Source organism: Erpetoichthys calabaricus, chromosome 1 (genome assembly GCF_900747795.2).
Source record: "Erpetoichthys calabaricus chromosome 1, fErpCal1.3, whole genome shotgun sequence".
In the NCBI taxonomy this organism is placed as follows: domain Eukaryota; kingdom Metazoa; phylum Chordata; class Cladistia; order Polypteriformes; family Polypteridae; genus Erpetoichthys; species Erpetoichthys calabaricus.
Genome location: NC_041394.2, coordinates 342,590,525 through 342,734,703, shown reverse-complemented (window position 1 = coordinate 342,734,703; position 144,179 = coordinate 342,590,525). Strand labels below are relative to the sequence as shown.

Genomic DNA, 144,179 nt, shown 5'->3' with positions numbered 1-144,179 from the left:
ATATACAAGTTTCTTTAGACCATAATTTGGCTGATATTATATCATTACTGATGCTGGTAGTCTAACATTGTCAAATGCAGTGTCTTTCCTTCAGTCCCTCAGGCAAGATTTACTGGAGGTTGTCTCCTTCCTTGGCGGTTGCTCAGGTCTTCCACTGCTTCCTTCCATGCAGCTCCAAAGACCTTTTCTCGTCTTTATCCTTTGCTTGTATATTCACACTGCCAGCTCCACCTCACCCCACTCATTTGTGTGTCACACCTTTTGCATTTACTTTCAAGAACTCTGAAGATCCAATCCAGGATCCATCTTCCTTTTGACAGTTTCTCTCTTTTTCTCTCTCAGGTTCCTCCCCCTTATAAAAGTCTTTCCGAGTTCCACAAGCTCCCATGCATCAGAATTTTTCTGCCAAAAGCACCACTTCTTAAGAGGAATATCAATGTAATGAGCTGTGAAAAACAATTAAATGAATAAACTATAATTCATTTGTTTTTTGGTTGGATTTTTCAATTCTAGTCTTCTTTGTATAGAGATAAAAAGGAAGCCACTGTTTCACATTGTCCAATATGGAGAAGGCATTTCAGGTTGTCCAGGGACCTCAACTTGTGAGATACAAATGTGAAGAGGGCATCTCAGAAGAAGTATGGAATGTAAAGGAGGAGACAGATCCCACACTGCACTGGGGCCTCCTCTTGATGCATGGTATAGAAGTTGATGAAGAGCACTGTAAATGGAGGTCTGGACATCTTGAACAGGAAAGTGTCTGCATGAACAAGGAGGAGAAGGAAGACAACGACTGCTATAGTGGACCTCTAGACTTTACAGTAGACTCTGAACTCACGTCTGACATACAGAAAAACAAAATTGTCAGTGTTATAAAGGAAGAGGACCTTGAGCATGAGTCTGAGTGGCAGAGCTTTAATCCAGAAGAAGAGGCTCCTGCCTCCATACAGCATCAGTCTGTCCATGTGAAGCAGGAATATGACATGAAATGGACTGCCAAAGCATCGGGTTCAAGTCCTTTCCAAGAAGGTAGGTGCTCAGATATAAGAAATAGCCCGAGGCTGTGGGCTGACGGGATTGAGCTGACATGCATGGCCTTTCTTTTCTCACTGAACTCAGAATTGTAGTCTTGTTTTGGATTGTGTGATGTGGTGATAAGTTAAACTGTTCATTTGTGTGCTGAGCAAATCATGTATGGCAGCAGAATGCATCACATTTACTCTGTTCAAACACCAGAATGGCTGAAATTGATCAGCATTAAACACTGTAAAAATGTCCGCATGAGTGGGGTCAGGTGGGCAGCACGCAGGTGTTGATAGGCCAAGACAGCAATCAAAGCGGTGGGGTAAGGAGTTAACGTCACCTAATGATTTCTGCCACCTAATGTGCCACCATTTAAATGAGGGGTCATCAAAAAGGTTTGACCAGGGGCAAAATTGTCATAGAGCAAATATTCTTTTAATTGGACCACACCATAGCAAACAAAACATAGACATTTCCCTACACATATAGGTATGAGAAACTGACGCTAAAATTTGTTTGACAGCCAATTTGCAGAGCACAATACTCAAAATTATTATTTTTTTTTAAATATTATTTTAATTAAGTTTTTCAGGGTGGAATATGAGGACTATTGCTACCTGTATTATCGTAGTATTTCCCTCTACTTACCCTTTACGTGTTTTCTCAAGGGTAAATGTTCTCGTCAAGTTCGTTATCGGGTTGGTCTACTGTTGCACTTTAAAATGAATACACACACACATAGATAAACAAGGTACACACAGACCCTAACCACAACAGTACCCCATGAATGACACACACTTGCTGATTAACCCTTAGCACTTTAAACCACACGTCAGCCTGTCACTCAGCACTTCAAGAGACTTACTTATTATCGGCACGAACAACATACAATGTTTTAGTGATATCTCAGACCTAAGTATTACTTTTGGTCTACAAGAATACATTTAAACATACAAAGACTCAGCACTCTTGACTATAGGCCATTTATCAGCCAAGAATACCTTCTTTTTATCATACTGTCCCTTCTATTGAGTTGAGCCCTCACTCTCAGCCTTATAAACCTCGCAGCACAGAAATAATGGCAAAAAATCTGGCTGTCACCAGGTGCTCAAAGAAATCTAACTTATTAATTCAATCACTCTAGACATTAAGACAAAGCATAGAAAGTTAAAAGCAGCATGGTATTTATTAGAAGAATAATAATAATACCACTGGAACAAAGAATAATAGAAAATAGGTATTGATAGGAAAGTCTGAATATATATAGTCTTTAGGAAAAGCTTACGAAAAAGTTACAGATGACAAGGATGAATGTCCCAGGGAGGCGTTTGATTTAGCAATCGAAGTTCATGATGCCTTTCTGACGACCAATGGCGTCTTCGTCTGTTCCTCTTCTTCTCCTTCTTCTCTTTGCTTCTTCTCCTCCTTCTGCTCCTCTTCCAGACCAAGGCATATTTATTATGAAATGTCATGCCTTGGTTTCACAACACATGCACCTGATTGGCTGGCTGTCAATGTGATTGATGAATTTTGCTCAAGCTCTTTCCCAGATAATAAAGTTCTTTAATATTGCCTCAGTCTCCCTTTCCCAGGCCATAAACCCAATTGTTGTCCCAGATGTCCATCCATAAAGTAATCAATAGCCTGAGGTATCAGTTCAGGCTTCCTTTCCCAGGTTATAAAGTAATTGAGCCACCAGAAATGTCTTCCTTTCAATGTTGGAAACAGCTGTTTTAAAAGTGAGGTGTAAGAAAACCTGCTTTGATTTGTCTTTAATTTAGTTCATCAGTTGTTTTATCTTGACCAAAATATAATGGAATATTAAACCAAAATGTACAGATTTTATACACCATAACACTATCTAAAGTCTCTTTCACACTTTCTTGTTCACTTTGGTTGTTTTCCACAGTTGTGTTGCAGGTAATCGTCACCGAAACAGCCAAGTCACTTCTCTTTATGGTTTTCATTCACCTCATCACAGAGGAGTGCAGTGCTTTTTTATTTTTAAATGTAACATGCTGAATTTTCTCTACACTCAGATACACCAAAACATCTCATTGTGCATCTGTCTGTGTTTTTACCCAAACGAAACCTCACCTGGCAGTTGTTTTGCTCTTTGGAGTGTCCATCTTCTCCACATCTTTAGGACTGGGATCACAAACATTGTCATTATAACAGGTGACTTTGGCATTGCACTACCAGCACAATCATAACACAAGTCAGACGGCTCACCAAAAACAACTGCACATGACAAGAATTGAGTCCCGTGATTAAAGCTTTCTACTTTAATAAATTATTAAATGATGCCCACAGAATCATTGCAGGAAAACCCATCCTGCAAGAAATTAATCAGCTTTCTCCATTTGGTGTCTTTGTTGTTTTTTTTTTTGGAATTCTAAGTACTGTAACGACCCAAAGTGTGTGAAAGGTGGAGGCATGGATTCAGGCACCTTATGCCATACCGCTGGTGTGGTCCTGAAAATGATCTTTGATTTCTTCAGCTATTCCTCCACCATGCCATCAGGTCTTCTGTGGCACAATGTGATCTGAGGTGCTTTGTCTCCTTGGTCCGCACACACCTCTTACTCAGAGTTAGAGGCATCCTAACATCTACACAATCCCCTAGTTTGGTGAGATGAGTCCATGTTCACAAGCCAATAGGCCTCAATAGCAGGGAGATACCTCAAAAAGTGCTACTCACAGCTCTGGATCTGACACCTCTGCCTACTCACACAGGAGCCACTTTTATAGCAGGCTTCCCTGAGCATCCCCTCTCCTTCTAAATATCTGCGCCTACTTGGGTCAAGATGCAGGGGTGCTATAAAACTTTTATTGGAAATAGTTCTTCCACATGGCATTGTACCCAGCTCTAGGTTCACTGATATGTTTGTTTGAATTTGATGGGATGTAATTAAGTCACAGGCGGCACGGTGGTGCAGTGGTAGCATTGCTGCCTCAAAGTGAGGAGGCTTGGGTTCACTTTCCAGGTCCTCCCTGCGTGGAGTTTGCATGTTCTCCCCGTGTCTGTGTGGGTTTCCTCCCACAGTCCAAAGACATGCAGGTTAGGTGCATTTGCGATCCTAAATTGTCCCTAATGTGTGTGCTTGGTGTGTGTGTGTGTGCGCGTATCCTGAGTTGGGCTGGCGCCCTGCCCGGGGATTTGTTCCTGCCTTGCACCCTGTGTTGGCTGGATTGGCTCCAGCAGACCCCCGTGACCTTGTAGGTAGGGTATAGCGGGTTGGGTAATGGATGGATGGATGTAATTAAGTCACAACAGTGTTTTTCTGTTTACTGACTTCCCTTAAGAGTTCCTAGCCCACCTACCACAGATAAAACCATCTCTGGAGTGTCTGCATTGGTGAAGCTCTCTTGGATCTCATGTACACAATCATATCTATGCATTCCTGGTGACGTTTGTGTTTGCATACACCCTACAGGAATGAGGATAGATGAACAGTGGACAAGAGCCCATTCATTGTGATAGATAGTCTCTAACTTATGAAGTTTGTCTATTCATGATAGCTAGCACTTTATTTGTTCCCAAGAAGAAATAAAGACTTTACAGAAGCTGGAGAAATAAAGAAAAACATAACTAACAGCAAATCCCCTACAACACACACAAGAAATACTGGCATGAGAGCTGTGGCCGTCTGATAACAGGCTTATAGGTGATCGTAAGATTGTGCTCAGATCTGCCCAGTGGTGCCACGGGTTTACATTTAAAGACATCTTTAACATTCAAATACATTTCATGTATTTACTTATCAGACATTTTTATCTGAAGCTACATACAAAGGAAGTCAACATAATCAAGTAACATCACTCTGGGGACTGTTTGAGAACAAATGTGACAGGACACAACAGATTACCAACAAGTGAAGAAGTGAGCTTTAATTCCCAGATTTACAAAACAGTAACAGCTAAGATCAGTTAAAAACATCAGGGGCCTCATGTATAAACAGTGCGTACGCACAAAAATGTGACGTACGAACGTTTCCACTCTCAAATCACGGTGTATAAAACCTAAACTTGGCATAAAGCCACACACATTTCCACGGTACCTCATACTCTGGCGTACACAAGTTCTCCGCTCGGTTTTGCAGACTGGCAGCACCCAGCGTCATGTGCCATGTCTGTGGAGTGGCCTTTCTGGAATCGCAACTGATTAGGATCAAGCAGGCAGTTCTGTAGAAGAAAGAAAGAGGCTAAGTTAGAGATGGTACATTCCACTGTTTCGGATTAGAAAGGAGAGAAGAGCGACACGGGTCTGTAATTACTTATTTGAGATGGGTCAAGTGTGGGCTTCTCAAGGTGAGGAGTTCTAGGACCTGTTCTGAGTGAGGTGTTGATGACATGTGTAATTGCAGAAATTGACCCTGTCACTAACACTCTAAAGAGGAACCAATCTAACCTTGCAGTGGTGACTTCAGATATGTAATGGGTCCAGGAAGTTTTGTTTCCTAGTAGATTGGTGAATCATCATCAGAGACGATGTAGGTCTTCTGTCACCAAGTATCACATTCACAGTAGGTCCTTCGCAGACCACTGACAAGAAATTCTGACCTTTCTGAATTAAAGTTAGATAGATAGATAGATAGATAGATAGATAGATCTTTATTGTCATTGTCACTTTTACAAAGGAACAACGAAATTGAAGGTGCAATCGACTCAGTGTGAGGAATAAGAGTTAAAAAGACAAAAAGACAAGAAGAGAGAAAATAATAACAAACCGAATAGTAATAAATATACAAATTGCACTTGTTGACTTAAGGTCTATATTGCACATTGGTAGAATAATATGTAGCAGTTTTATTTTGAGTTCAGGGCCATGATTGCTTTCGGATAAAAGCTGTTTTTAAGGCGGCTTGTCCTAGTTTTCATAGCTCTGTATTTCTTGCCTGATGGCAAAAGCTGGAAGAGGCAATGACCGGGATGTGACGAGTCCTGTGAAATGTCTATTGCTTTTTTGCAGCATCGGGACGTGTAGATTTGTTCCAGAGTGGGGAGGGTACAACCAATTGTTCTCTCCGCTGTCCTGACGACCCTGTGGAGCGCTTTCCTTTCTGAGGAAGTGCAGCTGCCGTACCACACACACAGTCCATACGTGAGCACACTCTCGATGGAACAATGATAAAAAGCAAGGAGCAGATTTTTTGGGAGGTGGCTATTTCTGAGAATTCTCAGAAAATACAGTCTTTGCTGCTCCTTCTTTAGCAGCTCCTTGGTGTTGGCACTCCAGGTCAGGTCATCCTCCAGCTCCATACCCAGAAACCTGAACACCGGGACCCTCTCCACACAGGCCCCGCCAATGATGAGTGGCTGGATGTCAGTTTTGTTTTTCCTAAAGTCAATAACAAGCTCCTTTGTTTTTTTTGTTGTTGAGGAGCAGGTTATTGACTGTGCACCACTCTGACAGTCGCTCCACCTCGTCCCTGTATGCTAGCTCACCCTCCTTGCCTGAGATGAGTCCGACCACCGTCGTGTCATCCGCAAACTTTATAATCTTGTTGCTATGGTGAGTGGGGGACACAGTCATATGTGTAGAGGGTGTAGAGGAGCGGGCTGAGCACACATCCCTGCGGCGTCCCTTTTTGCAGCACTAACTGCAACTAAACGTTTCTGGTAGGTCTTGATCAGTCCTGCTAATTGGCTTGGAGGGAATTTTAGCCCATTCCTCTGTGACAGGTGTCTGGTCACACTTACAGGTAATCTAACTTAGTCAGATATTTTAATGGTGTCTATGCCACCCAGTTTTATTAAGAGACTAGGAACTCTTGAAATTTACTGATAATAGCACACAGGTTTCTTTAAATTGGGCGGTGAGTAAACACACAATGAAAGACACAACAGTAATTTCAGAAAAAAGCAACAGTAAGTTTGATTACACAAGACATTATGAAGTACATTAAAAAGATAAATGAACATAACAAAACCTAAACATATCAGGAATGAATTTCCTTTATTTAAATGGAAAACACACAGTCCACACTCTAAAAGTCCTTTAAAAACAAGAATTGGAGGATACAACCTTTAGTGGTGCAGAGTCCAGTTGGTGCACTGTGTTACTCCAACACTTAATTGTTCAACTGTCCACAGATGCACTCTGTTCACCAGACACTCGTTTCCCAACAGAAGTTTTGCCTCTCAGCATCTCTTTGTCGTTCCTTTTTTTCCACTCTGGGCTCCTTGTGTTGCAGTGACCTCGGCACGCCTCATTTCTCATCCGCCAGCTTTGTTCGGTCATTTCATGCGGCTTCCCTCACTTGCTGGACCCACAACTGGCGTCTCCTGGTGGAGTTGTCTCTTCCTCCCTGGAAGTAAGTGTTGCTGTCCTTGTGCCTCATGTCATGCTAGCCAGGTACCCTCGTCTGCCTACGAGCTACTGTGCTCTGTCCGAGTGTCTTGGCAGCGTTCTCAGTGGACCGTACCTCCCTGCCTTCTCATGCCCTGAAGTTTAAATCTCCTTCAGTCCCTGCCGTTGTTAGTCCTGGACAATCAGTTTAATCAATGGCACATCTACATTTCCTGGGTTTAACAATTCATGAAAACACAAGTTAACAAAATGTATTGTTACCAACCATTAATGAGTACAGATCTGCTGATTAGAAACCAATATTGTCAAACATGTTAATTTCAGGTAAATACAGACATCCTCCAAGGAAGGAGCAGTTCTGTTATCACAACTTGGTATTGTTTGTAATCTCAACCAACCAAAGTGACTCCATTGCAATACGGCAAATACCTACATCCTGCAGACAGCCTTTTAACTTCTCACCCCCAGTCCCAACAACGGGTGCCTAATGGAACCACCCAGTGCACAAAAAAATGTCCCCCTCTGACACCTCCATACAGCAGTGTTTCTCAACATTTTTCCACATGTGCCCCATTTTTTTCATATTAGCTTTTGTGGTATCCCTAAAGTTTTTATGCACATTTTCAGATTTTTGATTCTATTGAGATCCACCCAATAACACTAAATTTTAATTTGGGAATGGACCATTGGTAGAAATGCTCAAGTCTGGATCAGACTTGGGCATTGCTAATATTTTTTTATCATCAAAATATACAGTCACACATGCAACACATTTAAAATTAAAACCCATGTGATAAAATTCAAACATTTCTTTGGTTTTCATTAAATTTCATGAAATTTTTTAGTAATTTTAAAAATTCCACATTTTAAATTATTCCATTCTATAATAATAAAAAATAAATTATAAATAGTCCTATCACTTCTTATTTCTAAAAACAATAACTGACATATTAGCGATTACAGAAATTATGTATAACAGTAAGAGAGAGGGATGAGTTGTAAGTTGATTTTTTATGTTTGCTTACAGGTGGACTGGCCTATCTATCCACCTGTATAGATGAGTCTTGAAATGACAAGTTGTATCCAGCAGGGGGCGCTAACTCCCTTGTTGGAATGAGTTCATTTGTAATTGCAGCATGTTACATAACCTGAAACTATATAGATATAATATAAAAAGGCGATACCCCCCCCCCCCCCCCCCCCCCCCCCCCGATACAGCGGTATGAAATCACATAGGTGAAATAACTTAGCTGTGTTATAATGTCAGCTTACGCTGCATAACAGACGAAGGAAGCCAATGGCAAAACCCAGTCTGGAAGTGGGGGCCCAATGTGTAGAGCCTGCCATTTTTTGCCACTTCAAAGGATTTTCAGGATCTTATGACATTATATCCAATCCGTCCGTCGGCTTCAAATGTACTTAGCCGCTTTCCAAGGCTTTATACTCTTTCTTCACGTGCAGGCTCCCATTTAGGTGAATCATACCAATCCAAACAAGGAAATAGAGGATACAATTTCATGTGGACTTTGACACACAGAAATAGTATACAACAGTCCTCAGTCTGGCTGCCCGTTGTCTCTAACTTGTCTTGTCTTAAAGTGCTTGCCTAGAAGTTCTATATGGTGAACCCCTGTGCTAAATATGGCTCTGTGTCAACTGTGCATGTGAGTAGAAAGAGACAGATTTAGAAGATCTATGTGCACAGAGTACAGTGACATATTAAACTTGTACTCTTATTACACAAGTGACGCCACTAATTGTAGCAGCCCTTGATTTAATTGAATCGACACGCAGAGAGTCGCTGACTGGTGCCTTTATCTTTATCCATCCATTTTCCAACCCGCTGAATCCGAACACAGGGTCACGGGGGTCTGCTGGAGCCAATCCCAGCCAACACAGGGCACAAGGCAGGAACCAATCCCGGGCAGGGTGCCAACCCACCGCAGCTTTATCTTTATTAATTGCTCAAACTTTACATTCTTTATTAACATTGCTATACCGTGAAAACTATAAACAAAAAAATATAAAAGAAACAGAATAAATGAATACACGAAATAACATCTATTCAATTTGCGTACCTTGCTCCATTTACCAAGGGTGCAACAATTTTAAAGATTACCATTTTAGAGATCAGCGTTTGCCTTCTGTCATTCCCTCACAGTTTCTCCACACTTCCGGTATTCTGCGTCATTACATCCCATACGTGCGGAATGATTTTGTGGTCATTTACACTAATACAACAGAGCCGATAGTTGACATACTCTGTGTGATTTTTCTACCATAAACAGTTGTAATAAACGAGTTTGTTTCAATAAATAGCTTCTACTTTGATTTCCATTTTTTTCGTGCCCCCCCTTGTAGATATCTCATGCCCTCAAGTTGAGAAACCATGCCATACAGAATGGCCTCACCTAAAGGATGTTGCTGGGTTTTCTCAGATGAACGGCACACTTCACGGCCTTCCACATTATTTCTATTGGGCGAAGGTCAGGACTTTTGACTTGGCCATTTCAAAACCTTTATTTTATTCTTCAACTACTCTTTGGTAGAACGACTTGTGTGCTTGGGGTCGTTGTCTTGCTACGTGACCCAATTTCTCTTGAGATGTAGTCCACAGACAGATATCTTGATATTTTTCTTTAGAATTTGCTGGTTTAATTCAGAATTCATTTTCCTATCCACAATGACAAACTGTCCTGGCCCAGATGCAACAAAACAGGCCCAAAGCCTGATGCTACCACCACCATGTGTCACAGATGGAATGGAATGCAGTGTTGTTCTTTCTCCAAACACAACGCTTCTCATTTGAACCAAAAAGTTCTATTTTGGTCTCCTCTATCAATAAAACATCACTCCACATGCTCTTCAGCAAACTGTCGATGGGAAGCAATGTTGGTTTTTTTTTGGAAAGCAGTGCATTTCCTTGCCATGCACACCACTGTTGTTGAGTTTTCTTGTGATGGTGGACTCATGAACATTACACTGCTGCTGTACAGAAGTGTTTGAAGATGAAGCCCTTGATAGAACCCTGTTCTTTTACCAGGGGTGCCCCTTCCCACATTGATTGACAACACCGACTCTAATCTCCGCTTCAAATTACCTGCTACGTTCAAATACTGTTGCCACTTACAGAGATGAAATACTGGGTGATTTTCCTCAATAAATAAATGATCAAGCATGATATTTTTGTCTTATTTGTTTAGCTGGGTTCTCTATATCTACTTTTAGGACTTGTGTGAAAATGTGATGATGTTTTAAAGTTATATTTATGCAGGAATAGGGACGATTCTGAAGGGCTCACTAACTTTCAAACACCACTGTAGATTGTTCTGATTCTCTAAAGTCTTCAGAGGACAGTGCAGCTTTTATTAAAGTGTATACATAACCCCCCTCTGCTCCATGATTTGTGATTTAAAATTACAAATCAAACAATTCAGACATCGTGATTAAAGTGCACATTACAAACCTTTCATTTCAGAGAATTTGCATGCATTTTGGTCACACAACACATTTTTTACATGGTCGCTCATTTCAGGGTACCATAACGTTTGGCACACAGCAATGGCAGGTCTATTAAAGCCGATGTCATATTTAGGATTTTGTCGCGTATCCCTAGCATGCAATGACTGCTTGAAGTCTGAGATTCATAAACATCACCAGTCACTGAGAATCATCTCTGGTGATGCTCTGTCAAGTCTCTAATGCAGCCATCTTCAGCTCTTAGGGGTGTAGGGGGCTTGTCCCCTTAAGTTTTCTTCAGCATACAAAAGGCCTGCTCTATTGGATTAAAATCGGGTGACTGACTTCGCCATTCAAGAATTTTCCATTTTTTAGCTTTGATAAACTCTTTTGTTGCCTCAGCAGTGTGTTTGGCTCATTATCTTGTTGTAGGATGAACTGCCATCCAATGAGTTTGGAGATATTTACTGCACCTTGAGCAGGTCAGATGTTTCTACACACCTCAGAATTCATTTTGCCACTGCCCTCAGCAGTTACATCATCCATGAAGAGAAGTGTGCCAGGACCTGTGGTAGCCATACATGCCCTAGCCATAACACCCCACCGCCATGTTTAACAGATGAGGTGGTCTGCTTTGATCTTGGGCAGTTCCTTTTCCTCATCACACTTTGCTCTTGCCATCACTCTGATCAGGTTCATCTTTGTCTCGTCTGTCCACAAAACCTTTTCCCAGAATCCTGCAGGCTCTTTTAAGTCCTTTTTCACAAACTGTAATCAGGCCATCCTGTTTTTGTGGCTAACTAGTGGTTTGGCCTCTGTGTTTCTGTTCATGAAGTCTTCTGCTGATAGTCGTCTCTGACACGTCCATATCTGCCTCCTGGGGACTGTTTCTGATGTGTCAGACAAGTGTTTTGGGCTTTATCTTGACCATAGTGAGGATTCTTCTTTCATCAGCAGTGGAGGTCTTCCTTGGCCTACCAGTCCCTTTGTGATTACTGAGCTCACCAGTGCATTCTTTCTCCTTAATGATTCTCCAGACAGTTGATTTCGGTCATCCTAAAGTTTTATCAATGTCTCAAATAGTTTATTTTTGTTTTGTGGTCTCATAATGACTTTCATTGGCACAGCTCTTTTCCTCATGTTAAACAACAACAACAGATTCCAAAGAGTAGAAGGAAGCTGAGGTATATTATTAAGCCATGAAACCCACCTGAGGATTCACAAATACCTGTGACACCAATTATCCCAAATATTATGGAGTCATGAAATGGGGGTACATGTAGAAAAAGTGTTGTGTGACCGAAATGTCTGCAAATCCCCTTAAATAAAAGGGGTTTTGTGTGTGGTACTTGTCTGTGCATTTTTTTGCATATTATCAAGTATAAGCCATGTAATTCAAGGAAAATTGAAACTCAGAATAATGTTTCCAAATAAAAAAAAATGAATAATGTAGATTTTTGACAAATGACAACTTGTGGCTTTGTTTTTTTTTTAACCACTGGGGGAACCCAGGATTAAATCGGTTTATGATGCGCTGTATGCATGAGACAGTTTCAACTCACCTGTAGTCTTACGGCAATATTGATGCAAGGACTACAATTCCCATCAGGCAGCAGCGGTTAAAATATTTTCCGAAATGGCGTCTCATCTTGGACCACAGCTGCTGTGTTTTCTGTTCGTCTAATTTGGATTAAAATTTAGCTCGATTGAAGCTTTTGTTTGAGTTGGTCTTTTGTGTGTCATGGTTGGTTGTGTTCATGTTGATTTTCCAGAAGATGCACTTCCCCTTTAGCTTACATTTGATCCATTTTCTGAGGAATGTATGGAACCAAAAAGAGTAAACGGTGTTGCAAAACCCTGAATGTTTCTTTTCCTCGCTTCACAGATCTTTAAAACTTCCAAAAAAAGTCCTTGAGTTAGAAAAAATTGCACATGAATGTAATCATCGATTTTGTGAAACTGTATGGGAAAAAGAAACTCCTCTACTTTGCTCATTGTTGCCTGTTCTGTTTTGTGCCATTATATTTTACCTAAGTTATAGAGTAAGAAATTGGCCACTGGACTAGGACAGTAGCAGCCATGTTGGTCACATGTGAACATACAGATTAGGGGACGCTGGCGCACGCATGCTGTTGCCTCTCCTCCCTGTTAACACTTTTCACAAAACTCGCCTTAATTCTACACTTTCTTATGTTGTCTGCTAGGCTTTTTCTCTGAATTTACTGTCTTAATCTTCTTTATTTATTTATCTGGTTTGTACAGTGCTATATAGTGTATACCCTGCTGTTCTATCTTAACTCTTTTAGGGCGGATGTCGACTTTTGTCGACAGGAGGGGTTGAAGGCGAATGTCGACAAAAGTCGACATCCAGGGATAGGGGGCGACAATCAGCTGTTAATGGCGACAAATCTCACTGTCACGTCACAGGCATTCCCTCTGTGCTTGGAGGAATGCTAGACTCGTTGACTCGGCAAATAAACCTTGCGTGTGCGTGAGTTGCGAAATGTAAACAAAGGCAAGATGGCACCGACATGTGAAAAGGCAGCGAAGCAAGTGCAGAAAAGAAAACACTCGGCAGACGATGTTTTGCGCATTATCGCGGAGTCGGACTCTTGATTTTTCAGAATCGGATTTTATTGGCAGTGATCAGGAGATCGAGCAAGAGAGTTAGAAGCAGGCATCAGCTGATCAGACACCAGCCGATGCCGCGCCAGCAGATCTGCTGCCAGTTGAGTGCCTTCGCGCAGCCGATGCATCTACGGCAAGGTTCGCATGGGATAAATACACAGACATTGATCCGTTGAGAGCCGATCTGGCTACCGGAGTTTACAAGACGGCATGGCTTGCTGTTGGACATGACAGATCACCAGCTGCTGTACTTCAGGCTGCTCTCTCCTGATGCTGCTTTTCAGCTACTGTCAGACGAGACAAACAAGTAGGCAGAGAGTTTTTTTGAATCGCGGGCTGCGTTTGCATCGCATTCTCGTTTTTCAAAGTGGAAACCCACAACGAAAGACGAGATGAAGCGCGCTGTGGCATTACAAATAGAGATGGGACAGAACTGGTGATATAACTTCAGGGAGCATTGGTCCAAACGTGTTTTGTCCCCTGGTGGCTTAGGTACGTGCTGCTGCAAAGTTTTATTCACTTCTGTAATAAACAGAAGCAAATCCCATGGGGTGAGCCAGGCTATAATGCCATACATAAAGTTCATAAAGTTTCAGAAGATGAAAGAGGTGACAATATGGTTTTCATGCAGGCAGAAAACTTGGTGGCAGTGGCACGGCACGATGGCAAATGGGTGACTTGTCTCTCTACAGTACACACTAACAATATATGTGAGAAAATGCAGCAACAGACAATTGAAAAGTAGGCACCAAAGCAACACATATTGTAAGGAGTGCAATGTGGCAATGACTGAAATTGGCTGCTTTGAGCGAGATCAGGCTTTGCTGTGTAAAATGTATGTGATATGTATGTGAAATCATAGAGTATGCAGGCTCATACAACATGCAAGACAGTAACATTTGTCAAAAGTAAATATTTTTTGTTGATTTGATATGTTAAACAATTGCTTTGTGTTCTTTTTTAAAAAATGTTAGTTTTTGGAAAAATATTCAGCCCTGGGAGAAAAGAAACAAAAAAAAAAATTAGCCCTAAAAGAGTTAAACTCTGTGAAGTGCCTTGAGCATGGGAAAGGTGCTATATAAATAAAATGTATTATAACATGCAGATTACACTGCACTGGGTGGGTGTGCCTGTATCACTGAAATGAACTGATGGCACAAAATTGTTATCAAAGCAAAGCCGTACATTTGTGAAAAAGCCAATGGTGTTGAACCCCTGACTGCCGTTATAAAGATAAGCAATAATGAAAACAAATTAAGCACAATTTTTCAGCATACACTGAGTCACTCTTTAGAATATGGAAGAAAATGAGCAGCTGTGGATGGTGCTTACTAGTAGACATTTATTTTTTATGATGACACAGTTCTAGTTTTCGGCTATGGTAAACAGCATTGTGATTTGTAGCAAGTTAAATTATCTTTAAGTCATCTTTAAATAATTTTTTGAATACTTCTGTTAACAGGGAGACAACCCAGCCATCCCTACTACAGAAGCTTTAAACCATCCATAATAAAAAAACAAATATGTTATAACATTTCCAAAATAAATCACGCTAAGTATCCGAATAGCTGTAAGCATTCCACATTAGGTGGTCTTCAACCTGCACAGTAAAATGCTGGAGTGTTTTGGGCCTCTGAATTAGGGTGAAGCATTTTTCCTCCATGTCCCCAGTTCTATCATTTACATGAACTCACCTAATTTTTCATGTCTGTCCCTTTATTGCTAATAGCTAGTGAGACATGTATGTTCTCACATAATTTATGTCCCAAAACATCATTAGAACATTGAACAATCTAGACGAGGACAGGTAATTCAGACCAACAAAGATCACCAGTCCTATCCATTTAATATCCAGTCACACACTGGGATGCTGGTGCCTGATCTGTCTCATCAGGTCATCATGATATCCTCACCACTGCCAGGATTGTCTTTTGGCAAGAAACTTCCTAAATTGAAAGAGCAACAGCTCAAGCTTAGAAATGAGTTTAATTAAGTTGAAAAAGGAACAAGCAGGAAGAACACAGAAAGAACATGCAGACTGCATACCCCTCAAAACTTGAAGATAAATCTCTGGGGCTGTCCAGTAGCAGTACTGACCACCGTATGGCCAGGGCTTTGCTAGACATTGTGAGGACAGCAAACTCTGTTGAGTTGAGATTTGTTCAAGAGATTTTAATAATCACCTTCACATGACTAGGAAACCCTTCACATAGAATTTTGTTTGTCTGGCTGCTCATGAATTTCAGAGACCATTAATGTAATTTGGTAAAATGACATTTGATATGTTTTACTTAAATATAACAAAGGCAGTTAACAACTAAAAACGTTTGTTTCCCTTATCTTTATTACTTATGCATTAATGTTTCCAATGCTGCTGCTGCTTCTTCTTTTTCGTTTTCTTCTTCTTCTTCTTCTTCTTCTTCTTCTTCTTCTTCTTCCTTTTTACCTAGGATTACAATCAAATCAGGGTGAAAAACATGAAGCTCTGTGAATTTTGACACAAAAGAACTTTCTCTTTCATTACTTTTTGAACACTCACCTTTGTTTTCATGTGTTTTTTTCTGCAGCTTTACCAGACCATGACAGCTTCAATTTTTCCTCATTAGCTCAGAATTCTCTTCATTGCAGAGCTCAACAGACTTCAGATGATGAAAACATCAAACAAATGACATCTGGCTCAAAAAGTGCAACGCCTGCCTCTGTGCAGGATGATTCTGTGTTGGTGATGAAGCGAACACCTGTAGGTGCACTCAACAGTCAACTTCAGAAGCACAATTCAGATTCAGTCACAGTGCACCAAGAGCAGAGCAAAAAAATTCAAAGGAAATGTAAATCTAGAGATGGTAACCTGAGACAAACACAACAGAAGTTGTATCAGTGTTCTGAATGTGGCAAACAATTTACACAAATCTCCAATCTCCAGAGCCATACAAGAATTCACACAGGAGAGAAGCCATATTGCTGTTCTGAATGTGGCAAACAGTTTTCACGAAAAAACATGCTTGAGATCCACAATAGAATTCACACTGGAGAGAGGCCATATTGTTGTTCCGAATGTGGCAAAAGCTTTCCTCGAAAGAATGATCTTCAGAAGCACACTAGAACTCATACTGGAGAGAAGCCATACTATTGTTCTGATTGTGGCAAACGATTTACACAAATCAGCTATCTCCACATCCATGCAAGAATTCACACAGGAGAGAAGCCATATCACTGTTCTGAATGTGGCAAACAGTTTTCACGAGCAGATGTACTTGAGAGCCACAAAAGAATTCACACTGGAAAGAAGCCATATCGCTGTTCAGAATGTGGCAAAGAATTTACCACCAGTCATTATTTTCAAATACACAAAAGAATTCACACAGGAGAGAAGCCATATCATTGTTCTGCATGTGGCAAACAATTCAGACAAAAGAAAGGTCTCCAGCTCCATACAAGAATTCATACTGGAGAGAAGCCATATTGTTGTTCTGAATGTGGCAAACAGTATACCACAAATAGCTCTCTTCAAACACATTTGAGAATTCATACTGGAGAGAAGCCATACTATTGTTCTGATTGTGGCAAACAATTCACACAAATGAGCAATCTCCAAATCCATGCAAGAATTCACACAGGAGAGAAGCCGTATCGCTGTTCTGAATGTGGCAAAGAATTTACCACCAATAACTATCTTCAAATACACAAACGAATTCACACTGGAGAGAAGCCATATGGTTGTTCTGAATGTGGCAAACAATTTTCACAAAAGAGTGCTCTTCAAACCCACAAAAGAGTTCACACTGACAGAAGCTCAGAAACTGAAATGTTGCCAACAAAAATGAAGATGTAAAGCAGATCATTTAGGGACAATCCAAAAATGTTTTATAGAATGTTAGGCAGGGGCACGGTGAAAGTAACTACTGTACATCACCAGAGAAAAAAGAAATGGAAACATTATGGAGTAACATACATGCATATCTCCAAGAGCACAGTCAAGAAGCAGACTGGTTAGGGCAAATCCAGAAAGACACTGAAAACAAGTAAATGAAGGGAATGGAATGGCCTGAGGTAAATCCAAGGAGATTAAAAGCACCCTTAAATCTGCTGCCAACTGGAAGATGACAACAGGCTCTGATGCCATAACAAACTTCAGGTTCAAACATCTGACTACACTGCACCAGGCTACGGCCAAATGTAAAAACATGTTAATGCAGCACCCGCAGGTGACACCACAGTGCCTCACTACTGGAACAACACTCGTAAGTCCAAAATCAGACAAAACTAGCAAGCCCAATAAATTACTGCTCCATGACCAGCTTCTCCACAGTGTTTCAACTTTTCACAGCAATCAAGTCACCATGAAGAAAACAACATAATGGCAACAGAACAAAAAGGAAACAAAAGATCGTCATCTACAACAAAAAAAAAATGTAGCTATTGTTGAACAAGGTGTTAATGGAGTGCTACACAAAAGGCTAAAACCTGAGTGTGGTGATGTGGACAACAGGAAAGCCTTTGACAGTGTGGCGCAGTCATGGATACTCAAATGTCTGGAAATGTATAAAATCCACCCTGCTGTCTCACATTTCATATCCGCCACCTCGCTCCATTGGCAGAAAACCTGCAGCTACACCACAACGAAGCACAAATCGCAATCCCGGATAAACAAATCAAAGGAGGAATATTCCAGGGATACTCACTTTCACCACTCCAGTTCTGCTTATTATTAAATCCACTAAGCACCCCCCTCAATAACCTCGGTGACAGATTTAATAATGGCACCCGGAATGAGACAAATCCTCAGATTGTCACATAACTTCTGTTTATTAATGATTTGAAGTTTTTCGGCCATGACAAAAGGCAAGTCGAGGAACAGCTTCACCGGGTAAAGAAATTCTCAGAAGACATCCGAGACTGGTTAAGTAAACACCGAGGCAACTTTCATCGATGGAAAAATCGGACATAGCAAAAACATCACACAGCATGAGACGTGTGTCATTACTGATGTGAACCCAGAAGAAGCCTATAAATATTTATAATAATAATAATTCATTACATTTACAGTATATATTGAATTTATATATCTTCTGGGTTCACATCAGTAATGACACACGTCTCATGCTGTGTGATGTTTTTGCTATGTCCGATTTTTCCATCGATGAAAGTTGCCTCAGGTAAATGAAGCTGTACAAATTAACCAGAAGGAGTTATGGCAGAAAATCAAATTCTTCTCATAAATGTCCGATTCCATGCCATTTCATCCTAATCACATTTCTCTAAAATTCATCAGATCTGTGTCAGAAATGATTGAGAAGATGGGAATTAAGTTGCAGCAAATGTAGCCTTTATTTCATTTTATTTTAGTCAAAGATCAAACAAAATGTTGTACAAGCCATGCTGCAATTGGGGTTTAGGTTCCAGCGCAGTTGCTGTCAATACCAAAATGGCCCGTCACTGAGCAACAAAGAGGACCATAAGAATGGCACGAATCAAACTGAACAAAGCAGGAGATGTTTGTAAGTAGTCATCATTAACAAAAGTGCAATGAAACTAGAAAACTAAACCCAGCAAACCTGGACCAGTACCAGGGGCATCCTGACAAATCAGAGAGAACATCCTTCATTTCATGAACCTCCTGCGTGTTAAACACTTTTCCCAAACCTTCATCAGCCCCTAAAAATAGAAAAATTGCTCTAAATGTGGGTCCTACTGTATTTCCAACTGTCTGCCACTCTATTGAAGTAAGAAACTATTTAAATAAATGTTTATTTAGCAACCAAATTAAATTAAACCTGTGCAGCACGTGGCCAAGTTGTTGCATTTTAAGCGGAACCTGCTGTGTCCTTACCATGAAAATAAATGAAACATTTTGAGAACCCTGTGTTTTTATGGACTTATTTCTGTTTGGATACTGCATATCAGCGGAGGATGCCATCATCTATATCCTACACCGATCCCTCTCCCACTTGGACAGAGGCAGTGGTGCTGTAAGAATTATGTTTCTGGACTTCTCTAGCGCCTTCAACACAATCAAACCTCTGTCTTTAGGGACAAGCTGGCAGAGATGAGAGTAGATTCATACCTGATGGCATGGATCGTGGACTATCTTACAGACAGACTTCAGTATGTGCATCTCAGGAACTGCAGGTCTGACATTGTGGTCAGCAACACAGGAGCGCCGCAGGGGACTGTACTTTCTCTGGTCCTGTTCAGCCTATATACATCGGACTTCCTATACAACTCGGAGTCCTGCCACGTGCAAAAGTTCGCTGATGACACTGCTATCGTGGGCTGCATCAGGAATGGGCTGGAGGAGGAGTATAGGGACCTAATCAATGACTTTGTTAAATGGTGCGACTCAAACCACCTACACCTGAACACCAGCAAAACCAAGGAGCTGGTGGTGGATTTTAGGAGGACCAGGCCCCTCATGGACCCAGTGATCATCAGAGGTGACTGTGTGCAGAGGGTGCAGACCTATAAATACCTGGGAGTGCAGCTGGACGATAAATTAGACTGGACTGCCAATACTGATGGTCTGTGTAAGAAAGGACAGTGCTGACTATACTTCCTTAGAAGACTGGTGTCCTTCAACATCTGTAATAAGATGCTGCAGATGTTCTATCAGACGGTGGTGGCGAGTGCCCTCTTCTATGCAGTGGTGTGCTGGGGAGGCAGCATTAAGAGGAAAGACGCCTCACTCCTGGACAAACTGGTGAGGAAGGCAGGCTCTATTCTATCTATCTATCTATCTATCTATCTATCTATCTATCTATCTATCTATCTATCTATCTATCTATCTATCTATCTATCTATCTATCTATCTATCTATCTATCTATCTATCGTTCTGGTACAGGAGCTGGTAGATCACACAGCACAGAGGTGCTTATTAAAAGGCTCGTGGTCAGTGTGTAATGTGAGGAGGTGAACAGGGAGGACAAGGAGAAGAAGCCTCTACTGTTGATGCTGCCTTCACCTGAAGTGCTCCACACTGTCGATGACGCTGGTCACATCTCGTCAGCTCTCTCTTCTCCTGATCACATATGCAGTGACCAAGACAGACAGGCAAGGTAAACATTTAAGCCGTTTGTGTTTTTCTAAACAGATTTTATGGCCTTAGTTTTATATTGTATTAGTGGAGGAGTCTGGCCGATTAGGATTAAAGCTGGTACCATGATCCTTCTGGCAAACATCAGAGTGGTAAATCTTAGCCCTGCTTGATATTTCACCTACAAAATGTTTATCAAGACAGTGACAGGTTTGCTTTTTATTCTGAGCAGTGGCTGTTGCCAGCCATGGTTTCCTTATGTTTTTAAACATTGATTGGTTTTTAAACTAGAGTGGCATTTGGAGTTTTGTTTCAATCTGCACCACTTTTCGTTTTTACATTTGTTCTATGAGCTTTGGTTTGGGGTGGAGGTCTGCGGGGTTTTTTTACCCGTAGGGTTTTTAATTTGTAATTCACAACCTATTTTCATATTTTTCTTTGAGTGTGTATATTGAGTTATCTTGATTAATCATGTGTAGTTTTGACACTAAGATTGATTCATCTTCTACTTTGTTTAACTTGTAAACCCATACATAGCAACGCTGATCAGATGGTGGCTTGGGATTCATTACTGAAATTTTAAATCAATTCTAAGCAAAAGAAAAAGCCAGTGTTGAGAGTCACTGTTTTGATTTGGTCACCTCCCCTGGCCCTCAGCTAAGTTGACAAGGCGTAGAACAATCTTCATAAAATAATAGATAGATAAAAGGCACTATATCAGATCCAGTTATCAGGTATCACTTGGAGCCATGGCCCACCTGCCAAGTTGTTTTGCCTGCCTAAGGAAAAGTCATCTCTGATGGAGGATCGCAGGAATCTTGGGAAAGAGGGGTCCTTTCATCAGATTGGCTGGCCCAGCACTGTTTCAGCTGTGGAATGGCCAAATGGGGGAGGCAGCTTGAAGGATGAGGTCTCCAGGACTCTACACAAATCCAAATCTTATTATGGGATATATCATCTACTGTTAAATTCTGCTCTGTACTTCTAAAATTTATATTTTTTATTTCTTACTATATTGAGAAATTGTTCTGTTCTGTGTATTGTATTGACCCCCTTCTTTTGACACCCACTGCACGCCCAACCTACCTGGAAAGGGGTCTCTCTTTGAACTGCCTTTCCCAAGGTTTCTTCCATTTTTTCCCTACTAGGTTTTTTTTGGGAGTTTTTTCTTGTCTTCTTAGAGAGTCAAGGCTGGGGGGCTGTCAAGAGGCAGGGCCTGTTAAAGCCCATTGCGGCACTTCCTGTGTGATTTTGGGCTATACAAAAATAAACTGTATTGTATTGTATATCAGATAGATAGATAGATAGATAAAAGGCACTATATCAGATAGATAGATAGATAGATAGATAGATAGATAGATAGATAGATAGATAGATAGATAGATAGATAGATAGATAGATAGATAGATAGATAGATAGATAGATAGATAAAAGGCACTATATCAGATAGATAGATAGATAGATAGATAGATAGATAGATAGATAGATAGATAGATAAAAGGCACTATATCAGATAGATAGATAGATAGATAGATAAAAGGCACTATATCAGATAGATAGATAGATAGATAGATAAAAGGCACTATATCAGATAGATAGATAGATAGATAGATAGATAGATAGATAGATAGATAGATAGATAGATAGATAGATAGATAGATAGATAGATAAAAGGCACTATATCAGATAGATAGATAGATAGATAGATAGATAGATAGATAGATAGATAGATAGATAGATAGATAGATAGATAGATAGATAGATAGATAAAAGGCACTATATCAGATAGATAGATAGATAGATAGATAGATAGATAGATAGATAGATAGATAGATAGATAGATAGATAGATAGATAGATAGATACTTTATTAATCCCAAATTCACTTATGTAGTGTGGGGACTCCACAACTAATACAGGGACAGAGAAAAGGCAAACACAATCCCACCACATTTAAACATGTCATGAGATGAGCAGCTGAGCTCCAGCTGTGGTGTGCTTCATGGGCAGGCATTTTGGCAGGTTATCAGCTGTAAATATAGAAGAGGGGGTTCTCAGTTTGGATAATGAATTCTGGCTACCATTTGTCAAGAGTTACATAAACATTTAGAAACAGAGAGATAAACGCTGAGTAGTGTGGGATAGCACTAGTATGGCACCTATCTTGCCAGCTAGAAAGTCTCAGTTTCCATGGCTGGACCCTCACCAGAACAAAGCCATTGTGCCTTATCGGATAAGACAATTGATCTTAGACCATGTAATATCCAGAGATGTCTCTTGGATGCACAAGCTGGACACTCAAGTTCAGACAAAGGACCATAAATCAATGCACAGAACTTTACACCAATGGTCAGTAATGGGAATGGGCTTATGTGCACCCATGAAACTAAAGGTGAGACTCCCTCCATTAAAAACCCTTGAAAGACCCCAGATTGTCTCTTCTAATCCATCTTACAACTCTCAACCTGGCTGTAATGTTGGCCGTCCATAGCCCTAACCCATAACTTATAGGGTGTGACCGTAACAGAGGTTGGAGCATTCCCCAGACCACTTTCATACTTTTGGGTCTATACATCCAGTTATATCACAACAATGTCTGAAACCAAGTTGAAGAGTTTCCATAGTGTTCCTTTTTTGTTCTGCTTTGAAACAAAAACAACCAAATCTGACTTTTCACGTCTTCCCAGTTGATAAAGACGAAAAGAAGAAATGGACTAAAGCAAGAAGATGGGAAGAATGTTCATTGTTTTGCATTAAGTGAGGTAGCTCCTTGTATGCAGTCTGCATTTCTACCTTCTGTCTGTACATAGTAAGTGTCTTAAATTTGGTGCTGTCCCATCTCACTTTAAGTGGAACAGCCGTGGAGATAGGAAACAAGGACAGCTTTATGTGAATGGCCAAGCAGACAGCAATCTGGGAGATGATTTTCGACCTGTCGTTTCTGACATGCCTTTGAAGCATTTGACACTCACCTCTCTAGTGACATCTCCTGGCCATTTGCATTAACGTTATGAATTTCAATGTGACTTTGTATAAGTCAGTCAGTCATTGTCCAACCCGCTATATCCTAACACAGGGTCACGGGAGTCTGCTGGAGTCAATCCCAGCCAGCACAGGGCACAAGGCAGTGTGCCAGCCCACCACAGGGCACACACACACACCAAGCACACACTAGGGACAATGTAGGATCGCCAATGCACCTAACCAGCATGTCTTTGGACTGTGGGAGGAAACCAGAGCACCCAGAGGAAACCCACGCAGACACGGGAAGAACATGCAAACTCCACACAGGGAGGACCTAGGAAGCGAACCCAGGTCTCCTAACTGTGAGGCAGCAGTGCTACCCACTGCGCCACCGTGCTGCCCACTGTATGATAAACAAGAGTTTAAATAAAACAAAATAACCCACCTCACTCATGGAGCCCCGGCCCTTTTACACTGTATCATTATTATTGCTCCTGTTATTAGTATTATTATTAGCCCTCATCTTTTCTTGAGATCAAATTAAATCAACTGTCGTTTGGGCTTCCACACCCCCAATGTTGCAGGTTTGAGAAAATAAATAAATAAAAACATACATTGAAAACGAGCCTTGTCATTTGTCCTCCAGTGTTTTCATTGTCCTGACTTATTTAAAAATAAAGCTTCAATGCCCTACCTTGCCGTAATACAGGGGAGTACATTTGAGAAAGAAGATGAAATCCTGAAATTAACAGATGTTATAATGCCATCAAGTAATGATATTGCAATTATTAATCTATATATATATATATAAAATCCCTATGTGTGTCCTGGTGTCCGTGTCCATGCGCGGGGGACGGTGCGATGCGCGATATTACTGTCAGAGAAAGTTAGAGGCGTTTTACGGAAATACAAACCAGTATTACTGCGAGAGGAAATTAAAGGTACACAATACAGTGACGTATATTACAGCCACATACAAGCCAGTATTACTGTCAGAGGAGGTTAAAGGCATATTACGGACGTACAAGCCAGCGGATGTACTAGACGGTATCCTTCAATAAGGGCGCGCACAAAAAGGCGAGCCTCAAAAGGGCGACCTCAATTGGGCACAGCGAATAAAGTCGCGCGTAAATAAAGATCTGCACCTTTGTTGCTCTTCACATATTCCAAAGCCATTTGAACTAAATTATCTACGAACGCCTTTATTTGCCGCGCTCAATTGTGATCGCCCTTTGGAAGCTCGCCTTTTTGTGCGCACCCTTATTGAATAGAGCCATACAAGACAGTATTACTGTCACAGAAAATTAAAGACACACAATACACAGCGGCAGCCTACGAAGAACGGTCAACTCAGCAAGTAAACTTCAACAAAAGAAAGGCTGAAAGAAAGAAAAATATGACCAACAAAAAGAATGAGGTCAAAGTCCTTTTCCATTTAATATAGACTGTTCCTACTAATGTTTATGCACTACTGTTCTAGCGCCCGTTATTGTAACGGGCTAAATGACTAGTATTTTATAATTTTGTGGAATTGAAAATTAACAAATTCATTACAAATAACACCATCACAGTCAAATTTGTCACAAGTGCTGATCATTCCATCCTTTGGCTCAACTGACTAAGGCAGTTGCTTTTCATATTCGTATTTTGTATTTGTATTTGCGTAGTGCAAACCTGGGTTCAAGTCAGATTTGCCTAAAAAAATGATCAGGAGTGATATACTGTATTTATAACCTAAATTAACAAATAATTTTGAGAAACATTGTGGAATGACATCAAAAATGTGATGACTAATTTGCAGAAGGCAGCTCACATATTTACAATAATCCATCTTCTACCCATTGTCACTTGACGTCCATGAATCCCGCCATTGAAAAGGATGATACCAGGCCCACTTTGGCAGATCAGGTCGAATTTGCTCTGCTGAAAAGACACATGGCATAGATCAGTCACCGGCACAGTGTCTCTGTCTCTCTGTCACTGTCACACACACACACACACACACACACACAGAGGACAATCCAAGGTAAACACTGATAGTATTCAATGATCCTCACTCTGTAGTTGATATCTACTGCATATGTAAGGTGTAATGTGAATAAAAGTATGTGCTGCAGAACTAATTACAATTGTCATTCAAACAGAAACAGCTGCCACTGTAGACGCATTTGTGGTGAAGAGAGAACCCAGCGATTTTTATGGAGGTCGGCCTTAAAGATCCACTTGAGTGCTGCGACAACAAAGAGCAGCAGGATAAACACATCTGGACCTGCTGTCGAGAAAAGCATCTGACTTTACCAGCAGCACACCTCCCTCATGAACACATCCTCAAGGTCCAGACAGGCGATCAGTATAAAGTCTTAGTCACAGCACAGTATAATAATAAAACATTTCCTTAAATGACAGTTCTCCTGTCTGTACCATTCCTAACCAATCTTCCAGTTACAGAAGCACACAATGCCATACACTAACACATTTACTGTGTACCCGGTCCCTTAAAAATCAAAGTAAGAACAAATTTCACCCCATTAATTTATATTTAAAAATGAACAACCCCCTAAACCTGTTATCATTAACCATAACAACAAACAAATTGTCACTCAAATATTTAGTTTTGTTATGCACATGAAACAAGACTACATCTATCTATCTATCTATCTATCTATCATCTATCTATCTATCTATCTATCTATCTATCTATCTATCTATCTATCTATCTATCTATCTATCTATCTATCTATCTATTTACTTTTTATATATCTTTATTAATTATAATAACAAATGTGATAATGATAAGAGGCAAAGAGGGGATACCTCGTATTTATAAGAAGAGAGTATTATGATGAGAGAGGTGTCCCAACCTGTATTACTAAAGCTCTGCTTTGCAGCATTGTGCATTCTACAAGTCGGCATTTGTAACTTGTGTAATTTATAGTTTTGTTATAGTTTTGGAAACAAACTTTTAAAATGTATTGATGATGCACAATCATTCATCTCCCCTTGACAATTCTGTTGAGCTTTTGAAATTTGGTGATACCATTTGTAGCTCAAACAAAGCTCAATGAATAAGGATTCGAAATGCCGAGTAGACATGCGCAGTGATCAGACATGGAGGCTGTTTGGTGTGGCAAAAATCAATAAGCAGTTCCTTGGTTTTGCTGATGTTAAGTTGCAGACAATTCTCAAAGTTCTTCACCTGTCTCCCCTCCTCTGTGTCAATACACCCCATAAGTGCAGACTCATCTGAGAATTTTTGCAAGTGACATGGCCTGCTGTTATATTTATAAATGGAGTTGTACAGAGTGAAGAGAAATGGAGACAGGCCTGTTCAATGTGGTGTTCCAGTGTTGGTAACACAGTCCTTGAGTCTTATAAACTGTGGTCTGCCTGACAGATAGCTCATCATCTAGAGGCTAGTCCATGGACATTTCAGTTTTAATAACTGTCCGGTCAATGGCATCTGTCATATCTGGAAACCTACAAAGCTCATAAAAACTTTCTCTGACTATCAACGTGCCATGTCATGACTGCCCACATTGGTAACTGAATAAGTGCGTCACTCAGGATATTCTGAAAGGACCTGCTAGCATGGCATCTTAACATTTTTTAGTTACGTGTTGTCATGCACGTTCACATGGGAGGCAGCGCAAGGGCGCTAGTGAAGTAACTACCCACTGAGCTAGGGGTTGGCACCTTTTTCTGATCCTTTCTCTTTTTCTCCCTCTGCAGAGCAGTTGATTGACGTCTCTTCCATCACTGACATCATCTCTGGTGTTCCTTCCCTTCATGCCATCTTCCTTCATAATCTGGAAAACCAGCTACCTACTTACATTTACTTCTTCTTCTTCTTTCGGCTGCTCCCATTAGGGGTTGCCACAGCACATCATCTTCTTCCATATCTTTGTTTTCTTCATCTTGTTCTGTCACACTCATCATCTGCATGTCCTCTCTCACCACATCCATAAACCTTCTCTTAGGCCTTCCTCTTTTTCGCTTGGTAGATGCTTTAATCCAAAGTAACTTGGAAAGGAGGTAATCAAAACATAATACCATCAAGTAACTTTACACCTGGGCCGGTTTGTTTGCCAACTGTAGTAGGACGGGTAACAAAAGTTCATTTTTACAAATGAAAAAATGTAATAACTAATAATTTTACAATCATAGATTACAATTCATAATGTAATTAAACTTAATTTAATGACTTCAGTTCAGTTCTGTCTCGACTTTTGTTTGTAAAGACATCTCCACAACTAATTGTGTGTTTATTTCCACAAACCCTGTCAAATTCTACAGGGTTACCAAGGTGGTACCTTAAGTCTCTCTCTGTGTTCTTTGTGTCATTTTACAGTGGTATAGTCACACAGATTTTGCTCAGAAATGACAGAAGTAGCAAGACCTCAACACCATCATCATTACCATGGCAACCGAGCTCCAGTCCCTAAGGGTCCAGATAGGGAACAATAATTCATTCATTAATAATAATAATAATTCATTACATTTATATAGCGCTTTTCTCAGTACCCCCACAATCTTCCACAGTCTCCTTACTGCAAAGCAGCAGCACTACCACTGCGCCAACTGTGAGGACAATGGACTCAACTTGCCGAGATGAAGGTGCAGAACCAAGCTCATATGGCTCTCCACCAAGACCAGCTGCGAGCTCCATTCCAGGTGTTGTTACCACTTCATATAAAAACCTACTGTATTTCCTTGAATTTGTGCGTATAGCCACACAACAGCACAGGGACTAGGGAGTGAGTGGGCAAACAAATTGGCGCCATTCTTGAAGACCCTGCTACAACCTTGATGATCAAGCTGCTTCTGATAACAATCACCTTCAAACCAAGGTATTGAAGAGATACCAGCAGGCGAGGGTATGTAGGGAGTGGAAATTCGAACCTGATCGGCCATCATGCTCCCAGGCCTTCAATCTTTAGGGAAAGGTTGGATGTTAGCTGTAACTGGACATCGAAGATACCAAACAGGTCATCGAGCAGTTCCCCTGTGACATCTTCATCAACACCTGGCCGGTGCGGTGGCAAGTGTTTACGAACATGGATGCCCTCATTGAGACTCTAGAGTGACACAGGGTGGCCTTGCAATGTAAATTTGCATAACAGTCCACTCACCAAACTTCCCAGATGGGCGGTGTCACCAACCCAGAGCCCACCTACCGTGACACAGAGACACAAAGAACAAGCACACGCTTCCCCTCTGCTGTTTGGAGTGTGAGGAGGCTGGGCACACCAACCTCAACTGCCTTCACCTTCGCTGAGCCAAAAGATTGAAGCTGGGTGTGAGAGAGGAAGGTATTGTTCGGTTGCTAACCTCCTTACTCATCGATTCCGGCAGCAACATTTCTGTTGTTGCTAACTATTATATTTTTCTGAGACAGTGGAATGCCAGCAAGGAACTTCTGGTTCTGCCTCACTTGTCATCACCTTTGAAGGTACCACAGGCACAATACAGGTGGCAGTCCTGCGTAATCCACCTTGCCGGGTAATACTGGGGCGAAACTGGTCAAAAACCAAAAGCAGAATAGCACAACCAACTCTTGGGGATTCTCCAGGCTTGTTATGGACAGGGGGCGCCCATCCCAAGCTGCGTCCATTCCGTGCTCACCTAGCCATCCAGTGCCTCACCCCCTGAGGTTGCCATAGGTTCTCTAATAACTCTAATTTAAATTTTTCAAACTCTGCCTTCTTTTAAAAGAGAGCAGTGGAACTACAATTGCCTTAAATGTGCCAAAGTGGACAATGTACCGAACAGCCTATGTCACCGGGGCCACATTTTGTTAGTAACAATTATTTGATATATTGTAGTGGAACATGAGGGTGAGATTAGGTCATTGCTGCTAGTTTCCTATACATCCACCTGGGTCCTGAGAAAATGCGTGAGCATATCAAGCTCAGATTTTAGGGTCAGGGATCAATGAGGAGGTTCAACACTTTTGTGCTTCATGTGCAGTCCATGTTTCACCATGTAAATGTTTTCCTTGTTTGTCGCTGAATCACAGTGTCTCAATGCCGTACAAGCCAAGCTGAACTTGTGAATATATCCATGCTAAATGGCAGCACGGTGGCGCAATAAGGAGACCTGGGTTCGCTTCCTGGGTAACTCCCAGCGTTGAGTTTGCATGTTCTCCCTGTGTTTGCGTGGGTTTCCTCCCGGTGCTCCATGCTAAATTGTTTTAATTGCCACAGCCCTCTTTCTAGAAGTTTAGGATTTCAAGGGTGGTGACTTATCTGCGTGGCCTCTTTGATGTGGATTTATCCTTGTTGACACTGATTTGGAACTGACCACCAACATACTTGTGGAACGCAGAGGTCAATGCTGTATTGGGTCAAGCTGAAGAATATATAAGGAAGGAAATACTCATATGTAAAGGAAAAAGTGCCTGTATTTTAAAATGTTGTGGTGTGAAATTTTGTGTATAAGTTAATACATATTTTGTATGTCTTTATTTGTAAGTTAGACAAAGCAAATGTAATATTAGTGTTATATCATTGAAAACAACAGGAATGGTTTGATGCCCCCCTGTGATAAGCCAAGTCCAGAGGCCGTAAATAATGCAAATAAAGAGGCAGCCGATCGGCTTATCATGGACATTTGGAAAAAAAATGTGAAAGAAATAAAATTTTCATTTACCTGTTTTAGAGCCCCTGCACAGATTAACACAGCAACGGTACAAGTTTTAGCGGCAGATTGAGTGTTTTGAAGGGCTGCCTGGAGGCCTACAAGCCGTGGGGCTCCAACTCGCCAACGCCGAGGCACGCGATTGAGGTCGTTTTTTTTCGAGCACGCTCACGGTTTCTGACGGCCAATTGCGGAGGCGCACTTCCGTAACCGCTGGAGGAGAAAGGGCGAAAGTGAACAGGTCTGAGGGACAGAAAGCTCAGTTTTAAGGTAGCTGGCAAAAAGGGAATTGACGCATGGCAAAATATAGAAGTGAAAGAGGGAGAAAGTAAAATAGTACTTACTTAACAGAGGCTGAATGTGGAGCCCGCAAGTTGCCAAGACAGATGGGTACGAGCGAGAGAGAGAGAGAGGAGATTTCAATAGGCTGGACTGTACCTGAGCAGGTGCTGTTGAATGGTGCACATCCCGACATGTCTGAGTATTGGAAGTCTGCAGGAAACTTAAAGATGGATTGGGTGGTCAAAAGGGCTCGCAATATAAAACTGAGGTCCAAACGCCTGAGGTCATCTTTTGACCAGGTCTTCAGGCTTTAATGCAGATCTGTGCGACTTATTTCACAGTAGTGGATATATGTATTGCTCTGTGTGTATAGATTAGGTGCTTAGTTTATTCCTTTTGTTTTGATTATTTTTTAGCCTTGTCCTTCGTGATCAGTTTTTTAACTGGACAAAGGAGGTGGTTTTCTTCACTTTTGATTTGGAAACCACTGTAAATATTTGTTGTGATGTGAGATTTTGCATATAACTTGATAAATATTTTGTATGTCTTTATTTGTAATTTAGGCAAAACAATGTAATTTAGTGAGAAGCATTCATGTTTACAACCCAAGGAATGGATCTCTTTGAATTTTACTATAGGATTGGGGGGGGGGTGCTTTAAAGCAGTTTGGCGAGTGTTTCTCTGCTAAAGTCTTTCAACCCCCGCAAGGAAGCCAAATTACTTTAACATATGGTCTTGGTTGGGGATTTTAGGTTTTAAGATGTTGCATTCCCCCATTGGTCTGAAGTATGGCTGTTTGGAATTGGATGGGATCAGAAGCTTTTAAGTATCATGACGTCCTATTGGCTGTAGGGGTTGGACAGACAATCTATAGATCTGCTTGCTCAACCACATTCTCTCTCTCTTACTAACATCTGAAAGAAGCATCTCTTACTAACCTCTGATGATGAAGACAACACAATGAAGAGCACAGCTTGGCAGCCATATTTGAACAGGCTTGTGGCCTGTTCTGAAGAAAGCTGAGCACCAATGATGCCTTAACTAGAGACATTTTAAGTAACTAACAAGTCTGTGTGCCGCCTGAAATTACACATCACCATTTAATCAGGTTGTATGGTTGCCAGTATTTAAATGTACTTTGCATATTGTTATTTATGAATATTACCAATAATACATTGCTTTATGTGTAACTTAATTCCTGCTTGTCTTTTTACTACACCTAATTACTTATACTGTAGATATAGAAGGGAAGGTGGGGATAAGTTATATACTATAATACCTTATAAACAGTGGTAAGTCTGTGAGATTAGGCATTTTGACAAAGGCTACTTATTAATAATACAATAGGGGAGAGTACAGCAACATATTACTCTACCAAGACAAAACAATATTATAACACCTGCACTGAGTTTTCTTTTTGGAAGTGTCTTTGCATTGGATTTTGTAAATATTCTTTTTTGCAAGACATTTCTTTTTAAGAGAGTATGGACACTGCTGAAATAAAACAAATTCCTGATTTTGAATAGTCTTTTTTGTTGGTCTGAGTCTCTCTTGCTCCATCCCTTGGTTACTTGGTCTTGTCTACTGACACCCCAAGTCGAGAGTTGTGCAACTGGGTTTTGTACCCAGGGTGTCACACCCCCCTTTAGGACCGAATCTTTGTAATTTTATGACAGGGTTGGTGGAAGTGCCTCAAACCAGTTTGACCAGTGATTCTGTGCAGGACTGTCACAATCAACCCTCGGCATGGAGGCCAACTACCTAGCTGGCAACCTTCACCTTAACAAATGGTATTGGGGAGCAGGTGTGAAACCCATTGTGTCACACCACAATTCTATTGGTCTAAAGTTGCCTGTCTGGTTTTAAATCGCAAGCCATTAATTGGCTGTAGGGTTTGGACAGAGTCTATAGATTTGCTTGCTTTACCCCTCCCTCTTTCTCTTTTAGACCATCCCCATGAAGAAGCATCTCTCTGTCACACCATTGCCACGAGAAGCAAAACTCGACAGCCATATTGAGACAGGCATGCGGCCTGTTCTGAAGAAAGCTGACCACAAATGAGGCCTTAACTAGAGACATTTTAAGTAACAAACAAGTCTGTGTGCTGCCTGAAACACAACACTGGTTGCCAATATTCACTTGTACTTTGTTTGTTATTATTTATGAATATTATCAATAATACATTATTTTAATACATTATTTAAAGTGTAACTTAACTCCTACTTGTCTTTTACTACACCTAATTGCCTGAGGTTATAAATGTAGAAGGGAAAGTGGGGAGAAGTTATATACTACCTTATGAATAGTGATATGTCTGTTAGATTGGAGGCATTCTGACAAAGGCTACATATTAATAATACAAAAGGGGAAAGTAGAGTAATAGAGGACTTTACCAAGACAAAAAAAAAGAAAATAGTAAGACCAAAAATAATGGAATAGGACTATAAAAAAGGTCACAAAAGCTGTCAGGAGATAAATAGCGCATAGCTATGGTTTGGAAGGTAGACTACTGCTCCATAGGAGACTGGGCCTACTTTCTTTGAGGCAGTTACAAAAATTGGTTTTATTTTGCTTTTTCATTTTCTGAATTGCAGGAGACATGGTTGTGTTTTCTGGGGTTTGACTTGTACCTGTTGAAGTGCTCGCCTGGACTGCCATTGTAATGGTTTCATAAAGTATCTGGACTCACCGATTGCTGCACAGTTTTCAAAGTAACTAAAAAAGCAACCTAATAATTTACAGGGATAGGAAAGTAGGGCTGTCTGCCAAATTAAAACCTAAGGTATCAGCAAAACAAGCATTTAAAGAAAAGGAGGTTCTGCTCAAGCTTTATAACACACGGGTGAGGCCTCATCTGGAGTACTGGGTGCAGTTTGGGTCAACATAAAGGACATAGCAGCACTAGAAAAGGTCCAAAGAAGAGCGACTTGGCTGATTCCAGGGCTACAGGGGATGAATTATGAGTAAAGATTAAAAGAGCTGAGCTGTTACAGTTTAAGCAAAAGAAGATTAAGAGGTGACATGATTGAAGTGTTTAAAATTATGAAGTGAATTAGTACAGTGGATCGAGACTTTTATTTTAAAATGAATTCATCAAGAACATGGGCACACAGTTGGAAACTTGTTAAGGGTAAATTTCACACAAACATTAGGAAGTTTTTCTTTACACAAAGAACAATAGACACTTGGAATAAGCAACCAAGTAGTGTGGTATACAGTAAGACGTTAGGGACTTTCAAAACTCGACTTCATGTGAATAGGACTGGCGAGCTTTGTTGGGCTGAATGGCCTGTTCTTGTCTAGAGTGTTCTAATGTTCTAAAAAACAGTCAGCAGCTAGTGCATATGTCGTCTTTTCAAGAGAAGTCAAGAGCAGAATTCAACTGAAGTGGGATGCGTTTCAACATGGAGCATTCACTTAACCTAAAGAGCTACAGGAGGTGGTGAACTATGAAATCAAGCTTCAGTGTTAGGACAAGACAGAAAACGAACTGTGGACTGACTACATGGGTCATTGTGGAATGGCATGAAGATGATACAGGGTGACACCAAAGGGCAAAATGCAAAAACACATACACAGTGCCAAATCAGCATTAACAAGTGACAGCGAGCAATTAAACGTTCAAAAAGGAGAATTTGAAATTAATATCAAAAATCCAGAGCATAACATTATGTGACAGTGTAAAATTAACAATGAAAAGTGAGATCATAAAATCCACCAAAACTGATCATGGACATGAACTTTACAATGGAAATGGCATTTTGGAAATGGAAATGACACGCACCCTTGGGCTGTATGGGAGTGCCTTCTCCCAAAGCAAGCTGTCTCCAGAATTTACCCATGGAGTGCCTTGTTGAAGATGTGTGAACAAAGACACAGTCACATCAAATCATTAACGTGTTAAAGTTACTCATATAATGGATCATCCATTTAACAGCTGCGATTTGCCTCCACGTGATTCAGCAAACATGTCCACCTGGGTTAGGACTGTCCACCTAGGTGGGCCCTCTCCACAATGTACATACTGTCACACATGTGCGATTAGGAAGCAGCCATCAAATCCAAAGGTGACTGGTACTTCACGATGTAGAGGGTATGTTATGTACACAGATATGTCTTTATCTTTGCCAACAGAAATAAAGAAGAAAAATAAGAACTTTCTTACCTTACTTCTGGGACTACAAAATGGCTTAAACAACAACACACACAACTTCTGTGATGTCATTTTTGGCCATCCCAGATGACATCACTTCCGGTGCGGCCATTATGACACCACTTCCGGCCACTACAGATGACGTCATTTCCTGGCGTCCATTTTCTATATAAACGCATTGAACCAAACAGTCCTTGTCTTGCATAATCTATTTTGATTCATTTTGACCTTTTTTTTTTCCATCTTTGTCCGTAGGACATTATATGGGCTCATTCCCCAAACTAAACTAAACTAACACAACCTTTCTCTTATTTTACTGGGTTTAATAACTACAATATATATATATATATATTTAGTAGTATGAATTAAATTGATTTACATTAAAAATACCTTACAGCATTTTGTCTTTACTTAGCTGTAGATAGCAGTACTAATGAGTTATATCTAATGAGTTATATCTCATGTAATAAATATTCTAACTATGTCAACACAGCTCAACTTATTAAGTGTGTAGCCATTCAGCTATTACCACATAAGGTAATCAAGTTATATTTTGGTTGATTGAATTTTTTCATGCAATTCTAACATTAATTAAATTGCTGTTTTGGAAACAAAGAAAAAATGCTTTTCTGATGTAGGGTGGGCGACATGTCTCTAAAAAAAGTCTCATAAATCAGCTTCCACAACCCAACAAAACCCACAGTATTTGGGAAAAAAAATCAGTTTACTAAGTCTTAGCTTTCTTTCCAAGTATACAAAGGGGTGAGGATCCCTCGGAATGTGTTATCAACAAAAGGGGTGGTGCTTTATGCAAATGATCACACTTTATGCAAACATGGGATAGTCATGAACATAAAACTTCACTATTTTAAATTAAATCAACTTAATATTTGACTGTATATAGGGAAAGTAGGAAGAACAAGTTTTGAGGATTAGAAAAGTTTTAATTCTGAGCAAGTTTAACATAAAATTAGTGAGTAATGACAATAGTCCCTTACACAGGATATGCTTCTGTTGAAAGAAGATAATCTGATTCTGTTGTTTCAACATAAATTAATTGTGTTAGTCTGACAGCAAACAGATCTAAGTCAATGTAACTAGAAAAGGGAACGTAATACCAGAAAATATCATTAAACCCTAACCCTAACCCTAATTTAAGTTAAAGTAGTTTAAATCAGCTACATGAAGTGAACATCCCAAATAGCTAATTTTATTTTTGATTTTTATTTTCATTACTAGTGGGCTTCACCCCCTGCTCGCTTCCCTCACTAACCCCCCCAGCCTGCGCTACACACCAGCCACTTTGCGTCTCTGCCGCTCGCGTATGTGGATTTCACTTTCACCAAGCAACAAATCTTTTAATTCTCACGGATACGCCTCTTCATTGGGAAGAAACACTACTTTTCTCTGATGGCAACATGAATTAGATAATGTACAAGTCTCTGACTTAAACTTTTAAAGCCAAACAATATCTACATACTTCTGTCATATCACCTATGTCCATATACTTGATCTCTTTTCGCTGTTCCGCTATTTCACCGAGTAATAATTTCCATTTGTTAGCGCTAATGCGATCTTTACTATCAGTTTTTTGAGACTTTCGAATTTTCATTATCTCTAACCTGCTGTGCATGTGTATCACGCCAATGTTTTTGAATTCTTCAAGACGTTCTATTTTGTCATCTACTCTTTGTCTTTTATTTCCAGCCCCAGGCGTGATTAAATCTCTTGGCACAAAGTCTCTTCTCGCGGAACTTGAAATTATCTCTCTGAAAAAGTCACATCTCATCCCAGGCTAAAAATGTCTTGTCATGTCCCAGGATTTCTTTATACAATAGAGAGATACATAATGAAATCCTAAAATCCTAAGAGAAGCTGATTAATAGACAACTACGAAACAAAACCCAGGCCTATCTGAACACACATCTATGTATGTGCATACAGAGCAAAGACGGAGGTAGAGGACGCCATAGCTATGCTTCTGAATTTAATTAATGAACTTTTGGATGGACAAAACACACACACAATTTAATTCCATTCAATTCATTGCAATTTTATTGTGCCAAGAGGGAAATCTGGTTTGTCAGCAGGTTTTACAGAGAGACCATGGCATAACATTTAACCAGTTAGGACAGTGCTAGCACGGCATAACATTCAGGTATGTTCTCCAACAAACTTGACTGATATGAAAGTTGGAGCATTTCACATTTTTTTATTTACTTCCTCCAAGTGTCAGTTATTACATTTTTGATAATTGAATATTTTTGCAACAATGAGTCATATTCAAAAATAATAGCAATAGCATAATAATAATACTGTAATAATTATGCACTTTACAATGGAGATAAAAGCGGAGTACAAAGAGGCTTGTGGTGGCTCAATGGCTTCCATGCACAGCAGATTGCAATTCAAGTGAGGTGACCCAGAGCGGCGTTTGGGGGTGGCAAGTGGGGCGACCGCCCCAGGCCCCACACCTAAGGGGTCCCTATTTTTGAGGTCCACGTATCCCGTTTGAAATCCAGTTATATTTTGATAAAGTCCACATGTTATCTTGCAAAAATTTAGCTGAATACCGTAATGAGAAAATCTGGTGTATGTTAATATTATTTTTATTAAATTTGTGAGCAAGTTAATACAGTCCACACATACCGGTAACAATGTTTGGCGTAACCAGCCCTGTGTGGGGTTGGTCAGCACTAGGCCCCGCACACCCCTAAGGTGACCTCTGGAGGTGACAGCGACATCGACTGAAATGTGTTAATGGTGGAGGTTCTATGACGAATTGGTGTTCACTTTTCTTAAACATAACATTTTTATTAAACATTTTGATAAGTAGTATCTAATAATTAGCTAATGAGAAATAATTAATAATACAAAATGGCCAATGCAAACATTAAATCAGTATCAATATTGCCCTGTGAAAGAAGAAACAAGTTCTCCATGTAGCTATGAATATTAGTTAGAACACAGCAATTCATTAAAATTATATAAATAAGTAAGAACTTGGAAAAGAACTGATTTATTGTATGTCAGAAACATGAAAGGTGATAGTAATCTTAACAAGGCTGAAGAACAAGCTGTGAATAAGTAGCCAAATTCATCCTTATGTAATCTTATAGACTTGAATTCCCATCCGAAGTTACTCATAAGTAAATGCGGCTTTTCAGGTCTGGATAAACCAGACAGTGGGCTCATTATACCACTAAGTAATCAGCACCAAACAAACGGTAATCCTACTTCTTCCTCGCGATTAGTGGCCAGCGTGGCCCGATCTTCTGCCCATAGTTCAACTGCAGTTCCATTTCTGGGGTTGTCTGCAGGATTTGCAGAGATCAGGGTCTTCCCCACCTCTGTGCTTGTTGTGTGGTATTGCATACATGGATAAAATCTGAAGAGTGTGTTTTCACGCAACAAATATGTATAATCTGTCCCCCGTGGACTTTTATGCAAGCCATACATGCATCTTAAATGTAACGTTTACCATTGATGAGGGGCTGTTTTGCATATGATGGGCAAGAAGATCTGGGGTACCAGATGCCACTGCCATTTTTAAACTCACCCTATATTTATATCAGTTAGAGCAGCTGTGCCTCTATAATGATATTAATTAGTTCTAACCAGAGCCGGCCCTAGACAATTTCGGGCCCGAAGCAAACTGATACCGAGCGGGGCCCGACCCCTGCAGCTAGGGGGTCCGGGGCAGAGCTCCGGCCGCCAAGAGATTTCCTGCATTCTGAGCTGCAGAAATGCGTTTTCCCGGCATCTACAACCATCACTTTTTGACGATTTCTATTTGACACTGACAACCGTAACCGTAACACACTGACAGGAGCCAAATTTGCAGGCTGTCAGCACAGACTGTCGTACAAGGCCCTGAGTGAAGGGTATGAGTGATGGAGGTCGGAGCGGGCCCACGTAAATGTCTTTAGTGACGATACATTAACAGATAAAGCTACATTTTAGCCAGCATTTGCTGTTTCCACCAGGCAGCACATGGAGTTAAATAGCTAGGCCAAGCACTTTTTTTTTTTGCTTTTTATATTTTTTATATATTTTTTTTATTTTATGAAGATGAGATCCACATTATTTTGTTTTTACATTTTTATTCGGTTTTAAAGCTTGTTATCATACTTTCGAGATATTCAGATTTCCGTATAAAATAACTTACCAGCAGATATTGAAATCTATTTCACACAAAAGACACTTTTCGAACCCTGGCACTGGCAAACTCATGAATAAGTTCAGAATAATCAAGAGTTTCGACTGTCTCTTGCTCAATTGAAATCAATGCCAGACTATTCAGACATTCGTGAGCACCTCATTTATATTTCTTTGGCGGTGGAACTGAAGACATTTGAAATACAATAATTTCAAACTGTGGAAATTCGGCAAGGCTTAACTACTATCTACAAGACGTTCTTTCTAATAAAATGGAAATATATTGATATGAAGGAAAGTGATGGCTTTACAAAGAGAAGGGCCCCTTTTATGCTCTGTCGAGAATGCAGTGCGGCGGAGCGGCCCTGACTGAAGCGTAAGTGGCCGCCTACTGAGGACAGAGGCACAGATGAGCTGTGGAGGCGGCAACAGGTGCGCGGGCCTGAGTGAAGTGTAATGAAGATTGGAGTGCCAAGTGGAGATGTCCACGTGGAGTAATTAGGTGATGGAATATGTTGCCCGTGAATTATATATATAAAAAAATTAGTAATAGAGGTTGGAGTGAAGGAGTTTGTTGCTCCATTGGGCCCTCCGTAGCAGCGTCTCATCACAGGAAAAAAAAAAAAAACCTTAGGCGCAGTGGGCCCCCTCCAGCTGTGGGCCCGAAGCGGTCACTACGTTCGCTTTGCCCTAAGGCTGGCTCTGTTCTAACATGCTTTTGCTGCAAGATGATAATATTGGTTGATTACAAGAATAATTTTCAGGTAATGTTGTTCAATCAAGGCAGTCTTATTTATGCCTACATCATTGCTTTCCCTTTCCATTTATTTCCAGAGAACCTCCTTTTTTTTGTCCTCCATTAATTAATTTACTTAAAAGGAGAGGGCGCTGCAGTTTGAGCTGTCTGTGCATGGTGCAAAAGTAATGCCCTTCTCCATTGTTTTGTCGTTTCCGATACTTCATCTGTCCTTTGCCATATGTGAACAACTCAAACTCTGCAGTCTTGTCCAGTATGGTCCCAGCGTGGTGAATTTTGCTACAGATGTTTCCATCTCGAACAATAATTCAACTCACTTTTCAGTGCGAAACACAATCCTCATCATCAATGTTCAGTCCTTCGTCTTGCCCCAGCTTAAGAATGTTGACTTGAGATCAATAGACAGGACACCAGATCATACTTGAATGCAATGCTTCTTTTATAATAAGGTGTTAATAACTTAAACCTTAAAGGTTTAAGAAATCCTGTTGTAAACCCCCCCCCCCCCCAAACAATTTCTTGCAACCCCCCAAGGGGTCGCGACCCACACTTTGGGAACCACTGCTCTAGGGTTTCTCTGACCAACGTTCCCTGGCTCCCTCCTGCCCTGGTTAGCAACCAGGCTTTTCAACTATATCTTAAATATAAACGTGTACGCGTGGAAGTGTGTGTGTCTGTCTGTACGAGGCTACAGCATGAAGCTGAAAAAAATTGACTCACCAAAGTGAAAGCGGTGAGAAAAGAGAGAAAATCACTTAGCTGCTAATACACAAGCGAGGCGAGCACATTGGCAAAAAGAAACCTCCGAAGAGAGAGAAACTCGCTTAGCCACAGGCCGGAGGGGAGTATGTTGGCAAAACAAAACCTCAGAGGGGAGAGAAACTCGCTTAGTCGCTAATAGACAATGGAGTCGACCACATGCGCAAAACAATACCTCAGAGGATAGAGAAACTCGCTTAGCCACTGGCGGAGGTGTACACGTCGGCAAAATTAAACTGCCGACGAAAGCAAACCTCACTTAGTCGTTAATATACAACTGATGTGATGGACTGATTAAAGTGCCAGAATCCATGGTTTCTAGGAGCCCAAGCATTTTACAGCACGGGCTTACACAGCTAGTATTTTACATTTACCAAATGTGGCAGTGAAGTGAAAATGAAAAACATGAAAAAGAAAACTTGAGCCCTGTGCATGTCAAAAACATGGCAAACGTACAAATTAGCATGTGACAGCATTTGTCTAGTCACACACAGCAGATAACATGAACCGTGCTCAAATGGAAACAATGGACACAAGTTCAAAAGACATCAAATGATACCAAAGAGCAGAAGCTTTTACACAGTTTCTGCTCAGATGACCATCAGGTTGTCCCATGATGGACTGGCACCCCATGAATTATTTGTCCTCAATTCCTGGATAGGCCTCACCTTCCTTACCCAACAAATGAACTGTCTACCCACCTTTGCTCCTGCTGCTACTGTCAGTGGGTACTGTGACCCGCAGGTTGGGTTTTGGAGGACAATCCCTACAGATCTCCTCTGTTTTGTCACCAGTTCAGGGTCTAAAACACAAGTGAGTTTACAGAAACACATAGGCTGAGAAGAAGACATATTATTATTGTAGCTTATTATAGGTAGAGAACAGCTGAAAAGATTATAAGTAATAAGATGCAATTAATAAAATGAGTAAGATTGTATAATAAAACGAAGAGTACAGTGAGAGTGGATGGGGTGTTGTCAGTCAGGTTCATTACATTTTTATAACCACCTGCCGCCCAGACCGCTGCAGCTCCACACATAGTGATGTCAGGTTCTCCTTCTCACTCTCACTGATCTGATTACCAAACAGCCTGTGAAGAGACACAAGTGGACGTTACAAACACAGCTATCTCACAACTTAGAATCTCTCGGTGACATGCCAACAAAGGGCACCTTTGAAGAATTCCTCTCTGTCTCCGGTCAATCATGTCAAATGACGCCTGAATCAGCTTGAAAACACTAAGCCCACCGAATGAATCGGTCAACATCCTCTGAAGGCCTGTTAATTACAGTTTCTCTCATTTTACGTTCCATTTCAGGAAGAAGGTAGGCCGGCCTGTCCAGTTGACAAGCTGTTGACTCCTCTGTCTACCTGTGGTCACTATCAATGTCTTGCTTTGTTAACTAATGCTCAGCTTCTCTAACATTTTCTTTGCCACACCTCCTTAGTCTCATATCTTCTTTGATTTTATCTCCTGTCTATCTTTTGATCATCCGTCTTGTTTCTTCTTCTTGTGGTCCCCTCAACCCTCTGTCCACTGACATTGGCTCTTATGTTTCTTGTTTGTTCTAAATGACCCTAAACCCTCATCATCTCATCCATCCTCTCTTATTGCCCACACTGCCCTTCATCGTGATCCTATTACCTCTGCTCAATGTGCCCTTCTACCTTAGTATATGATTGGTCAGTCATTTCTACAGCTGCTGTCCACCTTTTATCCTGTTCGTTTTGTCACTCCATCTCATACTTTCCCTTTTATCTCTTCTTCTTGTTGGTCTTCATCTGTCATCTCATTTTCTTTGTTGTCTTTCCTGTCCAGCTCCACTTGACCACTACTGCTTGTCCTTTTCCCCTCACTGACTGTCCTTGTCCTTCCTTTAGTCAGGCCACATAGTGTACTGTGATCAGGTAGCGTTTGCAAGCTGTCGGATGTAAATTCATAACCCCCCCCCCCCCCCCACCTCACCCTGTTTACTCACCAAAGTGACTTTACTTTACAATGTTCACTCCTCAGCTCCTCACACATCAGACAAGCTCCTGAACAATCCAGCTTGTTGGAGCTCAAGCTCAGTTGAGTCAGCTGTGAGTGTGGAGAAGAAAGGATTGAAGAAAGAGCTGAGCAACATGAGGAGGTGAGATCACATGAGCACAGGCTGTGGAGAAGAAGACAGAGAAGTGAGGGGGCATGAGGAGTGGACAGATGAAAGTCATACAGCTGAGTGGATAACCTTGAGTGGCTCTGAGATTAGGGATCTGCACTGGCAATTGGAAGGTTGCCTGTTCGAATCCCGTAAATGCCAATAGGTTCTCTGCTCTGTTGGGCCCTTGAGCAAGGCCCTTAACCTGCAATTGCTGAGTGCTTTGAGTAGTGAGAAAAGTGCTATATAAATATAAAGAATTATTCTGTGGAATGTCATCTGCTAAAGGACACCTGCCTTGAAGACAAGACCTGATGTCATCTCCTGCCCCAATATAATTCAAAGATCTTTTAGTTTTTATTTAAAGGCATCAATTTGTTTAGCCAGTTTTCTTATTTTGACAACCCTGTGTGTGGACGTTCTGTGATGATCTACACTTTACTTGTGCTGTTGTCCTACTTTGCCCCAAACCCTAACCAGGTGGGAACAAAGTAGAAGGACATTACTGGGCATGTGGACTATATGGAATTGGCAGTTGTGTTGGCAGCACATACTGGAAGAAAATAGTAGAAGAGAAAGGTGATGGAAGACTAAAAATAGAAAGAAAAAATACAAATGAACATCACATTATCTGCACAAATGCAACCAAAGGTTCAAGTGTGTGTGTGTGTGTGTGTGCGTGTGCATGTGTGTGTGTGTGTGCGCGTGTGTGTGTCTTTGTGTGTCTGTCTGTCTGTCTGTTCACCCTGTAATGTACTGGCGCCCGGTCCAGGGGTTGTTCCTGCCTTCACCCTCTGCTTGCTGTGATAGGTTCTGGATGTCCCGCGACACTGCTTAGGATAAAAACATTTTCGAAAATGGTCAGATGAAGTTTTGATATGTTTGATATGTTTGTTCCCCACTTTTCTCTTTTAGTAATATTATTTCATGTGAGAAAAAAGCTGAAAGGAAGCTAAACTGTATTATTATTGTCCATTGTTATTTGTCTCTTTATGACTCCACTGTCATTATGATATTAATCCTCTTCTTGGGTCCCAGTATGGTACTAATTTTCTGACTGGGTCATCAAATTAAAAATTTTAAGAACCCCCCCCCCCCACATTAGAGAATTCAAAGGGGACCGACTGCTTGTAACTAAGCATGGAGGTGTGCTATAGACTCAGCGGGGGACAATCCTCCTAAATTTGACGCACTGTAAACTCCTCGATAGACAAACTGCTCCTGATAACTCCAAAGCTGCTTGACTCTCCGCAGAGTGTGTCCAATTTCAGAAAAGTGGAGAATTCAAAATGGAACTGTAGCTTGTAACAAAGCAGGGGGGTACAAAGTTTGCTAGATTGAAAGCTGGCATGTGTGTTTCTGTGGGGCACCGGACAAGCATCTGATTGAGTGATTGGGGGATGCAGGGAGGGAGCTGTGGGTTTATTATGCATTATTTGCTTTGATACCACTTCAATACCAGTACTGAGGTCCAAAAGCTGGTATCGGTAACAAAGCCAATTTTAATACCAATCTGACACCCACATACACACACGTAGAGTGATTTAAGAGACTCAGAACATCTTGATATATACAGTGCATCCGGAAAGTATTCACAGCGCATCACCTTTTCCACATTTTGTTATGTTACAGCCTTATTCCAAAATGGATTAAATTCATTTTTTTCCTCAGAATTCTGCACACAACACCCCATAATGACAACGTGAAAAAAGTTTACTTGAGGTTTTTGCAAATTTATTATAAATAAAAAAACTGAGAAATCCCATGCACATAAGTATTCACAGCCTTTGCTCAATACTTTGTCGATGCACCTTTGGCAGCAATTACAGCCTCAAGTCTTTTTGAATATGATGCCACAAGCTTGGCACACCTATCCTTGGCCAGTTTCGCCCATTCCTCTTTGCAGCACCTCTCAAGCTCCATCAGGTTGGATGGGAAGCGTCGGTGCACAGCCATTTTAAGATCTCTCCAGAGATGTTCAATCGGATGCAAGTCTGTGCTCTGGCTGGGCCATTCAAGGACATTCACAGAGTGAATGACGCCTGGCATTCACACCAAAGAGTTCAATCTTTGTCTCATCAGACCAGAGAATTTTCTTTCTCATGGTCTGAGAGTCCTTCAGGTGCCTTTTGGCAAACTCCAGGCGGGCTGCCATGTGCCTTTTACTAAGGAGTGGCTTCCGTCTGGCCACTCTACCATATAGGCCTGATTGGTGGATTGCTGCAGAAATGGTTGTCCTTCTGGAAGGTTCTCCTCTCTCCACAGGGGACCTCTGTAGCTCTGACAGAGTGACCATCGGGTTCTTGGTCACCTCCCTGACTAAGCCCTTCTCCCCCGATCGCTCAGTTTAGATGGCCAGCCAGCTCTAGGAAGAGTCCTGCTGGTTTCGAACTTCTTCCACTTACTGATGATGGAGGCTACTGTGCTCATTGTGACCTTCAAAGCAGCAGAAATGTTTCTGTAACCTTCTCCAGATTTGCGCCTCGAGACAATCCTGTCTCGGAGGTCTACAGACAATTCCTTTGACTTCATGCTTGGTTTGTGCTCTGACATGAACTGTCAACTGTGGGACCTTATATAGACAGGTGTGTGCCTTTTCAAATCATGTCCAGTCAACTGAATTTACCACAGGTGGACTCCAATTAAGCTGCAGAAACATCTCAAGGATGATCAGGGGAAACAGGATGCACCTGAGCTCAATTTTGAGCTTCACGGCAAAGGCTGTGAATACTTATGCACATGTGATTTCTCAGTTTTTTTATTTTTAATAAATTTGCAAAAACCTCAAGTAAACTTTTTTCACGTTGTCATTATGGGGTGTTGTGTGTAGAATTCTGAGGAAAAAAATGAATTTAATCCATTTTGGAATAAGGCTGTAACATAACAAAATGTGGGAAAAGTGATGAGCTGTGAATACTTTCCGGATGCACTGTAGTTAACAATACTAAAAAGATACTGAAAGAAGGTAAGAAAAACTTGTTTAATTTTGAAAAAGATCAAACAAATAGTTTGACCTATCAAGGGCCATTAAAATATTGTTATAACATAACTGGTTACACAGCACAAGCCAAACAGCTCAAAATAAGACACGCAGTGCCAGTCAAGATAAAGACCTCGGCTCACGGCACTTCATGTGCAAGCCGTGGACCAGCTTGGCTAACAAAATGACCAAAAGGTGGCGCTCAAGATGCATGTTTGTGATATTTGCTTAATTAATTCTTGGACTTTATGCGTTTAAATGCATTAATAGGAATTTTAGAGCTGCTACTTTAGGTCGCTTGCTGTTTTAGAAAATCTTTCGAAGTGTGGTGTTCTGACTATAATAATTTACACTGTAAAACTTTACACGTTCTCTGAACATTTTGTGTTTGTTATCTCGGTGGAATCTCGCAGTTAGCAGACCCGGGTTCGCTTCCCGGGTCCTCCTTGCATGGAGTTTGTATGTTCTCCCCGTGTCTGCTTGGGTTTCCTCCGGGTACTCCGGTTTCCTTCAACAGTTCAAAGACATGCAGGTTAGGTGGATTGGCGATCCTAAATTGTCCCTAGTGTGTGCTTCGTGTGTGTGAGCGCTGCTATGCGGATGACACTCAACTCATTCTCTCCTTTCCACCAGATGACCACCAGGTCTCAACCCGCATCTCAAACTGCTTTGCTGATATCTCCTCTTGGATGACTTCCCACCACCTCAAGTTGAATCCCAGCAAGACTGAACTCTTGTACATCAAAGGCAACTCATCTCCGAATCTTGACCTTGCAATCTCTTTTGACAACTCGGTTATCGTCCCCTCAAAAACGGCAAGAAGTCTTGGTGTCACTCTAGATGAAGACTTGTCTTTTTCTCCACACATCAGCAACCTCTCCAGGTCCTGCAGATATCTTCTTTACAACATCAGGAGAATCCGCCCCTTTCTCACTACAGAGGCTACTCAGCTTCTCGTCCAGACCTTGGTCAACTCTAAGCTGGACTACTGCAACTCTCTGATGTCTGGACTTTCACTAAAGGCAACATGACCACTTCAATTGATCCAGAATGCAGCTGCAAGACTCATTTTTAATATTCCCAAATTCTCACACACTACACCTCTGCTGCGGAACCTGCACTGGCTCCCTGTGGCTGCCTGCATCAGGTTCAAAACCCTAACACTTGCCTTTAAAGCCAAAACTGGAACTGCACCACCTTGCATATCAGCACTGGTTAAGCAGCGTGTCACTTCTCGCTCTCTCAGAACATCAAGCACTGCTCGTCTCGAACCACCCTTACTTAAAAGAAGAGGACGACATGCATCAAGACTCTTTGCAGCGTTGGCTCCTCACTGGTGGAACGAACTTCCTCTTGCTGTACGAACAGCGGAGACCCTCACTGTCTTCAAACGTCGTCTGAAGACACACTTCTTTAAACAGCACTTGGAGGACTAAAGTCCCCATACTTTTTTTTCTACCCTTTTCTCAAAAAAAAAAAAAAAAATTTGTACTAACAACTTACTATTTTCTTCTAGCATGGTTTTGTGTACAACTTGGTCAGCGGTAACTTGTTTAATGACAGTAGATTTAATCCTAGCCTTAAAGACTGAAGAACAGTCGTAGACTACTAAGCACTGTTGTAAGTCGCTCTGGATAAGAGCGTCTGCTAAATGTTGTAAATGTAAATGTAAATGTGCGCGCCCTGCAGTGGGTTGGCGCCCTGCCCGGGGTTTGTTTCCTGCCTTGCGCCCTGTGTTGGCTGGGATTGGCTCCAGCAGACCCCCGTGACCCTGTAGTTAGGATATAGCAAGTTGGATAATGGATGGATATCTCAGTGGAGAAAATGCTTACTTTTTCAGAAACTTCTCAATAGTAAGTATAATATGGAACTGGCAATCTAAAGAATTATTGATAATGATTTAATTATTTTATTATCTCAACAGATCAGAACCATTCGGATTTTTGGTCAAACTACGTGATTAGCAAACGAACTTACTACCCATCAATCGCTAGACGGTTTTATGACTTGTGGGGGAAAAAAAATGTAAGACGCTTGCAACATCAGTTCACCTCTTAGTCCGCGCATAAGTAGCCGCCAGCTGAATACGGAGCGGTCATCTTCTGCCTCGTGCTTCCGTTTGCTTCTGCATGAACTGACGCAGATCGTTTTTGTTACTCTGCGCATCATTTGCCTGTGTTAGACATTGGTTGCTCCTACTTTTCTGCTTTAAGCGCCTCGAGCTCTTCTAGCCGTTGGAGAATTCCACTAAGTTCTGACAGTTTATGTGTAACTGACGGTGAAGGTGCTGATGCCGCAGCAGTTGGCTCTGATGGCAAGCAGCGTTGTTTATTTTCAAGAATGCGCTTTAATTGTGAAGCTAGTGAGACACAGGCTTCTGTACGATCGGGAAATGGAAAAAGTTGTTTCCGAAAAGGTAAAAAATAATGTGTGTGTTGAACTTGTGTTGGGTTTTGGCAGCAGGAGCGCCCTCTGCAGGCCACAGGGTAGCAAACAGAAATCAAACAGTTTCTAAGGGCATGGAAAAAGTTGGCAACTGTCGCTGAAGGGCACTTCCAGATCTTCTGAGCCCTAATCCTGCTCTTTAGTCATCTTTGTTCTCTTATAAAAGTGACGTTGATGAGTTCAGGAGATCCGGACAAGCCGTCAATTTTAACGCACAACTATAAGTAATACAGGTGTTCACATTTTTATTTAACCTGTCCCCCCATAAAGTTCACCTCAAACACGCAGTCTTTTTAACTTTTTAAAAGGTTTGCAACTTCACGACTTCTTAAATGCTTTTGCTGTTATGCATTCAGTGCCTCCAACTTTATTCTTATTTTGTGACATTTGCACATTTTGAATATTAAAAAAAAGAGTTTCAATCATTTATTGAATAGGTTATTGATAGGAATAATTACAGTCACACTTGAGCCAAAATCCTGTCACTTCTGGGATCAGATCGAGACGTGTCAGGGAAATTTCTGTCTTAAATAGTCAAGATTACCATTATCAATGGCTCCAAGAGGACATGCTTTTTCACAGTACAACAAGCTTGAGGGAGCCATGCCGTGTTAACAGCTCAATTTATCACACCAAGACTGGAGAGTATGGTAATGCAACAGTCTTTAAGCTAAACTCATTTGCAGTTTACACCAATCAGCAGACAGATAAATGGCACAATCTGTAACATACCTGTATCTTTGTATATCTATCCATTCATTTTCTGCCACTTCTCCAGGTCCGGATCATAGGAATAGAAGCCTGAGCAAAGATGCTCAGACATCACTTTTCTGTGCCACATCCACCAGTTCCCCTGGGGTAATAATCTCACTAGCGTGTCCTGTATCTGCCCCAAAATTTGCTTCCAGCTGGACATGCCTGAAACATCACCCCAAGAAGACATCCAAGAGGCATCATAATCAGATCCCCGAACCACTTAAAATGGCTATTTATGATGTGGAGGAGCAGCAGCTATATTTTGAGCTCCTCCTGAATGTCTGTGCTCCTCACCCAATCTCTAAGGCTGAGTCCAGACACCCTGTGAAGGAAACTCATTTCTGCCTCTTGTATCTGCCATCTAGTTGTTTTAGTCACTACACAAAGCTTGTGACCACAGGCAAGGACAGGGAAGTAGATCGGCCAATAAATGGAGAGCTTTGCCTTTCATTTCAGCTCTTTCTTCACCACAAATTACTGGTAACAACATCCATAAAACTGCAGACACTGCTCCGATCTGCCTGTTGATCTCACTGGAATATGAAAGGGCAACCCTGGCATAGTTCCATACTCAGCAGGTATGAGTCTTAATTTCTGCCAGTAATGTGAACCAAGTTCTACCTCCACTCGTACAAGGAATGAATAGTCTGCAACAGTATGACTGTTACCCCATACTGTTGAAGCACCACCCACAGGACACCATAAAGTCATGGTAGTATGCATTTTCCAATCCCACAAAACACATGTTGAGCATACTCTAATGAACCCTCCAGAATCCTTTAGGGGGTAAAGTGTTGGTCCACCTTTTCATAACAGGGATAAAATCTGATTTGTTTCTTGTGGATCCAATGTTCAATCAACAGACAGACTCTCTTTTCTAGAATCCTGTCACAGAACTAAACTGGGAGGCTGAGGAGTGTGATCCCCTAAAGTTGGAACACACCATCCCCTTTCTTAAAGATGGAAACCACTGTTTCCAACTGCCATGCATTGCCAACCAAGACAACCTATCAACATCCACAGCCTTTAGGAACTCTGGGCAAATACCATCTGCCACCATTGTCCCGCCATCAAGGAGTTTGTTAACTACCTCAGCAACCTTAGTTCCAGTGGTGGATGAGTCCTCCTCCAAGTCCACAAACTCTGCTTCCTCACGAAGATAAGTGAGTAGGATTTAAAAGGTCCTCGAAGTGTTTCTTCCACCACCTGACTATACCTCCAGGAGAGGTCAGCAACACTCCATCTAATCCTGAATCTCTTGATAGTTTTCAACAATTTACTCAAGGTCAGCTGAAAATGATTACCCAAGTCCTCACCAAACTCCCCCCACACCTGGGTTTTTGCCTATGCAACTGCCATCACCACACTGTGTTTCACCTGTCAGCCACCTCTGAAGTTCCACAAGCTACCTAAACTCAGAAAGCCTGGCATTCACCATTATGTTCGGGAACCGCCGCTGTGATTGGCTCCACCAATACCATGGCTGCACTTCAGTGGAACCAGCTCATCAATGAAGGCAAGGAGCATAGCCTACACAAGGTGAATATCCCCAGACTCTCTGTATCAAACATTCCCAGCACACCCTCACAATATTTTTGGGCTTGCCAGGTCCCTCCGTCATTTTATCTTGCCATTTGATCCAACTCACAACCAGGTAGTGATGAGTTCTTCACCCAGGTTTTCAAGAAATACAGTTGTTGATCTGATGGGGCAGCTAACAGTCATAGACCACTGGCCTTGGGCATTCTGGTGCCAAGTGCACTTATGAACATCATTATAAGTGACTATATTGTGACTAACACAAAAGTCCAAAGGCAAAAGCACCCCTTGGGTTCAGAATGGGTAGGCTGTTCCTCCCAATCACACCCTTCCAGGTTCCACCATCATTACTCACGTGAACTTTGAAGTCTCGCAGTAGAATCCCCAGTGGGAGCACCTTCCAGCACTCCTCCCAATTCCTCTATGAAGTTCGAATACTCGGAGCCAATATTCAATGCATAAACATAGACAGGACTTACAGCCCCTGACTCAAAATTGTAGGAATGTGACCCTCTTGTCCACCTGGTAAAAATCCAAAGTGCAAGTCCCAAGCCAGGAACTGTAAACCCACACCTGCCCAATGCCTTCCACCCTTGGTAACTATAGAACGAAACATTGTCCAAAACCTTTTCCAGGAGTTTGGGTCCATAGCCCATCCTGTGTTTACTTCCTGCAGTAGTTTGGGTTCCTTCCCCACAAGACAGGTCACATTCCATGTTCCTATAGTCAGTTTCATTAGCTGGTTATCGGTCCACCAAGGCACCTGCCTTCAGCTACCACCCAAGCCTCAAAGCACCAGACAATTAGGACTCCTCCTGGTGGTGAATCCACTGGAGATGCTCTCATGTTGCTTCATCACACTGTGCTTGGCTGGGTCCCATAGGTAAAGGGTCAACCACCATGAGTTTGTATATGAGCTCACTCTCCAGGCCTGGCTTCAAATGTAACCTGCTGTGGCACAACAGGTCCAATCGGGTCCAGAAGGAGTCATAAGCCCCAAAAACTTATATTCTTCTATCCTACACCAAGATTTGAGCCACACATTAAGCCTTCTAACCCCCTCAACCTTTTCTGGACTTGTGGGTGGAAACAGGTAGAACTTCAGAGAAGACCACCTTGTCAGTTCTTCTCCTCAGCTTGGCACCTAACTCTCTAGGACTGCAGAACAGTTAAACTGCCCTTATTGTATGCTATTTGTGTCAACAAGGGCAATGACAACTGGATCCACCCCCACTCTGGGCAAGAATATATGGGGGTCTCAGGGAGCATTTGGAAAAATGAGGGAGATTTTCACAAACTCACAAAAATCCAAAGGAATTATTTATGAAAAAAAAAAAAAAAAACGAGCAACGCCAGTGGCCCTTTTAATAGCTCAGATAGATTTACTCTCTAGTAAAAGATGAAGATGAGAAAGTTATCAAAGCATTTCATGAAGACCTTGATTTCCATACAAAAGAATGAAACACCATCACAAATTCCCAATGATAATGAAGGATTTTAATGCAAAGGTCGTAAAACTTAGATAAGGAAAAGTAATAGGCCTATATGGACTTGGTGAGAGAAATCAAAATGGGGAAAGACTTGTAGAATTCTTAAGGAAACCTACTTTGACAGTCAAAAACACACCTGCAATATACACCTGAATGTCACCAGATGGCTAAACCTGAACTCTGAGAGACTCCATTGTAGTAGACAGTTGTTTTTGAAATAGTAAGGCAAGACCGGGAGATGAGTAGTAGTTGGTTCAGTTAGAAAAAAACTAAAGAAAATCAAGAAAAAGAAGACATTGAGACTGTAAAAGCCAATCTTAGAGCGTTTAATAGTTTACTTAATGTGAATTGAAAGTAAGGTTCTCACAGAAAAGAAGATAATGGAAAATTCTGTTTAACATCAAAAAAGCCACCTTGTAATGAGACTTCCTTATTGCTCATCTTTATCTGTACCATAACAGTTAGTAAATGACATCATCTCTTCTGCTCGATGCGAGGACTGTTTGATTTGACTTTCAAATAGAGTAATAGTGGCATAATGTGTTCTGATTATTTGACATATACAGTAAACACAATTGTATGTTATATAGAGAACTTACAAGAGAAACATTAAGAAACTAGCAAGATATGTAAGCCTTAAACAAAAAAACAAAATCTTATAAGGAACTTTATCAGTTTTTCTCTTTTTCTTCTGTTTTAACTGTTTTTATATTGAATTTTGCTAAAGCAAAGATACTTGGACTGTGGAATTATTTGAATATGTGTCACTCAGTCACACTTGTAAGCCCTGTTAGTTGTCTATTACTTTATGCATTTATTAATTATGCACTTATGCCTATTATTTTAATTATTGATTTGACCAGTTGTCACACCTCTTAACCAATGGACGAAATGGGTGCAGATCTCTCCCTCATATATATATATATATATACATATATATATATATATATATATATATATATACATATATATACACACATACACACACACAGTACCTCTATGGAAGAAGATGATCCGCTGTGGCAACCCCTAACAGGAGCAGCCAAAAGAAGAACATGAAGATACATACACAGTATCTCACAAAAGTTAGTACATCCCTCACATTTTTGTAAATATTTTATTATATCTTTTCATGGGACAACACTTTGATACAATGTAAAGTAGTCAGTGAACAGCTTGTATAACAGTGCAAATTTACTGTCCCCTCAAATAACTCAACACACAGCCATTCATTTCTAAACCGTTGGCAACAAAAGTGAGTACACCCCTGTGAAAAATGTCAAAATTGTGCCCAATTAGCCATTTTCCCTCCTTGGTGTCATGTGACTTGTCAATGTTACAAGGTCTCAGGTGTGAATGGGGAGCATGTGTGTTAAATTTGGTGTTATCGCTCTCACATACTGGTCACTGGAAGTTCAACATGGCACCTCATGGCAAAGAACGCTCTGAAGATCTGAAAAAAAGAATTGTTGCTCTACATAAAGATGGCCTCGGCTATAAGAAGATTGCCAACACCCTGAAACTGAGCTGCGGCACGGTGGCCAAGACCATACAGCGGTTTAACAGGACAGGTTCCACTCAGTGCAGGACTCGCCATGGTCGACCAAAGAAGTTGAGTGCACGTGTCATATCCAGAGGTTGTCTTTTGAAAATAGACATATGAGTACTGCCAGCATTGCTGCAGAGGTTGAAGGGGTGGGGAGTCAGCCCGTCAAATTGGTCTGCATGGCTATCGTCCCAGAAGGAAGCCTCTTCTAAAGATGATGCACAAGAAATCCCGCAAACAGTTTGCTGAAGACAAGCAGACTAAGGACATGGATTACTGGAAGAGACCAAGATAAACTTATTTGGTTCAGATGGTGTCAAGTGTGTGTGGTAGCAACCAGGTGAGGAGTACAAAGACAAGTGTGTCTTGCCTACAGTCAAGCATGGTGGTGGGAGTGTCATGGTTTGGAGCTGCATGAGTGCTGCCGGCACTGGGGAGCTACAGTTCATTGAGGGAACCATGAATGCCAACATGTACCGTGACATACTGAAGCAGAACATGATCCCCTCCCTTTGGAGACTGGGCCGTAGGGCAGTATACCAACATAATGACCCCAAACACACCTCCAAGATGACCACTGCCTTGCTAAAGAAACTGAGGGTAAAGGTGCTGAATTGGCCAAACATGGCTCCAGACCTAAACCCAAGTGAGCATCTGTGGGGCATCCTCAAACGGAAGGTGGAGGAGCGCAAGGTCACTAACATCCACCAGCTCCGTGATGTCGTCATGGAGTAGTGGAAGAGGATTCCAGTGGCAACCTGTGAAGCTCGTGTGAACTCCATGCCCAAGAGAGTTAAGGCAGTGCTGGAAAATAATGGTGGCCACACAAAATATTGACACTTTGGGCACAATTTGGACATTTTTCACTTAGGGGTGTACTCACTTTTGTTGCCAGTGGTTTAGACATTAATGGCTGTGTGTTGAGTTATTTTGAGGGGACAGCAAATTTACACTGTTGTAGTCAGGGTACAGCTTGTATTTTACATTATATCAAAGTGTCATCTTCCGTGTTGTCTCATGAAAACATATAATAAAATATTTACAAAAATGTGAGGTGTATACTCACTTCTGTGAAATACTGTAGCGCCCCCCACAATTATTGGCACCCCTGGTTAAGATGTGTTCTTAAGCTTCTAATAAATAATTTTTTTTCCCCAGAAAATATAGGCTCACAACACAAAAAAAAAAGAAAAATCCAACCTTTAATTGAAGAGCATTTATTCATTTAGGAACAAAATCCCACATTAAGAAATAAATGTTTTACGTGAAATCATGTGTGCCACAATTATTGGCACCCCTAACATTTCCTATAAAATAAATGTAATTGAAGCATTTTTGTAATTTCTAGTTTAGTTTTTAAAGTTGATCAGATTAAATTGGAACTTTTAATTAGTAATTAATGACTCCCTGTGTCCCTGGGGTATAAATATGACGTGACACTGAGTCCTTATTGCTCTTAGCCACTCTTCAACATGGGAAAGACAAGAGAACATGCCGTTCAAGTAAGGTGTGTGTCGACCTTCATAAGTCAGGTAATGGCTACAAGAAAATAGCTACTTGCCTAAACCTGCCTGTATCTACAGTCAGAGGAATAATAAAGAAGAGTAAAACAATGGGAACAGTGACAAACAAGGCTGGACGAGGACCCAAGCTTATCTTGCCACCACACACAGTGAGGAGGATGGTAAGAGAAGTAAAACACTCTCCAAAGCTCACTGTTAGAGAACTGTACCAAAGAGTGGTATCTTGGGGTCACAAAGTCTCCATGACAACCATAAGACGCTATCTCCATGCCAACAAGCTGTTTGGGAGACATGCAAGGAAAAATCCTTTTTTCACCTCCAATCACAAACGTAAACATCTGGAGTTTGCTAAGCAGTACTGGGGCTTCAACTGGGACCGTGTGCTTTGGTCAGATGAGACTAAAATTGAGCTTTTTGGCAACAAACATTCTAAGTGGGTCTGGTGTGAATCCAAGAATGAGTATGCGGAAAAGCACCTCATGCCCACTGTAAAGTATGGTGGAGGATCTATGATTTTGTGCGGCTGTTTCTCTTCCAAAGGACCTGGGAACCTTGTTAGGGTGCATGGCATCATGAACTCCTTGAAATACCAGGACATTTTAAACCAAAATCTGGTGGCCTCTGCCAGAAAGCTGAAGATGGGTTGTCATTGGGTCTTCCAGCAGGATAATGACCCTAAACATATGGCAAAATCTACACAAAAATGGCTCAGAAAACATAAAATCAAGCTCCTTCCATGGCCATCTCAGTTACCAAACATTAATGCCATTGAAAACCTGTGGGGTGAGCTGAAGAGGAGAGTGCATAAGAAAGGACCCAAGACTCTGGACGATCTAGAAAGATAAAGAGGAATGGTCAAAAATCCCTGTCTCTGTATACTCCAACCTTGTGAAATGTTATAGGAGAAGATTAAGTGCCATCTTGTTGGCAAAAGGGGGTTGTACAAAATATTAACAGCAAGTGTGCCAATAATTGTGGCACACATAATTTCATGTAAAAAATGTGTTTCTTAATGTGGATTTTTTTCCCCCCCCAATGAATGAACATACTTCAATTAAAGGTTGGATTTTTCTCTTTTTTGTGTTGTGAGCCTTTATTTTTTGGGGGAAAAAAAACAATTTATTAGAAGCCTAAGAACACATCTTAACCAGGGGTGCCAATAATTGTGGAGGGCGATTATATATATACATTTTTATAGTACATTATGAATTGATTATAAGTTACCGTAAAAGCTGAATTAGCACTGGCTTACCATCATTTGCAAAGCTTTAGATTATAAACCCTTAGAAAGTGTATCAGAGGCTAAGAGCACTTTAACTAGAGCATGGTTCATATTGAAACCCCAGAGGCCAAGTAGCTTTCTTAGCATGCGTTACATGAATATTTCACATGAAAACTAAAGAGGCTAAATGCCATTCCTTACCGTGTGCTTCAGAATAAAACTTCACGCAGCTTAATTTACTGTGTGTTACAATGCCTAAATATTAAAAGAATACTCACCAAATAAGAATATCCAGACTATAAACTGCAGGCATCTGCCCTCAGGGGGAAAAAGGGTTGTATCTTTTCAACATTAATACTCTTGCTAGCAGAGTCAATGATCAGACACAGTCTGCAAACTCAATTATGTATATAGGGACAGAAATAACTGAATTACAAATGTATGGTGGATAATGGCTAAGAACACAGATATGTACACTGGGAGACTTTCCTAGAATCTTCCAAGTTGTCTATTTGTTTCTGCCCCTTTATGTGTTGTTGCAAAGACTGAGGGCAATTTACTTGACCAATATGGACCACCAATTGTCAATTGCACTCTTGCAGATAAATAATTATCAGATGGAATGAGATGAGACTCCATGACTCCCAAGAATGTGAAGCCAATATAACAGACACTGTTTGTGTGCTGGCAAACAACAAAGCAAGTATGTCGTGTAGCCACAGTTCTTGCTTCTAAGAAAAGAAAAAAAAAAAAAATCAAACTTTGACTTGCTTTCCAGAAACAGAGTTGGCTTTCTTGAGTGTCTTTTCAGGGGATGATTATTTAATACTGTGGCAAATTGGGCTGAGAGTTGCATTGCGAAAGTCCTTTGAAAAACTCTTTATTGTGGAACTTGATGAAACAGTCTTGGTGCCTTTATTAAACAAAACAGCAAATGTAATCAGTGAAATTGAAAGAAGAGATGACGAGGTGGCAACAATTGTTATCTCATCACTCTTTGAAGTGTACACAAACAAGGTAACTGCTGATGCAATTCTTAGGAGAGGCATTTGCTGATGCAATTCTTAGGAGAGGCATCTGTACTCAGCTTATATGGTGGGTTGATTAATAAAATGTTTTTCAGTCAACACTCACTCCAATATTCTACACCCTCTTTGTGAAAAGTGTTTGCCATATTCATTGCAGCAATACGGCATCTCTCAGGGATTAATTTCTCCACAACGGTTTAGTTTGCTTACTTTTCTGGACAGGAGTGACCTTCGCTCATTACTTCTGAAATGTGCTTATTGATCTGGATCGATTTCTGCACTGCAGCTCTTGTTATGCTCTTAGGTTTGCTGCCAGGATTTGGCTCAGTACTTGCATTGTCCACATCTGTGATTCCTTCTGTCGTTCACATGGAATGATGGTGATTTGTAAGGCATCCAGATGGGCCTGGACATTATTTTTTTTCTGATAAGGCCTGTTTATTAAGCACCGACACAACCTCAAAGGTTTTACTCCACATCTGTCTCATCTCAGATTGCCTTTCTTCTCACCTGGGAAAATGTTTTTGTGGATCTTAAGACTACTCTTGTGATAGAATTGTTTCCCACATTCACAACAATATGACTTTTCTCTCAGCTTGATTTCTTCATTATTATTAAAAGCCTCACTCTTAAGTCATGGCATCCTCTATGTACTGTCACTTTTTATTCTTCCAGCTTCACTGCTAGGGCTCTGTTCCTAACATCACCTCCTTTTGGAGCTTTGATTTGCAAAATGTTCTTTTTAACAAGCCCTGCGGATCCAAATAACACTATGATCATTTCAGTTTTTTTTTTTTTCCCCCACATCTAGGTCCACATTTCTGATCGGATCTCCTGATATTTTGTTATCTTTTCTTTCTGTTTTTGAGGCACAGAACTATCACTTCGGACTGATACCTCAATGATTCAGGTATCGTCTGAGTGTTTTTCGTCGACTACAACATCAGGTTTTCTGGCTGTGAATTTTCTAAAAGTTAGCACTGGTATACTGTACTGTTTCCACTGGTTTGTTGCAAAACCTACATTGGTTGTTTATTTCATGTCTCTCAGAACATATTGCAAACAACCTTGTAATCCACAATCTAAAGTGGCCATTAGCAAACATTCATCGCTGCAGTCACCTCGCTCTGTGCAAACCTTCGAATTTATGGATTGCTTAACAAAGCTTTATGATGAAGGTTAATTTTTGGTTTCCAGATTGTAATATTTAAAATGTGGCAATCCCGCGAGCTGAGAAGGAATGCTGGCAGTCATATGATTGAAGATCTATATGTGTAATTTACTTCTACTTGAGGAATTCCACTTCTGCCATTGGAAAAGTAAAGCCTTGGTATTCTTAAGTTTTTATATATTAGTTGGTTGGCATGAAGCAACTTTGTTTTTAAATCAAGACTGATGAGGTCTTTATGTAGCCAGTCTATGATCTGAACACTGTAGGAGATGACATGTTTTACTAACTGATTATCTTCTAAATATCATTTTTACCCTTTTTGTGTATTCACTGCTGATCTTCAATCTCTGCTCTTTTCGGTTCATGAAAGCACTCTTCTCTCAAGTCTCCTCCTGGTCAAGTTCTCATATTGGATAATCTTCAGCAAGGTTGAGTTCAATTTTACAGTAATGAATGTTACTTTGGTGTATTTGTCTAATCCGAACACTTCTCTCTTATGTGAATTCTTTTGTGGCGCTCAAGATTGTCTCTACGTGGAAAGTTTTTGCCACATTGAGAACAGCAATATGGCTTCTCTCCTGTGTGAATTCTTTTGTGACGCTGAAGTTGGCCTCTCTGTGAAAACTTTCTGCCACATTCAGAACAGTAATATGGCTTCTCTCCTGAATGAGTTTTAATGTGTATCTGAAGAGTATTGTTGTCTGAGAATTGTTTGCCACATTCAGAACAGCAATATGGCTTGTCGCTTGTGTGGATTCTTTTGTGGCGTTGAAGATGGTATCTACGTGAAAACGTTTTGCCACATTCAGAACAGTAATATGGCTTCTCTCCCGAGTGAGTTTTAATGTGTATCAGAAGAGTATTATTGTGTGAGAATTGTTTACCACACTCAGAACAGCAATACGGTCTCTCTCCTGTATGAATTCTTTTGTGGCTCTGAAGTTTGCTTCTCTCCGAAAACTTCTTGCCACATTCAGAACAAGAATACGGCTTCTCTCCTGTGTGAATTCTTTTGTGGCTCTGAAGTTGGCTTCTCTGTGAAAACTTCTTGCCACATTCAGAACAGGAATATGGCTTCTCTCCTGTGTGAATTCTTTTGTGGCACTGAAGTTGGCTTCTCTGTGAAAACTTTTTGCCACATTCAGAACAGTAATATGGCTTATCGCCTGAATGAGTTTTAATATGCCTCAGAAGAGTATTACGGTAGAAGAACTGTTTACCACATTCATTACAGCAATATGGCTTCTCTCCTGTGTGAATTCTTCTGTGGCACTGAAGTTGGCTTCTTTCTGAAAACTGTTTACCACATTCAGAACAGTAATATGGCTTCACCCCTATGTGAATTCTTTGGTGGCTCAGAAGATGGGTTCTCTGTGAAAACTTTTTGCCACATTCAGAGCAGCAATACGGCTTCTCTCCTGAGTGCGTCTTAATGTGTGTCTGACGATTACTACTGGAAGAGAATTGTTTTCCACATTCAGGACAGCAATAAGGCTTTTCTCCTGTGTGAATTCTTTGGTGACTCTGAAGATTGCTTCGCCGTGAAAACTTTTTGCCACATTCAAAACAGCAATACGGCTTCTCTCCTGTGTGAGTTTTAATGTGTGTCTGAAGAGTACTACTATAAGAGAATTGTTTTCCACATTCAGGGCAGCAATACGGCTTCTCTCCTGTGTGAATTCTTTGGTGGCTCTGAAGTTTACTCAGGTCAGAAAACTGTTTGCCACATTCAGAACAGCAGTAAAATATGATACCTGTATAAAGTTTAAAAGACAAAAATAAAGATTTCATTTTTAATCCACTGCTTTAATACTGACAATTATCTTAAACTAAATAAAAGTTGGTTTAGTTTTTGAACAAACTTTGGTAGGCATAAACAATCATAAGACTTAAGTAGCACGTGGAAAGATTCTCAACTTATTTTTATCATCTGTATTACAACTGCTTACCACATGAGCACAATCAGTGGAACCAAGAAGTTAAATTAGTAAAAAAAAATAGATCCCATGTGATAGGCACAATAAACAAGATTACTTTTCACAAGTTTTAAATACATTACAGAACATCATTGTGTCATCATATTCTTAAAATATTTTTTAAAATTATAAATTGTTTCAATAAAGTGTCATAAAAAGTGATAATCTTCAGTTATAATTATATTGGAGAGGTTTGGGTTTAAAATAGAGTGCAATGCCAATCATATGAAATGCACTTTTATTAATCATAATGTGTTTTGAGATGTCTACATAATTAGTCTAAAGCCACTTGACTACATAATCTGGTTTTTTTTTATCTGAAAAAGGGGAAGAGGGTAACAAAGCAAAACATTTTTATATATAAATTTGACAAGCTGGAGCTATACAAAGAGTTTAACAAAGTAAAACTTGAATTAATAAAACATGCAGGTAACTGAAAAGAAACAAAAACCCCAGAGTCCCATATGTTACTTGACTGATCATTTGAAACAGCAAATTGGACACTTGTGGCCAAAATGCAAAATGTACTTCTGGATTTATACCACCTGGACCAGGGACTTTTTTTGGCAAATGGATTTAAAAATGGATAATTAGTTCATTCAGAAAAAGAAAAGATTCATATAATGTGCTATTATATGGAGGTGACACAGGCGAGTTTTCTTTAACCAATCTCTATCAACGCATAACAAAACCTGCCTTCCAAAACACCTCCAGAATCAAGAACCTTCAGACAAAGTGGACAATGGACTAAGAAAACTCCACATTTTTGACTAGCAGTACAAGAGGTTGCAGCCACACAGCAGTGTCTTGAGGCAGCTCGATGAATGTCTTTAATCAAAAGGAACGATTCTTGAAAACAGGCTATATTAAACTTGATGAAAGATAATAAATCAGCAACACTCAAATGCTTGCAAGTAGAAGAAGGCAACCACACAATCCAAGAAAAGACACGGAGGTCAGACACGAGAGAGCAAAACAAAGGACAGCAACAAAGGGGAACTGTAAATGAAATACATTACAAGGGGCCAAAATGAGTTTACCCTGTAGCCCAGCCAGCAATCGTGTATAATGTTGACAGTAACTCCTGTCACACATGTGTGCATGGGAGACGGTTTATAGGCTCAAATGGTGTTATTTTTCAGCCAGACCAGGGGTTTCCACTGCCTTTTAATACTCTCTTCTACTGTCCCTCTGCAGACCAACTGAAGACTGTAACTCCCAGTAGCAGCGCCTCTGCTCCTCCCTCTGATGATGTCATTTCTGGCACCATATAATGATGTCCTATATGGCCCACAACCCACCTCTACAAACATCACTTCCTTTTCCAGACTCCCGAAACTCCACTTCCTCCTGCTTGTGCAATATTATACTGTACATTGTCCCAGTTAAATGTATGTCCTGTTGATTCTGCATGTGTATAGATCTGTGATCGTGGGTCCTTCCTTCTAACGGCGTTGCGATGTTCCTGTATGCGAGTTGCAATTCTTTTTGATGTTTGTCCTATGTATACCGCTGGGCAAGAACTGCACGGAATGCTATAAACTGCGTTTCGTGTTTCTGCTGTCGATTTCTTGTTTTTAGCGTTGAAAAGAACGGTGCGCACATTGTTCGTAGGTTTGTGTGCAATTCTGATGCCTGATTTGGACAGGATGCGTGCTGCGCCATCAGACACACCGTGTTGATAAGGAAGTGAGTACCAAGTGGGATGGGGGAGTCTGGTTCGAGTCAGACTAAGAAAATAAAAAGTATTTCTTTTATTTTACACGTGCCTCCCGTGTCGGGTCAGGCGCTATATAGCGTCTTCTTACAATATATATAAAATCCTAAGCCTAAAAGTGCAACAATTTTGTGCGATGATTTTAGGTGACTGTTTATGTCACGCTTTAAATCGGCTTATTTTAAAACCTATATATATATATATATATATATATATGTTTGGTATCATTCTTTACAGCATTTATCGAACTTTAATATGTTGTTAGATTTTCAGATTCGTATTCCATTTAGTTTAAATTATAAATTAAAAAATATCAAGAACTCATGTCCCGTGAGATGAGAATTTGTGCCAAGAGATTTAGCCACGCCCGGGGCCGGAAATAAAAGACAAAGAGTAGATGACAAACACAGCTGCTGTACAGGCTTTTAAACATTCGAAGCACCATGCGAGATGCACGCGTCACGGCAGCAGCAGCAGCTATCCAGCAGCTGGTCAAACAAAGACGAGACAAAAAAAAAAACAACTGCATTTCTTTCTCATTGTGTCACCGTTTAAGAGGGGGTTTTGGAGGAGCGACTGCGTCTCCTTGGGGTGCGTTCAGCCACCCTCTTCATAACACAAGTAGCAGAGATGCGAAGTGACTGGCATGTAGCATAGAAAAAAGGGGGTTTGGCGAGCAAAGCGAGAAGGGGGTAACCCCCCTAGTCTAGGATATAATTATCCATTTTTTTTCCTTTTTTTGGTAATTGCATACAGTTTCCTTTTCTGTAATGGAGCACTTGAAAATAGTTCAATGGAACAGTCATACTTGAAATGCCAGTGCAGTTTTTGGGGTAAATCTTTACTAAACACTCTGTGATACTCATGACAATCAACAGATAAAGTAATATTTGAACACACCAAGACTTCTCAAAGGGGATATGCAGACAAGTCCTATGACAATCAAAAGTCCACTTTTTAATGTCTTTCTCTTTCCATCAGCTGAAATACAGAACTAGCTGAACAACCTCAACATTTACTATTAAAACGATACACAAGTCAAAGCTGGAGAAATCCAAACTTTAACAATACTAAAGCAAAGCACATGAGAAAGGGAGCTGAAACAAAAAAGCAAAGTCAAGAGCTGAGGTAGCAAAAAGTCTTTAATTTTTCCTCAGGAAACAGCAGCTCTATGAAAACATTAGAACAATGACAGAATTTACCCATAACCACTTTCAACTGTGTCCCCATGTTCTTGTACAAATTATAACACTTGTACATAAATATATGCCAGACTCAAGACTGTAAGCTCAAGATGCGCAGAAATGGACACTCAGTTGAATTAAGTAGCTCTGATGATGTGTTACTTAAAATCTTCAGTGCAAATTCCTCCTGAGAATGTGGTCTGATCTTCAACTACACTACAATAACAGACAAACACAATCAACCTGAACTCATAACATGCAAACAATTGGACTGTCAATGCTGAACACGTCGTTTAAACCTTTAGAGTCCAGACTAGTCAAGAGCTCAACCAATACGATGAGACTGGAGGTGTGGCTTGGAGGCACCCAGACAAGTAAATGGAAAGAAATGGGGGTGCTGGCAAAGTTGTCTCTTCTCGATAAAGATCTGCTCATGAACATATAGAATAAGAACATAGGAAATTTAACAAAAGGAGACAATTCATCATTCTTGTTGGTTTAGCTAACAGCTAAGCTCTCCCAGCATCACATCCAGGCTACTATTAAAGATTGTCAAGAGGAGATTATAAAAAAGGAAGAGGAGAATAAAGCTGGAAAAGGACATAAAAGCATTTTTAAAAACATCTTTGCTTATGTAATGCAAATGTTACTTGGCTTTTCATTTTAATTATGTAATTTCATGCCTTGTTTAGATTGAGGCGGGGCCACACTGATGTCACTCCTGAAGAACCACCCCCAGCCTTTATATTTGACACCAGGGAGGTGGTCCTTCAGTAGTTTATACACATTCAATAAGAGCTTTATAATAATTATCTAAACAACCCAATTTGGGCCTGCGTATGCCAAAGACTCCTGTTGAGATTTGAGTCAGGTTGCCTGGGGTGAGATCTATCTATAGGTAGGCTTGTGAAGGTCCTGAGGCCTCATTTATAAGGCGAAAATGTGTGTATGCAACTTCCCCTTCAAATGTTGAGATTTACAAAAGAAGTACATAATATTTCAGAGAAACTGAGAAATGACAACACCCTTAATCAAGCAGTAAAATGCAACCAAACCAGCTAAATGACAACTTGTAAGCATAATAATTAATTTCACCGAACCATTATTGTAAAGGTGCACGGATGTGAGAAACATTACACCTCAAAAATGATGACCATGGTGTACGGACTGTATTTTAGTTGACTTTAAGAGCGCCAATGATACATATTTGCATTGAACACAATTTTTTTTTTTTCATCAGTTTATGTCACTTTCAGGGAAATGGCCAACACCTCAACAGCATCTCAGCCAAGCTTCACTGCATTTTGCCTGCGGTGACGTAAGACATTAACTGAATGGTGATGCAATACATTTGATTTTCGTTTGGTGTGGGTGTACATAAAACATAACACGATGTAAGCATAAGTTTGATGTGTCACTGTGCTCTGTGTAAATCTATCTTATAAAATCTGCCTTGTTCTGCTCATATGCACAGCTGACACATAGCCAGATGAAGCACAGGGGTTCATCACATAGAACTGCTAGGCAAGCTGTATGACATAAGACATATTGAAGCAAATGGAAAGCGTGCAGTTAGACTGAGAGATGCTGTGTACTATTTTATAATATGATAAGTCAGCATGGAACTGAATTTCTTTAGTGCACCGTTGCCTTGTTTGGAAGTGCGTGTTCACCTAAGGGAGGTCCTGCACATGAAGAAAGAGTATAAAGCCCTGGAACATTGTCCGGCACACCTTTGAAGCTGACGGATGGATGGGAGATAACGTCATTCAATCCTGAAAATGCATTCCACTGCACTGACGAGACTGACAGACTCCACACATCAGGCCCCCACTCCCGGACTGGGTTTTCTCATTGGCTTCCTTTGTCTGTTATGCAACATAAGCTGACGCTAAACAAAGCGAAGTTATTTCTCTTGCGTGATTTCTTACTGCCATATCACTAAGGGGGGATATCGTCCTTTAATGTTCTATCGATAAAGACTCGGGTTATGTAACACGCCGCAATTATGAAAGAACTCATTCCTAGCTGAACACACACGATTCTGCCAACATAAAAAGGAAATTTCCAGCTGGATCCAGCTCCCCTAACACAATTATCAACAAGCAGTGACATGCCATTAATACACAAGTCATCCACAGGGCTGTGGAGTCGGAGACAATTTTTGGTACCTGGAGTCGGAAAAAATGTATCGACTCCTAACAAATTTAAATTCTAACAAAAAACAAATACAGTAAGTTCAAATGCTCCATTTCACAAACAACAGCCATAATTAAGTACTTATCTGATGTAAGAATAAAGCGCAGTGCATAGTTGTGTTACTACTAGTGTGAAGTTCAGTTGTGCTATTATACTACCTGACATTCACATATTGTAATCTGGATTATGGTACATTACAAAAAGTGTTTTCATTTTATTTCAGATATAATGTGTTTAACAAGTTAATTTGAGTGTAAACAAGTGTAATGATGTAGATGGAGGTGTGTGCTATGGCTTGATGTGTGTTTAGGGGTTCTTGTCTTTTGTTTAAACTGGCCAATACGGTAGAGAGTCAGCTTCCTAGCCAGTAGTTCTGTGCTAAAATGACGTGTATGTTGCCTTCCTTTAATCAACATGGAAAATACATTAGCATATTAAATACAGAGGAGTCAGAGTCAGAAGTACCAGAAACTAAGGAGTCGGAGTCGAAGGATGCATTTACCGACTACACAGCCCTGGTCATCCAAGATGAGACTGACAAACATTGTGTCTCTGTGGCCTGGCTCAACCTGCGATTAATCTGAGGCAAAGTAGCTTTGACAGACATGATGGTGCTGTACATGGTGATCTGCTTTGTGGTAAAGACACTTGCTGAACCCTCCAGTGTTTCATATGGTCTGAACTATTCATTGCAACAACAATCATGTCATAACGTGTACCAAGTAACAGTGCCGTACGTATTTAATGAATCCCAGAGGGCAGAGAGGAGGTGCTATAATGCCAAGTATGATCTTTCACTCTCAGATGCAAAGCAAAGGCAGATATTACATAATGCAGGTGGAGGGGTTTCAACACATCAGGAGGGAGAGGCTGCTCTACCAGCCAATGACGTTCTGCAGCATTGTGATTACGTATGAATGAGATGGATTAATAAGGGGGATGTATAGGACTGCAGTAACCACAGGGGAATAAAATTGATGAGCCACAGCATGAAGTTATGGGAAAGAGTAGTGGAAGCTAGGTTAAGAAGTGAGGTGATGATTAGTGAGCAGCAGTATGGTTTCATGCCAAGAAAGAGCACCACAGATGCAATGTTGGCTCCGAGGGTGTTGTGATGGAGAAGTATAGAGAAGGCCAGAAGGAGTTATTGCGTCTTTGTGGACCTGGGGAAAGCATATGACAGGGTGCCTACAGAGGAGTTGTGGTATTGTATGAGGAAGTCGGGAGTGACAGAGAAGTATGTAAGAGTTGTACAGGATATGTACGAGGGAATTGTGACAATGGTGAGGTCTGCGGTAGGAGTGATAGATGCATTCAAGGTGGAGGTGGGATTACATCAGGGATCGGCTCTGAGCCCTTTCTTATTTGCAATGGTGATGGACAGGTTGACGGAAGAGATTAGACAGAAGTCCCCATGGACTATGATGTTTGCTGATGACATTGTGATCTGTAGCAATAGTAGGGAGTAGGTTGAGGAGACACTGGAGAGGTGGAGATATGCTCTAGAGAGGAGAGGAATGAAGGTCAGTTGGAACAAGACAGAATGCATGTGTGTAAATGACAGGGAGGTCAGTGGAATGGTGAGGATGCAGGGAGTAGAGTTGGTGAAGGTGGATGAGTTGAAATACTTGGGATCAACAGTACAGAGCAATGGGGATTGTGGAAGAGAGGTGAAAATGAGAGTGCAGGGAGGGTGGAATGGGTGGAGAAGAGTGTCAGGAGTGATTTGTGACAGACGGGTATCAGCAAGAGTGAAAGGGAAGGTCTACAGGACGGTAATGAGACCAGCTATATTATATGGGCTGGAGACGCTGGCACTGACCAGAAAGCAGGAGACAGAGCTGGAGGTGGCAGAGTTAAAGATGCTAAGATTTGCACTGGGTGTGACGAGGATGGATAGGATTAGAAATGAGGACATTAGAGGGTCAGCTCAAGTTGGACGGTTGGGAGAAAAAGTCAGAGAGGCGAGATTGCATTGGTTTGGACATGTGCAGAGGAGAGATGCTGGGTATATTGGGAGAAGGATGCTAAGGACAGAGCTGCCAGGGAAGAGGAAAAAAGGAAGGCCTAAGAGAAGGTTTATGGATGTGATGAGAGAGGACATGCTGGTGATGGGTGTAACAGAACAAGATGCAGAGGACAGAAAGATATGGAAGAAGATGATCCGCTGTGGCAACCCCTAACGGGAGCAGCCAAAAGAAGAAGATATGTGAATGTTTCAGGGTGGTGATTCAAGGTGTGCTCACGTATCCATCCATCCATCCATTTACCAACCCGCTGAATCCAAACACAGGGTCACGGGGGTCTGCTGGAGCCAATCCCAGCCAACACAGGGCACGAGGCAGGGAACCAATCCTGGGCAGGGTGCCAACCCACCGCAGGACACACACAAACACACACTAGGGCCAATTTAGAATCGCCAATCCACCTAACCTGCATGTCTTTGGACTGTGGGAGGAAACCGGAGCGCCCGTAGGAAACCCACGCAGACACGGGGAGAACATGCAAACTCCACGCAGGGAGGACCCGGGAAGCGAACCCAGGTCCCCAGATCTCCCAACTGCGAGGCAGCAGCGCTACCCACTGTGCCACCGTGCCGCCCTGCTCACGTATGCATATTTGAAAATTGATATGTGATTTATAAAAAGTAAATTGTGTAGAAATGTGTGTATGCCAGGTTTTATAAATTAGATTTTTCAGTGAGTACACATTTTCTTGTTTTTTTTTTGTTTTTTTTTCCACGCTCAATTCCATGCAAAGTTTTATAAATGTCACCCCAGTCTGCTGTTTGGGTCATTTGAAGGCCTGTCACCCCATTTCACCATGTTTGTGTCCTCAATTCACACTGGTTTAGAGGTAAAAAGAGCATGAATATTATCATCTCATGTAGAATCTTGATTTGGGACCATTTTGCTTCTCCAGGACGAGGTTTGACTGCCATTATCAATGTAAAACTGAATTAAAAATTGTTATAAAAAAAACCTAATAGAAGAATGTCAGGAAAGTGAAAGCTTAACAGAGGCTGGGGGATGAAACAAGACAATGAGCCAAAACAAAGCAAGAAATCTACATGAGAATGGCTTAAACAGAAGCAAACGTATGCTCTGGACTGGCCAATCAGAATCCAGAGCTTTACCTTTAAGGCAGCTGATCAGAGACATCAAGGAAGTGAATTCACTTTGGAACAATGGAATGGACTAAAATTGACGGCAGAGCAGCAGCTGCAGGAAATGTTTGGTGGAGGTCATTGGAGCGAAAGGAGGATCAACAAGTGAGTAGAGATGGGGGGGGGGGTCACAAACTGGACTGTTAATGTTTAAACAACATATTAAGGAATGACGAAAAGTCTAATTGTTTGATATTATTTAAGACGATTGTGTTTGTTTTAGGATCTTAATTGAAGACCAGACCACACTGTTAGGACAAATTATTGCTTAAATAAACAGAATTCCAAAGGGTTCAGAAATTTTTTCTTGCAAATGTACGTTTGTTTCCTTATTACTAAGGACAGATTTAACGAGTTTGCACAATGTTACAAACTATAATGGAAGAACAGAATATTCCAAAACTTGTAAAAATATATTGAATTGGTGTTTTTCATTGTGTGTTTGATATAGTTTAAAATCGCATCTTGGTTTCTCTTAAAGAAAGCACAAGACAGCAGTTTCAGCTGACCCTAAAACGTACACCAATTTTTATTTTTCACTTACTTGTTTTAGATGATGTTTTAGGTGGTGGCTTACCTTCCTGAGTTCTAGGAGATGAAATTCCTTCAGTCCTATTTGTAGCAGACTGTAATGATTCATATTTTACACTGATAGAAGACTCTGGCGATGAAGAGTTTCTGCTTTGAGAAGAGACAAACCCAGTCACTGCTCCATCTTGATGTGCATAATGAAGGTCGACTTCCTTGACACTCTCCATACTCCAATAGTTGTGCATCTCAATGCTGACAAACTTCTCTTCAACCTCTTCTTTAATGCTCTCTGACTCCAGTTCATATTCCTCTTCCTTAATTTCCAGACTCTCCCATTCACATTCCTCCACCTTAACGTTTATCGTATTTTCCTCCATGACATTTATGTCAGCCTCACACATCTCCTCTTTCACATCCATCTAAATGTTACAGTAAATGGCAGATTTTTATTTCTCTGTGGATAAAACACAGGATTCAATTCAATTAAAAGTGCATCATTTAAATCTAAAGACATTTTTATAGCATCCTCTTAGTTAAAGCTGATGTCAAGTCAGACAGTTCATAGCAAGTTAACAGTAACTCATCACTCTCCATATCAAATTAGGTGTAAAACAAGTTTGGGAATGAAAGGAGGGTCTGACACACTAGAAGATGAAGACCATCTTGCACAGCTGCGTGTCAGCAACATTCAATATGATAAAACATTCAGTGTTGTTGGGGTCCCAGAATTGTTTAATCATTTCATGTTAAGGCAGGTTTAAACAATTTAGGCGTCGGAATTATGTTTTAAGGAAAATGGGCATATGAAGGAGGAACTTAAAATCGCTGGTAAGTCATTTAATGTGACATCGCACTAAGCTTGCAAAATCCAAAACCATTATTTAAGTCACAGCCTTCATTTACATAATCTTACTAGGATGGAGGCAGTTGGCGGTGTGTTCCTGTGAAGCTGGTCGTCTAATGGGACATACTCAACGAATGACTTGAACTACCCTGGCGACTTGCTAAGATAAAATTTAACAGGTTTGATTTAGTTTTTAGTCTTAGGGGCAGACTGTGGGTGCAGAAGAGCTGACAAGTAATGAATGTTGCCCTGAAGTAGAAGGCACTGAATTAAGTGAAGAGAAATAAGGAACACGCAGGTTTCAGACCTAACAAAAATAACAGACACCCCTCTTTCAGATGTCTTGTGTTTCATATAACATAATAAAAAAAAAAAAAATAATAAACAGGTGGAGATTGCTGCTGAACAGCCACAGCTGTTAAGCCTTAGTAACACCAGAGGCTTCATCAGGTAACATGCTATTGGCTGTGAGAAACAGGGATGAGCACAACTATGCTGAGGTCGGCACACAATCACTAAATGTGACATAGGCAGAGATTTTTAAATGTTTAAATGAATATGGTCAGATGATGAGATTTCCAACTGCATTTGGCAAGTCTAAGGGCTCATTTATACTTCACGCTTAGAATGCGTATGCGCCCGCATCATGGCTGTCACTTGTTTCCAGCGTTCATTTGATGTGTCCTCTGAGAAGGTCCTCAGAAATTAACGCGATGCGTGCACGAGTTGCAGTACCAGCAAAAAGTCGGGGGGCGCAGTGTGCTAAAAGTTGGAATGTGACATGAGTCTCTGGTTACTATCTACATGTGACAAAAAGACGCTTTGTGGATCCTACAAGATCAGTGTGCGCGCTCCGATGTTTGAGGAATGGTTCGAAGTGGTGAAGCAAAATGCAGACTTACAGATGTATTCGTGGTGCTTTTATATTCAAGCGTTGCATATTCCCGATCGTAATGACACGATACATTTTCAAAGTCTCACATACCGTCTTCTGTGCCATCTTTTCTTCTAGGGCTTCCTCCAGTACTGACAGCAGTGGCAAACAGCAATAGATCGCCATACTGAGCACATTAAATGTATGATATTCCAACTCTCTGCACATTTAGAATCATTAATACTTTATACTTGACTAGCAAAATACCCACGCTTCGCAGCGGTGAAGTACTGCTTTAAAATTTTAAATAATAAACTGAGGGAAAATGTACCAATAATTATTTGTTAAGGATCTCTTTGTATACCACGTTGTCAGTTCGCCCCTCCGGTTGTAATATGACCAAGCTGTGCGCTGAGCTTACTCTTGAGCATGCAACGTATAGTTGGCCAAGTGAAAAGCAATCTTGCCTCAAATCAATGCCAACCTTTTGTAGGGTCTGTCTATGAGACTTATTAATTGTCATTGTGAAGCAGAGCCTTACTGGAAATTGGAGGTGTTTGAATTGAAATGGGAGATCAGAGGGTATAACGGGGATGCGAGGAATAAAAACTCTCTCCCCTGAGCCAACGCCAGTAAAAATAGTTGCCTCAATTAGGTTCTTTTGCAGGAATGTGACCTGAAGTCTCGTGCCATTACAAAATTTCGGTGGCTGTAACTTTCTCAGTAACATTACTGGTGCCCCAACCTTCAAAATGAGATTATGCTCAGGAGTGCCTGGAGGATTCAGAGTGTGGACCAAGCTGCAGGCTATGGACGTATATACGTACGTAAGTAGGATTCAGTTAGCGTTGGGAACCCACGTACCAAATTTCTTGAAGATGGGCCCATTAAGTAACAAAGACCGTTGGAAAGTTCAATATGGCGGCTGACAGTGGTGTCATACCACCGAAATAAGTACGTAGATCGGTTTCGGTTAGCGCAGGGAAGCTGCCTACCAAATTTCGTGAAGATGGGGCCATAAATAAGAAAGTTTAACATGGTGGACGTTGTGGACCGTTACGTGTAGAATTTCGAAATGCAACCTGCTTAACTTTTGTAAGTAAGCTGTAAGGAATGAGCCTGCCACATTTCAGCCTTCTACCTATACGGGAAGTTGGAGAGTTAGTGATGAGTGAGTCAGTGAGGGTTTTGCCTTTTATTAGTATAGATGTATATGTGTATGTATACTGAATATATGTGTGTGTGTGTGTACATAATATATATATATATATATATATATATATATATATATATATATATATATATATATATATATATATATATATATATATACACACACACACACACACACACACACGAGGGGGGACCCAAAAATAACCGGAAATATTTTTAAAAAGTGTTTAATTTAATTTTCTGTACAAACTACAATTAGTCTCCTTTAAAGTACTCTCCATTGGCGGAAATACACTTATCTAACCGTTTGTTCCATTGTTCGAAACATTTTTTAAATTCGTCTGAAGTAATGCCCATTAATGCTCTGGTCGTTTCTTGTTTTACCTCTTCGACATCACCAAAACGCCTTCCTTTCAATTCTTTTTTCATCCAAGGGAACAAAAAGAAATTACACAGAGCTAAATCCGGTGAGTAGGGTGGGTGGTTCAGGGTTGTCATAACGTTTTCTTGCCAAAAATTGGCGAATGCTGAGAGCAGTGTGAGATGGAGCGTTGTCATGATGAAAGAACCAATCGCCCGACTCCCACAAATCAGGGTGTTTCCTTCTCAAACTGTTGCGCAACCTTCTTAACACTTCTAGGTAGAATGCTTGGTTTACAGTCTGACCTGCTGGAACAAATTCATAATGCACGAGACCTTTGACAGTAAAAAAAAGAAATCAACATTGTTTTCACTTTTGATTTCACTTGCCGAGCTTTTTTTTTTTCGAGGAGAATTCGCGGTTTTCCAATGACTGGACTGTTGTTTCGACTCAGGATCGTAACTGTAGCACCACGATTAATCTCATGTAATAATTTTGGAAAAAAAATCTGGGTCATTATCAAACTGATCCTTCATTTCACGACAAGTTTCCAGGCGATGCTCTTTTTGATCTGCTGTCAGCAATCGCGGGACAAATTTTGCAGAAACTCTTCTCATTTTCAAATCTTGCGATAAAATTCGCTAAACCGAGCTCCACGACAACTGGGTAATCTTAACAAGTTCGACAATGGTCCTACGTCGATTTTCATAAATTAATTCTCGGATTGTGGTGACATTTTCATCGGTTCGCGATGGGGCGTTGGTGGTATTCAATCGACATTTCACCATTCTTAAAGCGGCCAAACCACTCGTAGACTTGGCTTTTACCCACAGCATCTTCTTTGTAAGCTTTTTTTAACATAATAGTTTCTGCAACACTTTTTTCAAGAAGAAAACAATATTTCACTGTCGTGCGTTGCTCATGATAATCGGCCATTGTAAAAAAAAATGACGCTTGCACCACGTACTACAAGTACCAAACTAACAACAACAAAATTCCGGTTATTTTTGGGTCCCCCCTGGTGTATATGTATGTATGTATGTATGTATATATATATATATTATATATATTATATATATATATATATATATTATATATATATATATATATATATATATATATATATATATATATATATATATATATATATATATATATATATATTTATATATACAGAGCTGGGCGGCACGGTGGCACAGTGAGTAGCGCTGCTGCCTCACAGTTGGGAGATCTGGGGACCTGGGTTCGCTTCCCGGGTCCTCCCTGCGTGGAGTTTGCATGTTCTCCCCGTGTCTGCGTGGGTTTCCTCCGGGCGCTCCGGTTTCCTCCCACAGTCCAAAGACATGCAGGTTAGGTGGATTGGCGATTCTAAATTGGCCCTAATGTGTACTTGGTGTGTGGGTGTGTTTGTGTGTGTCCTGCGGTGGGTTGGCACCCTGCCCAGGATTGGTTCCCTGCCTTTTGCCCTGTGTTGGCTGGGATTGGCTCCAGCAGACCCCCGTGACCCTGTGTTCGGATTCAGCGGGTTGGAAAATGGATGGATGGATGGATATACAGAGCTGTACCTGGCCACGTGTTGCTGTGGCTCAGTCTGGTTAAATGGAAAAGAAAGAAGAGAGAAAGCGCACGTTTCTAACATGCTTAATTTCACAATGCTTGTGGGCATGCAATATTTTTTGTTGTTCCACTGTCTGTGCAGAATGTTAGACTGAATAATATTGTTAAGTTCGTAGACGTCTTTGTTTTAGGCCACAAGAATAGCTCGTTCACTCAGCCAATCGTTATTCTTATAATTGGTTTGAATATTGGGAAATACTTTTTCAACCAATTCTTCTTTTGACATCACTAAGCTGCAGAAGTTATGAGGCAATGAAATTCGTCCCGAGGTCAGATCAACCGGCACCTTTCCATTCGCAATTTCCAGATTTCTACAACCCCATTACTGACAGTTTGCATTATTTGATCGTAAATGCCTTTTTGCTGAAGCGTTAGCTTAGGAATATTTGATTGCACATACGACAAAAGATCACCCGTGTTGCAATTTTGTTCATGACGCAATTCTACATCGAACGAAGCAGCAGCAGATTGATTCGGTGATGGCATTCCCAATTGATTGAGAACTTTGTTCGCGATTTCTAAGCACAAATCTTCAATCATTATCAACGCGTAGTTGTAGATGTCTGCTGTGAAATCCATGTTTATATTTGAATTTTACTTGTGTATTCGATGGAAAATATCTTCAGCCATGTGCGATTTATATTTCTCCCATAACTGTGTTGGAGATGAAGGAGAGCAGGCGGTCAATATGATTGCAAACAATGCACGAATTTGATTTGGATGTGACGTGTTGCACGCGTCATTAATGTATACCCAGTGTCAGTCGTTCTCCAATAAATTCAGAGCTTGACATGTACTTCGGAAAGTGTCATGTGTAACGCCGTTGACAATTCTCAATTGCAGGAAAGACATCGGACCGGGCACATTTACCAACAACATGTGAACAAAGAAGCATTCATCTTGATTGGGATGCACGGTGTACAGTCTGTCTATCGTAGTTTCTTTGAATATGCCAGGTTGTCCGTTGACTCACTCTCCTTGTTTGCGTTGTTCAAATGATTTTCTACTCGCATTCCATGTGTAATACGTAGGCACTTCTGAATACAGCAGTGTTTTCGCAAACGCGTCATTTTGACATAATGTAAAGAAAGCAGTTAACGTTGTAGCCGGTGGATTCAGGGCCATTTGTTGCACATTTACAGCTGTGAAATAAATGCGTTGTCCATTTTCTAGATGTACTGCTAAGTGAACAACATCTGGACTTCGTTCATGTATGGGAAATGAAAGAATTCGCCATACAGCTTCATTGCTGCTTATGTATCTTCCAGCCTAATACTGTGTGATTTCATCGATATGTATGACCGCATTCCACTTCTTTCTGGTTTTACGCCAAAAACTGCCATGTCGCTGCCTTTATTCACATACTTACAAATGTATTTGATCGAAACATTGAAATAGAATCGTAAAATATTTAGTATAGCGTGTGTTGCTTTTACGTCCAACAGATGGCGCTGTGTTTTCAAAAAAAAGCATGTTTTTACCTGTCACAGGTGTGACATCTATATAATATGTATATAAAAACACACGCGTATCTGAATGCAACGTTGTGTCAAAATTTCAAAGCAATCGGTGAAGAACTTTTGGAGATTTAAGGTTTTGAACAAACGAACATTTACATTTTTATTTATATAGATGTATATATAAGGTTGAAATAGTTTACTGTCAAATAATGCAAAGAGTACGCGACACGTGTTTCGCCCTAATTCTGGGCTCATCAGGCGTACACACTCATTGCACTCCCTTACGGGAATCGAACCTCGGACGTCAGTGCTAGAGGCGAAGCCCCTAACGCTGCGCCACGGCGTGTGGTTCGTTTATTTGACAGTATGTAGATCAGGGTAATTACATTCATTGCATTCGTAGTCTGTGTCACAATCTGATTGTATGGGTGGTTACCTACCAGGTAACGCTTGTGGTTGGTCAGCAAGTCGGCGCATACTCTTTGCATTACTTGACAGTAAACTATTTCAACTATTCTATGATCTGCTTCTCGCAACTGAAGGAGGGCACCGTGGCAGATGTTAGCCGACTTGCTGACCAACCACAAAGAGAATAGCTAAATGACACGACTTCAGCCATTATGACATTCTTTATTGTGTGGTATAGCGGGTCCGCGGCTTCAAAAAAATAAGGGCCAGGTTTTAAATCTGTATAGCCGTGTCATTCTTCGTGGGCGCGATTGCACGACCGTGGGGAATTAATGAGGTAGTTGGAGCGAGTCGCACCTGCACATGTGGGTACGATCGCTCTCAATTTGTTCATAGGCTTCCTGTGGAGTGTGATTAAGGCACTGCGCCCACGGAGGGATGTGTAAATATATACGGGTTGGCTACAGGAAGGGGATGGATGGAAAGATTGATCGAGGTGAAGAGAAGGAAAAAGAGGTTAAAAAAAGTGAAAGGCAGTCTTAGCAGGAGGATCTGGCAACCTGTAAGGAGGAGACAGCATGAGCTAGGGCCTCGAGAAGGAGTGTTTGGTTGTGGCGCTCTAGGGGCTAGTCTACCCCACTGACTGTTCGGGTGAGCGGGGTGAGCAAGGCAGGAGTCCTCCCGAGGGATCTGAGGTGCGACTACGTGAGTGCGAAGGATGAAGGGAGGAGAGCCGACCTCGGGCGGTCTGGCTGCGATGTCCGGAAGCAGTCAAGACAGATCTCTGCCGGCTACATGATTTATGGGTGAGCCGGGGAGAATGAGAGAAGGAGGCGTGCTAAGATCATGAAGAGAGACTGCTTTTTTAACCTCTGATTTTAAAGGATTTATTTATTGATATTTCTATCCCCACTTTGCACTGTTTTTATAGAATATTTATTGAAACTGGGAGGCACTGTACTTTGTTTGGACACTTGTGATTTTTGTTGAAATAAAAGCACATTGGCACTTTTGGAAATATCCCCTGGCTTCATTTGAGAATTGTCCTCGTATGTCAGCTCATTTCAGTGAAATTACCGATGGTGTCGGGTTCAGGGCTCCCATAAGGATGATGGGAGCGTGAAGCAGACCTGCATCGTCACATATTGCACCACCATTATAAGGATGGACAATAATAGTGTGTAAAAGTGTAAGTGTGGTAAAGAAGGTCACACATTTCCTTACTATATTAGATTAATTCAAAACACATGATCTGAACTTAAATGGTGTCTTTGTGAAAACAAAAACAGCTATCCTTGGTTATCTCAATATAAACTGCTTCAAAAAACATCCATCCATCTATTTATTTTCTCAAACTGCGTATCCAGGGCAGGGTTGCAGGGCAGCTGGAGTCTATCCTAGCAATAATTGGGTGCAAGGAAGGAACAACACCTGGACAGGGCGCTGGTCAATCACAGGGAGAACGCACATCCTTCACTACGCACTACTAATTTAGCATTGCCAATCCAGCTAATTTGTATGCCTATGAAGAAGAGGGAACACATGGACACAGGGAGCACATGCAAACTTCACTCTGGGTCCAATATCTGAAAATTAAATTTTCTGATAGAGGAAGCTGACATCCTGCTGTTTTTGATAACAAGAAAATTAATGCCTTCACCACATATCCAAAGTTTACCACCCAATATCATAAGTATAACTAAAACACTCCTTACTCATTTCTACCGAGGTTTTATGCATAAAGAAAAGCATTTAAAACACTAGCTCTTGAACACTTAAGACACTTATGGATGGATGGAAGGGGACATTTAGATTAACAGAGGAAGCTCAAGAAAATTAAAAATTAAAAGGTGGAGGCAAAATTAACAGAATAAAAAATAAAAAAATAAAAACCTAACTTTGCTAAAAGATTACAGAGCAGTCACAAAGCAGCTTTACAAAGGAGTACTGCCATTGCTGTGAAGTAGCCCCAGTAGCATTTTCTTTAACACGTTTGCTGAATCATTTGTTGCATGAAAGTCTTCAGTGGTAGTGTGTCACAGAGAGAGGATGTGCAGCATTGTTCATAATGGCACTCAGTTTGGTTTCTCTCCTTTGCTACAAACTCCAAAAGGTACAGGGACATCCCATAGTCTGCCTGCTTTCTTAATCAGCTGGTAAATCCGGTGGGCCTCTTCTCCAGTGATGTTACCAGCCCAGTACACCACAATACAGAAAATCATACTGGTCATCACAGCATTATAGAACATGTAAAAGACGTCACTGGTGTGTATGGTTGTGTGCGGTACACAAGTAAACACAATGATATGATGATATGAATTTGGACAACAAGTACACTGAATGAACATCCACTGTATGAATGCAGAGGATAGCGGACAGCAAAACAGAATACAGTGACAGTGAAACAGCACAGGCAAGACAGTAGAGTTTTTGTCATTCTATCATTGGACTGTTCGGTAATTTAAAAAGCTTTGATGGTGCGCGTGTGTTGAATTTTTATGTTTTTAACTTCAAAAGTAAGAGTTTTAGATATAACACTTGTGTCGCCTGTGCTAGTTAGTGAGTGATGTTGAGCTGGTCTATTACTCAGTTTGGTTGTAGGAGGACACACAGGGATAATCTTGAGCTGACGTGTCTTTTTAAAGTGTGCTTGGCAGAAGGTGATCACTTTATTGGGCCAAAAACACCCTGTGTAGTGACCAAGAGAGGCAAGCAAGGTAAACACCTTAACTGGTTTTGGTTTTTAAGTGGATTTTATGGTCTTGGTTTTACTTTGTAGTAGTGAAGGAGTCTGGCTGATTGGGATTAAAACTCATGCCATGACCATTTTGGTAAATCTTGATATTCCATCCACAAGATGCTTCTCACACAGTGATTGGTTTTCTTTTTATTGCTAGCAGTGGCTTTGGTCTGCAGGGTTTTTTTTTTACTGGTAGATTTGTGTGTGCTTTTTAAATTGTAATTTACAGCACATTTTAATTTTTTCCTTTCAACATTCATAATGAGTGATCTCTTTATTATAAAAAAAAAAAAAAAAAAATCTTGGAAGAAGACGAGATGATGATTGTCTCAGAGACACTTTCACATCCGGTGACACGAGTGTTCATGCCCAGCGATGTAACCACGCCCATAGCTAGAAGCCCCGTGAGACAAGTGCTTATACAAAAAGATTTGGAAAAGTCCTGCGAGGTTATGTCAGATACATTTCTTGTACAGAAAACTGAAACGATTTTCACTCACGGGCAGATATACATTGCGTTGTCACGATGTACAGTCGTCCCTCGCCATATCGCTGTTCACCTATTGCGGCTTCACTGTATTGCAGGTTTTTTTAAACACAAGTGATCGCCCGCCTATTGCGGAAGTTACGTTCCAGGCCCATCAGCTATAGGTGAAAATCCGCAATATTGAAAGACCATATAAATAAACATTATTATAGTTTAAGCCTTAAAATACCCATCCCACACACTTTAAAACACATGTAAACTTATAAAACACACTTTGTTAACACATACGATATGTGGATGTCGGGCTAAGGATATGAGTAACATCTCTCTATTATAAAACATTTTAACTTCACGCAAGACAAGGCAGCGAGACAGGAAAATAGCTGCTGTACAGGCTTTTAAATTATTGACACGCAGAGCGACAAGCAGCACAAAGTCCACTTCTCCTTAGCTCTCACCCACCGACCCCCAGCCTTCACAACTCGAAGTGGCAGGAGTGTACCGCACCTCCCAGGAGGGGGAGGGGGGTTTGAGCAAACGTGCCTTCATCCCACACACTCCCCCCACTCCTCCTCCTCCTTCAGAACATGCAGAGTGACAAGCAGGCATTTTGGCAGAAGCAGCACAAAGTTCACTTCTGCTTAGCATGCGTTCAGCTGCCCCCCTTCACAAAGCGAGCGGCAGACATATCGATGTCTGATCGCTGCAAGTAGTGTTGCTCTGTGGTGTTTAAGAGTGTAAAAAGTGTTTAAGAGCATAGGAAGTGTTTACAAGAGTGTGGGAAAGGTTTATAAGAGGGTGGGAAGGTTTATAAAGCCCTAAAATATATAAATATAATAAAATAAATATAGGTCGCTACTTCGTAGATTTTCACCTATCACGGGGGGCTCTGGAACGTAACCCCCGCGATAGGTGAGGGATGACTATAATTCCAAACACGGAATCAAAATTCAATGCGATATTGATGAAAAGGTAAAAGCGAAAAAGAGATTGAATATATGGACATAGGTGATATGACAGAAGTGCACCGTGCGAGTTGCAGATCACACAGCATGGCGGCAGCACCAGCAAGCCAGCAGCTGATTGAGCAAAGAGGAGGAAAAAAAAAAAAATAAACACACTATATGTTTCCCATTGTATCATTGTTTAAGAGGGGGAGTCAGAGGAGCGTCCACATCTCCTTGGGGTGCATTCAGCCCCCCTTTTCACAATGCATGCAGCAGAGATGAAGTGGTTGCCATGTAGCGCGGTTGGATGGGTGGTGGTTTGGGGTCATGGGCGAGCAAAGTTTGATTCAACTTGTACTTTGTTTGACTAGTAAACAATGCTGATGAGGTGGTGGTTCAGGCTTTATTATGAAACTTTAAACCAGTTCTTAGCAATAAAAAGAGTCTGTGATATGAGTCCATGTTTTGATTTAGGCATCCCCCGGCCATGAACTAAGTTGGTACATGGTAGCGTAGTCCTAGTAAAATTAGATTTAGTGTAACACCGTTACATTTAATAAAGTAATAAAGAAAAAGCAAAAAACACAACATTTAAACAGTGCGAACATGAGGTGCCATGATATTAACCACTGAGCTCCGAATGTGGTGTTCTTCACATCCTCATCACGGTCTGGCAATTTAAAGGTCTTCTCGGGAAGGTAGGTTATCATATGTAAATATGGAAGAGTTGTAAAAGAGTATTTACAGCTAGACAGATTATGAATAGTGTGGGACAGCTGTAGTATGGCACATAATGGACAGTGCATGATGCTTTACACCCAGGGACAAATATGTTGGAGTGGAAAAGTGGAAGACTTGTCTGTATTGGAGTTGGATGAGGGTGACATTAGTTCAAACCTTGCTGAAGAATATCTGATGCACTGTGGTGTAAATAATTGCCACCTTCGCGGCTTAGAAAGGGGGCATGGTAGTGTGGCGAATCGATTCCCAGGGAATTCGTGATGCGCGCGATCCTCGCTTAAGTGCACAAGTGAGGAGTCGTCCACATCCATAATTGTTCCCAGGAGGTGCTAATTGCCACATCTGATCCACGTCCCCGTGGTAAGTAGAAGCACAAGCCGGCTAGGGGGAGAATGAAAAAAGAGAAGGAAAGGAAAGGAATGGAGGCTGCAGAAGAAGGTGGCAGGAAGAGGAAAGCCGGTGCAAGAGTGAATGAACGAGTGAGTGAACGAGTGAGCGCAGGCTCACGTGTAGCTGAGCAGTGAGCCTGGGTGTTTGTGGTTGCTCCCACTGAGTATTTTATGAAAAACGGGAGTGACCGGAAGAAGGATGGCTCACTGTGGAAGGCAGCAGGAGTCGGGACTTGGAACGTCATATCCCCAGCGTGAGCACCCTATTTGCTGGGGAGCCCAAGTCACGGTTTGGTGAAGCCTACTGGAGCCAGGGATCGGTGAGGCGAATGGACCAGCAGGAGAAGTCAGAGAGAAGGTCAGCTGCAGGTAGGGTGGCACCCTTGGTACATAGCCTGGATGGGAGAAGAGGAGGAGTCACCAGTAAAAGAAAGGCACCGGGCTTTCTGTTTTGAAGAGACAGCTTCCAGCCGTTGTTTTAACCTCGTTGTTTTTAAAGGATTTTTTTTTTCTATTGAATTTTTAACCTCCACGGATTCACTTGTGTTTTAATGGATTATTTATTTAAAGATTTTGTGATGCACTGCACTTTATTTATTTGAACACTTTGACTTTTTTTTTTGGTGATTTTAAATAAAAGCACTTTGCACTTTTTGTACCATCCCCTTGCTATGTTGTGCCTCGCTGCCTAGCTCATCGGTGACATTACCGGCGGTGTTGGGTTCAAGGGCTCCCAGAAGCTGAATGGGAACATGGAGCGAACCCGCATCGTCACAAGCACAATCTGGGATGGTATCTTAAAGGCCACACATTCATCTTGCTTGATGCAGCAACTAACTAATCACCAGGGGCCTCATGCATAACGCTGTGCATAGAACTCACACTATAACATGGTGTAAGCACAAAAGCGGGAATGTGCGCACGCACAGAAAAAATCAGATGTAGGAATCTGTACATACGCAAACTTCCACGTTCTTCCGCTACATAAATCCCGATCAGCGTGAAAAGTGACGCACGTGCACGCGCCTTCTGTCCCGCCCCAACTCCTCCCAGAATTACGCCTCTTTGAATATACAAATCAATATAAATAGCCCTTAAGCTCAGCCTTCAGTGAAAAGACAATGGGAAAAGCATGGGGGAAAATATAAGAATTTCAGCGAATACCAAATGGAGGCAAAGATAAAACGTACTATTTGTTGGTTTAAACAGTGGTATAATCAACAAAATGAAGTTGATCAAGTGACTGAGTGTCGGAGAAACTCAAATGCTCAAGTTCACAAAGTCGCACAGTACCCGAAATAAAAAAGAAATCACATATCAAAGTCGCCATGAAAAGGGGAGTCATAGCCCACTGTCTGAGTGTCATATGAAAGCTTATTAGGGTACAGACAAAAAAAATAGGCACACAGTGGGAAAAAAGCACGAAATGTCAACTTTAATCTCGTAATTTCCACTTTAATCACGTAGTTTATTTTGCAATTAAAGTAGAACATTATAAACTTCATCTTAAAATCGTTTAATTTACTAGTTTCTCAAATCCCATTGTAACCAAAGTAGCACATTAAATGCTTTGTTCTGTATTTGATCTTCTATGTGTATGAATCACTACCTGCTTCTTAAACGGGCTTTCTCTTTCTCCAACAGGAAACAGAATCCATTACATTCGTGATATTACAGCTCTCTGAATAATTAAAATTCTGAGATGTATATGTGGTATCTTTTTCATGATGATAAGAGCTAAAGCATGTTATTAAATATGGGAACATGGTGGCGCAGTGCTTGTTCATGTCTCACGCAAGAGGCTTGCTGCGCCATGCGCAACCTTCGATGAAATAATTTACTGCAGCAGTACTGTCTCTTTCAAACGTACTAACCTCCAATTCCTGTCCTTACTTTTCTTTCTCCAAATACCCAATCGCCACACAATCAGCTCTGTAATAGACGTGAAGCCATCTGTAAGATTAGAACGCCGATTCTTCAAAACTTTTAAGCAACACTGAAATATCTTTGTAGTACATGTTTAATTATTCTATCCGTCTATCCTTCCAGTGTCACGTCAGCACCAGCAAGAATACAACGCAATGCAGGAACAATCCATGAACTAGCTAGCGCTGCGGCACCGTGTCCTCACATGTTTAATTAGTAACAATACAGATTATTTAAATGAAGTTGAAGTTTTATCTGTATAATATAATCAAGAGAAAAGCCAAGCAAAATGACAGCTTTTATTGGCTAACTAAAAAGATTACAATATGCAAGCTTTCGAGGCAACTCAGGCCCCTTCTTCAGGCAAGATGTAATACAGAGACTGGAGTTCCCTATGTTTATATACACACTCTAAGACAAGAAACAACATTGGTAAATATTTAAATGAGAAATTTTAAATGTAAAAAATTAATAGATTCATTCAGGCTAGGGTTAATTTAACAAGAGAGAAAAGAACAATGTATTGTCAAGATCTCTGGATAAGATAACTGTCCAACAAAGTCTTTTGAAGTTTGTAATGAGTTTTTTCAAAACAATGTGGGTCTGTAGACAGGTTGTCTGTCATTCTGAGAGATGTAAACAATCCTCATATCTGGCCATAAAACTCTTGTCTTTATTCAATCCATGTTTTAAAGTATTAAATTTTAGCATGAGTTTAACTTCTCATTCTTTTCTCTCTTGCTGTGTTTTGAAGTTGCCCATAAGCACTGTGACTTTAAAGTCCTTCTCACAGTGTTCATGGCTATTGAAGTGGGCCGCCACAGGAACATCGGTGTTGCCATGTTTAATGTGGAACCTGTGGAAATTCATTCTCTGGCGGAGTGTTTGTCCAGTTTCTCCCACATAGAGTGCAGTGTCAGGACATTTCATGCAGAAAATTAGGTAGACTACATTAGATGATCTGCAGGAAAATGATCCCTTTATGTGATGTTCAAGTCGGCAGTGTGGTATAACTATACAGTCTGTATCATAGATGTGGGCACATGTTTTGCATCTTTTCTGTAGGCATGGAGATGTGCCATTTTCTGTTGGTTCACTTAGGGAACCTCGGACAATTAATTGTTGAAGGTTTGGTGGTTGTCTGTATGCCAGGAGGGGAGGTTCAGGAAATGCATTTTTCAGTGTTTGATCATTGTTTAGTATTGGCTGAAGTTCTTTTATAATTTTTCGAAGTGTTTCAAGATGTGGGTTGTAGGTGACAACAAGGGGGATGCGATCCTTGTTGTCTTTGTTTTTATATTCCAGAAGGTTGTCTCTGGGTATGGCAGTAGCTCTTCTTATTTGAGTGTCAGTTGTTTTGGGGGTGTAACCTTGTCTGATGAAATCTTGTCTGAGCTCCTGCAGTTGCTGATCCCGGTCTGTCGGGTCTGAGCAAATACGATTGTACCGTATTTGCTTGGCTGAAAATAATGGAGCGCCTTATATGCTTGGGGTGGAAGCTATCACTTTTCAGGTAGGTCCGTCTGTCTGTCGGTTTGTGAAAAATAGAAGTTACAAGGGTGTTGTCTTTCAGTTGAATGGTGGTGTCAAGGAAGCTGACTTCTGTTTTTGAGTAATTCAGCTTCAGCTTTATGTTGGGGTGAAAACAATTATATTCATTATGAAAATGGAGGAGGTCCTTCTCACTGGCAGTCCAGATTATGAAGATGTCATCTATGTAACAGAGATACAACATTGGTTTTACGATGCTCATTGACATGAAATCTTCCTCCAATGTTGCCATAAAAAGATTTGCATAGTGAGGTGCAAACCGACAGCCCATTGCAGTCCCCATTTGTTGCAAGTAGCAATCCTGTCCAAAAGAGAATATATTATGTGTCAGAGTGAATTTTATCATTTCTATTACTGACTTTGTGGGTAAATCATGTTGTTTGAGGTACATTTCACATGCCAATATGCCATCATCATGGGGGATGTTAGTGTAAAGTGCCTCAACATCCATTGTGGCCAGTAAGGTTCCCTCAGGTAAGGGGCCTAAACCAGACAGTTTTTTTAAAGAAGTCAGTGGTGTCCTGGATGTAGATGGTTGTATTACGGGTGAGGGGTTTAAGGATGTGCTAAACCCAACCTGAAACATTTTCTGTAAGGGAGCCAATTCCTGAGATTATAGGCCTTCCTGGATTCCCTTCTTTGTGGATTTTAGGAAGCATGTAGAAGTAACCCATTTTGGGGTTCTCAGGAATTAAACTGTTTACATGATCCCTGATGTCAAGAGGAAAGCTACTTACTATCTTTTTTAGTTCCTTTTTGTAGAGATCTATTGGGTCTTCTTGCAGTTTGTAATAATGCATAGTATTGGACAATTGTCTTTGTGCCTCCTGTATATAATCAATCACAAAGACAATTGTCCAATACTATGCATTATTACAAACTGCAAGAAGACCCAATAGATCTCTACAAAAAGGAACTAAAAAAGATAGTAAGTAGCTTTCCTCTTGACATTATATCATGCATTATATCTACATGCTTCCTAAAATCCACAAAGAAGGGAATCCAGGAAGGCCTATAATCTCAGGAATTGGCTCCCTTACAGAAAATGTTTCAGGTTGGGTTTAGCACATCCTTAAACCCCTCACCCGTAATACAACCATCTACATCCAGGACACCACTGACTTCTTTAAAAAAACTGTCTGGTTTAGGCCCCTTACCTGAGGGAACCTTACTGGCCACAATGGATGTTGAGGCACTTTACACTAACATCCCCCATGATGATGGCATATTGGCATGTGAAATGTACCTCAAACAACATGATTTACCCACAAAGTCAGTAATAGAAATGATAAAATTCACTCTGACACATAATCTATTCTCTTTTGGACAGGATTGCTACTTGCAACAAATGGGGACTGCAATGGGCTGTCGGTTTGCACCTCACTATGCAAATCTTTTTATGGCAACATTGGAGGAAGATTTCATGTCAATGTGCATCGTAAAACCAATGTTGTATCTCTGTTACATAGATGACATCTTCATAATCTGGACTGCCAGTGAGAAGGACCTCCTCCATTTTCATAATGAATATAATTGTTTTCACCCCAACATAAAGCTGAAGCTGAATTACTCAAAAACAGAAGTCAGCTTCCTTGACACCACCGTTCAACTGAAAGACAACACCCTTGTAACTTCTATTTTTCACAAACCGACAGACAGACGGACCTACCTGAAAAGTGATAGCTTCCACCCCAAGCATATAAGGCGCTCCATTATTTTCAGCCAAGCAATAAGGTACAATCGTATTTGCTCAGACCCGACAGACCGGGATCAACAACTGCAGGAGCTCAGACAAGATTTCATCAGACAAGGTTACACCCCCAAAACAACTGACACTCAAATAAGAAGAGCTACTGCCATACCCAGAGACAACCTTCTGGAATATAAAAACAAAGACAACAAGGATCGCATCCCCCTTGTTGTCACCTACAACCCACATCTTGAAACACTTCGAAAAATTATAAAAGAACTTCAGCCAATACTAAACAATGACCAAACACTGAAAAATGCATTTCCTGAACCTCCCCTCCTGGCATACAGACAACCACCAAACCTTTAACAACTAATTGTCCGAGGTTCCCTAAGTGAACCAACAGAAAATGGCACATCTCCATGCCTACAGAAAAGATGCAAAACATGTGCCCACATCTATGATACAGACCGTATAGTTATACCACACTGCCGACTTGAACATCACATAAAGGGATCATTTTCCTGCAGATCATCTAATGTAGTCTACCTAATTTTCTGCATGAAATGTCCTGACACTGCACTCTATGTGGGAGAAACTGGACAAACACTCCGCCAGAGAATGAATTTACACAGGTTCCACATTAAACATGGCAACACAGATGTTCCTGTGGCGGCCCACTTCAACAGCCATGGACACTGTGAGAAGGACTTTAAAGTCACAGTGCTTATGGGCAACTTCAAAACACAGCAAGAGAGAAAAGAATGGGAAGTTAAACTCATGCTAAAATTTAATACTTTAGAACATGGATTGAATAAAGACAAGAGTTTTATGGCCAGATATGAGGATTGTTTACATCTCTCAGAATGACAGACAACCTGTCTACAGACCCACATTGTTTTGAAAAAACTCATTACAAACTTCAAAAGACTTTGTTGGACAGTTATCTTATCCAGAGATCTTGACAATACATTGTTCTTTTCTCTCTTGTTAAATTAACCCTAGCCTGAATGAATCTATTAATTTTTTACATTTAAAATTTCTCATTTAAATATTTACCAATGTTGTTTCTTGTCCTAGAGTGTGTATATAAACATAGGGAACTCCAGTCTCTGTATTACATCTTGCCTGAAGAAGGGGCCCGAGTTGCCTCGAATGCTTGCATATTGTAATCTTTTTAGTTAGCCAATAAAAGCTGTCATTTTGCTTGGCTTTTCTCTACATTCACAATGGCTAACACGGTACAACACCCTAGTACTAATATAATCAACATATTTTGCTGCATTTCATCTTAAAAATGATATCGTCATCATATGTAAATATGTGATTTATAAAGTGGCGCAGGTTGTGCAATATTATAACTGTATCCCAAGTTTACAGTGAGGTGATTGTACTTATAAGTCCAAACAGTTCTACAAGGAGCACTTGATGGACTGATTTAGTGTGTTTATAGTTCTTGGGATGAACTTTTTTCTAAACCGCGAAGTCCGTACAGGAAAGTCTCTGAAGCGTTTTGCTGTGGCTCAGGCAGCGTCTGCTTCATGCTGTATATCGATAATTCTCTTTCCGATCAGCTGCTGGTGTGATTCCCCACTCAGATACAGCGATATAAATACTCCGAGTAGTGCAGTGAGAGTAATATGGAAAAAGATGATCTGCTGTGGCAACCCTTAACGGGAGCAGCTGAAAGAAGAAGAGGATGCATTGAGAGTAACAACACTAAAGCAGTTATGGTATTTGGAATACTATGGCTATTCCCTGGACCATTATATTGCTACAGGTTAATTACAATCAGATGCATTACACTAATAAACAATATGCAGTTAGTTTCAGTGTATTTATAAAGCCGCGTCAGGAATGTGGATCTAAGAAAGAAAGGGTGACCACGCAGGAACAGTAGCACTGCTTTGACGCTGGGTGCCGCCAGTCTGCAAAACCGAGCGGAGAAATTGCGTACGCCAGGGTATAAGGTACCGTGGAAAAGTGCGTGGCTTTACGCCAAGTTTAGGTTTTATACATTGCGATTTGAGCGTGGAAACGTTCGTACGCAACATTTCTGTGCGTACGCACCGTTTATACATGAGGCCCCAGTTGGTCAGAAGACATGACTTTGTGAACAACAAGAGGGTTGACATGGTGCGTTAAACATAAAAAGAAAATTGCAGTACCACCTGCAAACAGTAGGTTTGACCAAGGCGAAAAAGGAGACAAGCTCCTTAAACAAAAGTACACTGAAGATCTTGCCACTTGTTTGAAGAAAGCCAACCAACAGAGGAACAAAGCCTTGTTCACCTCAAACTATAATTACACATGCTTGGACTTCCAGAACTACTAGCTGTCATTTAATTGACAGAACAAAGCAGCAAATGTTTTATGGTATTGATGTCACCATAACCGAAAGGTAATAACCTTGTGAAGGACCATTTCTTTTTGTTAAGAGTTTCTCCCTAAACTTGGTAGGACAGTGTAGAGCAGCATCTCACTCTAGTATGCAAAAACTGTAGGGCTGGTAAGGCAGTGTAATCGACCTGTGACCAGATGAATGCCACCGTGCAAGCAATGGAAGCTTTACACCAAGCTAAAGAATGTATAGATCTTAACCACATGAAATGAAAGATCGGAATTCATAAGTTAGGTGCCGTTTTGTATTGAAGAGAAAAAGTTCAAGTAAAACAACAGAATTTTCAGTTCTGTGTTTTGTCATTGGCTGTCGTCTATACATATTAGAGATATATAAACAAAAAACCTGTGTGTGTATGTATGGAGCAGTCTACTCTGCTCACGCTTAACTACAGCCACTAGATGGCGCTTGCATGCACCTCAGTTCTCACTATGAAAGATGTGTGTGTGTGGAGCAGTCCACTCTACTCATGCTCAACAACAGCCACAGAAGTTGGTGTGAATTCTATGGACTTGCAAGTGTGACTTCCACTTGGTGAGATGGTGCATTCATTGACTTTTACATTTTTTCCTGTGCTTGCATGCACCTCACTTCTTATTCAACCCAAGCAGACAAACTTAGCTTCAGCTTTGTGGTACATGCACATTATACATTCACACAATGAGCTACCATATGCTTGTCCGAGACGGGTTCCACCATGTGCTGCTTAATTTGTCCCACAACTACACATCAGTCTTGGACAAGATACAACCTGTCCTGGCAAGTTCACCAATACAGTAAAACTGCTTGGGAGTCTTCAGGTTGTGTTTTTAGTCCCTAACACTAAACTGGTGGATGAGTGGTGGCTCGGAGGCTAGGGATCTGCACTGGCAATTGGAAGGTTGCCGGTTCGAATCCCGTAAAATGCCAATAGGGACTCTGCTCTGTTGGGCCCTTGAGCAAGGCCCTTAACCTGCTATTGTTGAGCGTTTTGAGTAGTGAGAAAAGCGCTATATAAATGCAAAGAATTATTATTATTAAACACCACACACAGCTAATATACATGTATTAATACTTACATATCCATCCTCTATTATCCTTATGTTATGAATAAATTGTATCTTTTTTTGCAGCAAGAGTGTCTGAGGTATTAGTGAAAATAGTCTAACTCCACACTGAATCAAAACAGAGACAGTGAAGGGTTAAATATAGAATTTTTCCTATTTATGAGCATAATTTATAAATTGTACATCTCTTCATATTTCTGGCATTTCGGCTGAAAAGTGAAACTGAGATCCCTCATTCAACCTGCATTAATCTGGTGTCCCTTTGTGGCCATCTTGTTAATTCTTTTCATTGACTACCAGTGTTGCCAATAGCAAATCTGATAATTCAATGAGGAATCGATTCCCATTTCCTACAGCAGACACAATTAAAAGGTGCTTTACAGAAATTAGAAAACAGGAAGAACTGAACAGTACCATAGAATCAATGCAGCGAATAAAGAAAATGTAATAGTGTCTACCTCATGAATTTAAACTGCCAGTATTAAAGGAATTTCACAATTCAAAGAGGTGAAGGGCATTTCGAAGAATTTTCGGTTTGTACATCTTTAACAGTATGGCAACTGCAGAGCTACTCACTTCTACATTGGGGGGGCTTTGCTACCACTGTAATGAAGACTGGTGTACCACATGAGCAACCAAATATACAATTTAGTGAACTGACGCCAGCCTGCATTTAACTGAGCTGCTCAACACAAATATTAACGGTGTGGGGGTCCTGCTACACTAGACAATCTAAATACAGTAAAAGGAGTTCATAATAATAAACACATGAGTATTTCTGAATATTCTAATCACTAATTTAAAGAGAATTAAAATGTACAATCTCAGCGAACATGTGTAGTAAGATACCTAACAATGTTGTGGAATTATAATTATTGTAATCACCTCCCACCTTCCTAATTTAATTCTTTTGTAACATGAACTGATTCTGTCCACAGCCATAACATCAATTTTGACCTCACAATTTTGAAGACTTAGCGTTATGCATGACATAGGCATTAAGCATCAACAGAGGGCTAACAAAATAAACTTTCTGAACAAGGGGGGCTTGATGATGGAGGACAGCTAAATGATACAACACTTAATGAGTGTTTACAGGGTTCACATTAAAATTTCTGAAACAGAAGTTTATTGCCATTCCTAAGAACTCAAATCCAAATGTTAAGTTTATCAGCTTGTGGATGTATATGTTCCACACATACACATATCATCATAAACAGTTTAATAAATTAACACATTAATAAACCCTTATTAAACAGCTGTACCTCCAGGTATTGTGACCATGGCATGGTGCCTCAGTCTTCCTTAGCGTTCCACTGTCTGGAGACTTGTGCTCCAGCCGGACCAAGTTGCCATAGGTAACCACCATGGTTGCAGTGGGGCAGACAAAAAGCAACCCATTATTGACCTTCACAAATATTCTGATTAAATGAAAGTGGGTCTTGCCCAGGGGTGACCCATACAGCCTGGGTGGTCTCTGCATGATAAAACTACATGCAGATGTCGCCAAATGGGGCTTAGCTTTCACCTCAGCACCATGGTTTAGTACAACACAAACAGAAGTTTGTTGGATTTAGGAAGACTACCTGTATAGTGCAGGAACCAGCTATATACCAACATAGGGTACACTGACATTCAAGTCCATGACCACACCAAGCTGTTAGATTTGCCAGACCACTAAACCTGGGCATCTTTTGAGAAGTGGAGAAAATAAAAATAAAGGGGCACACACGAAAGCTGCATACAGTCTTAAAAAAAAAAAACAGACCAAGATTGAAATTTAGTCTGCAAGAACTGTGAGGAAGTAACACAAACCACAAATCTCTATTAACTTCTCTAATACTAAACAGGCATTGCTGGTTTGGCTTTAGCATTGAAACATGGGAGTTTGTCATATTTTATACAAGTTAAAAGAAAAGAAAAAAGGACACCGAGTTGAGTGTCCATCCAAGCAATGAATGTAAATGTATGCCGTCTGCATTGTATTAAGCAGTTTTGAGACCGTTGTATGCAACTACAGATAACTGATGGACAGTTATGAACAGTAAATTTCTACTCCTGTGGGTAAGTTACTCCACGATTGCGCTGTATGTTAGTATTCGTTCTTAGCTCATATTCTCCGAGACTCTTCTCAACGGCCATGCACTCCAGTTAAAGACAAACGCGAAATGAACAAAAACAAATCAGACGTGTAAAGTTCGAGTGACTCCTCACTGCTGTTTTAACGACTGGACGGTCACCAACTCCCCAATTGCCTTAAAACTGGGCGACGTGGAGTAACAGAGGAGAAACGAATGCAGAAAGCAATGCGCCGTGCGTATGAAATGGCAGTCTCTTTGAGTTCGGCGATTTGACACGAACGCGACAAAAGAAAAACCCGGAAATGAATTAATAAGAGCCGGCGGTGTGTCTGGGTGCTTTGAAACAAAAATGGGACTCGACTACGTGAAGAGAATCGCAAATATTAATGAAAAGCAAAGCACGCAGGTGGCCACATTGGGATTTACTCAAGCAAAATTCGGCGGTGGACTTTATGGACACGGAACGCGCCGCTCGCCTGTCATTCAAGTCGCGCGAGGTAATTCTGATTAGAACGAATGAAAATCCACACATACATAAAGTGCGTCCCCAAAGCCCAGTAAACTTACTGTCTGTCTCTTGGTGCTGGAAACCTCTTTCGGAACTCGTTCACACTCCTGCCTCATTTGAGAACAATATTCCTTCCGTATTGTGTTTCACAATGCGAGGCGGTGGCAGCGTAGCTTCACCGTCGCTCTGAATGACGTCATCCATATGTCATCGACAGTTGAGAGAGGCAGTGTGGCTCAGTGTCCGGCTGCCTTATAGGAGCCTATTTAACCAACAGAGTTAACAGTGGAGCTGCGTTTGTTTGTGGCTGCCACAGATCCGTTTGTTTTTATGATTAGAGTCAAGGCTAGGGGGCAGTCAAAAGGCAGGGCCTGTTAAAGCCTATTGAGGCACTTCTTGTGTGATTTTGGTCTATTCAAAAATAAATTGTACTGTATTGTATTGTGGCGCAGTGGTAGCGCTGCTGCCTCACAGTAAGGAGACATGGATTCGCTTCCCGGACATACAGGTTAGGTGCATTGGCGAACCTAAATTGTCCCTAATGTGTGTGGGTGTGTTCGTGCCCTGCCCTGCGCCACTCCCTGTGCTGGCTGGGATTGGCTCCAGCAGACCCCCGTGACCCTGTGTTAGGCTATAGCGGGTTGGATAATGAGTGACTGACTGTATTGTATTGTGATTATTTTAAGGCTGTACTTTACCCATGGACTGAGGTTTGTTTTTTATTTAATTAGAGTATGAGCATTAACATTTCTGTTTTTTTTCCTTCTCTTTTTATTTTTGTAAATAATTCTTGTAATATTTAGTAAAATTCTTGGTGTCTTCTTTTGCTTTTTGATATAATAATAATAATAATAAATTATTAATATAATTATTCCTTCTCTGCAATCTTCAAAGAAAAGAAATCATATACTCTGAAAGAAATGCCCACCATCCCTTCTCTCCCATCAAGTCTCTCTTAAATCCTCCTGCTGCTTGAAAACCTTTGTCGATATCTCCAAATGATTTTTTTTCCTTCTTCTCTTTCAAAGTCGCCATTTTCAAGAAAGTCTTCAAGACTCCAAAAACATCTACTGACTCTCCTCTGTGTCATTCTACTTTTTCCTCCTTCTCTAGTGTAAATGACTCTCACATTTCTGACCCACCACCTGTGCTCTGGACCCCCTTTCTTCACACCTTTTCTACAGCTGTCGCTCCTTCCTTGACCCCCTACATCATTTTTCTTTTCAATGCCTCACTGACCTCCAGTATCTTCCCTACTGATTTCAAGTAGTCTTGTGTAATTCCTGTTCTAAAGAAGCACTAGTTCAAGTCCTAACTTTCAGACCAATCCTTTTGTGTCTGTGGAGATATGCCCTGGAGAGGAGAGGAAAGAAGGTCAGTAGGAACAAGACAGAATACATGTGTGTGAATGAGAGGGAGGTCAGTGGAATTGTGAGAATGTAGGGAGTAGAGTTGGTGAAGGTGGATGAGTTTAAATACTTGAGATCAACAGTACAGAGTAATAGGGATTGTGGAAGAGAGGTGAAAAAGAGAGTGCAGGCAGGGTGGAATGGGTGGAGAAGAGTGTCAGAGTAATTTGTGACAGACGGGTATCGTCAAGAGTGAAAGGGAAGGTCTACAGGATGGTAGTGAGACCAGCTATGTTATATGGGTTGGAGACACTGGCACTGACCAGAAAGCAGGAGACAGAGCTGAAGGTGGCAGAGTTAAAGATGCTAAGATTTGCATTGGGGGTGACGAGGATAGACAGGATTAGAAATGAGGACATTAGACAGTCAGCTCAGGATGGACGGTTGGGAGACAAAGTCAGAGAGGCGAGATTGCATTGGTTTGGACATGTGCAGAGAAGAGATGCTGGGTATATTGGGAGAAGGATGCTAAGGATAGAGCTGCCAGGTAAGAGGAAAAGAGGAAGGCCTGAGAGAAGGTTTATGGATTTGGTGAGAGAGGACATGCTGGTGATGGGTGTAACAGAACGAGATGCAGAGGACAGGAAGATATGGAAGAAGATGATCTGCTGTGGCAACCCCTAATGGGAGCAGCCACAGAATACGTCTACAGGTGTGCTTCAAGGATCAGTGTTGGGTCCACTTTTCTTTCCCTGCACATTCATTCCTTTGGCAATGTTATTACATCTCATGGTATCTCCTATCACCTCTTTGGTGATAATTCCACTTATTTCTCTCTTACAGTCCACAGGTTTCAGCCCAGATCTCCAGTTGCCTCTCTGCCATCTCACACTGGATGAATGATCATCACCTTAAATTGAGGATCTGATCAAAGACTTTGCAATTAGAAAAAAAAGTAAGAGAAAACTTTTCAAATATAAATAAAGTAGAAGTGTTCAAAAATAAACATTTCATCTTACTGTAAGTTTTGTTTTATTTAGGAAAATGAACATTTTATTTTATGGTTTATTATTGTTTATATTTTGAATGAGATATATATGGGGGCACCAAAATCTTTTATGTTCTTAAATCTGATCCTATTTTTCATCCTTTCTGATGTATAAACTTGCTTCATTGTGTAATTAAAATTAGAAAAATAACATGCTTAATCCAGCCCTAAAGACACAACCTACAATGAAGATCTGCAGGACAACAAAGTATTTCTATAATATTCTCATTATGGTCAACTAATGTGGAACTGAAATGAAAATACAGCAATGTAAGTTGTGCGCAGTTCAGATCAGGTCATGCTGTATAGTGGAATGTTTTTTTCTTTTTACTTTATTAATTGCACGTGGAGAGTGTCACATCGGCTTGGGTATGATATCACACACGCCATAAATTGTTCACACATGCGTAAAACAGATCAGGCAGCACTGTAAAGTGTGCAATGAAGTAGGCTTTCAATACACATGCGCACGCAGATCAGAGGGGCAATGTGGATCGAGTAGTGACAATGGGTCCAGCTGCAGAGGTCTGCGATTAAGTAGCTCCAGTGGACGGCCCAAATGTATTGCAGGCTTTTTTAACTTAGTTTACTTGACTTGACTCAGATAATCCTCCCCTAACCCTAATCCTAACCATAGTGTAACCAGGTGTCATCACTGGCACATATAAAGTCAAGCAACAACCTCCTCATCAGAGTGGCGCCTTAGAAGTCTTCAGCTAGGAGTCTGCTGAAAAAGTTGAATGCAAGATTAAGATAAGCATGGTGGGTATCAAGAAAGACATCTGGTGTTCCATTGGTTCACCCTGCTTTATCAAACTATACTACTGTAGCACAAACTGATCGATCTGTATACCCTATCCCACACAGTGTTGACAGCTTTAACAGCTAAAAGAAATCCCCTGCAAAATCAAGAGGAAGATAACTGTGTGCAACAAAGAGACTTGTATCATTATTTTATTTATTTACTAGGGGGCTTCACCCCCTGCTCACTTAACTTGTCAACCCTCCGGCCTTTGCTACACCCCAGCCACTTTGCGTTTCTGCCGCAAGTGGATTTCACTTTCACCAAACAACAAATCTTTTAATTCTCACGGATAGGCCCCTTCTTTGGGAAGAAATACTACTTTTTGCTGATGGCAACACAAATCAGACTACCTACAAGTCTAAATCAGAACAATATATTCAATCTCTTTTTGATGTTCCTTAATTTCACCGAGTAATAATTTCTGTTTGTTTGTGCTAATGCGATTAAAGACCAGAAGTCCACGTGACCGTCATCATCATGTCCTTCCTTGAGATCCCTGAATACCATGAGGACTGATTGAGGTCATTTATGTTAGGTAGAATGCCTAGAGGGGGCTGGGTGGTCTCATGGCCTGTAACCCCTGCAGATTTTATTTTTTCTCCAGCCGTCTGGAGTTTTTTGTTTTTTCTGTCCTCCCTGGCCATCGGACTCTATCTTAATTAGTGTTCTCTTATTCTAATTCTTAATTTCATATTTTTTTGTTTCTTCATCATGTAAAACACTTTGAGCTACATTATTTGTATGAAAATGTGCTATATAAATAAATGTTGTTGTTTACTATCATTTTCTTGAGACTTTTGAATTTTCGTACTTCCATTATGTCTAACCTGCTCTGCCTGTGTATCGCCCCAACGTTTTTGAATTCTTTATGATGTTCTATTTTGTCATCTACTCTTTGTCTTTTATTTCCAGCCCCGGGTGTGGTTAAATCTCTTGGCACAAAGTCTCGTCTCACAGGACTTGAAAGTATCTCTCTGAAAAAGTCACGTCTCATCCCAAGCTAAAACGTCTCGTGTCTTCCCAGGATTTTTTTTTTATAATAGAGAGATTTTATTTTTTGTACACGCCTCATAGTTATATTTGTAACAGTATTAGAAACCCTCAACAAATGCAGCTAAAACGCATAAATCTAACTGCATGCATCTAACAAATCAGTTATTTGAAAGATCATATAAATAACAGCAAGTAATCATAGATGCGAGAAAAAAAACATGTTGTAAATTGCAAAACCACTGAATATCTGGATGTCAGGTTACAAACACTAGGCAAATGGTTAAAAGACTCCTTCAAGCACTCCAGAAAAATGATTGAAAACTCCACACAAAATGTTGAACAAACCCATTATAAACTCAGGCAGTGTGAACAAACGTAGCATAACTGTGTTGTGATCCTAAACACCACTGCTCAACAGATAGCATGTTTGGATAGAGCGCTGTTCTCTGTGTGAAGAAAAACTTCCTAATGTTTGTTCAAAATTTAACCTTAACAAGTTTCTAACTGTGTCCTCGTGTTCTTGATGAACTCAGTTTAAAATAACAGTCTTGATTCAAGTTTGAGATGAGCTGCGATTTCCTCCACCATAACTACAATTTGCCTGTTTTCATGTTAGTGTACATATGAACAGACACTTTGTCAAGTTTTTAGAAATTTCCCCTATGTGTTGTTTTCCACATTTTTGGTCTCGATGTGACCTTTATGGGACGTCAACTCAAGTACTGAATTTTCTTTATTTGTAGACAGCTGGTCTAAACACCCAGTTCCTTTTACAGCTTTATGCATTTCTTCTTTTCTTTGAAGAAAAGAAGTGCCTTGATGACCTGTTCAGACAGCAACTAGCTTTACAAATGAACTTGATGGGCTGATGGTCTCCTCTATTTCGTCAAATTAGAAGAGACATGTTTGCCAATATCCATATTTTGTGTGCCTTTTTTTTTTGGACTGGGTGTCTCCAAGCCACACCTCCAGTCTCCTGTCATTGGTTAAACACCTGACTAGACTGACTTGTAAAGGTTTAAATGACATGTTCAGCATTGACAGTCCCATTGTTTGTGTGTTATGAGTGTAGTTTGATTTTATTTGTCTGTTATTGTAGTGCAGTTGAAGATCAGACCACATTGGGAGGAGGAATTCCGGGGGAAATCCAGGAGAGCAAAAGGTTATCAAATATTTTCTGATTTAAATTAAACTGAAGATTTTAAACATCACTTTCTCAAACCCACTTAATCCACTCAAGTGTCCATTTCTGTTGAATATGCATTTTTAGCTAATGATCTTGAATCCAGCCGATTTCTGATGTATACAAGTGCATCTGGCACATTCTGCTGAAAGGCATTGGTAAAATAGAAAAGAAACCAGATGTTTCAGGTTGGTGGTGGTCACATTTAGTCCTGGGGGTCGATTGGGGCTGTAGGTTTTTATCTCCCACAACACTTCTTTTAACTGGGTCCTGTTGGCAATTTATAAATTACTTAATGTGGTTTGCTACATTGTTACTGGATTTGTAGTGAGAAAAGCACTATATAAGTACAAAGAATTATTATCATTATTATTGTAGGAATCATTTCCCAGTTTTTGTGTTTTGTTGGCAATTTATAAATGACGAAATGTGGTTTGCTACATTTTTATTGGATTTATAGGAATAATTTCTACAAGTTTTTCATCTTGAAGTTTAAAAATGTCTGATCACAACAGTTTTCATGCCACTTTTTCAGGTGTTCTGGTTATTTAAGCTGTTGTGTACTAATGAGCCCCGCTACTTGGTCTGACAATGAAGGATCTTTGGGCTGTACTTTTTTTTTTTTAATCAATTTTTTTATATCATTTAATAAAAATAAGATCAATCAATCAATTAATCAACTTTATTTAAAGTACAAAATCACCATGCAGCATGGTCCAATACACTGTACAAAATTAAAGAATACATGGGAGAAGATACAAAGTGAGCAAAATGAAAACAGAAATTAAAATAAAACAACATCAATGCTGAAGGGAAAAAAACATTTTCTGATCTCCAGCCTTTAACATTCAGTTTCATTTTGCCCCTTTGTCTATGGCGTTTGTTGTTAATTGTTATCAGTATGCAAACTGTTGTGGTGAACCATGCCCGGCCGGGACGCCCCTTCAGTATATGTTCCAGGGGAGCAAGCATGGGCTACCCAATACCTCCCCCGGGATGCTATATGGCAACCCCCCTTGGTTGCAGCGGTGCCTCAGACTCCCGCAGGGCTTCATGGGAGTTGGAGTTTGGTGCAGCCTTGTTGGGATCCGCAGGTGCTGCCAGGGCGTGCTGCAGCAGGAGCTGCTGAGCCTTTATGGGCAGTGTTTTTTGCCAGTGCATTATAAAAGGAGCCAGCAGCCACTACTCCCTGAGCCTGAGTCGGGAGGAAGGAGACAAAGCTGCCAGGGAGGAGTGGAGGATTTAAAGGAGAAGATTTGTGCTTGTGCTTTTGTGTGTTTGTGGGACTGTGTTGTGCCTGGGGGACATGGGGAAGAAGTGGCTCCCAGGTGAAGAAAAATAAAAAATGTATTTAGTTTTACGTGTGTCTCCGGTGTCAGTCTGTGTCAGGTCTGCGCTCATGTAGCACCTTTCTCACACTGTCCATTACTCGATTATCAATATATTTGATTGTCACTGGACTAAAAGGCTCTTCTTTCAACTCCATAACTTGGTAGTTTATTTCAAATCCCCAAAACACTTTGCATGAAAAAGTGCTTCCTGTCTGCTTTCTTAAATGCATGGTATACTGAATATTAATTTTCTACATGAAATTGTGTTTTAAAATTAAACATTTTTTTTTATAAATTTAAAAAAATATATCTTTGTCTGTTCTTGAACTTTATAATGAGGCTGAAGGTACCTTGGCTCCAAATGTGAAAATAAAAGCTTTAAAACTTTGATTAAAGATTTGTCAGCTCTTAAGTATGGCTTTGCGGTGTCTTAAAAGTTCCCATCAATGATGTACAATGCCATTGCCTCTTGTACTGGGGGACAGACAGAGGGTTAAGTAATCAACAGAAGTTGGGACTCCTGTGCAAATTGTTTGTTTCAACTTGCAAGGCTTAATTTACTTGATTTGCTACAGAATATTTGTAGGTTGTAAACTATTAGTTGTTCGCTGAAGAAGGCCCATTTGTAATGTTCTGAAATTTACTTTTTTTCTGTTTTTACTAACCTAAACTTTAAATTTAAACCTCTGGCAGTTAACTGCTTACCCGTTCACCATTTTAGGTCATTCATTCCATTTCAACCGATTAAATTTGAAGAAAAACTGGGAAAATTGATGTGTTCTAAATCTTTTGACAGGTAGTGTGTGTATATACAGTCAAATGAAAAAGTTTGGGAACCCCTCTTAATTCTTTAGATTTGTGTTTCTTATTGGCTGAGCTTTCAAAGTAGTAACTTCCTTTTAATATATGACATGCCTTATGGAAACAGTAGTATTACAGCAGTGACATTAAGTTTATTGGATTAACAGAAACTATGCAATATGCATCATAACAAAATTACACAGGTGCATAAATTTGGGCACCCCAACAGAGATATGACATCAATACTTAGTTGAGCCTCCTTTTCCAAATATAACAGCCTCTAGACGCTGTCCTCCTATAGCCTTTGGTGAGTGTCTGGATTCTGGATGGAGGTATGTTTTGACCATTCTTCCATACAAAATCTCTCCACTTCAGTTCAATTTGATGGCTGCTGAGCATGGACAGCCTGCTTCAAATCATCCCATAGATTTTCGATGATATCAAAAGGGAACTGTGATGGCCATTCCAGAACAATGTACGTCTCCACCTGCATGAATGCCTTTGTAGATTTCGAACTGCGTTTTGGGTCATTGTCTTGTTGGAATATCCAACCCCTGCGCAACTTCAACTTTGTGACTGATACTTGAACATTATCCTGAAGAATTTGTTGATATTGGGTTGAATTCATCTGACCCTCGACTTTAACAAGGTCCCCAGTCCCTGAACTAGCCACACAGCCCCACAGCATGATGGAACCTCCACCAAATTTGACCGTAGGTAGCAGGGGTTTTTCTTGGAATGCGGTGTTCTTCTTCCACCTCAATAACTCAATTTTTGTCTCATCAGTCCAAAGCAATTTGTTCCAGAATGAATCTGGCTTGTCTAAATGAGCATTTGCATACAACAAGCGACTCTGTTTGTTGTGTGAGTGCAGAAAGGGCTTCTTTCTCATCACCCTGCCATTCAGATGTTTTTGTGCAAATTGCGCTGAATTGTAGAATGATGTACAGATACACCATCTGCAGCAAGATGTTCTTGCAGGTCTTTGGAGGTGATCTGTGGGTTGTCTGTAACCATTCTCACAATCCTGCACATATGCCGCTCCTGTATTTTTCTTGGCTTGCCAGACCTGCTGGGTTTAACAGCAACTGTGCCTGTGGCATTCCATTTCCTGATTCCATTCCTTACAGTTGAAACTGACAGTTTAAACCTCTGAGATACCTTTTTGGAGCCTTCCCCTAAACCATGATACTGAACAATCTTTGTTTTCAGATCTTTGGAGAGTTTCTTTGAGGATCCCATGCTGTCACTCTTCAAAGGAGAGTCAAAGGGAAGCACAACTTGCAATTGACCACCTTAAATACCTTTATATCTCATGATTGGACACACCTGTCTATGAAGTTCAAGGCTTAATGAGCTAATCCAACCAATTTGGTGTTACAAGTAATCAGCATTGAGCAGTGACATGCATTCAAATCAGCAAAATTACAAGGAGACCCAGATTTGTGCACAGCCAGTTTTTCACATTTGATTTAATTTCATACAACTAAATACTGCTTCACTAAAAATCTTTGTTCGGAAAACACCCCAATACTCAGATGTTCCTAGGAAACAAAAGATAATACCACTGTTATCTTTTTTGTTGAAAGTAGAGTCAATTATTATTCAGGCTGAGAGGAGTTCCCAAACTTTTTCATACGTCTGTATAGAGTAGTTGATTTAGTTCAGGCGTATTATCTCACAAACAGTATAAAGACATTTCTATTCGCTTGCAAGACCAACAAGCACCACCACGCCACCCAAATCTCACTTCATATGTTATGTAACAGATAACAAGGATGATCCAGCTACTCAGCGACCCTTCTCTGGATAACTGGGCTAGGAAAATGGATATTTGAAATATACTCTGACATTGCTGACAAGTTGCATTGCCCTGAAGATCAATCACCCATAGTATGAACTCGCATTCTATCATGCAAATGACCAGCATCAGGGGACCCTTTAAAAGGGAAAACCTGCCAAAGTCTGCAAAGAATTCCAAATGATTTGTATGATATACAGGTTCTAGGAAAGTTTAAAACAGTACAGTACCAGTATTTTGGTATTTTCAGTGCTGGAAGTAAATGTAAGGCTTTTGCTCAATAGCAGTTTTTATTAATTTTTTATTGGAATTCCTAGAATTATTTTGGATCTGTGTCTTTTTGAGGGTTTTGGGACTCGAACATTATGAGTCCTTTTTTTAGCATTTGTAGCAAGTTAAATATAGTGAGAAGTCAAGCAAAATGACACCTTTTATAGGCTAACTAAAAAGATTACAATACATCTTGCCTGAAGAAGGGGCCTGAGTTGCATATTGTGATCTTTTTTAGTTAGCCAATTAAAGGTGTCATTTTGCTTCACTTCTCACTACATCCATAATGGCTAACACGGTATAGCACCCTAGTACTACTAGCATATTAAAGAAAGATTTTATTTTTTGCATGTTCCTGTGACACCATCTTTGCTTTCTTACAAGATCCTCCATTTTTGGCGGCCATTGTGTCTGTAGTGTCTATGGCAGTCTTATCCAGTCTTAAGAAAGCTGTAAGATGTTTGTGCCATCATGTTGGTAATGGTATTAAATTTGACCTTAGCACTTTATGGGTATCTGAAATTGTGAACAAATCCCTGCCTTCTTGCTTTTTCAAAAAAGAGTATATTTTTGTTCTTTCTAATTTCACAGTTTAGGAATTCAAGCATCTCAGAATTACTCCTAGGAATTGCACTAACAATCTGACTAGGATACACATCTGTCCTACCTCATAGTAGGACATGAGAAGTAGTTCTGAATCATTGGGGTAGGAGTGCATGTTTGAGAATGCCCAACGTCATGGTTTTACATCGCCCTGTGCCACACACTTGCTTTAATAAAGGTGCTTTGTAGTGTCAATTGAAATCATTATTACGTTTTATAGTTTTGTAATACTAATGCTAAGGCTTTGTCACAATGATTATTATAATAATAAGAGGGATGTAATTACATTCAAATAAAAGGTTTATGCCACTCTTCTGGAGTACTCATTCGCTAAAAAGGCCACTTAGGAGCAACATCAAGAATAATACTATAAGGATCACCAAGATGGAAAGGCCAAAACCCACTAAAAGAGAATTCAGCCCGATAGCAGGCGTGTTTATTAAACAATGAAGGATCCATAGCCGTTCTTTCTGAAGAATCACCTTGCCATTGTTTTGTTCAAGAGGTCTCCTTCATAAGGCTGAGGAATGGCAGTAGGAGTTGGAGGAGCAAGGCTCAGCACGGCATCCCTGCCAGGAGCTTCTGACAGCATCAGCGACCTGAACCTGGATTTAACAGGGTGGCTGTACCTGTCGTGTACGATATGGAAGAAGATGATCTGCTGTGGCAACCCCAAATGGGAGCAGCTGAAAGAAAAAGAAGAAGCTGTACCTGTCGTGTGAGGGTCTTCTCTGGCTGCAGGATTCTATCTTGGGCAAGCAGAGGAGGCATCAGTTTTTAAAAGGATGAGTCAGGGCTCCAAAGTTTTTACAGAACGGTTTCACTGCCATGATTTTTAACCTCATTTTAATGGAGGTATTAACTTCCATAGTGATAACTTTGATTTTATGGATTAGTTAGTTATTTATTAATGGAAGAGCACTGCAGTATTTTGCACCTTCTTGGTTTTAAAATAAAGCATTGAAAAACTTTGCACCACCTCTTGCTGACTGTGTGTGTGTGGGTGTCTTTATTCACCTGACTCATGCTCATTTTATCAACGATTCCGGGTTCAAACTGTCAGGTACCGTGGACCCCACATGGGTGTGTCACAAACGATGACCGGTCCTGGTTTTACTTGCCACAGCCCACCTAGGACAGACCAAAATAATTGCTCTGTTTCCAGGTTTACTCATCTTCTAATTATTTCTCCAAGATCAATGCACCTCGTATAGGCCTGTGCACTAATATGCCACTTTGCTCATTCCTCTGTTTTGCTTTGGTGATTTAAACAAGTCATTTTCATGCACATTTTACAGTCCAGCAGCTTTAATCTATTTGTAAAAAAGTGTTGGGGCAAATTCTGTCTATTAAAGGCGCATTTTGCATTGTAAGGCATGGAGCTCTGTTTTATAAATTAAACTCTTCAATATCGTGATAAGATTATCACTTTTTAATTCCATTAATCAAATATATACAAATATATATATATATATATATATATATATATATATATATATATATATATATATATATATATATATATATATATATATATATTTATATATATATAAATATATATATATATATATATATATATATATATATATATATATATATATATATATATATATATATATATATATATATATATTGTCACAAGAGTGAGTCAAAGACATCATGAAGGTGTGGGGCAGCCACGCATAAATTGTTCCAAGGCTGCAAAAAAGGTTTAAATTAGAACAGAGATGTTCACAGATCCGAGTCCAAAACAGAACTGAGGGTAGGGTATCAAAGATGGCATCTTTATTAGCCAGTACAGGAAATTACGTAGTCGGCACCAGAACTGAAAGTGACGTCATCAGAGGCATTGGAACCGGGTGTGATTTCCCAAGAAAGGTCTGCAAGGAACAGAGAGAGATAGTCAGTGCACCCCACTACTCCATGGTCTGGCATGGAATTATAATTACTCAGGCCCTCTAGCTGTCACCTACTCACACATGTGTGACAATATATATAAATATTATGGGATATGGCCGGCCAGTCATCCCGGCCAGTACCCCCAGGCTGCCAGGTGGAGCCCTCCATGCAGTATAGAGGTGCCCCGAATGCCAGCAGGGAAGCATGGACAGTGGGAGTTTTACATTACGGCCCTGCTGGATGCCTTGGGGGCCAACAGAGGACGCTGCAGGGAGGCCCAGAGACTCGTACGTGCCCTATAACTCGGAAGTACATCCTAGTCACATGGATAGAAGGAATGACGTACTTCCAGGATGAAAAGAAGACTTTTTGATCTGACATGGAAGTGCTAGGAAGTCACATGGACTCAGGGTTCAGAAGCACTTCCGGGTCATGGACTATAAAAGGACTGTGGGAGATCCCAGACGTCGAGCTGAGCTGGGTGGAAGGGTGGCAAATTCATCTGGGAGAGTGGAGAATTGATTGTTTATTGAATATTGTTATTGTTTATGAGTATTGTGGAGAGGAGGGTGCTTTGTGCACATTATTATAATAAAAAGTCAAAATATTGGACTTTTATCTGGTGTCTGGTGTGGTGTCTGAGGGTTCAAGGGGACGATAGCGCCCTGTATCTGTCACAATATATATATATATATATATATATATATATATATATATATATATATATATATATATATATATATATATATATATATATATATACAGTATAGATACTTGGACTGTGGAATTATTTGAATACATGTCACTCAGTCACACTTATAAGCCCTGTTAGTTGTCTATTAATTTATGCATGTATTAATTATGCACTTATGCCTATTATTTTAATTATTAATTTGACCAGTTGTCACACCTCTTAACTAATGGAAGAAATGGGTGCAAATCTCTCCCTCTTTTAATATAAATATATATATATATATATATATACATATTGTCACAAGCGGCTGGGGGACAGACCCAGCCAGGACGCCGGGCCACGAGGGGGCAACCGCCCTGGATCTGGAGAGGACCACGGGAGAGGAGCAAGGAGGCTCAAGCCCATTGGGGCTCGTGGCCACCTCCAGGGGGCGCCCAAGTCTCAGAAAGCCTGGGAAACATTCACTTCCACCACACCCGGGAACATGGAGGATGATCCATCCAGGGACGCCAAGAGTGCTTCCGGGTGCTCTCCTAACACTTCCGCCACACCAGGAAGTGTCGTCAGACGGAGCACCTGGAGCCCATCCAGGTCACTATAAAAGGGGTCGCCTCCCTACAATCAGGGAGCTAGAGTCAGGAGTGGGAGCAGGACGAGGCTCCCGTGGAGAGAGGAAAGGCGGCCCATGAACATTTGAAGAGAGGCCTGTGTTAGGAGTGTTTGGTGCAGGGGTATTGTGTGTTGTGCAAGGTAAAGAACTGAAAATAAACGTGTGTTTTGATAAAGATGTGGCATCAGTCTGATGGTGTCTGGGCATATCTCACAATATATATAAGATGTGTGAGTCACAGCAATGCACCCAAAAGATGAGACTGAATCTAAGGATTTCAGGAAAATCAGCTTTATTCAGCTTGAAATAGGAACTGCAAGGTTATTTATTGCAGTAGGAGCTACCATTCTACTACACACAGACACAACAAACAGGCAGGGCTGGGGTAAGGTCAGTGGCCACGTTATACTGTTCCCTGCATCACTCATCAGGTGACAGACACATTGCGTGAGGAGGCGGTGAGCTTGCCATTGCCTCTGTGGAGCTGCGAACCTGTGAGGCGTTGTGAACCTGTGGTGGCCTAGGCAATGGACAAGCAGGCCCTAAGAGACACATCAATCACATTTCGGTGTGTCGCCCTGTTGGGATGGTCTCAAAAGAGTTAAAAAAAAAAATCTCACAACCCCCCTCCCCCCTTAGCTTTGTCCATGCTCGGCCAGTCGCAAGAGAACGTCTGCGTTGACATGCACAGCCCTGGGCCAGTGGTGAACATCAAAAGCAAATGGCTATAAACTAATTAACACCGAGTGAGCCGGGCTTTTGCATCCTTCTCTCTGTAGAGTCATTGTAGTGGGGCATGATCAGTCACCAGGATAAACCGCCACCCCCACAAGCAGTACCAGAGGGCCTCCGCTGCCCACTTAATCGCTAAATATTCCTTCTCTACAGTTGAGTAATTGCACTCCCTGGGAAGCAGTTTCCTGCTAACAAACAGATGGGGTGATGGGGTGATGGGGTGTTCTTCCCCCTTGAAACATTGAGAAAGCACTGCTCCTAAACTGAAAGCACTTGCATCCATCTGCAGTACAAATTCCGTCAAAAAGTCTGGATTCCACAGAACCGGGAATGAGGATAAAATGGTTTTTAAGTCTGAGAAGGCTCTGTCACAGGCATTGGTCCAGACAATTCTGCCCTTTGTCAAGTCAGTAAGGGGGGAAGACGTGATGAATAAAATTGGGATTAAACCGCCTGTAGTACCCCGTGAGGCAGAGGGAGGCACGAACCTGCATCGGCATTTCGGGACGTGGATACGCAAGAACCTTCCCCACCTTGTCCATCTGAGGCTTGAGCAGGCCCTTCCCCATGGAATACCCCAAATAATGTATTTCCAGCATACTCAGCCTGCACTTCTTAGTGTTAGCTGTGAACCCCACCAGCCTCAAGATGTTACGCACCGCTGGCAGGCAGTCAATATGAGATCTCCAGTGGTTACTCAAAATGACCACATCTTTGAGATACACTCCCGCGTACGTGGAATGAGAACTCAGGATCTTCTCCATCATCCGTTTGAAAGTCAACGGAGTCCCGTGAGCCTGGTGAACACCAATAACCCATCTGGGGTGGCAAATGCAGTATTCTCACAATTGGACTCCTCTAGGGGCACCTGCCAGTACCCTTACGTGAGATCCAGGGTGGAGATATATGAGGCGTGCCTGAGTTTCTCCAACAAGTCATCTATACACAACATTGGGTACGCTCCATATAAATTCAAAATTATTAAGTGTTTGGGGTTTGCTGAATTCATTTCTAACATTACTTTTTTGATTTAAGCTAATTTTCAAGTTAGATAAAATTGAAATCTTTTTCTAATGCTGTCTTGGTTTCATGGGTGCTGCCATTTTGTGGTTCAGCTGCCCCATGTTATTAAGGAATGGGCATATTAATGTGTGGTGTCATTGTTATGACCATGTGGTTAAAGACTAGTTTTCCACATGAACTTCCATTTTAATTTAGGATTTTGTTTTAGATTTGGCGAAAAGGTTAGAACACTCAGATAGTTTTTGACACAATGTTATTCTTCTGCTAACTGGTTCAGACTGCACTGGAGCACATTCTCTATAGCTCGGATTTAACGCTGTGTGATTTTTGGGCAATCCCAGTGGTGAAAAAACAACTATGTGGAAAGATGTTCTCCTCTGATGATGAAGTGAAAATATGCCATGGATGCCTCGGTAAAAGTGATGCTGCAAAATGATTTTCAAAATGTTGAAAAATTAAGTCTTGTTACTTTCAAGGAGCTCTCGTATTTGAGAATCAGTCACTTCTGAGGAAATTTCATTTAGGGGCTGACAATCGTTATGCTTGCGTATGAGTGCTACTTACTAAATTTCTTTCCAAATAGGTCAGTTTCCTGTTGTTTCTTAGCTTGACTGAAGATGAAGATATTGAAATAAATGGCACACTATGTAAGGTATCTCCTCTTCTCCTCATCTAAGATCTTTGCCCATTCTTGTTGTGAATATCTTACTTTATCAATACAAGTGATTTGCTTTGGAAATTACCTCAATGCTGTTTGTGGTTCCATTGCAATGATGGGATGCCCGGTTTACTGAAGTCGTTTCTAATGCTGTCATTAAGGAAACAACATATAAGCCAGTGGAACGCAGCAATCACTACTAACACTTTTGAATCTTTAACCATTTAAAGTGTTTCAGGTTCATTTTTGGCACATCATCAAGTTTTCTTTGCTCTTCTGGATTCAATTTTTGGTTAAAGTTTGGTTTGCAGCCTCTCATTCCATTTTCTTACCTGGCCCATTTTTGCCATTGTGACTTGCCTTATTCCGCTGCATACAGTAAGCTTGAACTGTAATCAAATATGGGTCCTAGGATGGCAAAAATCAGTGAAATAACAAACTCTCATATTAGAAAATGATGAATTAAAACTCAGTATGACAGCTGGAGTTCCCCATTGATCTTCACTACAGAAAATATAGTGGGGATATCAGAATCAGTTGCTTTATTAAAGATGGGGGGGTGGGGGGGGGTGAATGAAATTTAGTCTGGCTGAGCATGACACACATCAAAAACAGGGATTTGATTTTTTGATTTTACATACTTTATTATCCATCCATCCATTTTCCAACCCGCTGAATCCGAACACAGGGTCACGGGGGTCTGCTGGAGCCAATCCCAGCCAACACAGGGCACAAGGCAGGAACCAATCCTGGGCAGGGTGCCAACCCACCGCAGCATACTTTATTACTCCATCATTATTAATCCATTTTATTGTGTGGACTTTTAACAACACACGTGATGTAATAAATGGGGGTCCAAACAGACACATTTTATGCATGTTAAGTAGTGGAGTGGCTGCGGACCAAGTAGAAAATTCTACTTTCAGTTCATAAATGGTCCCATTTTAAATCAGTATAATTGATATATTATGATATATGATCCATCCATTATCCAACCCGCTATATCCTAACTACAGGGTCATGGGGGTCTGCTGGTGCCAATTCCAGCCAACACAGGGCGCAAGGCAGGAAATAAACCCCGGGCAGGGCACGCACACACACACACACACACACACTAGGGACATTTTAGGATCACCAATGCACCTAACCTGCATCTCTTTGGACAGTGGAAGGAAACCAGAGTACCCGGAAGAAACCCACGCAGACACAGGGAGAACATGCAAACTCCATGCAGGGAGGACCCGGGAAGCGAACCCAGGTCTCCTAACTGCGAGGCAGCAGCGCTACACACTGTGCCACTGTGCTGCTCATAATATATAATTATTATTTATAATTATAATAATAATTATATACAGTACTGTGCAAAAGTTTTAGGCAGGTGTGAAAAAATGCTGTAAACAAAGAATGTTTTCAAAAATGGAAGTGTTAATCATTTATTTTCATCAATCAACAAAATGCAATGAATGAACAAAAGAGAAATCTAAATCAAATATATATTTGGTGTGACCACCCTTTGCCTTCAAAACAGCATCAATTCTTCTAGGTACACTTGCATACAGTTTTTGAAGGAACTCGGCTGGTAGGTTGTTCCAAACATCTTGGAAAACTAAGCACAGATCTTCTGTGGATGTAGGCTTTCTTACATCCTTTGGTCTCTTCATGTAATCCCAGACACACTCGATGATGTTGAGATCAGGGCTTTGTGGGGGCCATACCATCACTTCCAGGACGTCTTGTTCTTCTTTACGCTGAAGATAGTTCTTAATGACTTTGGCTGTATGTTTGGGGTCGTTGTCCTGCTGCATAATACATTTGGGGCCAATCATACGCCTCCCTGATGGTATTGCATAATGGATAAGTATCTGCCTGTATTTCTCAGTATTGAGAACACCATTAATCCTGACCAAATCTCCAACTCCATTTGCAGAAATGCAGCCCCAGATGTTCAAGGAACCTCCATCATGCTTCACTGTTGCCTGCAGACACTCATTATTGTACCGCTCTCCAGCCCTCCGACAAACAAACTGCCTTCTGCTACAGCCAAATATTTCAAATTTTGACTCATCAGTCCAGAGCACCTGCTGCCATTTTTCTGCACCCCAGTTCCTATGTTTTCATGTATACTTGAGTCGCTTGGCCTTGTTTCCATGTCGGAGGTATGGCTTTTTGGCTGCAACTCTTCCATGAAGACCACTTCTGGCCAGACTTCTCCAGACAGAAGATGGGTGTACCTGGGTCCCACTGGTGTCTGCCAGTTCTGAGCTGATGGCACTGCTGGACATCTTCCGATTTCGAAGGGTAATAAGCTTGATGTGTCTTTCATCTGCTGCTCTAAGTTTCCTTGGCCGACCACTGCGTCTACGATCCTCAACGTTGCCCGTTTCTTTGTGCTTCTTCAAAAGAGCTTGAACAGCACATCTTGAAACCCCAGTCTGCTTTGAAATCTTTGTCTGGGAGAGACCTTGCTGATGCAGTAGAACTACCTTGTGTCTTGTTGCTGTGCTCAATCTTGCCACGACATGAAACTGTCTTCCACAACCTCACCTTGGTATCAGAGTTTGGCTGTTCCTCACCCAGTTTTAAGCCTTCTACACAGCTGTTTCGGTTTCAACCTACGTGTGACATTGATGATCATTAGCACCTGTTTGGTAGAATTGGTTGATCAGACACCTGACTAGAATCCTACAAAATCCCTGACTTTGTGCAAGTGGACCTATAAGAATTGATGCTGGTTTGAAGGCAAAAGGTAGTAACACCAAATATTGATTTGATTTAGATTTTTCTTTTGTTCGCTCACTTTGCATTTTGTAAACTGATAACAATAAACAATCATTATTTACATTTCTGAAAGCATTCTTTGTTTACAGCATTTTTTCACAACTGCCTAAAACTTTTGCACAGTACTGTATAATATATATATATATGTTATAATAATATATGAATTATAATATATGTTATAGATATGCTGTATGTCACACGTGTGCTTGTGAGACAACTTCAAGGCTCATGTAAATATCGTTACACTCCCAGCTAGTGGTTGGCACTGTTGCCGAATGCCTTTTTTCTTCTTTCCTCTGAAGAAGCAGTGCTTGACACATCCTTAATAATGTCACTTATGGTTCCCGATCACCTGAATCCACCTCTTTCTATTCTCCCAACTGAAAAACAGCTCCCCCTCAATCTTGAAGTCAGTGGAAGATTGACTTATATCTGAAAAGACAGAAATTTACCTTTTTGTCACTTTTTCCAATCTGCCATTTATATGGAGGATTACTATGGTACCCCAACTCTTTATCTGTTTCTGTTATACGTTAATTAACTCTGAAGCAGAAGATTTTTTTATTTTCACCAAAATAATAGCAGACCCGCAATTAATCCAGCTACAGGGGATGCATAATCCAGTGTGTTTCTTCATGCTGGTCCCAAGCCTGGATAAATTGGGAAGGCTACATCAGGAAGGGCATCCGGTGTAAAATTTTGCCAGATCAACATGGGGACAAGTGTATAAATTTCCATACCGGTTCAGTCGAGCCTCGAGTTAACAACGGCCATCACCAGTACTGTTAGCCAAAAGGGTGCTGGCACAAATTGGGCTACTGTTGGCCAAAGAAGGAGAAGAAGAGGTGGGAGACGTGTCCGGACGCAGGAGGAGAGGAGGAAGGTAAAGAGAGTGGAACTGAGGGTAGGAACTTTGAATGTTGGCAGTATGACTGGTAAGGAGAGAGAGTTAGCCGATATGATGGAGAGAAGGAAAGTTGATATATTGTGCGTGCAAGAGACTAAATGGAAGGGGAGTAAGGCCAGGTGGATTGGAGGTGGATTTAAATTGTTCTATCAAGGTGTGGATGGGAGGAGAAATTGGGTAGGGGTTATTCTGAAGGAACAGGATGTCAAGAGTGTTTTGGAGGTGAAAAGAGTGTCAGACAGAGTAATGATTACGAAGCTGGAAATTGGAGGTGTGATGATGAATGTTGTTAGTGCATATGCACCGCAAGTTGGGTGTGCAATGGGTGAGAAAGAAGATTTTTGGAGTGAGTTGGATGAAGTGATGAACAATGTACACAAGGGACAGAAAGTGGTGATTGGAGCGGATTTCAATGGACAGGTTGATGAAGGGAACAGAGGATGGGTAGGTATGGTGTCAAGGAGAAGAATGAAGAAGGTCAGAGGATAGTGGATGTTGCCAAAAGGATGGACATGGCTCTATTTTAAGAAGAAGGAGGAACATATGGTGACGTATAAGAGTAGAGAAAGATGCACACAGATAGATTACATCCTATGCAGAAGAGTCAATCTGAAGGAGATTGAAGAGTGCAAAGTGGTGGCAGGGGAAGGGAAAGTGTAGTTAAGCAGCATAGGATGGTGGTCTGTAGGATGACATTGGAGATCAAGAAAAGGAAGAGAGTGAGGGCAGAGCCAAGGATCAAATGGTGGAAGTTGAAAAAGGAAGACTGCAAGGTTGAGTTCAGGGAGGAGGTAAGACAGGCACTGGGTGGCAGTGAAGAGTTACCAGACAGCTGGGAAACTACAGCAGATGATGTAAGGGTGACAGCAAGAAGGGTGCTTGGCGTGACATCTGGACAGAGGAAGGAGGAAAAGGAAACCTGGTGGTAGAATGGGGAAATACAGGAGAGTATACGGAGGAAGAGGATGGCAAAGAAGAAGTGGTAAAGTCAGAGAGATGCAGAAAGTAGACAAGAGTACAAGGAGATAAGGCGCAAGGTGAAGAGAGAGGTGATGAAGTCTAAAGAAAAGATGTATGAGAGGTTGGACAATAAGGAGGGAGAAAAGGACCTGTACTGATGAGCTAGACAGAGGGACCGAGCTGGGAAAGATGTGCAGCAGGTTAGGGTGATAAAGGATAAAGATGGAAACGTACACACAAGCAAGGAGAGTGTGTTGAACAGATGGAAAGATACTTTGAGAGGCTGATGAATGAAGAGAATGAGAGAGAGGAGGTTGAATGATATGGAGATAGTGAATCAGGAAGTGCAACAGATTAGCAAGGAGGAAGTAAGGACAGCTATGAAGAGGATGAAAAATGGGAAGGATGTTGGTCCAGATGACATACCTGTGGAAGCATGGAGGTGTTTAGGAGAGATGGCAGTGAAGTTTATAACCAGATTGTTTAATGGAATCTTGGAAAGTGAGAGGATGCTTGAGGAGTGGAGAAGAAGTGTACTGGTGCCGATATTTAAGAATAAGGGGTATGTGCAGGACTGTAGTAACTACAGGGAGATAAAATTGATGAGCCACAGCATGAAGTTATGAGAAAGAGTAGTGGAAGCTAGGTTAAGAAGTCAGGTAATGATTAGTGGGCAGCAGTATGGTTTCATGCCAAGAAAGAGCACCACAGATGCAATGTTTGCTCTGAGGAAGTTGATGGAGAAGTTTAGAGAAGGCCAGAAGGAGTTGCATTGCGTCTTTGTGGACCTGAAGAAAGCATATGACAGAGTGCCTTGAGAGCAGTTGTGGTATTGTATGATGAAGTCGGGAGTGGCAGAGAAGTAGGTAAGAGTTGTACAGGATATGTACGAGGGAAGTGTGACCGTGGTGAGGTCTGCGGTAGGAGTGACGAATGCATTCAAGTTGGAGGTGGGATTACATCAGGGATCGGCTCTGAGCCCTTTCTTATTTGCAATGGTGATGGACAGGTTGACAGACGAGATTAGACAGGAGTCCCTGTGGACTATGATGTTTGATGATGACATTGTGATCTGTAGCGATAGTAGGGAGCAGGTTGAGGAGACCCTGGAGAGGTGGAGATATGCTCTAGAGAGGAGAGGAATGAAGGTCAGTAGGAACAAGACAGAATACATGTGTGTAAATGAGAGGGAGGTCAGTGGAATGGTGAGGATGCAGGGAGTAGCGTTGGCAAAGGTGGATGAGTTTAAATACTTGGGATCAACGAGTACAGAGTAATGGGGATTGTGGAAGAGAGATGAAAAAGAGAGTGCAGGCAGGGTGGAATGGGTGGAGAAGAGTGTCAGGAGTAATTTGTGACAGATGGGTATCAGCAAGAGTGAAAGGGAAGGTCTACAGGATGGTAGTGAGACCAGTTATGTTATATGGGTTGGAGACGGTGGCACTGACCAGAAAGCAGTAGACAAAGCTGGAGGTAGCAGAGTTAAAGATGCTAAGATTTTCATTGGGTGTCACGAGGATGGCTAGGATGAGGACATTACAGGGTCAGCTCAAGTTGGACGGTTTGGGGGACAAAGTCAGAGAGGCGAGATTGCGTTGGTTTGGACATATGCAAAGGAGAGATAAGGCGCAAGGTGAAGAGAGAGGTGGTGAAGGCTAAAGAAAAGGCGTATGATGAGTTGTATGACAGGTTGGACACTAAGAAGGGAGAAAAGGACTGATGGGCTAGACAGAGGGACAGAGCTGGGAAAAATGTGCAGCAGGTTAGGATGATAAAGGATAAAGATGGAAACGTACTCACAGGATGGAAAGAGTACTTTGATAGGTTGATGAATGAAGACAATGAGAGAGAGAGAGAGAGAGAGAAGGTTGGAGGATGTGGAGATAGTGAATCAGGAAGTGCAATGGATTAGCAAGGAGGAAGTAAAGACAGCTATGAAGAGGATGAAGAATGGAAAGGCCATTGGTCCAGATGACATACCTGTGAAAGCATGGAGGTGTTTAGGAGAGATGGCAGTGAAGGTTCTAACCAGATAGCCTGAGGAGTGGTGAAGTGTACTGGTGCCGATATTTAAGAAAAGGGGGGATGTGCAGAGCTGTAGCAATTACAGGGGATAAAATTGATGAGCCACAGTATGAAGTTATGGGAAAGAGTAGTGGAAGCTAGGTTAAGAAGTGAGGTGATGATTAGTGAGCAGCAGTATGGTTTCATGCCAAGAAAGAGCACCACAGATATGATGTTTGCTCTGAGGGTGTTGATGGAGAAGTATAGAGAAGGCCAGAAGGAGTTGCATTGCATCTTTGTGGACCTGGAGAAAGCATATGACAGGGTGCCTCGAGAGGAGCTGTGGTATTGTATGAGGAAGTCGGGAGTGGCAGTGAAGTACGTAAGAGTTGTACAGGATATGTACGAGGGAAGTGTGACAATGGTGAGGTTTGTGGTAAGAGTGACGGATTCAAGGTGGAGGTGGGATTACATCAGAGATCGGCTCTGAGCCCTTTCTTATTTACAATGGTGATGGACAGGTTGACAGACGAGATTAGACAGGAGTCCCCGTGGACTATGATGTTTGCTGATGACATTGTGATCTGTAGCAAGAGTAGGGATCAAGTTAAGAAGACCCTGGAGAGGTGCAGATATGCTCTGGAGAGGAGAGGAATGAAGGTCAGTAGGAACAAGACAGAATACGTGTGTGTAAATGAGAGGGAGGTCATTGGAATGGTGAGAATGCAGGGAGTAGAGTAGGCGAAGGTGGATGAGTTTAAGTACTTGGGATCAACAGTACAGAGTAACGGGGATTGTGGAAAAGAAGTGAAAAATTGAGGGCAGGCAGGGTGGAATGGGTGGAGAAGAGTGTCAGGAGTGATTTGTGACAGACGGGTATCAGCAACAGTGAAAGGGAAGGTCGACAGGACGGTAGTGAGACCAGCTATGTTATATGGGATGGAGACAATGGCACTGACCAGAAAGCAGGAGACAGAGCTGGAGGTGGCAGAGTTAAAGATGATAAGATTTGCATTGGGTGTGACGAGGATGGACAGGATTAGAAATGAGGACATTAGAGGGTCAGCTCAAGTTGGACGGTTGGGAGACAAAGTCAGAGAGGTGAGATTGTGTTGATTTGGACATGTGCAGAGGAGAGATGCTGAGTATATTGGGAGAAGGATGTTAAGGATGGAGCTGCCAGGCAAGAGAAAAGAGGAAGGCCTAAGAGAATGTGGTGAGAGAGGACATGAAGGTGATGGGTGTGACAGAGCAAGACACACAGGACAGAAAGATATGGAAAACAATGATCCACTGTGGCAACCCCTAACATTAGCAGCCGGAAGAAGATGCAGCAGACCTGCATTTAGTAGCCCTAATGTTACAATAGAAACCATGCATAATATTGGTTGATGGTAAACCTCTGAGAACAGGAATAATAAACCAAACAACACCTCACTTAAGAAATATTTGAATAGCTTTTGGAACAAATGTGTTTTTTAGTGAACCCTTGTAAAGATTTTCAGGTTATTCCAGGGTTAGAATTAGGGCTACAAAAACATAATCTCATTGTTGACTGGCAGCTAAAAACAAAACAGGGTTCTTTCTGTAAGATCAAACGTTTTACACCTTCCATGCTACACTGTGAATAGACAGAGGAGTCTTTACCTTCTTATTATCTCAAGTTTAATAAACAAAAGATCTACAAAGCTTCCTGCACATACAGCAGAGCATATGATTGTGCACTTAATTTACTCTCTGGCACACATTAACCCAAAAGAGAAATGCTCATCTTTGTCATCCAGAAAGTCCTGCCATGGACGGATATATCCAGGAAGTTGTAAAGATAGGCCTAATTCAATCATCCAATCATCTTATGGGGGTGGGCCTTTTCTTTGTGGAGGTTTTGTGCCCATGCATGATTTACAGGAACTTAAATCAGATATAATGACATATTAATCTTCTCAAACAGCATCAACAATGATATGAAACATGTATGAGAATTCTTAAGTATAACGTACGAGTCATTTATGAACACCTTCAAAAGTGTACAATTTAGAAGGACTCGGTTTTATTTTGGAGTTGTAATATTTCATGAGAAGGATTAAAGATGGACAAGCCAGCCTTTCAGTTATTTTAAACTGGAAACTTCCAGAAACCAGGAAACAGGACCAAAGGTTTAGATCAGTTTGACCCAGCATGGTGATCATGATCGGACTGTGTTTGCAGGGTGATCGTGGAAGTATTAATGAATAATTCATGTAGGCTGCTCATTATTATCATCCACAATTCTCTGCTCACTAACTGCCACAAAGTAGCCAAAAATTCTGGTGTTCAATCATGGAGACAAAGTCAACCCTTTATAACAGATGAACTGGCATCCCAGTATGGGCACCGCTCTCTTACTTGGCCAAGTGGCCTTGATAACAGAAGGCCAGGGAGGTAGTGATATCTCCTTTCCATGCCAGGACACGGAAGTGGAAGAATGTCATAGCGGTTACATCGGAAGTGGCATCCTTACAACTGCTGAACACCATCCAGAATGGACTTAAGAACCTGGAAGATCAGCACAGTGGTCAACTGCCTTCCATACACTGGGTGGCAACATTCCATCGAGAAAGCTCCACCATGGACATTTGTAGATCAGCATGTGAGTTGCGGTCCCATGGGCCAGTGCTGTTGGGTTCTGTGGGAACTGCCGGGGATAACTTTTGGATATTAAGGTTACAATTACCATGGTAGCCATACCTAACCTGGAAGTGCTCCCCAGATTTGTAATTAAAAGAGAGCCTTTCACTCGACTCAAGGAGAGAATGCAGATTGAGAAAAAGGAAAGGAAGAAAAAGAAGATCAAGAGTTGTGCTGCATTGTGAACAAGAGTCCTGTATGAATAGAAGTACTAGAATAGAAGTGGGACTGTTGTGGTGCAACTGGGTGTTTAGGGTGCAGATACGTCCCCTAGTGGCCACACTTCCTAATAGGTTCATTTTAAACAAGTAGGAATTACTCCAAACCTACAACAAAGACATCCCAGATTTCTCTCTCTCTCTCTCTTATACTAGCTTGTCTTGCCAAATAACACAGCACAAGGCCTTCATAAGAATAAAGCTCCTTGTGAAAGCATGACATAGAGGACAGTACCCATCATGTTTGGGACAAAGACATTTTTCCTTGATTTACCCCTCTGCTCCAAGGTTTCAAATTACAATTCAGACGTGATTAAAGTGCATTTTAAAGACTTTACTTTATGGGTCTTTGCACACATTTTAGTCACACAACACTTTTTCTCCATGGTCCAACCATATTAGGGCACCATAACATTTGGACACATAAATGGCAGGTCTAATAAAACCATCATATTTAGGACTTTGTCGCATATCCATTGCATGCAATGACAGGTTGAAGTCTGACATTCATAGACATCAGGAAGTGGTGAGGATCTTCTCCGGTGATTCTATGCCAAGCCAGTAATCCATCCCTCTTAAGCTCCTGCTTGTTTCAGGGGGCTTATCCCCTTGAGTTTTCTCTTCAGCATATGGAAGGACTGCTAAATTGGATTGAAATCGAATGACTTCAATGCAAATCCTCTTAAATAAAAGTCTGAAATGTGCACTTTAATAATGTTTGAATTGTTTGATTTGTAATTTTAAGCTGTGGAAGAAAGGGAGAAAAGCAAGGAAAAAATGTGTCTTTATCCCAAACATTGCAGAAAGCACTGTAAATATGGTACTTCTTACTTCACTGGAGAAGCCCGTCCACTCCACCCCAAAATATGTGATTTCAACCACACACTTTTTCTTTTAATTGCATGTTCACAAAAGAAAAGACAATCATTCAATACTGCAATAATCAAATTACCTTCATTCAGACTGATACAGATCAATGAATCAGTATTCCAGAATACAGAAAAAAAAAAAATCAAAAGAAAAATGACAAATAAAACTAGAAACATACACAACTGTGGGGGGTTGTTTTGGGAGTAATGTGCTTTACATACAGTAGATTTTTTTTAAAGTTACAATAGTTATTTTATTGAAGTAAAAAAATACCTGTGTTGCTTAAAAATAAAACATTATCGATGCAACGCAAAAGTAACACAATGTTTGTAAAGCATTCCAATTTCTAATAATTAACCATGTCATGTATTTTGGTACTTTGTTTATAACTATTGAGTGATGTAACCAAGTGATAGTCCGCAACCCTGGGTGGGCCAGCAAAGTTGTCCATCTAGATTGTCACTTTCTACGAGGTCATCTTTTCTTCTCCATCACCTACTGTACCCATATACCAAGGCAGAGGAAGATGCGTTTCTGAAGCCTAACCTTCTGATAGAATTGTTTCCTACATTCAGAAAAACAATATGGATTCTTTAGTGGTTCTGAAGACTACTCTTGTGGCAGAATTGTTTGACACATTCGGAACAATAGGGTTTCTCTCCTGTGTGAATGCTTTGATGAACCTGATGATGACATCTTTTTGTAAACTGTCACAATCAGAAGAGCAATACAGCATCGCTCCTGTATGAATTATTTTGTGGCCCATTAAATGACTTGTTTGTGTAAACTATTTACCACATTCAGGACAATATGCCTTGGCGCCTGTGTGAAATTTTTTGTGACTCCCAAAATAGTCTGCCCGTGAAAACAGTTTGCCACATTCAGAACAGCAATATGGCTTCTCGCCTGTGTGAATGCGTTGGTGGTTCTGAAGACTATGCTTGTGAAAGTATTGTTTGCCACATTCAGAGCAACAAAATGGCTTCTCCCCTGTGTGAATTCTTGTGTGGCTTTCAAAGTAGTCTGCTCGTGAAAACAGTTTGCCACATTCAGAACAACAATATGGCTTCTCTCCAGTGTGAATGCGCTTGTGGATCTGAAGACTATGCTTGTGAAAGTATTGTTTTCCACATTCAGAACAACAATATGGCTTCTCTCCCGTGTGAATTCTTTTGTGACTCCGAAAATAGTCGGCTCGTGAAAACAGTTTGCCACATTCAGAACAGCAATATGGCTTCTCGCCTGTATGAATGCGTTTGTGGGTCAGAAGGCTATGCTTGTGAAAGTATTGTTTGCCACATTCAGAACAACAAAATGGCTTCTCCCCTGTGTGAATTCTTGTGTGGCTTTCAAAGTAGTCTGCTCGTGAAAACAGTTTACCACATTCAGAACAGCAATATGGCTTCTCCCCTGTGTGAATTCTCGTGTGTCTCTTAAGGTGGCCTCTTTGTGAAAACTGCTTGCCACAGTAGGAACAGCAGTGAGGTTTGCCTCCTGTAAATAAAAGGAAAAAAAAGATTGAAAATAATCAACTACTTTAGTATTGACATTACATCACAATGTTAAATAAATGCTGGTTGAAATTAGAAACAATCTTTGATTAGAATAAGCAATTGGAAAACATGAGTTTTACTTATGTGTTACAACATGAGCACAACCAATGCAGAAAAGAAGCTGAAACAATAGACGTGATAAACAATTGAAAGATTAGTGGACACATTTTGTTAACTACACTGCAGAACTGTATTGTCATCATACTCTCAAAATATTTAAAATTACATACATTTTTGATCAATGGGAGTAAAAAATGATAATCTTCACCCATTAGAGTACTGAAGAGTTTAATTTATAAATTTGAGCTCCATGTCATGCATGTGAAATGCCCCTTTAATAGACAGAATTTCCTGCAACATTTTTTCAGTTAAAACTAAAACATTAATGGAAGAAAAATAGAAGATGAGAACACCTGGAATCAGAGCAGTTATTTGTGCGTTCCCTAGATGGGGAGTGCTAGGTGAAACTAGGACCAGTCACCTTTCTGACACAACAGTGTGGGCTCTATGGTCAATTGCAGCTTGACCCTGGAATTGTTGATAACATGTTTGAGGATGAGCCAGGCAAATGAGGACACAAACATACACAAACACACAGAGTCAGGAAAAGGTGGTGCAAAGTGTTTCAGTGCTTTATTTTAAAACCAACAAGGTCTAAAAAACAGCGCAGTGTTATCTCTTTAATAAACAAATAACTAATCCATAGAAGAAAGATTTTGAAACAGTAGACATGTGATAAACACAATGGAAACATTAGTGGACACAGATCACTGAGGAGGTTAATAAACTCCATAAATCCTCAATTAAAATTAGGTTAAAAATCGTGGCAGTGAGCCAGTTTTGTAAAAACTCATGAGCCCTGATGTATCCTAAAAATTGATATCTCCTCTGCTTACCCAAGATGGGATCCTGCAGCCAGCGGAGACCTCCAAGTGACAGGTACAGCCAGCCTTTAAAATCCAGGCTTGGGTCCCCGATGCTATCACAGGCTCCCAGTTGACATTCTGCACGGAGTCTTGCTCCTCCGATTTCTGCTGCCACTCCTCGGCCTTAACAAGGCAGCCCTCCTGAGCAAAACAGCAGCAAGGTGATTCTTCAGATTGAATGAAGCCAATATTTAGGCTACATGGTGGGCAGAGGCACTCTTTATTAACAATGTGCCAAAATTGATGCCATCCTGAATTGGCGTGGTCTGAAGAACAAGAAGCAGATGCAGCTTTCTTAGCATTAGTGGGCCAGTACCTTTGGTTGGTTCCCCAGTTTTCTGAGAGAGCAGCACCCTTGTTGGATCTTACTAATACGATGGTATGGGATGCCAAAACAGGCCGCATTCCATGACTTGAAACAAGCACTTACAGTACATCAGCATCAGTATAGATAAAAGAAGAGAAGGTGGGAGTTATCTTACAGGCTGATGTTTTGGACACAGGTCTTGGTGCCGTGCAGAGCCAAAGCGGTGACTGTGTTGAACACCCCATCATGTTCCTGAGCCAGAAACTACTAGATAAGGAAAACCAGGTATGTGGCGGTGCAAATGGAAGCCTTGGTGATTAAATGGGCTATTAGCAGTTTGTGTTACTATCTCCTAAGACACAAGTTCACTCTGGTAATGGACCATTCCCCCCTACAGTGGGTGGCACTTCACAAGGAGTCAAAGCCTTACATGACCAAGTGGTTCTTGGATCTGCAACCTTTTCAGTTTAAAGTCCATCATTGAGGTTCTCTTCATGCTAATACTCTAGCCCTGTTTCAAGACCTCATGGATCGGAATGCCCTACCCAATGGGGCTTTGGGTCCCGTCACACATGTATGCATAGGAGACAGTTTAAGGGCTCAGATATCGGTAATTTCATGCTGGAAAGCAAAAGGGCACTGTTAACTGATGCCTTTTCTCCTTCTCAGACCGGAAGATTGACGATGACATCTGGCATCACTGCCAGTATCCACCTGCCTGGACCCACTTCTACCTCACAGAAGCCTTTAAGAACGGAAGTTCTGCCATCTTAAGACAGTGTATTTAACTCATGTCTTTATTCCTACTCCACCTCCTTTTTCAACATGCTACTACCTGCCTTTTACTTATAAATAGGGGGTTTGTCTTTTGCTGCCCCAAAGATCTATAATCTCTTTCGCCTCTTTGTTAAAATAATATATTTTCCTAATTCTGAACTGCAATCTGATTGTTAAGGTGGCTACCTAACAGGTAACAGTTTAAAGAATTATTTAATGAAATTAGAAAAAAACTAGCTAATTAGCAATAGTATTGCTGGCTTATAATTATTTCAAAGACCATGGGAAACGGCAGATGACCGGTGACTTAACACCGTGAAGTGCTGAGTGTACAATGTCATTACCCAAATTCTATGGACAATTGTGTTGCCCCGCGGATAAGTCGACACTGTTTTTTTGAATGAATTTTAAGGCATAAATTTTTCAACTTATACGCAAGTATCTACAGTAAGACAGGACCCAATTAAAAGAAGATGTGCGAGACAAAAATCTGCAAAGCCAATGGACCCCTAAGACTGAACTTGACCACCATCAACCTAACGCATCTGGCTTCTTTTCTATTTTACCTCTGCCTTCCAGCAGAATGTACCAGATGCACCTGTATGCATCAAAAATAGACTGGATTCAAGATTGTTAGCTAAAAAAATGCATATTCAACAGAGAAAACCAGTTTCAGGAGGTCTGCACCAGGGATCTTACCTTAAGATCTGGTTATGGATGTGTTGAGTCATGGGATAAAAGACCAACCCCCCCCCAGTGCTGATGGATTTGTGTTGTGTAGCACCAGAAAATATGAAGTGTAGAGGAAGTTGGAAGAATGGAGAAAAGCTTTGGAAGATAGAGCTCTCAAGATAAATAGGAAAATAAAGAATATATATGAGGTTTAATGATAATCAAGTTAGGATACATGGAGTGCTATTGAAAAAGAGTAGATATATTTAAATATCTAGGGTCAGTGGTAGCCCAAGATGGAGAACAAGATGCAGAGATAACCCACAGACTGCAGGGTGGATGGAACAACTGGAAGAAGTAATCAAGTAATCAAGGAGTATTGTATCATCAACGAGTTAAAGATCAGGCTTTTAAGACAGTGATAAAACCACCATGTGTGTACGGAGTGGAAACATGAACAGTGAAGGGAGTGCAGGAGAAGTTGGATGTGGAAGAAATGAGAATGTTGAGATAGATTTGTGGAGTTACAAAGCAGGACAAGACAGAATAAGAAATGAGACAATCAGAGGTACAACAAAAGTGGGAGAGAAATCTAAGGACTTAAACCTACTTTCCAGTACTTTTCTATGGACATGTGATGATGAAGAGACAATATGTAGACCAAAGAGTGATGGGGATGGAAGTGGTTGGACAGAGAAAGTGAAGTAGGCCAAAGTGGGAGGTGGATGGATAAAGTTAAAGAAGATCTGAAGGAAAAGGGTCTGAACAGGGAGGAGGTGCAGGACCGAGCTGTATGGAGAAGGTTGATCAAACATACCGACCCTTACAAATAAGTGGGAAATGAAGAAGAATATTACAAGTAAATCTAAGATATATGATTTAGACAACAAAATATTGGCTGTCCATGTTCTCTGCCTGGGGAGAGGATCCGGATTAATGTTTCACTCTGTCACAAACGCTCTAATGAGGAATTCATCTGGCCCTATAAGAAAAGACACTATTAATATGTACTGACTTCAAAACACAACACTGGAAGGAGCAATGATAAACTTCCATCAGTGTGGAGAGAAAAAGATGGACCTGCTGTATTCGGATGTTGAATTTGCCTTTATATGTAAATTTTGGCACAATGGGGCAGATGTGACCACACTGTCAAGTGTAAATTTGCAATAGCAAATTTCATTAGAAGTACACACAAAGTTAAGGGCCAGGGAGACAAAGAGCTTTACTTTTGTGATGTGTAGAGGAGCCTTTGGGCCATGCTGACATTTCAGAGGTGGTCTTAACTCAGGCAAGTGGGCTGCAAACTCTTCAGGGATATATCCAGAGAAAACCACTGTTGTGACTTAATCATACCACATTACAGTCAAATGAACAGGAACAAGACCCTTTCAAACTCTGGTATTGCAATATGTAAAATAGAATTTACAGTGAAATCCTGTATTTTGCAAAAATAAATTAATCAAATGGCATGTCTTTTTCAGTAATTGTTCCACTGACACACAAAAAAGGTGTTTAGTTCCTGTCTAGAAGAGTTTTTCTTCTTTACGTCTGTATATAGATGGTGACAAAAAAAAAAAAAAATACAGTGACGGGTTATGGAGGAGCTTCAGTGTATGTTCCAATATTTCAAATTAACATTAAGAAAAGACTGGCAAATAACTTGGTAGTATTTACCTCCAAGATAGAAGCAACATTTACTGCACTGGGATGGGTAGAAGTCGTCCACCCAGGGCATGTACTGATTTGTTTAGATTCAACACCTGCTCTTTCTAGTATTAAGTTAGTAAATTCCAAAATGTAGGCCTGATATATTACTAGGCATAAAGCAACAGTTGTAGAAACTGAAGATTCTGGGCATCGCTGTTAATTTCCTATTCATGTTGGCATTCTGGGAAATCAGGTAGCTGATAACTTGACTAAGCAGTCTCTTAGTAATAAAAAGTATAAATGTAATAGTAACACTGAATAAGGGGAAGTAAAAGCCTTAATAAAAACAGAGCTGGGATAATAAAGGACAGTATCTACAGTCATATGAAAAAGTTTGGGAACCCCGCTCAGCCTGCATAATAATTTACTTTCAACAAAAAAAAAAAAAAAGATAACAGTGGTATGAATTTCATTTCCTAGGAACATCTGAGTACTGGGGTGTTTTCCAAGCAAAGATTTTTAGTGAAGCAGTATTTAGTTGTACTAAGTTAAATCAAATGTGAAAAACTGGCTGTGCAAAATGTGGGTCCCCTTGTAATTTTGCTGATTTGAATGCATGTCACTGCTCAATGCTGATTACTTGCAACACCAAATTGGGTGGATTAGCTCATTAAGCCTTGAACTTCATAGACAGGTGTGTCCAATCATGAGATATAAAGGTATTTAAGGTGGTCAATTACAAGTTGTGCTTCCCTTTGACTTTCCTCTGAAGAGTGACAGCATGGGATCCTCAAAGCAACTCTCAGAAGACCTGAAAACAAAGATTGTTCAGTCTCGAGGTTTAAACTGACAGTTTCAACTGTAAGGAATGTAATCAGGAAATGGAAGGCCACAGGCACAGTTGCTGTTAAACCCAGCAGGTCTGACAGGCCAAGAAAAATCCAGAAGCGGCATATGCGCAGGATTGCGAGAATGGTTACAGACAACCCACAGATCACCTCCGAAGACCTGCAAGAACATCTTGCTGCAGATGGTGTATCTGTACATCGTTCTACAAGTCAGCGCAATTTGCATAAAGAACATCTGTATGGCAGGGTGATGAGAAAGAAGCCCTTTCTGCACTCACGCCACAAACAGTTGCTTGTTGTATGCAAATGCTCATTTAGACAAGCCAGATTCATTTTGGAACAAAGTGCTTTGGACTGATGAGACAAAAATGGTGTTATTTGGTCATAACAAAAAGCGCTTTGCATGGCGGAAGAACACTGCATTCCAAGAAAAACACCCGATACCTATTGTCAAATTTGGTGGAGGTTCCATCAATGCTGTGGGGCCGCGTGGCTAGTTCAGGGACTGGGGCCCTTGTTAAAGTAGAGGGTCGGATGAATTCAACCCAATATCAACAAATTCTTCAGGATAATGTTCAAGCATCAGTCACAAAGTTGAAGTTATGCAGGTGTTGGATATTCCAACAAGAAAATGACCCAAAACACACAGTTTGAAATCTACAAAGGCATTCATGCAGAGGAAGAAGTACAATGTTCTGGAATGGCCATCACAGTCCCGACTTGAATATCATCCAAAATCTATGGGATGATTTGAAGCAGGCTGTCCATGCTCGGCAGCCATCAAATTTAACTGGAGAGATTTTGTATGGAAGAATGGTGAAAAATACCTCCATCCAGAATCCAGACACTCATCAAAGGCTATAGGAGGACAGCGTCTAGAGGCTGTTATATTTGCAAAAGGAAGCTTAGCTAAGTATTGATGTAATATCCCTGTTGTGGTGCCGATTTATGCACCTGTCTAATTTTGTTATGATGCATATTGCATATTTTCTGTTAATCCAATAAACTTAATGTCACTGCTGAAATACTACTGCTTCCATAAGGCATGTCATATAATACAAGGAAGTTGCTACTTTGAAAGCTCAGCCAATGATAAACAAAAATCCAAAGAATTAAGAGTGGTTCACAAACTGTTTCATATGACTGTATATGAGAAAGAGCAAAGGAGGAGGTAGAAATAGGAGGTAGTCATAATCACATGTTTACATCTTGGGCACACAGGGTTAAACTATTCACTGTATAGAATTAAAGAAAAAACACACACACGACACAGGGATATGCCTGCATATGACTGCAAAGTGAATCAATCAGAGCATATGACAACACGAGGGCAACCATTAAGAAGGATATCAGGGAGGCTAAAAGACAGTTGGAGAGGAATATAGCAGATAAGGTGAAATATGAAACTAAGAGATTCTTTCAGTATTTTAGTAGTAAAAGAACAGTCAAGGAGGAGGTCAAGTGCATCAGGAATAGTAAAGGGGAATTAAAAGATACAATGAAATAGCGGATGCCCTAAACTTACATTTTTCTGAGGTGTTTACAAGTGAGCAAGCGGATAACCTCCCAGAGGTAAAACGCGACGACTAAGGAGGTACTGAGGGATTTGGAAATTGTAGAGGGAGAAGTGCTGCTTAGATTAAATAAGCTGAAGTCAAACAAATCACCAAGACCAGATAATATTTACCCTCGAGTTCTTAAGGAGGCTAGTGAGTACATATATATAAACCCTTGACACATATTTTTAGGAAGTCACGGCACACTGGAGGGATTCTGAAGGACTGGAAAATGGCAAATATCATCCCGTTATGTAAAAAGGGTGACAGGGCGGATCCAAGCAACTATAGCCCAGTAAGCCTAACATGCATCACAGGAAAATTAATGGAAGGAATTTTTAAGGATAAGATTGAGCAGCACATGGCAAGGACAAGAGTTATTCTGAACAGTCAGCATGGGTTCAGAGGAGTGAGGTCGTGTTTTACTAACATGCTGGAATTCTATGAGGAGGCAACAAAAGGATACAATCAAAGTGGAGCATATATTATTTATCTGGACTTTCAGAAAGCATTTGATAAGGTGCCACATGAGAGGTTGGACATCAAATTAAAAGAGGTGGGAGTTCAGGGTGATGTTTTTAGATGGGTGCAGAATTGGCTCAGACACAGGAAGCAGAGGGTGATGGTGCGAGGAACCGGCCAATTCTGATGAGATGTTAAGAGTGGTGTTCCACAGGGGTCAATGCTAGGGCCGCGGCTATTTTTAATATTTTGGTGAATCACCCCTGGCTAATGTAACTTGCCTGGCCCTGTTGCAATAGCAATGTGCATGCACTTGACTGCTCCAATTACATTTGTAAAGCTAGACGTTGCTGCTGCAAAACAGAGTAGAAACTTGCGTACACGGGGGGGGGAGGCTGCCGTGAAAACGTGCATGGCTTTATCCTTAGTTTCTAATACATTTCTGTGTGTATGCACCATTTATACATGAGACACCAGGACATCAGAGGGTGCGATCACTAACGCTTGTGACTCTTAGCATTCACAGATTGGAGAGGACATCCACCGAGGGGAACTAACCACACCCCTTAAAATCTGGGACAAATAAAAACAAGGTGGTCCCAAAGCAGGCAGATTCATTCAGAACAAAAAGTGCACTGCTTTACGGAGCTACAGTCCTCACACAAGGCTGCTCTCCAGAGGCCTAATGCATAACGCTGTGCATAGAATTCACACTAAAACATGGCGCATGGACAAAAACAGAAATGTGGCAAAAGCACACGGGAAAAATAAAAATTTCAGTGAATACCAAGTGAAGGCAAGGAAAAATGTACTATTTGTTGGTTTAAACAGTGGTATAAACAACAAAAGAAAGATGATCGAGTGACAGAGAGGTAGAGAAACTCAAAAGCTCAAGTTCACAAAGTCGCACAGTGCCCAAAATAAAAAAAGGAGTTGTCAGATATCAAAGCCGTTGTGAAAAGGTGAGTCGTAGCCCACCGTCCGAGTGTCATATGGAAGCTTATTATGGTACAGAGGAAAAAAAAAAAAAAAAAAAAAGGAACAGAGTGGGAAAAAAAGCTCAAAATGTCAACTTTAATAACAAAATAAACTACTGTACGTGATTTAAAGTGGAAATCTGGAGATTAAAGTAGAACGTCAAACAATCTTAAAATTGTTTCATTTACTAGTTTCTCAAATCCCATCGTAACTAAAGTAGCATGTTAAATGCTTTGTTTTGTATTTGATCTTCTATGTGCTCTGTGTGTGTGAATCACTACGTGCTTCTTAAACAGGCTCTCTCTTACACCGACAGGACACAGAATCCATTACATTCATGATATTATGATATTCTGAACAATTAAAATATTAAGAAGTACAGGTGCTGGTCATAAAATTAGAATATCATGACAAAGTTGATTTATTTCAGTAATTCCATTCAAAAAGTGAAACTTGTATATTGGATTCATTCATTACACACAGACTGATGTATTTCAAATGTTTATTTCTTTTAATGTTGATGATTATAACTGACAACTAATGAAAGTCCCAAATTCAGTATCTTGGAAAATTAGAATATTGTGAAAAGGTTCAATATTGAAGACACCTGGTGCCACACTCTAATCAGCTAATTAACTCAAAACACCTGCAAAAGCCTTTAAATGGTCTCTCAGTTTAGTTCTGTAGGCTACACACTCATGGGGAAGACTGCTGACTTGACAGTTGTCCAAAAGACGACCATTGACACCTTGCACAAGGAGGGCAAGACACAAAAGGTCATTGCTAAAGAGGCTGGCTGTTCACAGAGCTCTGTGTCCAAGCACATTAATAGAGAGGCGAAGGGAAGGGCAAGATGTGGTAGAAAAAAGTGTACAAGCAATAGGGATAACCGCACCCTGGAGAGGATTGTGAAACAAAACTCATTCAAAAATGTGGGGGAGATTCACAAAGAGTGGACTGCAGCTGGAGTCCGTGCTTCAAGAACCACCACGCACAGACGTATGCAAGGCATGGGTTTCAGCTGTCGCATTCCTTGTGTCAAGCCACTCTTGAACAAGAGATAGCGTCAGAAGCGTCTCGCCTGGGCTAAAGACAAAAAGGACTGGACTGCTGCTGAGTGGTCCAAAGTTATGTTCTCTGATGAAAGTAAATTTTGCATTTCCTTTGGAAATTAAGGTCCCAGAGTCTGGAGGAAGAGAGGAGAGGCACAGAATCCACGTTGCGTGAGGTCCAGTGTAAAGTTTCCACAGTCAGTGATGGTTTCGGGTGCCATGTCATTTGCTGGTGTTGGTCCATTGTGTTTTCTGAGGTCCAAGGTCAACGCAGCCATCTACCAGGAAGTTTTAGAGCACTTCATGCTTCCTGCTGCTGACGAACTTTATGGAGATGCAGATTTCATTTTCCAACAGGACCTGGCACCTGCACACAGTGCCAAAGCTACCAGTACCTGGTTTAAGGACCATGGTATCCCTGTTCTTGATTGGCCAGCAAACTCGCCTGACCGTAACCCCATACAAAATCTATGTGGTATTGTGAAGAGGAAGATGCAATACACCAGACCCAACAATTCAGAAAAACTGAAGGCCACTATCAGAGCAACATGGGCTCTCATAACACCTGAGCAGTGCCACAGACTGATCGACTCCATGCCACGCCGCATTGCTGCAGTAATCCAGGCCAAAGGACCCCCAACTAAATATTGAGTGCTGTACATGCTCATACTTTTCATGTTCATACCTTTCAGTTGGCCAACATTTCTAAAAATCCTTTTTTTGCATTGGTCTTAATTGATATTCTAATTTTCCGAGATACTGAATTTGGGACTTTCATTAGTTGTCAGTTATAATCATCAACATTAAAAGAAATAAACATTTGAAATACATCAGTCTGTGTATAATGAATGAATCTAATATACAAGTTTCACTTTTTGAATGGAATTACTGAAATAAATCAACTTTGTCATGATATTCTAATTTTATCACCAGCACCTGTATACTTGATATCATTTTCATGATGAATTGAATTAAAGCATGTTATTAAACAAGGGAACACTGTGGCACAGTGATTGTGAAGAACTGGCACCACGTCCAGAGATTGTTCCTGCCTCATGCAAGATGCTTACTGCGCCATGCGCGACCTTCGATGGAATAGTTTATTGCAGCAGTACTGTCTCTTTCAAATGTACTAACCCCCAATTCCTGTCCTTCCTTTTCTTTCTCCAAGTAACCAATCACCACACAATCCGCTCTGTAATAGATATCAAGCCATCTGTAAGCTTAGAACAATGATTCTTCAAAACTTTTATGGAACATTGAAATATCTTCATAGTACATGTTTAATTATTCTATCCATCTATCCATCCAGGGTTGTGCCAGCCCCAGCAAGAATACAGCGCGAGGCAGGAACAATCCCTGAACGGGGCGCCAGCTCAGCACTACTACTGTCCACTGTGCCCTCACATGTTTAATTATTAACAATATAGAGAATTTAAATGATGAAATCTGTATAAATGTAATAAACATACTTTGCTGCATTTCATCTTGAAAATGATATCAAAAAGCTCCAAGAAGATAGCGCATGGAAATCTAAATCGACCAGGGTAGATGCTGTATTGACACAGCCCGCCATAGAGCTGCGATTCCACACTCTGATACAGTGGGATAAATACTCTGAGCAGTGCAGCGAGAGTAAATGCTAAAGCAGCTATGGTATTGGGAATAGTTTGGCCATTCCGTGGACCATTATATTGTTACAGGTTAATTACAATCAGATGCCTTAAACTAATAAATGATTTGCAGTTAATTTCAGTGTATTTGATAAAGCCACGTCAGGGATGTGTTTTGCAAACCGAGTGGAGAGCTTGCGTACGTCAAAGATTTAGCTGCCGTGAAGATGTGCGTGGCTTTATGCCAAGTTTAGTTTTTATACGTCACAATGTGAGCATGGAAACGGGTGTACGCAACATTTTTGTGCATACATACCGTTTATACATGAGGCCCCAGATCCTACCACTGTGAAGCCACGTGCTAAAAACTTTTGTTTATGTGATCGTGTGCCTGTTATTTTCAGCTCTTTTCATTTCAAGTAAACAGGGTGGCCTGGTTGGCAGCCCAAAATCACTTTTGAGTTCAGTCATTCCCTTGATTGACAACACTCAAAGTCACTCAACTTGACTCTCATGATCACGGGATGCATTCCCCATACCCACCAGAAGCATTCCCATTGAACAACAGTACTTGAAAATGACTCCTTAGAAAGGTCAACAAAACTCAAGAAACTCCTAAAAAAAATTAACACTACTACTACTACTACTACTACTACTACAACCACCACCACCACTTAGGCCCAAACTGATGAACTCTGTTTACTTTTACATAATGAACTTAACTATGCTCACACACATTTACTACTATTGTATAAGTCATTATTAGTAAACCATAACATTAATATACCAATGCACAAACATTCACAAAATTCTACTATTTGTTCAAATTTAAACATACAGTAAAAGAAAAACAAAATTAACCTTAATGGTTAACATAAAAATAACAATGCAATCTCCCTTATACTGGAAGTAAAGATGAGGCCAGTTCGCAATACAGGAGAGGAAAATAAAAACTCCACTCTTTAAGAAAGAAAATAAAACCTTGGAGGGGGGTCAGTACTGACAAACAACACCACAGTTCTGCATGACCCTCTGCATAGCACCTTGGGCATTCTTCAGGATTAGAAATGCACACTGGACAGTCTAATAGACTACAGATTGAATCCTTTCATTGTTGAATTCCCAGCTATTGTTCCTGCCTTGCGCCCTCTGCTGGCTGGGATTGGCTCCAGCAGACCCCCATGACCCTGTGTTAGGATGTAGCAGGATGGAAAATAACTGACTGACTGATTCCCAGCTATAGAATTCTCTGTTACTTTAATAAACACAAACAAGCTCCTATAGAGAAGATATTAGGGCTACAAAGTCGGTATGTTACTTACAAAAGTGCCTGTTTTTCACCATAAAATATTAAACTTGTATTTTTTAAGTTTCCCATAAAAAAATGTAAGATTGCATTTTCAGGCCCATACCACCTACCCCAAAACTTGCATATGTTCATGACACTTACCTTTTCCAGAATAATTTGAAGATAATGGTTGATCTTCCAGAGTTCTAACAGATGAAGTTACCTTAGTCCTCTTTTTGTCAGGCTGTAATGAGTCAGACTTCACTTCATGCTCACCATTCTTCATACTCTTCCATTTCTGTGTCTTAATGCTGACGGATGCCTCCTCAGCCTCTCCTTTAATGTCCACTGACGCCAGTTCATAATCCTCATCCTTAATGTTCAGAGTTTCCTCTTTAGGATGGACAGCAGCCGCATCACAGTCCTCCTTCTTAATACTCACATCCTTTTTCTTCATGGTTGTTATGTCAGCCTCATGTGTCTCCTCTTTCACAATCACCTTCATGTTACAGTAAATGGTAGCCGCTTCTTCCCTGGAGTTAAAACAACAATTTCAGCATTGCACCATTTAGCTCTAAAAATATTTTATTTCTTTTTATAGCACCCTGTTAAGGTTCATGTCAAGTCATACAGTTCAGAGAAATCACACTACAGCACGTTGACAGTGACTCATCACTCTTCATATCACATTATCAGGTGTAGAACAAACCGAGAACTGTGGAATGAATGTCCAGCAGGCTTGAGGAGGACCACCTAAATATAGTTGTAGGTCATCACTATTCAAATCATACAGTCCAACACCAAAGATTAACTCTGAAACTAGAAGCTGTAAGCATCAGAGGTAACTTACAAAACTGGATCTCTAGTTGGTTAACCGGCAGGAGACAGAGTACAGATAAGAAGTGAATGGAAGTGGAGTACCTCAGGGGTCTGTCCTTGGACCCTCGTTACTTTTTCTGATTTATATACATTTCAAATTTGCAGATGACACTTAACTGGAAGGGAGAGCAGACACTGAGGAGGCAGCAAAAACAAATCAAAAACAGCTGAACAAGATTCAGAACTATGCAAACACCTGAAAAATGCAGTTTAAGGTAGAAAAGTGCAAAGCGATGCACATGGGCAAGAGGAATACCAATCATAAATACAAGATGGGAGACGCTGAGTTATAGGAAAAGACCTCTGAAAAGGAGAGAGAGAGAGAGAGAGAGAGATAGATACTTTAGTAATCTTCAAGGGGAAATTCACATACTCCAGCAGCAAAAAAATATTAAAGAGTAATAAAAAATGCAGGTAAAAAACAGACAATAACTTGAATAATGTTCAACGTTTACCCCCTCTGGTGGAATTGAAGAGTCTCATAGTTTGGGGGAGGAATGATCTTCTCAGTCTGTCAGTGGAGCAGGACAGTGACAGCAGTCTGTCGCTGAAACTGCTCCTCTGTCTAGAGATGACACTGTTTAATGGATGTAGTGGATTCTCCATAATTGATAGGAGCCTGCTGAGTGCCCGTTGCTCTGCTACGGATGTCAAACCGTCCAGCTCTATGCCAACAATAGAGCCTGCCTTCCTCACCAGTTTGTCCAAGCGTGAGGCATCCTTCTTCTTAATGCTGCCTCCCCAGCACACCACTGCGTAGAAGAGGGCACTCGCCACAACCATCTGATAGAACATCTGCAGCATCTTACTGCAGATGTTGAAGGATGCCAGTCTTCTAAGGAAGTACAGGCGGCTCTGTCCTTTCTTGCACAGAGAATCAGTATTGGCAGTCCAGTCCAATTTATCGTCCAGCTGCACTCCCAGATATTTATAGGTCTGCACCCTCTGCACACAGTCACCTCTGATGATCACAGGGTCCATGAGGGGCCTGGGTCTCCTAAAATCCACCACCAGTTCCTTGGTTTTGCTGGTGTTCAGTTGTAATAGGGGTTAATGTTGACGCATTTTCATTGAATAAGCAATGTGCAGATCTGATTAAAAAGGCAAATACAATGTGAGTTTATACCATAAAAACTGTTGAATATAAATCAAGGGACATTATGCTTAAACTATATAATGCACTAGTGAGACTTCAACTGCAGTTCTGGTTACCATAGTACAAAGATACATTTTTTCCTTCATTTACCACCCCCTCTGCTCCACAATTTAAAATGAAATATCTAAACACTTCAGATGTGATTAAAGTTCACATTGCAGACTTCTATTTAAAGGGATTTACATATGTTTCAGCCACATGTATTCCCTGCCACTTCTCGGCAACATCATGTTTGAGACACAGCAATGACAGGTCTGTTAAAGCCGTTGTTATACTTAGGACATTGTCGTATATCCTTCACATGCCATGACTGCTTGAAGTCTGCGACTCATAGACATTACCAGGGGCCTCGTGCATAACGCCGTGCCTAGAATTCACACTAACACATGGCATACGGACAAAAGCAGAAATGTTCATATGCACAAAAAAAATCTAGATGCATTAATCTGTGCATTTGCCAACTTCCATGTTCTTCCGCTACATAAATCCCGGTCAGCGTAAAAAAATAACTCACGTGTACACACCTGCTGCCACTCCCTAAACTCCTCCCAGAATTACGTCTCTTTGAATATGCAAATCAATATAAAAAGCCCTTAAGCTCAGCGTTCTGTGAAAAGGCAATGGCAAAAGCACGACGGGGTGTGGAAATAGAAGAATTTCAGCGAATACCAAGTGGAGGCAAGGAAAAACGTACTATTTGTTGGTTTAAACAGTGGTATAAACAACAAAAGGAAGTTGATCGAGTGACAGTGTGTGAGAAACTCGAAAGTTCAAGGTCAGAAAGTCGAACAGTGCCTGAAATAAAAAAGTTGTCAAAGTCGCAGTGAAAAGGCGAGTCGTAGACCACCGTCTGAGTGTCATAAGAAAGCTTATTAGGGTACAGAGAGAGAAAAAAAAAAAAAAACCACACGGACACAGTGAGAAAAAAAGCTTGAAATGTCAACTTTAATCTCGAAATTTCCACTTTAATCACGTAGTTTGTCATTAAAGTGCAACATCATAAACTTCACCTTAAAATCGTTTAATTTACTAGTTTCTCAAATCCCATCGTAACTAAAGTAGCACGTTAAATGCTTTGTTTTGTATTTGATCTATGTGCTCTGTGTGTGAATCACTATGTGCTTCTTAAACAGGCTTTCACTTCCTCCGACAGGACACAGAAGCCATTACATTCGTGATATTACAGCTCTCTGAATAATTTAAATACTGAGATGTATACTTGGTATCATTTTCATGATGAAAGGAGTTAAAGCATGTTATTAAACACGGGAACACGGTGGCGCAGTGATAGTGACGAGCCGGCGCCTAATCCAGAGTTTGTTCCTGCCTCACGCAAGATGCTTGTTGTGCGACCTTCGATGAAATAATTTAATGCAGCAGTACTCTCTCTTTCAAATGTACTAACCCCCAATTCCTGTTCTTTCTTTTCTTTCTCCAAGTACCCAATTGCCACACAATCAGCTCTGTAATAGACGTTAAGCCATTTGCAAGCTTAGAACTCTGATTCTTCAAAACTTTTAAGGAACACTGAAATATCTTCGAAGTACATGTTTAATTATTCTATCCTTCCAGTGTTGCGCCAGCAAGAATACAGCATGTGGCAGGAACAATCCCTGAACGGGTGCCAGCTCCTTGCTAGCGCTGTGACACCGTGTCCTACCATGTTTAATTATTATTAACAATACAGATTATTTAAATGTTAATATTTTATCTGTATAATGTAATAAACATTTTGCTGCATTTCATCTTAAAATGATATTGTCATCATATGAAAATACACACTAAAGTGGCTCAGGTTGTGCAATATTATAACTATCACAAGTTTACAGTGAGGTAATTGTACTTATAAGTTCAAACAGTTCTACAAGGAGCACTTGAGTGTGTTTATAGTTCTTAGGATGAAGCGGTTTCTGAAACAGAAGGTCCATACAGGAAAGGCTTTGAAGTGTTTGCCGTATGAGAGCAGTTCAATAGACAGCATGGCTGAGGCAGCCGATCAGCTGCTGTAGAGCTGTGATTCCACACTCAGATACAGTGATAAATACTGAGAGTAATATGGAAAAAGATGATCTACTGTGGCAACCCCTAATGGGAGCAGCTGAAAGAAGCAGAAGTTGCAGTGAGAGTAACAACGCTAAAGCAGCTATGCTATTTGGAATAGTTTGGCCATTCTGTGGACCATTATATTGTTACAGGTCGATTACAATCAGATGCCTTAAACTAATAAGCAATATGCGGTCAATTTCAGTGAATATGATAAAGCTGCGTCAGGGATGTGGATCTAAAAAAGAAAGAGAACCCACGCTGGAACAAAAGCACTGCTTTGATGCTGGTGCCGCCAGTTTGCAAAACCATTCGGAGAACTTGCGTATGCCAAGGATTTAGCTAGCGTGAGAATGTGCACAGCCTTACGGCAAGTTTAGGTTTTATACATCGCGATTTGAGCGTGGAAACGGGAGTACGCAACATTTGTGCGTATACACAGCTTATACATGAGGCCCCAGGTGATAAGGATATTTTCTGATGAAGTTCTGGCAGTTTATATGCTGGAAATCCATGAGGGAAACATCAGATCAAATGATCACGGAAGAGTAAAAATCATTTTGCTCGATTTCCCAAAGATTTAAATGTCCAATAAGATGTCTGAAACGTACTCCTTATCAGATTGAAAAATAGTTCTGCTGGACCCACTTCTACCTACATTCAGGCGTTGTGAAAAAGTCATACAGAAGACATGGGGTGAGGGGTACAAGTGGAAGGACAAGAATGGACTGGTGCCCAGACCAGGGTGGGAATTGATCCCTTGCCAGGAAGGAAGGTCAGAACCTGAGGAGTTTGCCTTTTTGGAGTATACTTCCCCAACAAGCTAGAGGGCAACACTGCTATTTCACTGCTCCCAATTACCTGCCTATGCCAGTAATCATATTCCTGTGGGACAGCCCTGCAGCCTCCCATGGGTACCACCAGGAATTAACTCTCCTTATTTTATGAAAACATCCGCCTGACCCAAAAGTACCTCCTGTGGACTTAAGCCAAACAACAGAAGAACTCCCTAGGTGGAGCCCTGAACCTCACCTCAGAGAGCTGGAGCTAGGAGGAAGATAATGAAGCATATCTGGAAGAAACTGGAAGAAAAGAGAAAGAAGTGTGCTTGTGCTTATTAAAAAAAAAAGTATGCATTTGTCAAGGTAATTAATTGTAACAAACCTTTTTTTATTTGAACCCGGGACTTGTGTCTGGTGTTTAGCAGTGCTGCAAAGCCCCCTACAGTTCACACTATGTAACACCAAGATGAGGCATTCGAGTTCTGTGTTCAGCTCTAGCATCCAAGTTAAGCACTAATGGAAACATCAGACAAGAGTGACTGGGTGGATTCCAGGACTGTGAGGACTGACTGAAGATTAGGAGTTCACATGATTGAAGTTGCATTTTTTTGGGAATTTGTACAGTGCATTTTGGCTGTTAGTTTAAAATAAACTCAACAAGAAACTGGAACAGAGATGGAAAATCATTAGGGGTAGATTTTGCACCACCATTTAGAATGTTGTACATCACACAAAGAACCATGGACACATTGAATAAAATTAGCAAGCAGTGTGGTGGACAGTAGAACTGTAGGGATCTTCAGATGTTGAAGTTATTTTGGAGAATTGTGGTGGTAAGCTTTGTTGGACATGATAATAATTTTTTACATTTATATAGCGTTTTTCATAGTGAGCTGGGAGACACTTCAACTACCACTAATGTGTAGCAACCATCGGGATGATGCGACGGCGGCCATTTTGTTTTTGTGCCAGTACGCGCACTACATAAATACATTTAAAAAAAACTCCCAATTTGTTTATTTTGCTTTGCGTCCGGTTTAACTGAAAACATTATGCAATGTTGAGTGTCACTTTCTGAATTTAGGAAAAATAAAAGTTACGCGCTATAGCAGCAGCTACACCCGCGGTCAAATGGCCGGCGCCTATTGTAATGAGCGCCCTGTGCCACCAGGGGGCCCGTGCAGAGTCGGTGCCACTGCCCCATCAAAACGTACGTTTCGTGTATTAAAATGTTTTATATTTTTACATATTTGGGTAAAATTAGTATTGCAAACATATAGTCGCAAAATATGAAAAAATGTAGTTTGTTTCAATGACATAACTTTTTGGTTCGGCAAACCGAACTTCAAAGTACACACGTGTCGAACGTTAAGCTAACTTCACTACTCTTTTAAAGGACAGCCTGTTACCAACTCCGATATCGTCTCTGAACTGGATTACGCATTATAAAATTATACAATTAGGGGGGGAAAAAGGCAAAAATCAAAGCGCTATGTGCGCACACAGTACCGCCGCCTCCTCGAGTCTGCCGAGTCGACAAGTGCGCAACTGACGAAATATACGGAAAGCAATGAACACGAGGAGGAAGAGGAGACGGCGGTGTGTCTCGGTGATGTGAAGTACTCGAGAACATGAAGCAAATTGGAGACGAAACCACCAAGCAATAACAAAGACACGCAGGCCACACAGAGAGACGGACACGAACTCTAATTCAAGTCTCATGCTGTAACGCTTGATGTAGCGAATAAAAGCTCACGTCCATAAAGTAGCGTAGCGTGCCCACACCCACTTTCTGCACTTACCCTCTCTCGGTGAAACTCATAAATACGCGTCAGCCCCCTTTATCCTTGTTCATCACTCAGTAGTGATGGACTGCTCGATACTGCTACATCGAGCTTTCGCAGTGCCGCGTTGAGTCTTGTTTCAAATGCGCTCGCACGTGATGTTCAGACGCGCTAGAGCCATGACGTCACTGGCATATCCGCAGACAGGAGCCCTATTGGTCAGCCAGACAGTCGGTCTTGTTTGGCTTAAAAAGTAAAAACAGTGGATGTTATGAGAGAGGACATGTAGGTGATTGGAGTAACATAACAATATGTAGAGGACATAAAGATATGGAAAAAGATGATCCGCTGTGGCAACCCCTAACGGGAGCAGCCGGGAGAAGAAGATGTGGATGTTCTCCATCTGCGCGGTATTTTGGCAGGAGTTCGAATCTTGCGGTTCCTGTACATGCAGCACGGTCAAAGAAAAAATAAACCCCTTTTATAACAGTTATGGAGTATTTATTAGAAGTGGACATAAAGATCATTCAAGTACTGACAAGAAGGAGCAGCTTGGATAAGTACATCTGCATCCAAAAAAGGCACCTGACTGTCAGCAACCTCCATCCCTTGTGAATGCATCAGTAAATAAGACGTCGTCCGAACTGCAACACAGCAAAATAAATACAGGTAAAATTCCGTTACAACGAATATCTTTACAACGAAATTTTCTTGAAATGCTTGAATGAATCATCCACAGAGCAGTTAATTCTGTGGCCGCAGCTCAGTTGTGCACAATGATCCCCAAACAGAAACATTGTAATTTTTTTTTCTTTCATCGAAATTTCCTCCTAATGTTTTTTTTTTTTTTTTTGCCCTTTTTATTTTCTGTGGTTTTCAGTGATACCTTTTGCTTATCGCTCGTCAACGTTTGAAAAACGTCCATTGGAATTTAACTCATTGTCACCCTCCTATAGAAATGACAGACATGAAAAAATGATAACAGTTCATATTAGAAAAAAAAAAACTTTAACTTTTTGCAGCTCTCGATTGCGGCAAAAAGAAAAAAGACGTTGCCAGTGAATTCGGAATTTCGCTATCGCCGCTGTCAACTTTCTTGAAAGACACAGCAAAAAAAGTAGAAAAATCTCGGGTTGCAAACGTATGTGAACTGGTGCATTTGAAGACGTCGAAAAAGCCGTTTTTATGTGGTTCAGTGATTCTCGTTCAAGAAGCATTCCTATTAATGCGGCACTCATTCGAGGTAAATGTGAGGTTTGTAATCTCACATGGGACCTCCTATAACTGGACAGCAAGCCGAAGAGCGTCCCGAAGTGCGATCTCCGCGTCTGTACGGGGCAATAGCAGATATGCTGCGTCTCTCCGCCAAAGTAAACGGTGTGATGCTTGGGTCACAGATTTGCACAGAAGCATAGAAGATTGTAGAGACAGGAACTTTATTCAAACACTGCAAACAAACATGTCTCTTTTTCAAAAGTTTAAACGTGCTCCTTGACAAGACGGTGATGACAAATCCGTCTAACAATTAAAAGAATGCAGACATACAGTATCTTCCTCTTCAAAGGAGTATGCGTCAGGAACAGGGAAGGACAGAGATAGAGAAAGGCAAACAATCCGCAACTGACAAGTGCTTTTGGACTTTTAAGTCTGCGGAGTACCGCGCGGATCACGCGATAGATCAGCCGCAAGTAGGCCCAGCAGCAAGGAAGTAATGTGAAGGTAGTCTTTCACCGTCTTTTTTTAACCTGTAGGGGTGCGATCAGCCCCCCAGCTCACAACAGAAAATATCTAGAAGGGTGATGCAAGGTTAGGAGCACGTAAATTGTAAATGCAGATACTATAACAGGATTACTAGATCACTGACCTGGCCACGACTCTGCCTTACTGCTGTGTCTGTGTATAGCAGAGTGGCACATCACGCTACGATAAATAACTGTGCCGCTCCTGTTTCAAGCTGAATAAAGCTGGTTTTGCTATAGTACTCAGACTAAGCCTCGTGTTTTGGGGTGCAAGACAGGGACTTATAGCGCGACCCCGATCTTTTATGATTTACTTCTGTGGCGCTTCACTGCAGCGCTGTGAGCCTCCTATTGCCCTGCCCCAGCAACGGACAAACAATCTTCCACAGACGCTGCAATCGCGCTTCAGGACGCACTTCAGCGTGTTGTTCCCATTGGGGGGGGGGGGGGGGGGGGGGTATGGGGGTCCTCAAAAGAGTTCAGAAACCTCACAATATGAAGAAGAAATAATGATTCGGCCCCTGACTGATAACTGTGCTGCCCACAACATGCTTCCACCTTTAGATAATGTTCTCGTTGAATTCCTCCCATCCAATTGCACGGCAGCGCTTCACCATTGGTTTTGGGCATCATTCGCACCCTGACAGTGTATTATCACAAGGAAATGCTGAGAAAAATCCTCGTCAGCATAATTTATAGACAGGAGGAGATTAAAATTAACGCAAAAGAAGCTACTGAAATGACTGCAAACGCCTGGATACAAGTTAAAGAAAGCACTATAGTAAGAAATGCAAAATCTCATTACAACAAAATTTTCGTTACAACGAAATATTTTTTAGATCCCTGTGAGTTCGTTGTAACGGAATTTTACCTGTAATTTATGTAATTAGAATTACTAAAAGAATCAGCTTTTGTCGTTTTTGAATTCTTACACCATCTTCCAGTTACGGAATCCCAGTCACTGACACATTTACATTTTCCCAGCTCCTTTTTCTGTCCTGTTACCCAAAGCAGGCACCTGCTGTCACTTGTCACTGATCATCGATACTGAGTTTCATTCAAGGCTTTGCCGTCCTTCCTGTCATACATATAAAATAAAACACACATTTTCTTTACATACGTGTTCAATATTAATAATGGTAATATGGCAATAATGAGAAAAAACACAAGATGGGAATATTTATGAGACGAGCCTGGGCATCAGGGTAAGGAGGTGTCTCGTCTCCCATTATTTGAGATCGTCTGCCGCCCCTCAGTCTATTAGCCACTCTGGCACACGTTACACTGGGACCAAAGGCAATGAAGAGTACTGACAATGTACACCTTCATACTGTAAGTGGAATAAATCAACTGTATAATGAAACATTCCATTCGAAAACATAAAAATACAAAGCATAACATTTGAGACAAACGATGAGTTTTGTTAATTATAAAATAAAAACGCACACTACTGTATGTGTTGTTACTTTACATATCTATACAGGAAATGAAAATTTTAAAATAATTCAGATTATGTTAAAATAAACACTGTCAAAATATACTAATGAACAAACTGAAAAGCATCGGTATTTAGGAAATATCAAAAAACCTTGTGAGCTGTAATTTATAACAGAAAACATTGTTAACGGCACTCACTCTCTATTGAGTCACGAAAAAAAATATAGTACAATTCATACAAACTCGCAGCCTCCTTCATTTTTGATCTTATCATTAATTTGTCAATATCATTTACGTAAATTAAGTCATTTTAAGGAAGATGACAAGTCTGCTACAGACCGTTCAATAAACTCTCCCTATAAAATGTTTGCATCTATATATATAATTCACTAAGCCAGAAGACAAGTAGCCAACCATGGAAAGCACGCCGGAAGGGGCGTGGATTCACTAAGCCGCCGACAAGTAAGACACCCATGGCGCACGCAGGAAGGAGCCACGCCCACCAACTCTAAGACCATTGGATGCGACGACAACTTGCAGAGCCACGCCCACCAACTCGGACGCGAAGACCCAGAAAAAACGGCGTCATTTATATTCGTCTGTCGTAGAGGCCACATGCACCTCTGAGCCACGTTGACTGTTCATAGAGGCATGTTTCTCGCGGAGGTGAATCGCCATATGCAGCGTGTAAAACGGTTTGCAAGGGGTATCCCATAGGATCCTTAAAACAATCCTTTACAACTGAGGTTAAAACACAATGAAGTAAGCAGTCTTTAAAAACCAATACGCCTTGTACCTCTGTTTCATTAGCGTCGGCTGTCCTCCAATTGTAAGTCACGGACAATTGTATGTTTCCCTCTCAAAACACAATGAAGGAAGCAGTCTTTAAAAATCAATAAGCCCTGTGCCTCTGTTTCATTAGCGTCTCACCTGCTTCATCCAATGGTCTTAAAGTTGGTGGCCGGGGCTCCGTGAGTTGCTCTTGCGAGCGGGCACATGACCAGGGGGTGTGTAAGCTTAGAGAACGAGGGTGGAGGGGGGAGGACCAGGTAAGAAGAGGCATGTTTGTCGCGGAACTGAATCGCTAAATGACCGTGCGACGACGGTCGGCTGGCAAAAACTGGCCGACAAAAGCGTGTGCATTATACTTACTGAAAGCAGCGTTACGGATTTTGCAAATGTTCATTTTTTTCCCTCCTTTTAGACAACTGTGTCTTTCTGGAAGTGTTCAGCAATCAATATATTATTTTTGCGGCGTTTGCCTGCAGGACCACGTGCAGCGAGCGAGCGAGAGAGACAGCGAGAGCGTGTGACACACATACATATACAGGCACGCGCACACGCGGGAGAGAGAGCACGCTGGACACATAGGAATAATAATACTTCGTTACATTGATATACCGATACTGATTCTCAGTATTCAAAGCGCTATCCACACAGGAAGGAACCGGGAAGCGAACACACAATCTTCCAGAGTCTCCTTACTGCAAACCAACAACACTACTACAGCCCCACAAGGCAGTTGAAAAATACACCGAGCTTGAATTTGTTTTCACTTCTGTGCATAGCATAGCATAGCATGTTACTTTTCTTGGTGGCTTATTACATTACGGATGTTTCACATGTACATTGTTTCCCCTGTGCTTTAAAGACATTAAAAATGTGTTTCTCAACTACGCCATGGTCTTAATGTTGGTGGGCGGGTCTCCGTGAGTTGCTCTTGCAAGCGGACACATGACCAGGGGGTGTGTAAGCTTAGAGAACGAAGGTGGACGGGGGAGGACCAGGTAAGAAGAGGCATGTTTGTCTCGGAACTGAATCGCTGAATGAAATTAAACGCGTGTGCATTGTACTTACTGAAAGCACCGTTACGGATTTTGCAAATGTTCATGTTTTTCTCTCCTTTTAGACAACTGTGTCTTTCCGGAAGTGTTCAGCTATCAATATATTATTTTTGCAGCATTTGCCTACAGGACCACATGCAGTGAGAGAGCGAGAGCGTGTGACACACACACACACACACACATACACATACATACAGAAGCGCGCTCGCGTGAGAGAGCACGCTGGACACATAGGAATAATAATACTTCGTTACATTGATATAGTGGTGTTCTCAGTATTCAAAGCACTATCCACACAGGAAGGAACCAGGAAGCGAACACACAATCTTCCAGAGTCTCCTTACCGCATAGCAGCAACACTACTACAGCCCCACAAGGCAGTTAAAAAATACACGGGGCTCGAATTTGTTTTCACTTTTGTAGATAGCATTGTTGCAATTTTACTTTTCTTGGTGGCTTATTACATTACGGATGTTTCACATTTTCATTGTTTCCCCTGTGCTTAAAAGACATTAAAAAAGTGTTTCTCAACTGTGACTACAAGTACTGACAACTGTGTCGTTCAGTAAGTGGTCACCCATCAATACATAATTATGCGGCATATGCTAC

At 41.0% G+C, this 144,179-nt stretch overlaps 2 protein-coding genes across 2 annotated transcripts; one reads left to right on the top strand and one right to left on the bottom strand.

Moving 5' to 3' along the window:
- Positions 1 to 16,064: 16,064 nt before the first annotated feature.
- On the top strand, positions 16,065 to 17,325 carry LOC127527648 (zinc finger protein 239-like). The gene has a single exon (XM_051926946.1). The coding sequence runs from the start codon at positions 16,089 to 16,091 to the stop codon at positions 17,253 to 17,255; it is 1,167 nt and encodes a 388-aa protein (XP_051782906.1). The 5' UTR covers positions 16,065 to 16,088; the 3' UTR covers positions 17,256 to 17,325.
- A 39,917-nt stretch (positions 17,326 to 57,242) lies between these two features.
- On the bottom strand, positions 57,243 to 138,692 carry LOC114669006 (zinc finger protein 665-like). Its single transcript, XM_028825128.2, has 7 exons — positions 138,569 to 138,692; positions 132,069 to 132,439; positions 119,013 to 119,718; positions 116,855 to 116,971; positions 106,673 to 106,958; positions 68,820 to 69,192; positions 57,243 to 59,754 (listed from the first exon to the last, which is right to left on the bottom strand). The coding sequence occupies exons 1-7, from the start codon at positions 138,586 to 138,588 to the stop codon at positions 58,475 to 58,477; spliced, it is 3,153 nt and encodes a 1,050-aa protein (XP_028680961.1). The 5' UTR covers positions 138,589 to 138,692; the 3' UTR covers positions 57,243 to 58,474.
- Positions 138,693 to 144,179: the final 5,487 nt, after the last annotated feature.

Bases quoted from the DNA above. Each gene is read 5' to 3' on its own strand.
- LOC127527648 (XM_051926946.1), top strand. From the start codon at position 16,089: ATGACATCTGGCTCAAAAAGTGCAACGCCTGCCTCTGTGCAGGATGAT.
- LOC114669006 (XM_028825128.2), bottom strand. From the start codon at position 138,588: ATGAGTTTCACCGAGAGAGG. The intron at 132,440-138,568 runs GTAAGTGCAGAA...TTTTAACTCCAG, and splicing joins ATGAGTTTCACCGAGAGAGG to GGAAGAAGCGGCTACCATTT. The intron at 69,193-106,672 runs GTGGGGAAGGTT...TGTAACATTTAG, and splicing joins TCAAGCCTCAGATGGACAAG to ATGGATGTGAAAGAGGAGAT.